General features: G+C 55.2%; 5 protein-coding genes across 11 annotated transcripts; 3 read left to right on the plus strand and 2 right to left on the minus strand.

Moving 5' to 3' along the window:
- Nucleotides 1-7,000: 7,000 nt before the first annotated feature.
- On the plus strand, nt 7,001-78,893 carry ELL (elongation factor for RNA polymerase II). Its single transcript, XM_044253894.1, has 12 exons — nt 7,001-7,144; nt 53,914-53,961; nt 60,390-60,511; nt 61,177-61,340; nt 63,410-63,684; nt 67,148-67,272; nt 71,148-71,244; nt 72,367-72,841; nt 76,336-76,402; nt 76,655-76,826; nt 77,989-78,033; nt 78,685-78,893. The coding sequence occupies exons 1-12, from the start codon at nt 7,010-7,012 to the stop codon at nt 78,799-78,801; spliced, it is 1,842 nt and encodes a 613-aa protein (XP_044109829.1). The 5' UTR covers nt 7,001-7,009; the 3' UTR covers nt 78,802-78,893.
- A 3-nt stretch (nt 78,894-78,896) lies between these two features.
- On the plus strand, nt 78,897-87,199 carry ISYNA1 (inositol-3-phosphate synthase 1). Of its 6 annotated transcripts, XM_044253892.1 has the most exons (13): nt 78,897-81,631; nt 82,610-82,721; nt 83,443-83,490; nt 84,164-84,292; nt 84,441-84,602; nt 84,869-85,001; nt 85,110-85,303; nt 85,533-85,682; nt 85,766-85,981; nt 86,099-86,263; nt 86,358-86,471; nt 86,545-86,762; nt 86,900-87,199. In XM_044253892.1, the coding sequence occupies exons 2-13, from the start codon at nt 82,620-82,622 to the stop codon at nt 87,099-87,101; spliced, it is 1,833 nt and encodes a 610-aa protein (XP_044109827.1). In that variant the 5' UTR covers nt 78,897-81,631; nt 82,610-82,619; the 3' UTR covers nt 87,102-87,199. The 6 variants fall into 6 exon arrangements, with proteins under 6 accessions (XP_044109827.1, XP_044109826.1, XP_044109825.1 ...); XM_044253891.1 differs by having other exon boundaries at nt 78,897-82,721; XM_044253890.1 differs by having other exon boundaries at nt 82,351-83,490.
- Nucleotides 87,200-87,405: 206 nt separating this feature from the next.
- On the minus strand, nt 87,406-102,165 carry SSBP4 (single stranded DNA binding protein 4). Of its 2 annotated transcripts, XM_044253895.1 has the most exons (18): nt 101,809-102,160; nt 95,461-95,533; nt 95,028-95,089; nt 94,856-94,940; nt 91,215-91,304; nt 90,658-90,723; nt 90,373-90,432; nt 90,218-90,287; nt 89,998-90,065; nt 89,844-89,911; nt 89,498-89,543; nt 89,359-89,394; nt 89,196-89,250; nt 89,034-89,104; nt 88,861-88,939; nt 88,421-88,449; nt 88,150-88,257; nt 87,406-87,779 (listed from the first exon to the last, which is right to left on the minus strand). In XM_044253895.1, the coding sequence occupies exons 1-18, from the start codon at nt 101,865-101,867 to the stop codon at nt 87,750-87,752; spliced, it is 1,155 nt and encodes a 384-aa protein (XP_044109830.1). In that variant the 5' UTR covers nt 101,868-102,160; the 3' UTR covers nt 87,406-87,749. The 2 variants fall into 2 exon arrangements, with proteins under 2 accessions (XP_044109830.1, XP_044109831.1); XM_044253896.1 differs by lacking the exon at nt 90,658-90,723 and having other exon boundaries at nt 101,809-102,165.
- A 12,754-nt stretch (nt 102,166-114,919) lies between these two features.
- On the plus strand, nt 114,920-118,740 carry LRRC25 (leucine rich repeat containing 25). The gene is made up of 3 exons (XM_044255343.1): nt 114,920-115,022; nt 115,632-116,425; nt 118,302-118,740. The coding sequence occupies exons 2-3, from the start codon at nt 115,641-115,643 to the stop codon at nt 118,438-118,440; spliced, it is 924 nt and encodes a 307-aa protein (XP_044111278.1). The 5' UTR covers nt 114,920-115,022; nt 115,632-115,640; the 3' UTR covers nt 118,441-118,740.
- Nucleotides 118,741-122,541: 3,801 nt separating this feature from the next.
- On the minus strand, nt 122,542-124,936 carry GDF15 (growth differentiation factor 15). The gene is made up of 2 exons (XM_044255344.1): nt 124,656-124,936; nt 122,542-123,185 (listed from the first exon to the last, which is right to left on the minus strand). Exons 1-2 carry the CDS (start codon nt 124,897-124,899, stop codon nt 122,542-122,544), a joined length of 888 nt encoding a protein of 295 aa, XP_044111279.1. The 5' UTR covers nt 124,900-124,936.
- Nucleotides 124,937-137,885: the final 12,949 nt, after the last annotated feature.

Genomic DNA, 137,885 nt, shown 5'->3' on the forward strand with positions numbered 1-137,885 from the left:
CCTACTGATGTAGGTCAGTAAAAAAAATAACTAAGTAGGCTTAGGTTATTCAAACCAAGCCGGCTTAGGTTATTCAAACCTGCACGTTCTCAAGAAAGGACTGGCCCTCGGTCAGCTCCTGGCAGGTCACGTTCTAAATTCTTGGGATGTTCTGGCTGAGAGTCTATGCTAACAATACAATTTAGGGTGGGGCCTTTGGCCCCATGGTTTCAGCTTGACCTGTGGAGTGGCTGGAGACTGAGTTCAAGCACATGGGTGGTCAGCACTCCTTCCCAGTAAAAACCCTGGACAAGGCTCAGGTGAGCTTCCTTGGTTGGCAGTACTCTGTGCATGTTGTCGCAAAGATTTCTGGGAGAATTAAGGGGTCCGCACCTGGATGCTTGCCTGGTTTCTCCTGGTCTCTGCCTTATGCACTTTCATCCTTTCACTATGATCAACCATGGCCACGAATATCACAGCTAGACTTGCTGGTTCTGAGATGCCCAGCTGAGCAAGCAGCGGAACAGGCCTGGGACCCTGGGACTGCATGCTGGCTGCCCTCCATGCAGAGAGGGACTGGCTCCAAAGTGAGTGCTTTCAGGACACCTGGGTGGCTCAGTGGGATAACCCTCTGCCTTCAGCTCAGGTCATGATCTTGGGGTCCTGGGATCGAGCCCTGCATTGGGCTCTCTACTCAGCGGGGAGCCTGCATCCCCATCTCTCTGCCTACCTCTCTGCCTACTTTTGATCTTTGTCAAATAAATAAAATATTAAAACAACAACAACAACCATAACAACAAAACCAAAGTGAGTGCTCTCATGGATCCTTGCATTCCCTCTGCTACAAGACAATATGGTTCAACATCTCTAAGGCTCATTGACTGGCTGAGCAGCTGAGCAGGTTGGACGCTGGCTCTGAGGGCTGTGGGCTACAGAAATTTTAAGGGGCTCCTGAGATTTCTTCTGTGTATCATCCCAGGACTGGAAGTGGGCAGGATCTCACTCCTGTGATTACGTTGTTATTGGGCACAGCTGACTTTAAGATATGGAGATAATCTGGGTGGGCCTGACCTCATGGGTTGCAGATGATGAAGCCAGAGAGACTTGAACTTTGAGAGAGATTCAACATTCAAAATTCTTCCTCTCAAGAGAGGCGGACTCTCTGTTACTGAGGTGGAGGGGGCCACATGGCTAGCACCTGAGAGTGGCTCCCAGCCACAACAAGGAAATGGGGACCAGAGTCCTACAACCACCAGGAAATGAGTTCTGCCCACAACCTGAAGAAGCTTGGACATTGAGCCTTGGGATGAGGATGTAGCCAGTCAACCCCTTGCTTGCAGCATCATGAGACCTCAAGCAGAGGATCAGTTAAGACATACCAGACTTCTGACTCACGGAAACTGCGCGATAATAAACATTTGTTTAGACCTAAGTGTGAAGTGCTTTGTTACGCAGCAATAGCTAGCCAAGGTGTGTATTGACAGCAGCTATGTTAGCAACTGCTGACTAACAAAGAGTGGGTATTCATCTCAGTGTGGTTGAAAAACACATAAACTGCAAGCGACATCAATAGATGATAGAAAGGGATTAGATAGATAAATTATCAAAAACTCATTAATAATAATGATTTCCGGGGCATCTGGGTGCCTCAGTCGTTAAGCGTCTGCTTTCAGCTCAGGTCATGATCCCAGGGTCCTTGGATTGAGCCCTGCATCGGGCTCCTTGCTTATCGGGAGGCCTGCTTCTCCCTCTCCCACTCCCCCTGTTTGTGTTCCTGCTCTTGATGTCTGTCTCTCTCTGTCAAATAAATACATAACATCTTAAACAAACAAAAAACGATTTCCATGATGATACCATTTGCCGTTTGCTGTGCTTATCCCTATTTTATGATGTGGGCACACCGTGGAGGGCAAGACAAGTCCCAAGCCATATAGGGAATGAGGAGCCGATGAGGGTCATAGAGCTAGAACTCCTGCAATGAGCTTGGCAGGTGGAGTGCTTGTCCCGGGGCATCCCATGGTGATCAACCAGCTTCCTGGGGTTCCATTGGGAGCCACTGGGGCATCAAGCATAAAGTGGAGAAATGCTTGTTGTGAAGCAGCACAGCCCATGGCTGTGGTGTTCTTAATTCCTTCTCTCTTTGGTGGGGGGGGTAAGGAAGGAAGGGAGAGGGGTCAGCAGGGGCAGAGGGAGAGAGAGAGAATGTTAATGTTTCTCTTTTTTTAAATATTTATTTAAGTGTCTCTGCACCTATCCTGGGGATTGAACTCACAACTCTGAGATAATAAAATCACACGCTCCTGCAACTAAGCCAGGCAGGCACCCCTGTTCTTAATTCTCTTAACTTCTCCAAGCCTTGGTTTCCTCATCTGGTGGATGAGTCCAAACCACTGTATTTACTCCAAAAGGTGGTCTTGGATGCCAAGCACTGAACACAGAGCCTGGTGCATTTTATTTATTTATTTATTTATTTATTTATTTAATTTATTTGACAGAGAGAGATTACAAATGGGAAGAGAGGCAGGCAGAGAGAGAGAGAGGAGGAAGCAGGCTCCCGGCTGAGCAGAGAGCCCGATTCGGGACTCGATCCCAGGACCCTGAGATCATGACCTGAGCCGAAGGCAGCGGCTTAAACCACTGAGCCACCCAGGCACCCGAGCCTGGTGCATTTTAAACACTCAGTGTTACTACTGTTTATGAGCTAAATTCACAGAGGCTCAGAAAGGGGTCCTGCCTTTCCCAGTGTTATTACACAGTGAACTGGTCAGCCCGCAAAGCTGGCTCCTCCCATGTTCTCCATTCAGCAGTCCAGCTGTCTCTATCCTCCCCATCCTTCTCTCCAGACTGCCCACACCTCAGCCACCCTATTCCTGCCCTTCTGCAGTGCAGGGCAGTGCAGCCCTGCCTGCTCCAATATTTATCTGGCCTAGCCCCTGGATAAACAGCTGGGCCCAGACAGCGGGCAGAGGGCTCAGTGTGTCTGAGCAAGTGCTGGCATCTTCCATTTAGGAGGGACTGATCCCAGGTGAAGGGTAGGGGATTCCAGAGTTTTGACCCTGGGCTTAGGCAGTCTGGAGTTGGAATCTCTGCAGCAGCGTGTGAAACCATTCTGAGCCTCATTCTCCTCATCTACAAAATGGGCTGATATCTGTGTTGGGAGAATTAAATGATATCATTTGTTCATTCAGCACATATTTCCTGAACACCTAGTTCATGCTAGGCGCTGTGCTGAGCGTGCTCAATGAGGAAATATACAGAAAGGGACCTGGGTACCAGAGGCAGAGTGAAGGGTAATCAGGGAGGCTCTGGGTCAGAAAGATTTTAAGTTCAAGTTCCAGCCAGCCAGCTCACTGGTAGTCCCACTCACCTTGAGTCCTGAGTCCTAAGTCCCTCTGGGCCTTAGTTTCTCCATTTGTAAGTGGAGATATTAATGGCAGGTATGGGAGAATGTTCAAGGAATCTGTCATTGCCTTGGGCTCAGCGTTTTATGGTTAGGGGGTAAATGAATAATAGTGCCAACTTGGCAGTGGTGGGCAGAAATAAGGAGGTTACCTTGGTAGAGATACATAGGTGCCTGAACTTCACCTTCCTCTCTTACCTCAAAATCTTTATCTTATGACCACTGTCTGTAATTAGATTGAAGGGGAAAAGAAAACAAGAACTTCCCACAGGTTAGGAGACCCAGGAGCCCAGAAGAAGCTTGCCTGGGCAAGTCAGTGCTGTTTTCCAGCCTCAGTTTCCCCACCTGTAAAATGAGAGATTGATAAAACTGCACAGTTCCTGTGGAAGAAAATCTGGCAGGTCCTTGAAAAGTTAAACATGGAACTACAATAGGAATTAGTCATGTATAGACCCAGGAAAAGGGAAGACATTCATCCACACAAAAACTTGAACATGAGTGTTCACAGTAGCGCTATTCATAATAGGGAAATGGTGGAAACAACCCAAATGGCCATCGATGGATGAATGAATAAACAAAATGTGGTCTGTCCACACAATGGGGTATTACATAGTCATAAAAAGGAATGAAACAGGGGCACCTGAGTGGCTCAGTGGGTTAAGCCTCTGCCTTCGGCCCTGGGTCATGATCTCAGGATCTTAGGATCAAGCTCAGCGAGGAGCCTGCTTCCCCTTCTCTCTCTGCCTGGCTCTGTGCCTACTTGTGATCTCTCTCTCTGTGAAATAAATAAATAAAATTTTAAAAAAAAGGAATGAGGGACGCCTGGGTGGCTCAGTTGGTTAAGCTCAGTTGGTTAAGCCTTCGGCTCAGGTCATGATCCCAGCGTCCTGGGATCGAGTCCCACATCGGGCTCCTTGCTTGGCAGGGAGCCTGCTTCTCCCTCTGCCTCTGCCTGCCTCTCTGCCTGCCTCTCTGTCTGCCTGTGCTCGCTCTCTCTCCCTCTCTCTCTGACAAATAAATAAATAAAATCTTTAAAAAAAAAAAAAAGGAATGAAACATTGATATATCCTATAATGGGACCAGCCTTGAAAATACCAATCATTTTTTTTTAGTTCTTTTAAAAATTTTCCCCCCAATTATTTTTATTTTATTTTTATATTTTCTTAATTAACATATACTGTATTATTAGCCCCAGGGGTTCAGATGTGTGAATCCTCAGGCTTACACACTTCACAGCACTCACCATAGTGCATACCCTCCCCTATGTCCATAACCCAACCACCTCTCCCTAGAAAATACTAATCTTGAAAATAAAACTATTTTACCGGCAAAATAGTTTATTCAGGAATAGCAGAGGAATGGCAACTCAGGACACTCAAGCTATGACAAAACTCTTGGCAAAATGGAACAAAGAAGTTGAAACATTACCTCATGGAGGAGGAGGAAGTTGGAAGGGGCTGCTTTGGAGGAAAGTAAGAGTTCAAGGTAGTGACAGTTTCTCATTGGCTGAGTTGCATTAGGTTCGTTGGCTGGGCTATTGCTGGGCCAGGGGAAAATCATCCTTCATCTTGCTGGGGTAGCAAAGTAGACTCCTTCCTGTTGGGGTTTGCATTGAGAGAGAGAGAGAAGGGGCAGGGAGTGACGGAGAGAATCTTAAGTAGGCTCCATGTCCAGTGAAGAGCTCAACTTGGGGCTTGCTCTCACAACTCTGCGATCATGACTTGAGCCAAAATCAAGAGTTGGATGCTTAACCCACTGAGCCACCCAGACGTCCCTGACTCGATTTTAAATGAGGTTGCCTTCATTCAGTTTCAAAAAAACATCATTCTGGGGCGCCTGGGTGGCTCAGTGGGTTAAGCCTCTGCCTTCGGCTCAGGTCATGATCTCAGGGTCCTTGGATGGAGCCCCAAGCCGCCCCCCCCCCCAGTCGGGCTCTCTGCTCAGCGGGGAGCCTGCTTCCCTTCTTCTCTCTCTGTGGGCCTTTCTGCCTACTTGTGATCTCTCTCTGTCAAATGAATAAATAAAATCTTAAAAAAAAAAAACACATCATGCTGAGTTTTTCACTGAGTGCCAGTCACAGAAAGTCACATATGGTATGATTCCAGTGATATGAAATATCCAAAATAAGTAAAAGCATAGACACAGAAAGTTGGTTAATAGTTGCAGGGGCTGGGAAGGGAGGAATGCAGAGTGACCATTTTGGTGGGTAGGGGTTTTCCTTTGTGGTGATAAAAATTTCCCCAAATGAGATAGTTGTAGTGGCTGCACAGTGTTCTAAATGTACTAAATGCCACTGAATAGTACACTGTATTTATTACTTATTTAAGATTTTATTTATTTATCTGACAGAGAGGTACAGTGAGAGAGGGAACATAAGCAGAGGGAGTGGGAGAGGGGGAAGCACGCTCTCCTCATGCCGGACTGTATCTCAGGACCCCAGGATCATGACCCCAGCAGAAGGCAGATGCTCAATGACTGAGCTACCCAGGCTCCCCTGAATAATATATTATATTTATTTTTTAAAAAGATTTTTATTTATGGGGCACCTGGGAGGCTTAGTGGGTTAAGCCTCTGCCTTCGGCTCAGGTCATGATCTCGGGGTCCTGGGATGGAGCCCAGAGTCCTGCTCTCTGCTCGGCAGGGAGCCTGCTTCCCTCTCTCTCTGCCTGCCTCTCTGCCTACTTGTGATCTCTATCAAATAAATAAATAAAATCTTTAAAAAAAAGATTTTTATTTATTTGACAGGACCCCGAGATCATGACCTGAGCCGAAGGCAAAGGCTTAACCCACTAAGCCACCCAGGGGTCCCCTGAATAGTATATTTTAAATGGATTTTTGGTAACTTATGATACCTAAATGCTTTCTTAAAATGGGAAAGCTGGACAAACACCATGTCTCAGGAACCTTGAGGATATAGAAAATTATTCTATTAAAACTGTACTTTTATCACTAGCAAAATTTACCTCCTCCCCAACATCTTAATGCCCCAACAGCCCCGGACAGGGAATCCCATCTGCTTACCTTAAGGGAAGCTCCGCCAGCCCCACCCAGCGTCCAACGCGCACTCGGTTTGCATAGTCACGCCCATTCACCCCGCCAGTAGCCGGCCCCGCCCCCCACGTGTTTTGCACTGACCCCGCCCCCTTCGTGCACTGGCTCTCAACAGAAACCGAGGACGAAAGACAGGGAGCGATCTCATAAATAATGCATCACGTCAGCAGGCAGTGGGGCGTGGCTTCGATCATAGCTGGCGGAGCCAGGATCATGAATTATGCATCCTGAGGCGGGGCCTGAAGGTGTGCGCGTGTCGGGGCGGAGTCCGGGCACGGAAGTTGTCCCCTCTGGGGCCTTGAAAGGTGGGGCCATCCACGCCTCATGAATATACAGCACCTCGGGGCGGTGACTGTGAACTTCGCCAGGCCCATAGGGGGCGCGACCAGCTGCATTCATGAATAATACAACAATCGGCGGGCCGTGCAGAGATGACCGTGGGCTCCACTAGAGCCATAAGGGGCGTGGTCAGCCGCGTCTCATGAATAATGCAGCGCGTCAGCGGGCGGCGGGGCGGGGCGGGGCTGGCGCGCCGGCGCTGGAACCGGGAAGGGGGGGCGGGGGAGCGATGGTCGCAAGATGGCGGCGCTAAAGGAGGCTCGGAGCTACGGGCTGTCGTGCGGGCGGGTCAGCGACGGCAGCAAGGTGTCCGTGTTCCACGTGAAGCTCACCGACAGTGCCCTGAGGGCCTTCGAGAGCTACCGCGCCAGCCAGGTGAGTGGAGCGGTGCCCGGAGCGACCGTCGGGGACGTCGAGGCGCAGGCCGGCCTCATGCGCCCCTCGCGGAGGCGTCCTGTCCTGGGGGCGCGGGGTCCGGTGTCCGGCGTGCTGCTCGCGGGTCCCTGGACCGACAGGTCGCGGGGTGATCACCTGTCCGGCTTGAAGCGCGGGGAACCGCGTTCCCTCACGGCTCTGGGAGGTGACACCGGCAGGCGGCCCGGGGCGGCCAAGGGGCCCCGAGCTAGCGCATCTGGTCCGCGGTGGGGTGGGGGGGCGGTGTTTGCTACTGAGTCGGCACCTGGAGGCGTCCGGAGCCTTCCCGGCTCACCCAGCCTCTGAGCAGGAACTGAGCTATTCACCTGGCTGGGGGGTGGGGGAGAAGGTTGGGGAGGGTTTGAGGTTTTTCCGTCTGGGTCCCAGGCAGGGTGGGTCAGTGGGGCCCCGCTGTTGGGACACCTGTGGAGAACCTGTTCCGTCTGTGTGGGGAGGCTGAGTCTGCACTTGAGGGGGCTTTAACACCAATGAAGCCCTTGGAATTGGGCTCACTCTTGGCTCGTGGGAAGGGGAGTTTGGGCAGAAACTGACAGCTTGTTTGCACCTCCCCTGCTCCTCGCAGGTGACTCTGTCTTACTGGACATTTTTGGAGAATGGAAGTGTTTTGGTTTGGGGGAGAAGCTGTGCATGTGGGGGGTGGGGTCACTGGCATGGTTCCTTTCCCAGGCTGGGAGCTCTTAGTGGGCACCTGGGAGGGAGCTCTGGCCACCGCACCTGGCCGCTGACTCTCAAACTTCTCAAGGGCCGATTTGGGTCCATCTGGGGGAAGTTAGAGGTGTTTCACTTCTGCCACCTGGCCCAGGGTGCGTGGGTTGTGGGGAGGCTGCTGAGCACCTTCTTTCAGGCTTGACTTGCAGACACATCTGGGGCCCTGGTCAGAAACCTGCTTCTTCCCGTTTCTGTTTGTCATGGTGCCCTCTTTGTCGGGACAGAAGTTGCAGGTGCCCAGAGTGGTCAGGGCTTGAGGGGAAGTGGTTTGGGAGCCCTTTTCCTTGTTGTCTGGAAAGTGGGAGCTTTATAGTCATGAAATGGCTGGGGAAGGGTCTGGTGTCGGGCTCAGGGAGGCCCTGCTCCCTGTCTGTGTGTGTGTGTTTGTGTATACTGGGAATGGGGGGGCTGAGGGCGGGTGAGGAGAGAGACTAACTAGGAAGGAATGTGGCTTTCTTCCTGCCCCAGACTTGTTCAGCACCATTAGCTAAGTCGGGAATTTCTTCCCCTGTTACGTTCCCACCACTTTCCTGGTGCCCACCCTTCCCGTGCTTCTTCCCACTTTTTTGGGGCAGTTTCCTTCCTGTCCTGGTATCTTGTATCATAGTTTCCCATTGGTAGAAGAGGTCTTCTTTTTCTTTCTTTCTTTCTTTTTTTTTTTTTTTAGAAGAGCGAGTTCTCCCCTTGTCAGAAGGATTCCTCAGGATGAGGCTAAGGTGCCCTTGCAGGTGAGAAGTTGGGGTGGGGGAACAACATACACTGTGTCCAGCTTAAGTTGCCCTTCCTTGTGGAATTCCAGTGTGGAGTCTTTTCCCTAGGCAATTCTGACTTGTCCTGCAGGAAGGCAGGCTTTCCTAGAAACAGCTGGGGGAGAGCTCATGAGTCATGTAAATAAGGTGAACTTGGTACCTGGTCACTTATGAGCCCCGCCCTCCCTACCATGCTGCCCTCGCTTGATCTAGTCGTCAGGAAGGCCCGCCTATGTGTCCACCTCATGCTGTCACACGGCTATTTTTAATTTAGGGTGTTGGTTACATCCCCTAACTAAGCTGGATCTTCCTCATGTGAGGGTGAAGGTAACTGCAGACTCTAAGTAGCTCATCCCACTGGGATCCTAGCTGTGGATGTCAGCTGTGGATGTCAGCCAGGAGGGGCTCCCTTGAAGAACTTCTCCAGGCCTGTTGGGGCATCTTGGCCAGCTGGGCTAAACTTTGAGGGTGACCCAGTTTGCATTTTTCTCCGAAGCTGTTTCATATTTAACATTACTTGTTTGGGCATTGTAGTGGACTGAGCTAAAGTCAGGGCAGCTTGGGTGCTTTTGGGTGGTTAGGATAGGAAAAGTGACTTGAAGAACTGGTTTGTGTGACCAGAGAAGTGTATGGGTAACAGAAGAAGAGGTAACAAAACCTCTTCCGCACAGCCGTCAATAGTGTCTGGAGTTTTCTATCCTGTAGCACTGTGGTTATATGGTTTGCCAATGGCAACTTGTGGAGAGGATTTTTATTTTTACTTTTAATTGCAAAGAGGCTTTTGCAGATTCAGATGTGGCAGGGACTGGAGAGGAAGTTCCTGTGAAACTTTCTCTGTGGCTCAAGAGAGCCTGTAATCCTAGCTCTTGGAGGAGCCTGAGTAAAAGTCCTCCATGGTTTCTTTCTCCAGAGTGGTGTGGCATCTGAGCTGCCTTTGTGCAGACCTGGTGGCCAGCCTGGATTGTGGCAGAAGGTAACATATGCTGACACCATTGACTTGGACTTCATGCAGTTTCTCTTTGAATTTAAAAAACTCAAGTGAGTCCTGATGTGGCTCCTCCTGTAGATCTCCCTTTTCACTGTGATGGGCTACTTTTGGGAGAGAAGAGAGAGGAAGTATAGACCTATCCTTCCAAGATAGCGTAATGTGCCTGCTCAGAGAAGTGTTCCCTGGCCACTCTGAGGAAGTGTCCTTTCCTGGGCCGACTGCTCCAACCACCTGGGTATTTCATTTTTGGATTTGGTGGGCTCTGTTGCTTAGTGACCTTCTCCTCTCCTGGTTTATAAGCTCCTTGGTGGAGAGGAGCATATTGTTGTTCAGTAAAAACTGAGGGCCCAGGGGAGGGGCTTAAGAAGCCTGAGGATTGTAGCCTAGCAGGGTTTAAATCTTGATTCTATCTGCTTGAGGCCTCGGGCCAGTGCGTGGCCCCCTCCCAGTCCCGATCTTCCCCTTTGAAGGGGAGGATCCCAGTGTCCAACCCTCTCCCAGCTCTGGATCCTTCCTGTCCTCAGGATTGTACACATCACAGACCCCTCCCAGCCCTGAGAGTCCTTCTCTCAGGGCTACAGCGTCCCAGTGCCCTGTCCTCTTTGAGCTCTGGATTCTTCTCAGGTCTGGGAGGGTCCTACTGCCTGGCCATTTCTGAGCTCTAGATCCTTCTCCTCAAGCCTATGAAGGTCCCAGTACCCAACCCCTCCCAGCTCCAGATCCTTCTCTCAGGGCTGTGAGGGTCCCAGTGCCTGGCTTCTTTCTGATCCCTGGATCCTTCTCAGGACTATTGAGGGTCCCAGTGCCCTGCCCTGTCTAAGCTCTGGCTCCTTCTTTTCTCAGGGCTGTGGGGATTCTTTTGACACATGTGTGGCCATCAGTGCAGCTCTGACACCTTCCCCTCCCCCTGTGTTCTCAGCATTTGGTGCCTGTACCCAGAGCTGGTTCCCACCTGGAGGTTTGAATAGAGACTGTGAGAGACAGGGAGCCTGGGCTCCTGCATCTGCCTCGGTCTGATTGAGCACCTGGTTTGTATAGGGCTCCTGCTCAAGTTGGGACATTCAGGAGTGACCAGAATGGGCCCCTAGCATCATGAGCTGGTATTCTGGAGGCAGGAGACATATCGTGAACAGGGCAGCACAGAAATTGGTACAAAGAACTTGTCAGCAGTCAGTCAGCATCAGGAAGGAAATAAAATGGGGTGATGTGATGGTGCGGGGCGGTGTGAAAGGATACTGACTGAGAGAGCTGATTCTAGGAAATGGCCAGAGCTGAGGTCTCCCTGGTGAGGGGTCCTTTGCAGGGAGGGGTGGGGGTTCCAGGCGTGCTGCCTTCAAGCCTTAAGACACAAGAGGCTGGGGAGGGTGTTGGGGCATAGAGGGTGGCTGCTGGGGTTCTGTCCTGGGGAACGGTGTGTGGGGAGAGGAGATGGAAGAGGCCTGGAGCAACTAGCCCATGACTCTTGCAGAGTGTGCTAGGGGCTGCTTGCCTGCTGCTAAGGGGGCGGCTGTGTGGATTTCATCTCGGGCACTGGTGGCAGGAGGAGCCTTAATTTAGCCTCTGTTCACCTCCCACAGCGAGGCGCCAGGAGGTAGACTTGTCTCCCCTTTCTGGGTTGGGGGTGCGCACTGGGTCCTAAGCAGGGCAGCTTCTCACCAGCGCTGCCTGCTTTTCAGACTGGCCATCTTCAGGAATAGCCAGGGCTGCTCCTCTCCGCTGTGGGCCAGGCCCCTCTAAGCCCTTTGTCCAGGCCTCTGTCATCTTGTTAGTGACCTTGGCAAGATGGCTAGTTTATTGTTTTCCCTATGCATTGGGGGCAGTTGGAGCTCAGTGGGTCCTCTTCTACCTCCCCAAGATCACTCAGACAGCCTTTAGTGGCCTGGGCTGCTTCTTGAGTTGGGGGAGATCTTGGGCCACTGGGGTACAGCTAGGAAAGGGGGTCCCAGCATAGTCTCAAGTTCTTGTTAAACAGCAGCATTCTGGACTCCTGCAAGCACTGGTGACTTGAGTGGCCCTGAAAATTCCTGAGGTTGCTGTAGTGCCTGTACTGTGCCCCCTGCCCCCGATGGTGATAACCAACATCTGTGGATCACACCCCACATGCCAGCATGGGCCCGAGCTGCTGCACACACTCATCTCACCCCTGTCTGTCAGCCCTGCAGTGGGGAATGGTTCCCACCTCTCAGGTGAGGAAACGGGAAGAGACTCTAGGAGGCCACGTCACTGGAAGGAAATTCCCAGCTGGGACGGGACTGAGAACCAGGCATCAGGCTTGAATGCCACGTATGGCTCCAAGCGCTACCCCCTCTGAAGGGAGGTGGTCCGGTGGGGTGGGCCAGCTGCAGCAGCCTGGCCCACTCGTGTTAGGGGCATGGCTTCCTGTCTCCTGTGCTCTGGCTGTAGGGGTTCAGTTTACATGTGTGTTTCAGAGTGGGCTCTTGGTAGTTCTGGGTGGGGCGAGTCCTTCCTCGAAGGTGCCTGTCTCAGAGATGCTGTGGGAAGATGTATGAGTGACCTGACGTGTGGGGTAAGTGATGGACGTTTCTGCAAGGCAGCCAGTGACGCTGTGTGTGACGGGCCAGACCCCGCCTCAGCCACTTTGACCCTTGACTAGGCTTCCGGCTTGCGACACGGTGACTGTGGTGATCGTGTGTAAACAGCAGGCTGCTTGGCGGAAACCCACCCTCTGTTGACTCATCGGCAAGGCCAGAGTTCATCACCCTTGAAGCAGTTTTGACATCATACCCAGATTGTGACATCTCTGGGGAGTCTTTGAAAATAACACTGCTTCTCCCGTTCCGAGTAACTGTGGTTGCAGAGCAGACACGGGAGATCTGCTTCTGGGGCAGCAGACCTGCTTGATGCAGCCTGGCCAGGCCCACGCTGGCCCTCCCTGTTGTGCCTTGGGGGTTTGGCCTCCTCTGGGTCCTTCATTTTTAGGGCCTTGCTCCCCTGCTCCCTGGCCTGGTGATTTTCCCTTTGGTCTGTGGTAACCATGGTCTGGAGTTGTCTGAGATCTTATTCTGGCGATGTGTGGCCGCTGAACAGACACCAAGTGCCCAAAGGGACGCCTTTGAGACCAAGTGACCTCTGACCTGTAGGCACAGTGAGTGATAGACAACTACAATGTGTAGTTTTGTCACTTTACTCTTCAGTAAAAAAGCTGGTGTCCAGATGAACCATCTAGAGAGAGACCTCCTGTGCCCACACCAAGTGGCTGTGCCGGAGTCTGATGCTAATTATATTCTCTGGGTCCATCCCTCCCTGGCCACGTTGTGACGCGGATCTCAGCTGAGTCACCAGGTCACCGGGGCACATTTGTGACTCCCCGCAGCCATTCTGGGGGGGAGTGGACCTCACATGTTTGTGAAGTTCTTGGGGTCACCTAGCTTTTATTTAAAAGTAATAAATGTTGAGAAGTTTACTATAAAGGGGAGTAGAGCTCAGCGTAGAAAACTTGCAAAATACCTGAAAGGAGCCACTTCCTGTTTCTATGGGCATGGCCGTGGGGCTGTTGTTGACACCTGGGCACCTTCCTCTGTCTTGTGTCCGGGCACCTCATCATCACAGTGGTATCCTCGTATTGTGTTAGATCTTACTTCTTCCCTGACACCATTTTAACTGTTATTCCATATAATCGTAAGCTTTACGTTTTAGTGACTGCATCTCCCTTGCAGTGTGCACCCGAATGGGTCAGTATTCCTCAAGTATATGTTCCAGGCATCACACAGCTGCTGGGGATTCCCGTGTGCTGGGAGCCTTGTCTGTGTCCCGTGCCGAGGGCTGTGCAGAGGCGCCGAAGGGCAATGAGGGGCATCCCTGCTGTGCCGGTGCATCAGAGCGGACCATGAGGGTGCGTGGGGCTGAGTGGGTACAACTGTATGATGAATTTGAGGCTTGGGAAACATGTGGTCTGGCCCGTGGTGGTGGATGGTCCGGGAGGGGCAGGGCTAGAGGTGGGCGGCCAGGGAAGGAGGCTCTGAGGGCCCGAGCTGGGGTGGCACTGGGGAATGGGCCAGGGGACAGGTGTGAGAAGTGTTTGGGCAGCCATCTATGGCTAGTTGGGGAGGTGGACATTTCTTTTTCTTTCTTTTTTTTTTTAAAGATTTTATTTGTTTATTTGACAGACAGAGATCACAAGTAGACAGAGAGGCAGGCAGAGAGAGAGAGAGAGGGAAGCAGGCTCCCTGCTGAGCAGAGAGCCCGATGTGGGACTCGATCCCAGGACCCTGAGATCATGACCTGAGCCGAAGGCAGCGGCTTAACCCACTGAGCCACCCAGGCGCCCCTGGAGGTGGACATTTCTAACCTTTCCTGATTCTGGCCATGTGGCAGAAACATCTTCATACTCAGCTTTATTGTCGTGCCTGAGCTGGGTTTGTGAGAGTAGCGTTATGTGTGGCTTGAGATGTTGACAGTTGCCCCTGGCGTGACTCTGGGCTGGAGGAAGGATGAGGGCAGCTGATGGGAGAGCTGCTGCAGGTCTGTGGCAGGTGCCCGTCATTGTCCCCATCGATGTCGAGGAGCCGAGCGGTGGATGTGTATACCCTGCCTCATTGATGCCAGTTCTGGAGCCCACACCTTTCTGGGTTGCTGCTTTTGTGCTCAGACACGGATGTCATGTGGTTCTTTCAAGCGTCCTGAGTGTAATTGGAAGGTGTTTTGAACTGATTTGGCAGCTCTGGAAGCCAGCAGCCTTTTTTTCCCCAGTTCTTAGATTGTGTTCTTTGCTCGGGGGTAGTTGGATGCCAGCTTTCCCTTATTGTGCTGGTGTGACCAGTTTCTGGGTAATGGGTGCTCGGGATATTGGGGGAGCCAAGGCTGGACGGAGGGCAGGTGATATGGTCCAAAGCATTGAGAAAGTTGGGTTGAGGGCCTTGTGACCACTCATCACTTCCCAGCTTTCTCAGATGTGCTGTGGCACAGGTGGCCTTGGATCACCCCATCCTTGAGAAGCTCCTGAGCTGCCTCAGATTGAGGACTGGGTTAGTCCTCCATGCCGTCGTGCCGTTGTGGGTGTTCTCACTGTTCTTTAGATGGGGAGACTGATGCTTGACTCGGGACACCTTTCCTGAATGTGTGCCCTTCCAGTGACCCCCAACTCCTACCTTGGACTGTCAGTGGGTGTCAGCTCCTCAGTTTTTGCCTTGCTGTCCTCATGTCTGTCTTAGACATCTTAGGGAAGGTGTCCTAATAAGGAGGTGCCTCCCTCAAAGGATGCTGAGGACCATGAGTTGGGGTCAGGTAGACTGGCTCTAGCTAGCTCCAGCTGACAGCCTAGAGACCCAGGCTTCCTCCTGAGCTTCAGTTTCCCTGGGTTGAAGCAACACTTAAGATGGTAGTAGGCACCCCAGGTCAGAGGGTCCTGCCATCCCATCCCGTCTCGTCGGTCCCTCTCCTGCCCCTCCCTGCCTTGTATGCATGTTACTATACCATAAGTTTAAAATATCCACTCATTTGTTTCTGTTGTTAAGGGTTTCTTTATTTATTTTAAAAAAGATTTTATTTATTTGACAGATCACAAGTAGGCAGAGAGGCAGGCAGAGAGAGAGGAAGGAAGCAGGCTCCCCACCGAGCAGAGAGCCCGATGTGGGGCTTGATCCCAGGACCCCGGGATCGTGACCTGAGCCACCTGAGTGCCCTGGCTTTCCCCAGATTCTTTAGCAGCCTTTCTGCCAGGAAGCCCAGCCCCCTGTGCATGTCCCCCTTCACTCGAGCAGCCTCACCAGGTGGTGGTGATGGAGTGGGCAGTGGGCAGGGGCCATACAGAGCAGAGGAGGACCTAGGAAGTGCTGACTGAGTTTCTGACGAGACTTCTGACCTGGCCTGGGGGCCACTGCTGATGGAGTATGAGGAGTCAGGCCCAGAGCTGTGGATGCCATGGCTCCGTCTTTGCCTTCAGGTTGCATGTGAACTCAGGGCTGTTGGGGAGTCACATGAGGGCAGTCTCAAGGGGCTAAGCCCCCTCTCCACTGGAGAATGCTATTCCTTAGGGACGGGAGGTGGGGGTCTGTTTCCTCTATCGTCTACCCTGGGCAAGTGGAGCCCCAGTGTGTAATGGCTGAGTAACAGGGGACACCCCTTACATTTCCCCATGCTCCTTGGCCTCTTTCTGATACGGGGACAGGTCCACCACAGCCCTTGTGTGGACATGTGCATGTGGCATGTGGCCTCGTTGTCCTGTTTATCAGAGTGACTTTGGATTTGGTGGTGGGTTGAGGCAGGCTAGGTGCTATTCTGGGCCTGGGGGCTTCATGATGGGCAGGCTAGCCAGGCTCCATCCCAAGGTCCTCACATCTCTGGGGGAGGCCCCTTAAGAGCATGGTGGTGGTGGTGACCATGGGTGATGACTTCTGGGAGGGAGAGACACAGCCGGCTGTGGGCAGGAGGTGCCGTGGGAAGTGGGGCAGGCGGAACCGTCTGGGAAGAGGCTGAGATTGCCGAAGTCTGCGTGAGATCTAAGAGGGTGGCCGCAGGAGGGAGGCTGGGGTAGTAGGGCAGCTGGAGGGTGTGGGGGTAAGGGGTGCCCAGGCAGGAAGTTGGGGTTAATTTCATCATTTAGCTGACTAAGGAGTTGTGACTGCAAGGATCTAAGCGGGTATAGACAAGCTCCATCCCCTGTCTAGGCTCACTGTGGGGGGACTGACACAATGCTGATTTCATTCATGGACAAACATTTTTTCTGGGGGGTTCCATCCTGTGACTGGCCATGGTCAGGAAGGCCTTGGGAATGCTAAGACCAATCAGTAAGTCTTTATTGGAACCTCTTAGAGTCTTTCTTAAATTATTTATTTATTTATTTATTTATTCATTCATTCATTCATGCTCCTTTCCTTCATTTTGTCCCCTTGTAAAGGGAGATTCAAGTTTCTTGGAGCCTTTTAATAAAAATGGTGGTGAGAGGCGCCTGGGTGGTTCAGTGGTTAAGCTTCTGCCTTCTGCTCAGGTCATGATCCCAGGGTCTTGGGATGGAGCCCAACATCAGACTCTCTGCTCAGCAGGGAGCGTGCTTCCCCCTCTCTCTCTGCCTACTTTTAATCTTTCTCTCTCTCTCCAAATAAATAAATAAAATCTTGAAAAAAAAACTAGTGAGATACACATAACTTAAAATTACCATCTTAGCCGTTTTTTTTCCCTTCTTAATCTTTTTTTTTTTTTTTAAGATTTTTATTTATTTATTTGACAGACGGAGATCACAAGTAGTAGGCAGAGAGGCAGGCAGAGAGAGAGGAGGAAGCAGGCTCCCTGCCAAGCAGAGAGCCTGAAGCGGGGCTCGATTCCAGGACCCTGAGATCATGACCTGAGCTGAATGAAGGCAGAGGCTTTAATCCACCGAGCCACCTAGGCACCCCTCTTAACCATTTTTGAGTGTACCAATCAGTGGTATGAAGTGTGTGCACAGCCGTCACCGCCATCCCTCCCCAGAGCTTTTTTGTCTTGCCAAACTGAAACTCGGTCTGCATTGAGCCATAACTCCCCCTTCCCTTCCTCAGCCTCTGGTGTCTGCTGCTCTGGTTTCTGTCTTTATGAATTTGATAACATTTGGGATCTCATTTGGGGAGATCATATGGTATTTGTCCTTTTAAATTTTTTAAAAGTTTGTTTGTTAGTTTGTTTATTTAAATAATCTTTACACCCAACATGGGACTTGAACCCATGACCCCAAGATCAAGAGTGGCATGCTCTGAGCCAGACAGGCGCCCTGGTATTTATCTTTTTATGACTGGTTTCTTTCACTGATCGTAATGTGTCCAAGGTTCATCTGTGCCGTAGCACGTGTCAGTTTCCTTCTGTTGTAAGGCTGACTAGTGTTCCATCATATGGGCTATACCACATTTTGTTTATCTTTTTGTCTGTTAATAGGCGCTGGATTGTTTCTACTTCTTGGCTGCTGTGAATAATGCTGCTGTGAACCTGGGCATAGAAACATCTGGTCAAGTCCTTGCCTTTTTTTCCCCTCCTAGTTTTATTAAGATATATTTGAGATCTAGCACTGTATAAGGTTAAGGTGTATAGCATAATAATATGACTGACATATATCATGAGATCATGACCATAACAAGTTTAGTTAACATTTAGAATCTCATGTTGATACAAAAACAGAAAAAAAAAAGTTTGTTTTTTTTTAGAACTCTTAAGATGTTTTCTTTCTTTTCTTTCTTTTTTTTTTTTTTAAAGATTTTATTTATTTATTTGACAGACAGAGATCACAAGTAGGCAGAGAGGCAGGCAGAGAGAGAGAGGAGGAAGCAGGCTCCCCGCTGAGCAGAGAGCCCGACGCGGGGCTCTATCCCAGGATCCTGGGATCATGACCTGAGCCGAAGGCAGAGGCCTTAACCCACTGAGCCACCCAGGCACTCCAAGATGTTTTCTTTCTTACTTTTTCTTTCTTTCTCTCCTTTTCCCTTCCTTCATTTCTTCTCTCTCTCTTTCTTTCTTTCTAACATTTTATCTATTTATTTGAAAGAGGGAGTGAGCAGCAAGAGAAAGCATGACCAAGGTGGGTGTGGGTAGAAGCAGAGGGAGAGAGAGAAGCAGATTCCCTGCTGAGAAGGGAGCCCTACACAGGGCTTGATCCCAGGACCAGCGGTCTTGACCTGAGCTGAAGGCAGACACTTAACCAACTGAGCTATCCAGGCGCCCCTAAGATCTACTGTCTCAAGATCCACTCTTCACAGGGAGCCTGGGTGGCTCAGTGGGTTAAGCCTCTGCCTTTGGCTACGGTCATGATCTCGCTGTCCTGGGATAGAGCCCCATATCTGGCTCTCTGCTCAGTGGGGAGCCTGCTCTCCGCCCCCCCTGCCTCCCCTCCCTGCCTCTCTGCCTCCTTGTGATCTCTGTCAAATAAATAAATAAAATCTTAAAAAAAAAAAAAGAAGATCTACTCTTCACAACTTTCCTGTATATCACATAGCCGTGTTAACTGTAGTCATCATGTTATTTATTACATCTCTGGTGCTTATTTATCTTATAACTGGAAGTTTGTAGCTTTTGATCCCCTTCCTCCAATTTCCCCTCTCCACACCCCCTGTCTTTGGTGACCACAAGTCTGATCTCTTTTTCTGTGGTTTATCTTTTTCTTTTCTTTTTTAGGATTCTGCACGTAATTGAGATCTTACAGTATTTGTCTTTCTTGGTCTGAGAGAAAGAAACTTGAGTCCTTGAGTCCTTATTTTCAGTTCTTTTGAGTATATATCCAGAAATTGAGTTGCTAGATCATATGGTAATTCTGTTTACCTTTGAAAAACTGCTAAGCTGTTTTGCACAGTGGATGTCCCATTTCCCCTTTTACATTCCCACCAGCAGTGACTGAGGGCTTCAGTTTCTCCAGCCAGCCATCCTCACCAACACTTGTTCTTTTCTGCTTTTTTGTTTTTGTTTTTTTGTAATAGCAGTACTGATGGGTATGAAGTGGTCTCTGAGCCTTTAAAAGTACGTGACTCTTCAGTGAGAGTTAAGGTCTGTTAGGATGCTGACACCTACTGCATCATTGATGGGCCCAGGAGTCTCGTCTTAGGTGACAGAGAGCTGGACCCCAGTGGAAATCAGGCCATGTTGGCTCTCACACTTGAGATGGACTTGGGCTAGTTTTAGGTCCTGCCTGAGGGAGGATCTTGGTCAGGGTCACCTGGGTGCAGAAGGCAGGAAGGGCAAGAAGAGCTGTTACCATACCCCAGCTCTCCCAGGGGCAGGACTTCTGTGTCCCTTCTTGTTCTCAAACAGGGGCCCTGAGGGTGATGGGCAAGCCTAGGTTCCGCCCTTTAGCACCTGAGGCTGCTGAGCCCCTCCCTGGCCATAAGTTCAGATGGGGCAGAGTTTGTGCTTTGGTGAATTTACCTCTTTGTGTCCCATGTTGAATCACAAGGTGACTGGTGGAAAATGGGCTTTCTTCCAGATAGGAAGTGGCTTGGAGGCCCCTCAGGTTGGGTGCTGCACTTTGGGGGGTATTAGACAGGTAGGGAGCTATACCTTTGGCTTGGCCTTGGGCCTGGGGTCTGTGCCGGTGCCCAAGATGGATGGGAAGGAGGAGTGTTTTTTTTCTGACCCTGTGGGCAGATGCAGTCCACTTGTCTCAGGGCTTTTGACTCCGGAGGCTGTGCTCCTTGCCTCTGTCCTGTTCCTGTCTCCCCTTCTCCTGCAGGATGTGCCTGTGTGTCTGGGGCTGCACACTTGCTTTCAGGCCCCATAGGTAAGCATAGGCTGATCAGAGCCCAGCTGAGGGACTGGGCTGAGGCAGCCGTCCCTTCATGCTGCTCTTCCTGGCGGTGTTGGTACTGCTGGGACCCAGGGGCCTTTTGGAGCGGCATTGTCTCCTGCCATTGGCCAGAGGAGGATAAGTGGGCTCAGAGGTTCCCTTTTTTATTTTCCTCTTTTTCTGCACAATGACTTTTTGGAGGAAATTCAGCTTCCTGATATGGCCCTTGTGGTTCTCCCCACATCTGGAGGGAATGATTTAAGGGTCCTATAGCAACACTTACACTAAGGAGAATGCCCACTGAATGAAGTCAGGACAGCTAGGTTTGTAGTAGCTGGGGTAGAACATGAGCTTAGCATGGCTTTCCCTTTGACAATGGGTGCCTCCTGCCTGTGACCTCCCTACCATGTTGTTCTCAAGGTCCTGACAGGGATTGTGCACCTTGTCCCCATCCTGGCTGCTCTGTTTCCTCCCCCCTTCTTTCCTAGATTTTATTTATTTGAGAGAGAGAATGAACACATGCATGAACAGGGGGAGGGGCAGAGGGAGAGGGAGGAGAAGCAGACTCCCTGCTGAGCAGGACCCTGGGATCCTTTTTTTTTTTTTTTTTTTTTAAAGATTTTATTTATTTATTTGACAGAGAGAGATTACAAGTAGGCAGAGAGGCAGGCAGAGAGAGAGAGGAGGAAGCAGGCTCCCTGCTGAGCAGAGAGCCCGATGTGGGACTCGATCCCAGGACCCTGAGATCATGACCCGAGCCGAAGGCAGCGGCCTAACCCACTGAGCCACCCAGGCGCCCAGGACCCTGGGATCTTGACCTGAGCCAAAGGCAGGGGCTTAACTGACTGAGCCACCCAGGCACTTCTCTCTCTCTCTTTTTTTTTTCTCTCTCTTCTCTTCTCTTTTCTCTTTCCCTCCCTCCCTCCCTGTCTTCTTCTCTCTCTCTTTCATTTTTCAACATTCATTTATTTTTTTTAGAGAGCGTACATGCATATGAGTGGAGTTGAGGGGATGGGGGGCAGAGGGGAAGAATCTCCAAGCTGACTCCCAACCGAGCGCGGAGCCTGATGCAGGGCTCTATCTGTGGACCCTGAGATCATGACCTGGGCCAAAATCAAGAGTCATCCAACTGAGCCACCCAGGTGCTCAGTTTTCTGGCTACTCTGTTTTCTGTACCATTAGTGGTAGAGCTTTCTCCATACCATAAGTGGTAGTGTGAGGTCTGCTGTGCCTGGTGGTGCTGCTGAGGCTACGGGCCCCTAAAATGAGGGCCTCAGCATGTTTGCTGCCATGTTAGGGGAGCAGAATTGGATAAGGATGCCAATGAAGTAGACTGTTACAGCATTCTCTTCTTTCAGTGCCAACCTTAGAATCTAAAACAAGTTGGTAAACCATGACCCAGGGGGCAAATCCAGCCTGCCAAGTGTATTTATATTTTATTGGGACAAAAGCATCGTATATGGCTGCTTTTGCTCTATGAGAGCATCTGAATCTTTGTGACAGAGATTGTCTAATTCTCAAAACCTGTGGTTGATTCTCTAGCCCATTACAGACAAAGTTCAAGAGCTGTAGTTTGGAGTGTTGGGATGTGTGTGTGGCATGAGGACTGTTTGTGTTAGTGGGATGTGCTGTCCAGACCTCACACCCTGGGCTCCTGTGCTGTGACCTGCCACCCTGTGGGTCTTGGCTTCCTGTCACATCTTGGCTGGACTGAGATCTTGGAGCATCCTTTTGGTCTGGCCCCTTCATTTCACTGATGGGATGTCTAGAGATGCTGGCTGACTTGAGGGCCTGTGGTCAGTGTAGATTAAATTGCCTCAAACCCGAGGGTGTCTGCTCTGGGACTACCTCCCCTTCCCCACCCCTGATTCCATGCAGACTTGCAATGCTTCCCACCCCATGTGCGAGTCCCTGGGGTTCCCAGGAGTTTTTCTCAGGCACATCGTCAAGACTGACAGAGCCTTTGGTGGGCCTGACTTTTTATTCGTGACCTGCTGGTGAGCTCTGGAAACACATTCACACATAGCCTGGCAGGAACGGCCAAGCATAGGTGTCCCGGGTGGAGCTGGGAGGGCATGCATCTGCCTCCCATTGGAGTCAGGCTCTGGGGGCAGCATCCCCCTCCCCTCCCTTCCTCTTCTCAGCCTCAGTTCCCTGGGGATACAGTGGGACCAGTGTCATCTTCCAAGGGAGGATTGTGCTCAGTTAGGGGTTCGTTGTTTGTATGGGTGCCTGTCAGATGTGTGCTTCATGGCAGGAGAAACAACCAGATGACAGTGGCTTCGGATGGGTCCCTTGTGTGGAGACTGGGCAGCAGGTGTCTCCTGTTCCCTAGGAGTGAGCTTTCCATGGGCTCGGGGGCCTTGGTGAATCTTGCAGAGCTTTCTCAGCTCAGGATGAGTTTCATCTATAAATGGCTTCTGAATTAGATACCAGCAGCCTGAAAAGCCTGGAGAAGGCCTTCTCAGAAAGGCCTCTTTGCCAAGGGGCTGAGGTTTCTGGGTTCTGTCAGCAGAAATGGCATGATTTTGGTGTTCTTTTCTTTCTTTTTAAATATTTATTTATTTATTTGAGAGAGAGAGAGAGAGCGGGCGCACATGATGGGGGTAGAGGGAGAGAGAATCCTGAAGCAGACTCCCCACTGAATGCAGAGCCCATGGGCAGCTTGATCCTGGGTCCCCGAGATTGTGATCTGAGCCAAAATCGAGAGTCAGGCACATAACCTACTGAGCCCCCCAGGGGCCCCTGCGTTCTTATCATTGGACTTTTTTTCTCCCTTTTCAGGATCAGGTGGGTGTTGAGCAGGTGTGGGCTGGGTGGGTAGGGGTTTACAGTATGGTGGGGAGGATCTGGTGGGGATTTCCCTGTGTGCAGGGAGATGTCTGAGGCAGAGACAGGTCACAGCTAGAAGAGTGTGTTCCTTCCTCCCCTGGTCACACTATTTTTGGTGTTGGACGCTCACAGATGTCTGCTTGTTCCAGCGAAATGTGCTCAGCTCGCAGTGGATCTGGCAAGTGGGATGAGGACAGCCAGCACTGTGTTCAGCTTGTCTCTAGCTTGGTTTGGCACTGGGGTGAGGCCTTGCTGGCTCCCTTACCTGTGCACAGGGTCCTGCTGGTTGGAAGCCTTGTGTACAGAGCCTCATGACCCAGTGATCTGTGCCAGTTCCTCCTGACAGGAAGTGGAGCTGTGTCAAGGATTCTGACAGGCTTTGGCCTAGAGTGTAGGATTGATGATACTGGCCCTTCCTTCCTTCCCTTAGCTCTGCCAGCTAGTGTCTCTGTGAGGAGGGTCCTGTCTTGCCTCTGAACAGATGAGGTTAATGCCACCACCCCACCCGCTGGGTGAGCGCGGTCTAGGAGAATGTGGCCAGAGGACCAGGTTCGCTTGTGCCCAGGTATGCAGGGCGAGGCTTGCAGGCTGTCAGCAGAAGTTGCGCTGGGCTGATGCTGTTCCAAAAAGACCTGAGGCTTTGGACCCCTTTCTCCTCAGGGGTGGATGCCAACTCCCAGGGGTCTGTACCCCAGAGCAGTGGCTCTATTTAACATTCATTCTCAGATCTTCTCATGGCCCCTGCCACCTGCCTCTCCTCTCCTCTTGTCTTGGTCTCTCATGTGTGAGTTCACTGAGGCCCCATGCTCTCCGATGATAGGAATTAGTGAGCATGTGATCTGCTAGGCACAGCTCAGCTTTGGGGAGTGGCTGGTCTGAGTGCACGTGGTATTACCTCTGTGCTCCCTCCTTGGGGCTCCTGGTGCTGTTCCTGGGGTTCAGCCAGTCAAGAGCAAGCACCCTGTGTGTTGCACGTGTGGGCGTCCCTCTGCTGCTGTGAAGCTCAGGGGGCGGACAAGCTTGTGGGGGATGTTGCAGGCAGGTCACTGGGGGGTGCAGGATGTAGGACTCAGGCTGGGGGTGGTGGGACAGGATGCCTCACCTCGACTGAGCTGGGGCCGGTTCTGAAGCAGCCTGCAGACCCAGGAGGTTGCCACTGCCTGGAGTTCATGTGGATGTCTGGTGTGCCTAGGCCCAGGTTCCAGCTGTCTGGGCTGCTGTCCCTTGGACAGCTGAGGACCAGGGTAGGGGACAAACTATACTGCTTCCAAACCTTCACAGGTATTGACATGGCTAGGTGGCTGCGAAGTTCAGAGCAGGACATAGGACAGGGAGAAGGAGGGGAGAAGGGGCTGGCTATACAGCAATACCACCCTTTGGGGCTCAGATTACCACCCTGCGGGGTGGGGGTCATCATTATATCGTGTGTCTGTGTCTTCCTTACATGCCGTAGCCCCGGCTGTCTAGGAGAATAATTAAGGCCTGCAGTGTCCCAGAGTCAGGACTTTGCTCTTGGTTGAAACACTGGATGAAGGGTCTCCTGAGCACAGATGCCACAGACCCCAGGCCAGCCGGCTCCGTGGGTGCTCAAGGCTGCAGGGTCTGTGTGAGTCCCCAGAACCTATTGATTGGACAGGTTGGTGGCAGGCCTCTGTGGTGGCTATGGAGGGCTTCCCACTGTGGGCGCTGTCTCAGGATAGCCCGCAGGGCATGTTAGAGGAGGGGTGGGGACACAGCTCCTGGGCAGACACTGTGGGGCTTTACGGGTGATGTAGCCTGGGTAGCTCTGTTTGTGTCAAGTTGGGCCTAATGTTTCTTGTTACTTTTTAACCATTGATTAAAGCTGTGGGTGGTGCTGAGCTCACTTTAGGCTTGACACGTGGGGTTGGGAGGCCCAGAGACTGAGCTCTGCAAGCTGGCCACTTCTGGGGAGAGGAGCATCGCTGTTCTGAAAATCAGGTTCCAGGCTTGAGTGTTGGCTTTTCTTTCTTTCTTTCTTTCTTTTCTTTTTTTTTTTTAGATTTCATTTATCTGTCAGAGAGAGAGAGAGAGAGGGAGAGGGGCAAGTGAGCACAAGCAGGGGGAGCTGCAGGCAGAGGAAGAAGCAGGCTTCCTGCTGAGCGAGGAGCCCGATCTAGGACTCGATTCTAGGACCCCAGGACCATGACCTGAGGTGAAGGAAGACCCTTAACCAGCTGAGCCACCCAGGCGTCCCAGGCTTGAGGGTTCTGAAGCCTCTAGCTGCTTCCCTTTGTCTCTGCCCCAGTCATTGATGAACATCACAGAAATCAGATGTGCACAGCAGTTTTCTGTAGGAGTCCGGGAGGAATCCTGAAGTCTGCGGAAAATTTAGGGGAAATTCAGAAAAGCAAGCCCCGTGTCATCGTTTTTACTCAGGATGTGTGTTGAGATTTGGGTAACTCAGAGAGTCACGAGATTGCGCTTAAGAAGCAGAACAGGAGTGGCATCAGTCCGCCCACGCAGGCAGATCGCTTAACAGAGTAGCCCCCCTCCCTGTCCTGTAGCCACTTATGGGGCCGGCCTTCCTTAACCCCTGTGACACCTTGGCCCACCTGCACGGTGGATGAGCATCCCTCTACCCAGGGCCTGAAATGAAGCCATGTGTGCCCATCTTCACACTGTGGCCACCTGGTGAGTCATCCCAGACTCTCCAGCCCAGGTGAGGCCATGGGTGATGAGTGAGTGGGATGTGTACATGTGGGGTCCCAGTCAGGCCTGGGCATCTGGCCTCCAAGGTATGTCCTTAAGCTTGGCGAGACTGCAGCCAGATCCCAGGTACGACCACGAAGCAAGCAAACAGCCCTCTAGCACCTGGCCTTGTGCTGGGCAGTGGGGGTCCCAAGTGAAGAGTGACAGTCTCATGGCTCTAATCCTGCCTGTGGGCCAGGAGAGCTCCCCGGAGAGAAGATATTTGTTAGGACCTGAAGGAAAAGTGGCATTCCTGGGCCCTGAGCAGGTGGTGGGGAAGAGCCTATACCCTGAGGAGGCCTGGAAGGATGTGCTGAGGGAGCACCTGGCCCTCTCCCTTGGGTACCAAGGTCAGGGTGGGAGGGTGGCCAGGACATGCTACACCACAGGGCACCACATGCTTCTGGGCTTCAAGACATAGTGCACCATGTCCACACCTGGAATGCTCTTCCTCCAGGTCTTCCTGGCTCTCCCCCTGGCCCTTCTATTTCATCTCTGGCCAGAGGGCCTCTCCTCCACGTGCCTTCCAGCACTCAGTGTGTCCCCAGGGGTCAGCTTCTGTCTCAGCACGCAGGGGTGCGGTGAATCATTTGTTACTGCATGAAGGTGTTGGGGGGCCATGTCAGGGGAGTGACACACACAGGTCCTGTGTGATCTCCTGGCCCAGTTCCCCTCGCACAGTCTGTTCTGTTGTTCTAAAGGTGAACGTCTTGGTTGGGGCCTGGATATGAGCAACTCAGCTTCCATGGAGGACCCCTGGCCTGGTGGCTCCTGGTAACTCCTCTGTAGAGGCCTCTCCATGTTCATGTTTGATTTTGTTGCTGTTCTCCAGCTCTGCCAGATTCCTTTTCCAAAAAGAAAGCCCTGCCACCTCCTTTTCACTTGCATTATCCTGGTTCTCAGCCCAGACTGGTGGTGGTCTCTCACAGAGCACCGTGCGGGCGCCTCTGAAACGGCCTGCGGCAGCTTGGGCCCACAGAGTGGACAGGGTAGTCGGACGTGCCCTGAAACGGCTGTTCACGGCATCTTCCTGGTCGTAGGCCTGCGCCTGGGGTGCTACACGTATTTTTACACTTTTCTTTTTGAGTTGAGTTTCCTTTTTACCAAGTAAACCTGGGTGTAAAGTGCTGGTTCATGAAGAAGGAGGCAGGAGTGGGGGCAGGGAGTCTCACAGTGTGGCCTGGCTCTGTCTAGGAGCTGGCGGCCGGTGGCGAGTTCTTGGCCTTGTGTTGTTGTGGGCAGTGCCTTCCCCTGCGGGGTGCTCTCAGTACGGAGCGCTCCTTCTTCCTTCCCGTGGGGGGGCCCTGGCCCGCAGCATCAGGGCTGTTTGCTTGGGGCCCCGGCCTGTATGTTCCCGCAGGCAGGCTCGTGCCCGGCATTGGCAAACCTGGTGAGGCTGCTGAGTGGTTTCCCCCAGCAGGGGCTTTGGATTCTGCATTTATGGTCTCCAAACTTCTTCCCTAACTTGGTTCAGAAGCAGAAAGACAGAGGTCATTGGTTTTCCTCACAGAACACTGACCATGCTGTATTCCCCATATGCTGGCACTTTGCATGTAACAAATGGCAAATGTCATCACTGACGTTTGTCTTCCTTTGGAGATCTGGTTTGGGGGCCTCCCATGTTTAGGGTACTAGAACGTCCTTGGTGGGGGACATTTACCTTTTCAACTCTAAACATTTGCTCCTAATTTAGCTGGTTGCAGGATTTTCTGCGGTGGTGGGGTTGGTGGTCCTTATTTGCCGGATTGACTGAAGCCAGATCTCTCTGCTTTCTGGCGGCCCTGCCTGGGGCACTGCCATCGTGGTACACTGGGGTGAGTGCCTGCGGCTCACAAGAGCTTCCGTCTGGAGCAGAGGCGGCAGTCAGTGCAAACCTGTGCCTCTGTCTCCTCAGGGGCCTGTGCTCCTCGACCCTCTCACCTGAGATGCTTTCCATCCTCTCCTGACTCACTCCTGTCATGCTCATGCCCCATAGAAAATGCCCTGTCAGCAAAGATAGCTCTGTGGTCACGGCTCCCGGAAGCTTCTCTCTACCCACATCCACAGAGCCTGTCCTGTGTTCTTGTGGCTCATCACCCCAGGGTGGCTGCACATGTTCCCTCGGTCCCCTGCTGTCCTGGAGCCCTTCTTCATTTCTGGCTGGACTGAGAGCGTGGGTTCTTTTTGTTTTACTTATAGCAGGGCCCGAACCCACAACCCTGAGATGGAAGACCTGAGCTGAAATCAAGAGTCTCACACTTCTTCTTCTTTTTTTTTAAGATTTTATCTATTTATTTGACAAACAGAGATCACAAGTAGGCAGAGAGAGAGGGAGAAGCAGGCTCCCCGCTGAGCAGAGATCCCGATACGGGACTTGATCCTAGGACCCTGAGATCATGACCTGAGCTGAAGGTAGAGCCTTTAACCCACTGAGCCACCCAGGCACCCCAAGAGTCTGACACTTCTGACTGAGCCACCCAGCTGCCCCGAGAGTGTGGGTTCTTTTTTTTTTTTTTAAAGATTTTATTTGTTTATTTGACAGAGATCACAAGTAGACAGAGAGGCAGACAGAGAGAGAGAGAGGGAAGCAGGCTCCCTGCTGAGCAGAGAGCCCGATGCGGGGCCCGATGCGGGACTCGATCCCAGGACCCTGAGATCATGACCTGAGCCGAAGGCAGTGGCTTAACCCACTGAGCCACCCAGGCGCCTGAGAGTGTGGGTTCTTAATGAAGGATATTGAGCCGCAGTGACAGGGGCCACTTCTGGGGCATTCCTATCCCACAGCTCTGGCACATTTGGTGGCCTAACACAGGGCTTCTTCCGCCGGTTACAAACCTGTTGTTTCAGCCAGCTGGGTAGCGGTGCCACTCAGTGCCACTGGGGGATGCTTACAGTGGCAGTGAGTGGGTGAATGCTGATCATGTGTCTCCCATGCCCAGATCACCCTCCCAGGGTTCCTGAGGGCTCTGCTGCTCAGACCCCACTGTGCTCTCCTTGGCTGCCGAGGGCCTCTCTTTGGCAGTCTCCTCTCCGGTTCCTGTACCCTGTCTGCCTCCCCACCTTCCTGCCCATTGAGAGGCACATTCCCAGAGCCCAGGACTCTCCTCAGGACAGAGAGTGCGTGGGAGGGCAGCACACACCAGGCCTTTGCTGCGAGCCCATGGATTGGATTGGACCTTTCCTTTCTGGATCAGTGGCTTCTGACTTCATGTTGCTTTTACATGTCCTAACCTGCTCTTGGGCACCAGCCAAGTGGGCCAGCCGTACCTGCGGGAAGTGCTTGGGATTACGTTCCTCACACACATCCTGCTGAGGCCCGTGGATTCCACTCCGTGACTCCTGTCTGTCCTCGTCTGAGCAAGTGGCCCCGGCCTGAGACGCTAGCCCAGCCTGCCCACTCAGACCCAAGGGAGCGCCCGTCTCTGAGCTGTTGACCCATGGGTTGTGCCTTGTTCTCTCCGCCCCCTAGCTCCACCGTGCCTTTCCCACTTCCTCTTGCACACCAGATTATCTGATTCTTCCTAATTTTGTGGTAGTGCTGGGCAAAAATGATACCTCCTTCTTGTGTTTTGCTGATGACTTCTCCTGTTTTTGACAACTTGCAGCTATCTGTGTTCATTGCCATTTCCAGTTGGTTGGTCTGTCTTTTAATGGGGCTTTCTCCGGCACAGGTTGACCCTGGTTCTCTCTGAGTGCTGTCTGCTGGCTGAGAGGGTGAGGTTGGCAGCGTGGCATGTTCCTTCTCCCTGGCGTGACCCACCACGCTCCTCATGGAGCAAGATCCCCTCTTGCTGTGAGCTTTGGCTTCAGGTGGTGGCTGGAAGTGGCAGTTACTTCAGGGCTCTGCTCTGGTGAATTAAATGTGCGCAGTTGGCACCCAGCGGCCTTTTATCATTTCCTTGATCTTGACAGTGGACCCAGCTGGCTGGTGACTTTGAAGTACTCGGGCTATGTTGTCAGGCTCTTTTCCAGGGTCTCAGGTTTGCTTCACCTTATCTCAGTGACATATTAGTGAAAAAACTGAAGTGGCATTTGTGGATTGGAAAATACTAAATTCTGTTTGACTCCTGATGGTTCCCAAAGTCTGTTCATACACATGTCACGCTCAAACTCACAACTGCTGAATCTTGGAAGCAGGGACAGGGCCACCGTGCTGGGCCATGTGAAGTGCTTCCTGTCACTGGGGCAGAACAGAGGCTCTGGAGGTTTGGGCACCTGTGCCATGCTGACCTCTGCAGGGACAAGGGTGCACTGTCAGCTCTGGCCACACAGCCACTTCCCTGAAGTTCATGGTTCCTTCTCTGTCCCTTCATCCCTTCCTCCTGCAAGGACATTTCCCATTTCCACCTTTGTCAGAGGAGGTAGTTGGAGGAGGACAGTGCTAGCAGTCCCTCCTGAGAAGACCGCAGTTGGTGTGCAGGATTTCAGATGTCATGATTGGAGGGTTGGCAGGGCTGCTGTTAAATCTGTGGCGCCTCCACATGGTGAGTTCTCGGCATCACCTAAGGGGGTTTGCTCAGATGTTGAGTGCGTGCCAGACTCTGTGATGATAACCTGCCACACACGTGGTAGACATGGGGACATGAGCATGGCTGCTAGCCATGTTTTCCTTAAATGAGCACCTATTATTATTAATTGCTTGTTATTACTTTGCTGAATATTGTTTAAAGTTGTTGATGCAGTTTTGGGAAAGGTTATCTGGTTCTTCTGATGGTTCTCTTGGTTTGGGGGCAGGGGCACTCCCTTTGTCAGGGCTTGTCCCATCAGCTATCCCTGATGGGGCCTCCTGGGGCACCTGAGAGAAATGATACAATGAGGTCATGTGCCTGTTCCCTCTTTATTGCCTCTCAGGGTTGGGGGTGTAAAGTTGCCCGGTCCTGACTGCAGCCATTGAAAGTCAAGAATGGGATCATTCCCATTTCACAGATGAGGAAACTGATTAGTGCAGGTATGACATCCACCATCACCCAAGGTCACGTGGTCAGTTAAGGGGTGGTCTCCCTGACTCCCTGACTCCGGTGGCCTTGCCCCCTTCCTTGCATTTCCTATTTGTTTGTTTTCTCTTCCCCGAAGAACGTTGCAGTGCTTTACTTTCCTGTGCACAGAAACTTCAAGTGGGAGCTGGAGGTCGTGTGTGGCGGAGCTGGTGTGTGTTTTTCATCCTTGTTTCAGCAGCCTGGTGAGTTCCATCACCAGCCCTGTGAGACCAAGCCAGAAGGATTCAGTTACCTCACTTAGCTCACACAGCTTTTTAAAATTTTACTTTATTTTGTTGGTTAAGATTTTACTGTGTAAGATTTTATTTACTTTTGAGAGAGAGAATGAGAGCACGCTGGGGGAGGGGCAAAGGGAGGGGGGAAGCAGACTCCACTGAGCAGGGCCTTGATCCCAGGACCTGGAATCACAGCTTGAGCAAAAGGCAGACGCTTAACGGACTGAGCTACCCAGGCGCCCCTGTCATACAGCTTTTAAATGGCCCATCCTGAAGCAGAAGTGAATCTTCTGATCTCAGCTTCTGGGCACTGAGACAGAAGTTTCGCTTTCAATTCCCAGTAGCTGTCAGTGGCCTAGTGTGTCATTCCTGTTTTTGAGCCCTTGGTTCCCTGTCCCTACTAGGACTGGTTGAGATGTGGAAGCTGGGCAGGAGTGCTGCATGGGTCTAGATCTACTGTAAGGAAGGGATATGACACCTTCAGGCACTGCCTCAGCTTTCAAGGGAGGTCGGGCCCTTTCCCCCCAGCTCTAGGTTGGGTTTGAGTGTCCAGGGATGTAGAGCAGGGAGCTCAGGACCAGGGTGGTTTTAGTGCCTTTAACTTTGTCATTCCTGCCTGCGTCTGTGAGTTTCATGTTGAGTTCTTTGTAACCCAGGCCCCTGGCTGTGTGGCCTTTGCTCACTGGCTGGTGTGGTGGGCAGCTTGGTGATGGTGTGAAGCCAGACCAGCCTCAGGCCATGAGGGAGGGCCTTAAAAGGCCTCTGGAGTTATCCATGCCTCTGGTCTTGGTCAGTTACAGGTTCCTAGCCTAGAAGTCCAGAAAGGGATTGGATCGTACTCAGCAGCTCACTGCTGATACATGCAGCTGCCAGCGCCAGCGAGACGGTTCCGTTTTCCCTTCCTAAATAGACCTTCTGGCCTCCTCCCGCAGACGCGGCTGGCCTGGAGTCCTGCCAGGTTTTGCTCTCGTGATGGCGCACATCATGAGCTGCTCCCAAAATTTAATTTCAGGCCTGAAGTAAAATGATTATCACGACCTTGGGTTGTCTGGGAGGGAGGCAGATCTTTCCTTCTAGATGTTTCTTGTTACTGATGTGATGTTTGTGTCCTTGGAAGACTTGATACTATAGCTACAGTGAGCCACTGTGCTCCTCCAGTCACTGGGGCTTGCCTCACTCTTCCTTCTACCCAAATTACACTTCTAGTAATGTTTTTATTTATTCTTATGTTTTTTTAAAGATTTTGTTTATTTAAGAGAGAATGAGAGAGAGGAACATGAGAGGGGGAAGGTCAGAGGGAGAAGCAGACTCCCTGCTGAGCAGGAAGCCAGGCGGGGGTGCGGGGGCTTGATCCCAGAATTGTGGGATCATGACCTGAGCTGAAGGCAGTCACTCAACCAACTGAGCCACCCAGGCGTTCTCTGGTAATGTTTAAAAAGTTGTTCCATGCATCTGACTTGGTTTTATTTATCTTTGAGCACAGGAAACACTCTGGTGTGGCTTGTAGTCAGGTTTGGTCTGGTCTGGTGTGGTCCTGTGACAGCTGAGTGGTTGCAGCGGCACCTTACCAAGGCACCCTTGGGGAGGGTCGCTGGTTCTGGAGGGCGGCGTGTGCTCCATTGTGCACCCGGGTTGCATAAACGCTCCAGGAACTCCTGCCTCATTCAGAGTTTTGGCCAGCATTGTCTCAGTCAGCACTTGAGCCCTTCCTTCATTTTGAGGATGTTTCTGGATGAAGCAAGGACCCATTCTGTCTACAGGGGCTGATATGTAGCTCTCCTTCCCTCAGGCCACATATCACATGCTCCGGCATGGCGATCTCTGCTCATTGCTGTCACATTCTGTTGTTTGGCATAGGGGTGCCTTTAGGTGTCTGTGTAGGAACCCAGACTTTCTGAGTTGAGTCCTCCTTCCCTTGTTATGGGACACCTCTGTGACTGTCTTGCCTGCCCTGCTCATTGGGTCACCTGGGTGGGTTAGAGATGGAAAAATAGGCCACATTCATATCATTCCATCCTCCTGAGTGAGCTGTCGTGCTCCCATTTAATTGTCTCTGTTTTCCACCCAAAATGAAAGGCCACAGGCTCTGTGTTTGGGAGAGCCCAGAGTGGACAAAAGTGTCATGCTGCCTGGAGTCCAGGGCAAGCTCCGTGGAGCCATGGTTTAGAGAGGGTCTCTTCTGGAAGATACAAGGCAGAACTTTCCAGCATGGCCTGGTAGGCAGTTCTGGTAACAGTGGCCCCGTTTTCACACTGGTCTATCAGCTGCCTCTCACCATCTTCTGCCTCTTTCCTCTTTTTTTTTTTTTTTTTTAAGATTTATTTGTGTATTTATTTATTTGAAAGAGAGAGACACAGCAAGAGAGGGAACACAAGCAAGGGAATGGGAGAGGGAGAAGTGGACTCCCCGCTGAGCCGGGAGCTGGGTGCTGGGTGTGGGGCTTGATCCCGGGACCCTGGGATCATGACCTGAGCTGAAGGTAGATGCTTAAGCGACTGAGCCACCCAGGCGCCCCTGCCTTTTTCCTTTTTAATTTTTCAGACAAATCTCTGGGCTTGTAGAAAAGGTTTGTCTTAATTGGTTTAAGCCCTCATTTTCCTTCTTGGTTGCCCTAGTGTTCTATTCTCAATGCAGTAGACAAAGGCAGCTGTTGCTTGCTTGCCTCTGCTTGTCCTTTTTGGCTTTAGAAAGCACACTGGATCAGAAGCAGCAGCAGCACGGTGAGATCACTGTGTGGCCTGGCCTGCTCACAGACGTGCTCAAAGTTGTACTTTTCATTTTGGGGGTTGGAGGGGTCTTAGCAGGAGGACTCATGAGGGTGGGGCTGGGGCACATACTTGTCCCAGCCTTTCCTGGAGTCATCTCAGCCTGGCCAGTGTGTCTTCATGATCCTGTTTTCCAGAAGAGGAAACTGAGGCTTAAGGAAGCTTACCCATTTGCCCAAGACCATGAGGATAGGAAGGGAGAGGCCTGGGTATGTGTCCTGGCCCCTGGAATCAGAGCCCTGCTCTCTGCTCTGAGCTGCCTTCCCCAGCTTCAGCCTGCCTGTTGTCACCTCCATCCGTTGGTCATTGAAGGGTCTGGGAACATCTTGGGCAGAGAGGGCAAGGGGGCACCCATGTGCTTTAGGCCCTGGAGGCCATGCATAGTTGCACTTCATTTGGGTCAGAATGCTGGAGGTTGGTGTCAGAAGCCACCATGCTCACTGCTGAAAGATTGCTGAATTTTTTTTTTAAGATTTTATTTATTTGACAGAGATTACAAGTAGGTGGAGAGGCAGGCAGAGAGGGGGGGAAGCAGGATCCCTGCTGAGTAGAGAGCCCGATGTGGGGCTCAATTCCAGGACCCTGAGATCATGACCTGAGCCAAAGGGAGAGGCTTAATCCACTGAGCCACCCAGGCACCCCATGATTGCTAAATTTGTAAGTAGGTCACTGAGTTTACAAGATCACTGGGTTCCCTCTGTCAGGCCTGTGGGACCCAGAGGTGAAGAGAATGATGTGCTTTCACACTGCAGAATGCTTGAGTTCGTGCTGCTGGAGGTTGAGTTGCGGGCAGTGCACAGGTGCTCTCTGCTGGGGCTGTGGGGAGTTGGAGCAGAAGGGGTAGCCACTCCAGGACGTACCATCTGTGCCCACCTGGAAACCTGTGGGAGGCTCCCAAGAAGGGAAGGCACAAAAGAGGCCAGGCAGGGGGTAGGCAGGGGCTCCCATAGGGCCTGGGGTTGGGGGGTGGGCGTTCAAGTCTAGGTGTCCTCTGTCATGTGAAGTCTTGCTTGTGTTCATGGTGTAGTTAGTACATGGCATTTCTAGTAACTAGAACCAAATCCTCGTGCATTTGCCTATGTGTTTCCTGCTGCATGGAGACCGCTCACCCCACCCCTGTAGGTCCCAGGCAGCTCCGGGGATGTCAGTGCCCAGCAGCCTTGGTGTGGATTGGGCTCTTGATGTTTCATGCCTGAGCTAGTGGTTCATGTGGCTCATCTGCTAAGGCCTCACTTGGGCTTTCTGTGGCCAGGAGTAAATACTGGTTCAGAAAAAGCAGATTGTTGGGGCTGATTTTTTATTTTTATTTTTTAGTTCCAGTTGACTTTCTAAGTACCTTCCTAATGCAGCCCTCCATGCCTGAACCTCAGTTAAGGCAGGTTGTGTCAAGACAGCAAGTCACAAGCAGGGACCTTGGGCTTTTCTGGACACGCATCCCTCTCAGAGACCCAAAATATGTAGAATTACCAAAGCAATGCACTGTGCAGACAGCAAGTAATGCGTTAAGTAGAAATTTGTGACCTAGTAACGCATTTACTGTTAATGTGTTAAATGGTGAGATTTAATTGCTGCTACACATATTGTAATTTAGAAATAATGGTGAATGAAATGACATTTGAAGGCACCGATACAGCTGTTGTCTGATGTGCTAGAGCATAGCAGAGTTGATGCTCCTCGTCCTACTGCACAGTCGACCCCTGGCCCATGTGGGGACTAGGGGTGCTGACCCCGCCACACAGTTGCAAATCTGTGTATGACTCTTGACTCCCACAAAACTTAATAGCCTACTGTTCACCAGAAGCTTTATCGACAACACAGTCAGTTAGCATATGCTTTGTGTGTCATATGTATTCTTACAAAGTCAGCTAGAGAAAAGGAAATGTTATTAAGAAAATTATAAGGATGAGGGGTGCCTGCTTGGCTCAGTCGGTTAAGGGTCAGACTCTGATTTTGGCTCGGGTCATGATCTCAGGGTGGCAAGATCGAACCCTGTGTCAGGCTGAGTGTGCAGCCTGCTTGAGATTCTCCCTCTCCCCCATTCCTCTCTCCTTCCCTCTTAAAAAAGTCATAAGGAGGAGAAAATATATTTAAGTACTGTTACTGTATTTCTCAAAAAACAAACAAAAAAAACCTGCGTGTAAGTGGACGTAGTTTAAGCCAGGGTTGTTCAAGGTCGGCTGTGTTTTTAACTAAAAAAAAAAAAAAGCTAAATTTCAGTTAGTGGAAATACGTTTTTTTCTTCCCACTCAAATTCAGGAACACCCCAAATTCAAGCCATGTCCTGTGGACTTCCTCTGATGCAGTGCCCTTAGGAGCTATCCTGGTAGGGTCCTTTGTAAGCTGCTCTGACAGATGAAGCTTCTAGATTTCAGTATTGGAACCAGGGCTCCTTAGAGAGGTAGGAGATGCTACTGCTGTGCCGCCGTGGGCCAGGTGGGGCCCGGAGCTTCTTGTGGTGCCAGGACTTCAGGGAGGACTCAGAGGAGGGCAGAGGTAGGGCCAGAGCCAACACCAAGTGCTCCAGAGCCAGCCTGGGGCAGTCTGAGCACCAAGATAATTAAGGACTGTAATACGCGGGAGGCCTTTACAAAAGGCTCTCTTCAAATCTGTCTGTATTAGGGTTCTCCAGAGAAACAGAACCAGTAGAGAGCAAGAGGGAGAGAGACTTATTTTTAAGGAATCAGCTCATGCAGTTGTGGGAGCTGGTAAGTCCAGATTTGCAGGGCAGACTGGCAGGCTGGAGACCCAGGGAAGAGCTAATGGTATATCTTGAGTCTAAAGGCAGTCTAGAGGCAGAATTCTTTCTTTCTTCAGGATATCATGGTCTTTTGGGTCATAAGGCCTTCGACTTATGACTTCGACTTAGAAGAGGTCTACCCACATTGTGAAGGATAATTTATTCAAAGTCTATTGATTTGAATGTTTTTTCCCATCTAAAAAATGTCTTTGCTGTAGCATCTAGACTGGTGTTTGAGCAAACAGCTGGATTCTGTGACCTAGCCAGGCTGACACATAAAATGAAGCATCGCACTGCGGATGGCAAGCATGGAAATAAATGATCAAGAAGGGAAGGCTCCTGCTTACTGTGGGATGCCGAGGCTGCTAGAGACGGGAACTCGGTTTTCTGGCCGCAGCCCTGAAGCAGTGGATGGCAGGGTGGAACCCAGACTGTGAGTTGGGAGGAGGCATCCTTTCTGAGCTGCACAGGGAGAAGGTGGACCGAGCAGGGCAGCCCTGCCTGGGCGATCAGTGTTCATGGCCCCATGAGAGCTGACGGACTCTGTGTGTTGACGGTGGGGTGCCATGGAGGGCCACTGTCACCTTGAGGCCTGCGACTGGAACGCGCAGTGAGTTCCACCATGGGTTGCATGAGTCAGACCTGAAATGTACCACACTCTAGTCAAGAAAGGGGATGCTGTCCCGAATTATCCGCAAACGGCAGTGCCTAAATGTCAAAGGACTGCTAAGAAACTTCCAGATTAAAGCTGGCTTTCAGGGTGGGGTGGCTCAGTGTGGTACTCTCCCTAGAGTGATGCGAGGACACCACTGCGCCAGGTGGCAACATGGGAGCTGGACTGCGGTGCGAAACGTCCTGTTACCTGTTAACAGGAAATGTAACGCGGCTGGCAGCTGCCGTGTGGTTGCGGGAGAGTGCCGTCACTTTTGGAAGCATGCCGCGTGTTCAGGGGTGACGTGTGGTGGTGTGTGAAGCTTGCTCTCAGGTGATCCAGGAAAGCAAGCATGTGTCCCTGGGTTGGTCTGCATGTAGGGAGGCTGCAGGGAGAAAACCCACATGCTTGTGAGCACAGGGAGGGAAACTTAACAGCAGGCCAGCATGGGGTTTAAATGTGTTTGGGCGTTCATTGCACCCTTGCAGCTTTTCTGTGAGTTTGGTATTGTTTCTAGATCACGTCTAGGAGAGGGAACTGGGCAGTGGAACTTACTCCCTGCCTTTGGAAGCAGCGTGTCTCACCGGACACATGGTGTAGGGGGGCAGCCTCTGTCAGCCTGGTGCCAGGCTCGAGGCCCTGGGGCTCTGATGGGACATACTCTCCACCTAGGCTTCACCTTCACGTAGGGAGAGACCACTCAAGCACGTCGGTCAGGGAGAAGCCCTCAGCTAGGGTCTGAGTAAGTGTGCCTGGCGGGAAGTCTGAGGAGCCCTCTGTTGAGAAGTCCGGGGGGTGGACCGCAGGACCAGTGCCGTAGATGGGGTTCCCGTGAGTGCTGGGTTTGGGAACCATGAAGGGGGCTGGTGTGGGCGCTCAGGGCTACAGGGCAAGATTTAACGGATGCTTGTACAAGATTGGAGCCCCCATCTTGGGGGTCTGGGAGGAGCTGGGGGAGCTGGCTGGGGGGAGAGGTATAGTGCTTTGGGGTCCGGGGGTGAGGAGGTCCACTCAGGAGGGAGCATGGCAGGGGGTAAACCATGTGAGAGGGAGGCGGCCAGCCTGAAGTCCATCCAGGCTTGGACTGCCATCTCCAGACCTCTCCGTCACAGTGACATTGTCTGGTTTTACATACTTTAAGGACTGTTCTTCTGAAGCTCCGAGGGCTGTGCTGCAGCTGCTGGAGGGGCTCTGCGTCCGCATCCGTGCGGTCCTTACCTGGGTCTGCAGTTTGCTCAGCAGAACTTGAGCTGCCTCCTGGTTTCTGGGCCACAGCAGCTTTTGGCAACTACATGATGCTCATCTTATCACTCTGATCCGAGATCAGGCACTTTTGTTTTTAGGCAGGTGACAAAACGTTCTGTAAAAAGCCCGTTGACAGTTTCAGACTTCTGGCTCATTCGTCTTGTCAGGGCAAGGCTCTTTCCCAGCAGATGGGTTAAGGAAAGCAGAGCTGCAGAAATGGGGAGCCCCCCCCGCATAGCTCCAGCTGACAAGGCTGGTTAGCCGGTGTGGAAGGGTGGCAGGCGTGTCCAAAGCAGTGTGACCCCATTGATGTGGAAGGAAGGGCAGTCAGGAAAAAAGACAGATCCGAAGTAACAGTGGGCCTGCTCCCTCCTTATTATTATTTTTAAGAATTTTCTGTTTCTTGGGGCACCCAGGTGGCTCAGCGTCTGCCTTTGGTTCAGGTCATGGTCTCAGGGTCCTTGGATGGAGACCTGCATGGGGCTCTCTGCTCAGCAGGGAGCCTGCTTCCCCGCCACCCCCACTGCCTGCCTCTCTGCCTACTTGTGATCTCTGTCTGTCAAATAAATAAAGTCTTTAAAAAAAGAAAAGAATTTTCTGCTTCTTTATCTGAATAGAGAGAGACAAAGTGAGCACAAGTAGGGGGAGGGGCAGAAGGGGCAGGGCAGAAGGAGAGGGACAAGCAGACTCTCTGCAGAACAGGGAGCTGAACGGGGGATTCAGTCCCAGGACCTTAAGGTCTGACCTGAGCCAAACTCAGACGCTTAACCGACTGAGCCACCCAGGCGGCCCTGCTCCCTCCTTCCTTGAGGAAGGTCCTGGGTCCAAGTGTGTGCTTGGCTGCTTACTGAGCAGGTGATCTTGAATCAGTTGCCTGGTTGTCCTGAGCCTGTTTCCTTATCTGCCTGAAGCTGGCCCTGGAAATGCATGGCCTTGTACACAGGAGGTCCCCATGGCCAGGCTCTTGAGGGCCAGGGGGCCCCCTGGGCACTTGACAGAGCCCGTGCTGCTCTCTGGCCTCACCACATAGGAAGCGGGTACCACTGCCCCATGTGCTTTGCAGGATGAGCCCAGTTTGGTGGCACTTTTCACTGGGCAGTGTGCTCGCAGGGATGGCCATCCTTCTGCAGAGTAGCCTGTCAGTGGACCTTGGTGGATGCTTATGTGTGACTTACCCTGAGAACGGGACTGATCCTTTTGTGTCGTGGGAGCCGGGTGGTGGGAGCGGGGTGGTGGCCACCGTGCATAAAGCAGCAGTGTGGGACCAACTTCCCTTAGCTGCTCACCTGCCAGGTGCCTTAAGGGGGAGCGTGGTTGAGGATGCTCACCCCTCAGATGCCCTTCAGCCTGTCTGTCTGTGCTTAGAGGGGCCACACTCCGCTCCAGGTGGGTATAGCAGGCAGAGCGCCTTTCTTGGGATAGGTCTGGAGCCCGTGCCTGAGATGACAGGTGGATGGGTGGATAGGCTCTGTCTCCTTGGGCTCCACAGCTCCTGAGCCTCCAGAGGCTGAAAGTCCAGGTTATTCCAGGATGGTCCGTTCTGTTTGTCCAGGTGACAGCGGATCTTGTTGTCCCAAAGACAACAGTTAGGCCCCCTGGAAGCCAAGCCAGGATCTGAAGGGATTTATCTGTTCTTGGCTCTACTGGTGATGAAAGCTGAGCACCTGGCAGCCACAGGGGACCTCATTGAGGAGACATGGTGGCGCTCTGTGGGTGTAGGATGCAGGGTGTTGTTTGGTCCTGGAGCCTCCCTGCGGGACCTAGCCCAGCCTGGCCTGGGCCAAGTAAGGTTCTGGTTCTTTTTTTTTTTTTTTTTAAGATTTTATTTATTTATTTGACAGAGAGAAATCACAAGTAAGATGGAGAGGCAGGCAGAGGGAGAGAGAGAGAGGGAAGCAGGCTCCCCGCCGAGCAGAGAGCACGATGCGGGACTCGATCCCAGGACCCTGAGATCATGACCTGAGCCGAAGGTAGCGGCTTAACCCACTGAGCCACCCAGGCGCCCCAAGGTTCTGGTTCTTAAAAGTAAAAATGCACGGGGCACCTGGGTGGCTCAGTGGGTTGAACCTCTGCCTTCGGCTTGTCATAGTCTCAGGGTCTTAGGATCGAGCCCCACATCGGCTCTCTTTTCAGCAGGGAGCCTGCTCCCCCCCCCACCCCCCCTGCCTACCTCTCTGCCTACTTGTGATCTCTGTCTGTCAAGTTAATCAATAAAATCTTTTTTTTTTTTTAAAGATTTTATTGATTTATTTGACAGACAGAGATCACAAGAAGACAGGCAGGCAGAGCAGCAGGCAGAGAGAGAGGAGGAAGCAGGCTCCCCGCTGAGCAGAGAGCCCGATGCGGGGCTCGATCCCAGGACCCTGAGATCATGACCTGAGCCGAATGCAGAGGCTTAAACCCACTGAGCCACCCAGGTGCCCCAATAAATAAAATATTTAAAAAAAAGAAAGTAAAAATGCATGGATTTCATGCACCCTGCTTTGTGTCAGACCCAGTGAGGGTGAGAGCTTTCCTGAGACGTGATGCTGGTAACTAGGGGCCCATATCTAAGCCAGCTGGCTGCTCTGAGCCTGACCCCTGAACCCCGAGTCTGGCTCCCTGCACAGTGCCTGTGCGCTCCTCCAGGAGAAGGAACACCACGGGCCGACGGCAGCCAGGTCTGCTTTCGGAGGCTTCACTGCACCCACCTCACGTGTGTTGGTCACATCTGCTCACTCTCATTAGAGAGTAGGTCCAGTTGAACCCTGGGTCCAGTGCCCTCCCTCTGGTTTCAGCAAGAGTGTGTTGCCAGTGACTGAGGGACTCAGAACTGGCACGTGGGTGGGCCCAGAGCCTCAGACAATTTTGACACCTCTTTGAGACGTTTGGAGTGTTCTGGCTTAAAATATTAGAGCTTCTAGAAAAAGAGAGGGTGACCCAGCTCCCTGGGGAGGTTGGCTTCTCCAGACGGCCCCCTAAAGCCTCAGGGATGTCTTTGGAGGTCTTAGAAGGGATTTCCCAGGTGAACCTCGCCCTGCGTTCCAAGGTCGAGTCTCTGAACCGGACTTCTGGCAGAAGCAGCCTCCTTGGCGCAGAGTCAGTCCCCGTTCCCGGGGCCCTGGCCGGCGAGTGGCGGAGTCCGCCTGCTCTGCGTTCCTGAGCAGTTGGGATTTACTGCAGTGTGCTGAGAAAGCTGGCGCCGGGTGTTGAGCACAGCCTGGAGCTGACACCCAGGCTTGGAGGCTGGTGTTACCTGGAGGCTTCGCTGGGGCTGGACGGTGGAGAGGCTGTGGAATCCCAGCGCGTGCCCAGGAGACCAGGCTGGACCAACATGAGTGCTGAGGCTGGGGAAGGTCCCCGGCCTACTGCTCCCTACTTGCAGGTCCTGCTCTGTCTGTGACAGGGATGTCGGAGAATGACCTTCCACTAGGCACTGACCAGAGGCCCTGGGGTACCGCCGTGCCCCGAAGGGAAGAGAAGGCTCGGTTTGCAGCCATCACTTTTCCTTGTGATTTGGGCCCGCGTCTCCAGGGACAAGTTCGTGGTGCTTGGCAGGAGGCGGGCTGTGAGACAGGACACGTGCAGCTGTGCCTGCTGTGAGATGCAGAACATCCGGTAGCCCAAATCCCGGGCGGTACCCCTGGGGATCCGGGGACCTAGTCAGGCCCTCAGCTTGCTCCACTATGACTCGATCCTCTGTCAGTTGTCTGGGGAGCGGGGCTGTCATGCCCCCGACCCCTGCCCGCCGGGCTCTGGGCAGAGTGAAAGTTGACACTGAGTTCAATGCCTGGTGTGATGAGTTTTAGTCAAGTTAGGAAAGCCGAAGCAGCGCCCCGCCCCCCGCCCCAGCACTCAGGCTCCTCATGGGGCTGTGCTCCGTGTGCTTTCTTGCTCGTTGATCCGGGTTTCCCATGGGTTTTTGTGGGTTGCTCAAGGACTTTGTGAGAGAAACTAGTGGCCAAGGACACATCTTCCTGAGGTTGGCTCCTGCCTAGACAGAGGAGTCTCGGATCCCAGGAGCAGAGCGACGGGCTGGGTACTAGGGCTTCTGTACCTGAGCTTGCTCTGTCCCGGAAGGTGAATGGTAACACAGACAAGACGAGATTTGAGGTTGGGCGGTTCGGCCATTCACCACCGTGGGGACAGAGGGGCCAAGTCTGACGTGAGGACCTGGCCCCTGCGTAGGCTGTACTCAGCTCTGCGGGCTGTGTGCATGGAGGGTGTCAGCAAGCATCGGGGGAGGGATTGGCTTGATTCCTCTCTTTGAGGAAAGACAGAGGGGAAAGATGAAATAGTAATGAGACATAAGTGTTGAAAAGAGGGCCTGGCCCAGGCACAGTTCACACGACTCAGAGAGGTGGCCCTGGCTGGCAGCTCACGAGAGCCGCACTCCCCTGGGAGCCCACCCACTAGGGTCAGGAGGCGAAATCCAGACGGTGTCTGAGCAGTCAGCGTCCAGGGAGCATCCGTGGTCCTGATCTGAGTGCACCAGACATGGGAATCGGAAAGAAATGCTTCCGTGGGGACTCTGGGGGAAAGGGGCTGGACCTGGAAGTTCCCAGGAGCTTCTTTTCTGGGAAAGAAGGGGAGAGTTGGTAAGAATGGCAGTTTAGAAGATTTTCTTAAAATAGAACTATTTGAAGAAAGGAAAGGGGTTAGTTATAACACCAAAGAGCAAGGCCCATAAAAGAAAAAATGGTCAGTGCCACTTCATCAGAATTAAGAACGTCTCTTTGAAGGACACTGATTTCCGTTATAAGACGGAGAAGCTGTGGACTGGGGAGAGACTTGCCAAAAGTTAACGTGATGAAGCTCTTGTAGCCAGAACTCCCAAAATGCAGTATTAAGAAAATGACCCATTTTTTTGTTTTTATTTTAATTATTTATTTTAAAGATTTCATTTATTTGAGAGAGGGAGTGAGAGAGAGCACAAGATGGGGGCGGGTCAGAGGGAGAAGCAGACTCCCCGCGGAGCAGAGAGCCTGATGTGGGGCTCCATCCTGGGAGCCTGGGAGCATGACTTGAGCTGAAGGCAGACGCGTAACCCATTGAGCCCCCAGATGCCCCGACTGGTTTGTAAAAATGCTCTACAGCTTTGTGTAGCTTTACCACAAAGGTACAAGAATGGCAGATTAGTTCAAGAAAGACGCTCCACATTAGTGGTCAATAAGGAATTGCAAACTGAAGTCCCAGTGAGCTCCCACTTCCCACCTCTGAGAATGGCTAAAATAAAACAGCCGACACTGCCCAGTGCTGGTGTGGACAGAGTGTGGCTGGACCCCTCACCGTTGGTGGGACGCAGAGTGATGAGGCCACACTGGGAGGTGGTTTGGCAGTTTCTTGTAAAGTTAAACAGACACTTATAAGAGGACCTTCCAGTTATGCTCTTGGGTAAAAAGAAAACTCATGTCCATACAAAATCCGTATGTGAAGGTTTATGGCAGCTTCATTCATTCGTCCCCAGAATAGGAGACAAGGCTTGTGTTCTTCAGGCAGCAAATGGATGAACTGGTATACCACAGGAGCTTAACAACAGCGCAAAGGAAGGGACTTTGGAGACAGCAGCACAGATGTATCTCAAAGGCATACTGCTCAGTTTGTGTGGTCAGTGGGACAACGGTCTGATAAATGTCCAGGACTCAACACCTAGAACTTGTGAATGGGACCTTACATGGAAAAAAGGGCTTTGTAGATGGGACTTAAGAATCTTTAGATGGGGAGATCATCCTGGATTATCTGGTTGGGCCCCATATGTAATCACAAGTGACCCTGCAAGAAAGAGGCAGGAAGGAGCACCTGGGTGGCTCAATTGGTTAAGCCTCTACCTTCAGCTCAGGTCATGATCCCAGGGTTCTGGGATCGAGCCCCGCATCGGGCTCCCTGCTCAGAGGAGAGCCTGCTGCTCCCCTGCTTGTGCTCGCTCGCTCGCTCTCTCTGTGTCAAATAAATAAATAAAATCTTAAAAAAAAAAAAAAAGGAAGAAATATGACAAGAGAAGGTGGTATGACCACATAGGCAGAGGTTGGGGTGATGTGACCACAAGTTGAGAGATCCCTAGGGGTCCCAAGAGGCTGGAAGAAGTGAGGAAGGTTCACCCCCGAGAGCCTCTGGGCAGAGTACAGCCCTGCCCACACCTGGATTTCAGCCGGGGAATGCTGATTTCAGACTTCTGGCCTCCAGGACTGGGAGAGGATACACTTCTCTTGTTTCCAGCCACCAGGTTTGTGGTGATTTGTTACAGTGGCCACAGGGAACTAAGACCCTGTAATTCCATTTTTGTAACCAGGAAGAGGCTCAACTGTAGGGGGACAGAAAACAGATCTGTGATCGCCAGGGACCGGGGGTGGCAGAGGTTTGGAGTACAGGTGGGCACGGGAAATCAGTGGAAAGAAGATGGCCTTTCTTTCTTTCTTTCTTTTTTTTTTTTTTTAAACATTTTATTTATTTATTTGACAGAGAGAAATCACAAGTAAATGGAGAGGCAGGCAGAGAGGGAAGCAGGCTCCCTGCTGAGCAGAGAGCCCGATGCAGGACTCGATCCCAGGACCCTGAGATCATGACCTGAGCCGAAGGCAGCGGCTTAACCCACTGAGCCACCCAGGCGCCCCGAAGATGGCCTTTCTAGTCTGCCTTTCTTTGAGGACCCAAGAGGAGCAAACAGAACACGCAGGGGTGGGGGTGTCCGGGTCACAGTTTCAGGTGATTTGCATCTTTTTTTTCCCTAGTCCTCAATCTTTTCTAAACCTCAAACAACTCTGTACCTCCATGAATTTAGATAGAAATATGTGCTGTGCTGGCCATTGTGTAGTCCTGATTATACCTGGCTCTTGGCCACTTGGAATCTCTTTTCTTGCCTTTATTTATTTTTTTTAAGATTTTATTTATTTATTGATAGAGACAGATGGAACACAAGCAAAGGGAGTGGGAGAGGGAGAAGCAGGCTTCCCACCAAGCAGGGAGCTTGATCCCAGGACTCCAGGATCTTGACCTGAGCCAAAGGCAGATGCTTAACGACTGAGCCCTCCCAGGCACCCCTCCTCTTTTCTTGCTTTTATGTGCCCCTCCATGTAGTGATCAGTGTGTTGCCGTTCTCCCGGTCTGTACTTCACGGAAATGGCCCCTCACTGCCCCAGACACTGTCTAAACTCTCCACAGCCTCGGCATCCTGCTCTGAGTCTGCCAGGAAGTTGCAGGGAGGATTCCTTGAAAGGAGTTTCCCAATTGTTTGTGCTTTACTGGAAAGGGGGGGAACAGTTGCCAGGAGGTCGTCAGCCAGGCCTTTTCTCGGGACTTAACTGCCCCCTTTCCTGGCCACATTCTGCTATTGATTGATAGCAGCCCCTGAGAAGTCCTGGTGCACTCCTCTTGTGCTTTGTCAAGACAGTCTTTAAGGAGGAACAGACACGCCTTCTTTTGGGTCCATTTCCACAGGCACCTCTGTGCCATGGGGGTCAGGCCCTGCAGATTGCCAGGAGCATGTCTCTCCAGGCAGAGCTGACACCGAGCCCAGGGCAACATGCACTTGGCAGCTGGGAGGGGTGGAGTTCAGTGCTGCTCCCAGGTGGGGCCAGTGGCAGGCATCGTGGGGCTCTGTCCAGGTCAGGCCAGTTCTCACTTGTCCTACCTCTGCTGGCTCTGTCCCCCTTCCCCAGATGATGTGCACCCTCTGTGCTTGTCTCTCTCACTGGCTTTGCCCCATGTCCATTCTGTGTGGCAAGGGAGGTCTCATACATGTGCACTTTTTATTTTAAACCTTTCACATGGGAATGCTAACGTGTGGAGATGACAGAGATGAGAAGAACATTCAGCCCTCTGCCATCACCCTGCCTTGCCCTTCTGGTCACAACTCCTCTCCGAGCCCTCCCCACTTCTGTTTGTTTAGTTTTGCTGGTGCATTTGTAAAACAATCCCAGGTGTCTTTTTGTTTCATACTGGTTTTTTCCAAGACCAAGTTAAATGTTAACAGACACTGACTGTTTTCAGACTGGTCTTCCCGCACCTGAGCGCTGCCCCTGGCATTCTTGCAGGCTGTGTCCGCTGGAGCTTCACGTGGCGGGATCCACGCTGAGCCACATGTGGTATGCATGTCAAGTCTGGTAATTTATAGCACTCCATCCTTCTTCCTTTTGTGCCATCCATCTGTTGAAACCAGGTCATTTGTCCCGTGGGCTGTCCCACGTAGTGGCCCATGTTCTGCTCTGACGATTGCTTTCCCCTTTGTTTTCCTTATGGCAGCCTTAGCTCAGGGCTCTGGGCTTGGCACTGCTGATGCTGGGGGCTGGGCCTCTCTGGGGTGGGGCTGCTAGGGGCACAGCATCCTGGGCCCTGTTGCACCTGATTCCAGAAGTGCCCTGCTCCCCAATCAAGGATGTCTCCAGATGTCACCTGTGTCCCCAGGGCACGATCACTCACCTGAGAATCCTGAGAGTAACTCGGTGCCTTACCCGGGGTGCTTCCTGGACTCAGGCAGGTTTTGAAAGCTCTGTCCTGTGGTTCCACCCGGGAAGCATTCTTCTCCGTGGGGGGCTATAGGGGGATTCTGGCCGTGGTGAAGTTCTCACTCGCCCTCTCCTGGTGCTAGTGTGGTGGGGTCTTGAGCAGGACTCCGTGCCCTCTCCCACGGGGCTGTCTGTTCCCTTGCTCTGTCTGCTCCCTTTGTCTTCCTGCCCTCATCAGCACCTCTGGGATGCCTGTGGGAGCTGCTTGGGCCAAAGACCGCAGGCTGTCCTGGGGTGATGCCTCACTGGCCGCCCCCACCGGGCCTCCTGACTCATGCCGGGCTCTTGGCTGAAGCACAGCACCAGCAGTGACACTTGTCCCACTGAGCTCCTGGTTTCAAACCCCACACATGCCCAGTCGGAGATGGGGTTCTACTACACAGGGTCCTGATGGGGCCAGCAGGGGCGGGGGGCGGCCCTCCATGCCTGCTGCAGTCACTGCTGTCACTGGGGTGCTCGGTCCCTAGGGTGGATGTGACCTCTGAGCTTGGGGTGGGAGTGACGTGACCCCCTCAAAAAAGTCTGCAGAGACTAGAGGCATCGTGTGTAACTTTGCCAGCCTGAAGCACAGCCCACACAGGCCCTGAGGGCGACGCATGCAGACAGGTAGTACCATATGCCAGAGACTGTTCTAGAAAGTTACATTACCTGGTGACTTGCTTGTCACAGTCTACGTAATAACGCAAAAGCTGCCAGGGCAACAGAGAAATGGGCAACACCTTGGTTAGTCTGTTGGACCCTCCTGGCCTTGCCATGTTCACTGCCTTTTGCCTTCTGTCCTGCTGAGGGGGCAAGGTAATAGGGTGACAGGGCTTCCCTAACAAATGGTATGGCCCTGGTCCCGTGAGCTGTCATCCCCTGCAGGGAATAGTCAGCTAGAAGGCCATGGTCGGCCATGTTAGCATGGTGCACCCATGCATGGCCAGGGTATCCCAGCTGCTGGGGGCTGGGCCAGGCCCGGCGGGTCCAGAGGGCGAGCCGTGGGTTCCACTGAGAAGGCATCTCTGACAAGGCTCTGGCTGTTTGCTTCACAGACACTGTTGGTGCCACCCCTTGGGGCAAGTCCATGAGCCTGGGGAAAGGCCTACAGCTGCCACACTGCCACTGACTTCCATTTGCACCATGTTTTCTTACCTGGGGCCACTGTCCCACCTTCCCTCGGCAGCCCTGCTGCTCCACACCAGCCTCTGCCCGCCCTTGGTCAGTTCTACTCTCTGGCCGTGTGCGCCGTACCCCTCACTTGATCCTTCATGTGCAGTCATGGCCATGTGGTGGTGTGGTCTGTGTCCAGTTGTCCCGCCCTGCCTGCCATGCTCTGTGGGTCTGGCCTGGGACCCGAGGAACTCGGGAAGTACCCCTCGAGTACATAAAGGGCCGAGTGGTCCCACCATGCTAGAGGTGCACGGACAGTGTGTCCAGCAGGCAAATGTACAGAGCCTGGCTGCTCTATTCCCCCAGAGCCATGGTTCAGGGAGGTCAGGGTTAGCTTGGCGCTGGGGGAACGCAGCCCTCCAGTTAACCTCGTGCCGCAGGTCATATGGTGGCAGGACCCTGGCATAGTTTGCGGCCATCTCCCCACCCCGCCCACCCCAGTCCTTGTGCCCTGTTGCCACCTTTTCAGGGCTGCACTTCCAAATCCTGTACTTCGTCACTGTTTATGCCCTCAATAGTCCATGATCGTCTGTAGAAACGTAACCACGAGACAGTCTTCCATGTTTATATGCACACGCCCCATGCCCTGGTGCTCATAAAACAGTGTGCAGATCCACACGTCCATCTGGTGTCACTGTCCCTCCTGAAGGACTTCTGGAACCTTCCTTTGCAGTGCAGCTCTATTGCAGAGATGCTCTCAGACTTCGTGTGCCTGAACAAGCTTTTGTTTCCCCTTCTCCTTCACTGGATGAGGAACACTGCTGGCATTGGCATTCGCTGTTCTTCCCTCGGTGTTTTACAGATATCCTTCTGACACTTGGCCTTGTGAGTCTTACCTTTGCTCCTTGGTTCATAGCATGGCAGTCAGTGGTCAGACGGTTTTGCTTATGGTGTTGCTGTGACACGGTTCTTTGTTTTCCTGCTGGTGCTCCTTGGATCTGTGGAATTATTGTGTTCCTCACATTTGGGCCATTCTTTCCTCGGATACCACGCTTGCGGGATTCCAGTTACACATATGTTGGAACTCTTGGTACCATCATCCCACGGTTCTGTAGACTTCTTTCTGTGTATGATTCATCTTGGATAGTTTCTGGTAGTTTGTCATCAGGTTCATAACCTTTTCTTCCACATTGTCTAATATCAGTCCCACCTCGTGAGTTTTTCTTTCCAGATATTTCATTTCTCGGCTCTAGAAGTTCCATGTGGCTCTCTCCTCATACCTCATATTTCTCTTCTCACCAGTTCAAGTTTCTTTAAAGTCCTTGAACGTTTTCCAAAGGTAGTAGTTGCTCTGAAGTGAAACCCTTGTCTTTCAGTTCCGTTGTCTCTGTCCTTTGTGAGTCTGTTTTCATTTGCTGAATTTTCTCCTGGGTTAGAGGTGGGTTGCATTTTCCTATGGCTTCACACATCTGGAGGTTTTGGTTTCGGATACAGAGTGTTGTGAATTCCATGGGGTCGTGTGGTGGATTTCATTGTCTCGAAGTGCGTTGGTTCTGCTGCTGGGTTAGCGGTGGATCAACTGATCCTGTGGAAGCTTGTTTCTGAGATTTTTTTAGTAAAGGGAACTGAGTGAAGCCTTTACTTGAGGGCCAGTTTTGCTCCCTTGCTGAATGGGGCACAACGAGGGCTCCCCTGGACTAGCGACCATGTATGCCACATCTCCTAGGCCACATCCTCTGGCCCTGGGCCCTGCCTAGGGGGATTGCCCCCGAGCCTTCAAGGGAAGCAGCTCCGCGCCCCAAGTGCAGGCTCCAGGAGAGGCTTCTGCACTGCCCCCTCCTCCGTTTTGTGCCTCTGCCCACATATCCGGTGCCTTCAGCCTCCCCAGCCCATGATCTGGAAGGTTTCTTAAGGCAGTGAGCTGGGCAGGCAGAGACTGCCACAAGGGCCTACAGCATTTGGGGTTCTCCTGAGCCTGCTTGCCCCACCCTGAACCTGACTCAGAAGGAAGGTGAAGAATTGATGAATTATGCAGCCAGCTTTATTCCAGTAGGTTCTTGGAGGTGATAGGCTTGATGTGTTTTGAGTCATTCAAATTAAATATATTTGCTTTTTAGTAAGTAGCCGAGAACCTTTGTTTAGAAAAATAAAAACTTTGATCTAAAAACAGATTTCCATTGCAAGTAGCAAATCTCCCCCCACAACAAAACAGTGTGTGCCAAAGGCCACTTGAGTGGATGTTAGAGACACACAGTGGTTTTAGTACATTTTAAAACTCTTTAGAGATTTCTCTTTTCTTAAGCCTTTTCATAACAATTTTAATTTCGTTACCCTTCATTGAAATGTTGCTGGGCCTCTGAGCTGGGAGTTTGTGGCAGGTGGGGTGGTCGCATGCCAGTGTGACCTGCAGCCCCAGGAGAGGAGCCCCAGCTGGGACCTATGGTTCCTCCTGGAAATCTTAAGCAGGGCAGGGGGCCGTGGGCACAGTGGTGAGCAGATGCCCTATGTGAAAGAGTTTGCACAAAAGGTCAAGGTAGTCTGCCCTGGGGTAGAGGAGCTGAGTCAGGCAGCCTCATTAACCCCGATTACCAAGGGTGGGTCCTGCTGGGCCTGTAAATGTGGCTAGGACTGTGACCAGCTGTCCACTGCTGGGCGGCGTGGCCTGAGAGCCGTTAGAGCACATCGTGTCATCCAGTGAGTGTGAGGGCACTGGGGGCTGCTTCTCCCTCTGTTCTAATGTCTTAGCAGGTGGGGCCTCTATCCCCCTGCCTGCACAGGGCTAGTGGAACTTAGCTGGGTCCGGGCCTGGTGACTCTTTTTGTTAGGGGCTATGGACGGGGCCTGTGGGGAGTCACCCAGGTATGTATGTGATAGGATACGTGAACGGCTCTGCTGTTGACAAGAAGGGCCTGGTTCTCCTGCTAAAGGGAGAAGTCAACATGAGAACCAGGGGCCTGGTTCCATGATGATAGGCCACGTGGGGACATGTACTTGGCATTGTTGGGAAAGCCTGGGCTTTTGGGCCTCTCTGCCAGCTTCTCCAATGGGTAAAGTCACGGCTGTTGGGGAATGAGTGACTGCAGGAAAGGAGTCTTCTAGATAACTTGCTTGACAGCTTCCAAACCAGTTAAATGCTTCACCAAATGGCCCACGGGGAGCATGCGGTCCAGGGGGTGGGTGGCCCACCACACCAGCTGGTGGGGTGCTGGTTGTTGGTACCCAGGCACTGCTGGGGCTGCCCTGGTGGGGTTCCTTCTGGCGAGATGTGCCCTTTCAGGTTCCTACCCATTATTACTCTAAATCCAGACTTGCATCATTACCATTGTCATGGCCCCTGTCCCCCAAGCCCCTGGAGCCCACAGGCCTTGCCCTTGATAGCAGACACACACGGCCCTTGAGTTAGCCCCAGGCTGGCTCACATGGGGGTTTGGGCCTGCAGACCTGGGGGTCCGAGAAACAAGCCCCAGGAGCTCTCTGCCACTGTGGCATCCCGTGTGTCTGCTCTGGGCTTTGTGCCTGCTGTTCTCTCTGCCAGGAGCAGCCTGCCTTCCTGTCCTTGACGATCAGGTAAGGTAGGTAGAGAGTTCCCGAGGACTGCTTTGCCTTAGCTGTGGTGTTCTTGTATCTTCTGCTGTTTTCTTCCATCTGCTCTATATCCTGCACTGAAAATGGTTAACAGAATGGAATATCTCCCCCGGGTGTTCAGGAATCTTCTGGGTTCAGGTGATTGCCCAGCAGTCTGCAGAGAAAGACCCTCCATGAGCCTGAGGGCAGGTCGCAGCTGTCACGGAGGTGTGCTGAGGGTCGGTGGAACTTACCCATTTTAGGTGTAGAGTCTGTGAGTGTTAACACGGCGCCCTAGACCTTGCCTCCTGCAGCCACTCCCTTCTCCCGCCCGTGGCCCAGGCACTCACTGATTTGCTTTCTGTCTCTTTGGTTTTGCCTTTCCTGGACATGTATGTGAGCAGAGTCATATGGTGCAGGGTGTCCTTTGTGGAGGCGTGCTTACTTACTTACTAGGCAGTGGCTTTGAGGTTTATCCACGTGTCTACCCGGAGTTTGTTCCCTTTTCTTCGGGGTAGTATTCTCTTGTTACCTAGTCTGCCGGTTGGTGGATGCTTGGGTTGTTGCTGCCTTTTGGATCCTACGAGTAATTCTGCTGTGCACATCTGTACATACGTTTTCGTGTAGACCTATATTTTAATTTCTCTTGGGTCTGTCCCTTTGAGTGGAAATGTGGGGTCATACGGTAACTGTGTTTAACCTTTTTTTAGAAACTACCAGGCCATTTTCCACAGTGGCTTTGCTGTGTGAGCTCCCACCCGTGTGTTGAGTCTTGTCCTTGTTAGTTTAGCCATCCTGATAAGTGCATGGTATCTCCTGCGAAACCTGCATCTTCTTGTGAGCTCATCGGTCACCTGCAGGTTTTTCTTTTTGGTCTCTGTCTTTAATCCAATCCCAAGCCAAGACCTCTTAAATGTTGTGTCTCCAAGGGCCGAGGCCAGGCCAGGGACCCCACAGGTGCTGTTTCTTATTCTCTGAACATCAGCACAGGGAGTGGTCATAGCTTATAGGATGGGTCAGCTGGTCCTAAGCCTGCTTTGGGGAAGCCTGGCCTCTGTCTTCGAAGCATGATGACCCTCCGAGGCAGGGGCTGGTTTCCAGTTCTGGAGCCTGATGAGGGGCTGGAGGATGTCCCACGTCTGACAGCCTGTCAGTGAGAGGTGACGTGCTTTGGAAGTGTAGGCTGTGTAGGAAGTGTCGGCTGGTTTCTAGGGTGTCAGATAAGTGCTGGTGCTTGGTGTGGTCTCTCAGGACATTTGGAATTCTGCCCCAAGTTCACTGACAAGCTGCTGCAGATGACAAGAGTCCTTGAGATTTGGCAAAAGAGCAAGCTCTTGGTAAACAAAGTGTGGGTTGGGGGGGAGCACATGCATGGCTTGTGTGGGCCGTGCCTGCCTCATACGACCACAGCCCTCAGCCGAGCCCCTAATGGACCCACGCACGTCGAGAGGCCAACCTGCCCGTTGGTTGGTCCTTCCGTGATTCTAGAGAGCTGCTTCACCCACCCAAGGCCCGTGGTGGGCCTGACAGTCTGGGTGGGGAGCAGACAAGTAGTCACTCTAGACACTTGGGGTCTAGGAGTGTGGGGACCAGCTGGGGGGTGCCTCCTCTCACTGCCAGTCAGGCTGGGGTGCAGACCCAAGGGCAGACTCGGATGGAGATGGGAGGCCCAGCCGTCTGGAGGAGGCTGCGGAGGACATTGGGCACAGAAGCAAGGAGGGGTTTGGAGGCAGAGGGAAGGGGTTCTGATGACAAACGAGGGCCACGCCATGGGGTGATAATGTGTTGTACAGAAGGTGGGTGCTCGGGTCCAAGATGGGTGAGAAAAGTTAGGTGCGACCCTCCATCTGGATCCACGTTCTTTCTGAAATTCTAACAGAAGGCCGATCTCTGAATAGCTGAAGCTTAAAGTATTTTGAGTTTTTATGTATATTTTTTCTTGTGACATTTGGAAATTCCGCCACCCCAGGCTCAGTGACAAACTGCTCTGAAGCTGTCATGTGTGGGTGAGCAGGCCTTGGGCCCTGTCCTGGGAGCCTTCTGGTCAGCAGTGCTCATCCATCGTGATTCCTGGGGGTGTCTCCAGGGCAGGGCGGTCTGGGCTGATGTTGATCTGGGGGAACAGTGAGGGGCTGCCCGTTGCTTGTGTCTCCATTCTGACCTCTCATCTACCTGCCCCCATGCCGTCCAGGAACTCCTACTGAGCCTTCAAAATCCTGCTCCAGAGACCTTTCCTGTAATTTTTAGATGCATGTGTGTTTTCTCTTGCCTCTTCTGAAAACACTGCCCTTACCCTACTCTTTTTTTTTTTTTTTAAGATTTTTTATTTCTTTCTTTAACAGAGAGAGAGATCACAAGTATGCAGAGGCAGGCAGAGAGAGAGGGGGAAGCAGGCTCCCTTCTGAGCAGAGAGCCTGATGTGGGCCTTAATCCCAGAACCCTGAGATCATGCCCTGAGCCGAAGGCAGAGGCTTAACCCACTAAGCCACCCAGGCACCCTACCCTACTCTTTCTAAAACTGGGAAGTGAGTCTTGGATTTCGAGATATATATATATATATTTTTTTTTTTAAAGATTTTTTATTTATTTATTTGAGAGAGAGAGACAGTGAGACAGAGCATGAGCGAGGAGAAGGTCAGAGAGCGAAGCAGACTCCCCATGGAGCTGGGAGCCTGATGTGGGACTCGATCCCGGGACTCCAGGATCATGCCCTGAGCCGAAGGCAGTCGTCCAACCAACTGCGCCACCCAGGCATCCCTCGAGATATCTTTGTTGACATTTTCCCACTTTGCTTTTTTGCAGGAGTCTGTTTCACTGAGACCATCAATCCGATTTCAAGGAAGTCAAGGGGTGAGTGTTCTTTGTCTTAAGCACATCTGGAATTGTGGCAGCGTGCTCTCTGGCCTGTCGTGGCATGCTGGGTACGGAAGCAGGCTGGGGGCAGCATTTTGGTCCCATCTCTGTGTGTTAGGGCAGGTGCTGGGCCGAGCTAAGGTCTGCCAGGTTGGTCCCACCTGGGCCATACCAAGAGGCTCTCTGTGGTGAATGCAGCTTTTCTGTCCAGCAGTCCCTCAATCTCCCCTTCCTTCATGTAGCCAATGCATAGCTGACTCCCAGACCCCCAGGTCTCTATTCTGATCTCATCTCTGCGCTGATTCAAAACTGAGGTGTCCCAGGGGCCAAGCAGGTCTGGAGCTGTGGCCTTCCCAGGACCTGGTTTGTTGGTGCACCTGGGACCATGGGTGTCTGATTTTAGTACTGGGCTACCGATGGGGGAAGGGGGTTGTTATAGAAACTGAGCACTCCATGTTTTCTGAAATGCATTTATTTCATTCTAAATGACCATCTTACAGAAAAATTGGAGAATAAAAGAAAGGATGAGTTGTCCACAATCCTTGCCCCCCAAGGCTTGGACATTTCCCACCCCCACCCCCGTATCCCTCGCCTACCAAATATGCCTTGGAACATTTCAGGTTTTTTTCTGGTCTTTATTGTAATTCTTTTTTTTTTTTTTTTTTTAATCTGAAGTGTTGCTGCAAGTGTCTGAGTCAGTTTCCACCTGACAGCTGGCCGGCTGCCTCCTTATGGAGGAGGTCTGTGGGTTTCACCCCCTGCCAGCATGCTGTAGAGAGACAGGGCCTGTAGAAGATCCGTGTGTCTGTGTGCAGATGTAAAGATACCTTGTAAGGTGTGAATGAAGATACATTGTAAGGCATTGGCTCCCACAGTTGTGGGGCTGGTGAGGCTGAAGTCCATCTATGGGGCAGGCAGGAATGGATACTGTGGTACACAGGAGAGCTTCTTTGTCCCCAGGGAAACCTCAGTTTCCCTCTTAAGGCCTTTAGCTGATTGGATGAGGCCCACTCAGACCATTGAAGGTCTTTTTCTTAAAATCATCTGGTCATGGATTTCACCACATCTATAGAATATCTCCATCCAGATTAGCGTTCAAGGTGTCACTTGGGGCTGTGGCCTGTCCAGGTGCATATGTGAACCAAACTGACCATTATGCCAAGATCTGTCAAGGTCAGCAAGACTCCCTGAAAGGCCCCAGACTCCCTGCTCCCCACGCAGTGCCTCCTCTGGGACATCCACACCTTTGTTGGGCCCCTTCGGAAGTCTTGTGGCAGCTTTCTCTTTGACTTCCCTGGGACATTTCCCCAAGAGCAGAGGTCAGTGTTGGGGGCAGGACTTCCTGGGCTTGCTGCCAGGCTAGCCTTCATGGCGCCCTCTGGTGGCCAGTGATCCTGCTGCGCCCTCAGCAGTCGGAAAGAAGAGCAAGTGGATCCATGGAAAGAGCCACTGAGTTCTGTGGCTTATCTAGTGAGCAGCATTTTCTGGTCAGCAAGACACCACACGACCACTCGCAAAAGGCACAGAAGCACCACGAGGTCCTCTTGGGCCATGCCTTGTGTTACCGAAATTTCGGTGCAAAGCCTGAGAACCACATCCATTTAACTTGGGGGTCCTCCACCTCAGATTTAGAATCATGTTTTACCTGCTTTTTCTTCTTTTTGGATTTTTCTCATGTGTTACAGAGTTTCTAGAGGGTTCTGAGGGTACAGAGGTCCCGTGCTACAGCTCCAGGCAAGCCAGACCACGATTCTCTGCTAGGAGGCTGTTCCCCGTGCAAGCCTGTGTGAGGGCTGGAGGATGCCAAATGGCGAGGAGGAATGCTATTCTTTCCCCGCTTGCCGTGAGGTGTCAGGCACTAGGTCTGCCATCTGTGTTCTCTTAAGCTTGTCCTTCTCCTCCTGGGCATTGATGGGATGCGTCCCCTCCTCCCTGCCAGTTGTGACGGGCTTGGCATGGTGCTGGGCACATAGCAGGCCGCATCCACTGAGTCACCTTGCTGCGGGAAGATGCAGGGCACCCGGGCTCTCACCTCCCACTTCTGGTGGCTCAGCCGCTTGTGGATAGCTGGGGCTGGAGATGAACCAGTAAGGTAGGCTGGACAGTGGTCAGTAGGGTGGGGCTGGGCAGGCTCATTCATTTTTCATGGTACATGGGCTGATTCCATGTTTGGCTCCTTGTAGGGTGACGGGGACCCTCCTTCCCAGAGCCCCATGAAGCTAACAGACTGAAGATTGAGACCCCATCTGTGGGCTCCTGAGCTCAGGGAGCTGGGCCAGTTCTTTTCACCATTCCTCATCCTCCTTGCCCAGGAGATGGGCTCTCTCCCTCAGGGGTCATGTGTGGACCATTAATGAGGCCTTAGGAGAACCATTGTCCTCCCTGCAGCCCGGAAGGAGCTCACTCAGCTTCTTATGTGTGTCCCCCTCCATGCACACAGCCAGCATCAGGCTGTAGCATTGGGTGCCGCCCAGGTGGGGGGTTGCCACTTGGCCTGGCCACTTCCCTGCCTATGCTTACAAGCATCATGAGCCCAACCTGCCCAGGGAGGTGTGCAGCTGGGCCCTGGTGTTGGCTGCTTCCTTGGAGTGACTAATGGCATTTGCCTCAGCGTCCAGAGAGCCTGGCCTGCCTGTAGCGTGTTGGGCCTCTAGGGTGTCATGTGCCCTGACAGGATGTTCATCCTTGTTTCATTTGCCGAGTACATGTTTGTGTTTGGATTCTCGGCCTTGTCCTAGACACTACGCTGGCTGACATGGGTCCCTCTGGTCTCTGGTGGTCATTTCTAAGTCGTTAACCTCTGCCAGCTGTGAAAAGTCAGCTCCAGAGGGGAAGAGAAACCCCCACCTGGCCAGCCTCACCCTGAAACTCTTCAGTTGATGAAAAAAGAGAAGTTGGGTCAGCATCCAGGGCTGTGAAGGGTCTTGGCATTTCCCTGCACTGTGCTAGGAGCCTTAGCTGCACTTTCTAGAATGAGGTTTGACAGCTCTGGTAAGAGGTGTTTGACCAGTTTTTGTGTGGGGCCAGGAGCCATCTCTGCAGGTAAGAGCACACACAAGATTGAGCCACTAGGTGCCTGCTGCTGCGTCATTTGTAACAGGGGCAATTTGGAAACGGTCTAAAAAATTTCTAAAATGGGGAGTTTTGGGGGTGCCTGGGTGGCTCAGTGGGTTGAAGCCTCTGCCTTCGGCTCATGTCATGATCCCAGGGTCCTGGGATTCAGCCTCGCATTAGGCTCTCTGCTCAGCGGGGAGGCTGCTTCCTCCTCTCTCTCTGCCTGCCTCTCTGCCTACTTGTGATCTCTGTCTGTTAAATAAATTTAAAAAAAAAATTATAAAATGGGGGGTTTCCAAGTTGGGGGCCAACCATGTGCCAGGGTTGAACAGAGTGCAGGGGCTGTGTGCTCCCTCTCCTGAGCCTCCTGAGTCAGTGAGCGCTTGAAGGCGGCTTTTGGAATGCAGGCAGGTGCTTACGGTGCATCCTGGGGCTGGAGCTGATGGAGTGCCCCTGGGCAGAAGAGAGTGCTTTGCTCTTGGAAATCCAGTTCAGCAGTGGTAGTTCTCTTTACCCAGAATACGTTTTATTCTGAAGCTTCCTTGGGAAGTGACAGTAAGTAGGAAAACAAATGAGGTCTACAAACTCCTCTGGCCAGAGAGAGAGAAGCTCCTGGTCCGTTGGCGTTTGGGTTCCTGTACATGCCTGTTGTCCTCGTTCTTGCCCAGATGGAATATCAGGTGCTTTCCCCCACCAGTTTTTGCCCCCAAGACTTGCTGTGTCTTTTCACAGCCCTCACCTGCACCACAGACGAGGCCCTGCAGACCGGGGCCGGTGGGGACGGGGCGGACCGCAGAGGCAGGCCCCGCTTGGGACAGATTTCAAAGGTAGGAACCCGTGCCCCCTTACAGACCTCAGAAGCACTCAGGGCCACAAAGGAAGGATAGACCCGTTTGCTGCTCCAGGTCTGTGTGCACAGATGCTCGATTAGGTTAATAGTGACCTAACCCAGAGTCCAGGCTGTCATTAGACACACCCAAACCTGCATGCTCAGGCCAGCTGAGGGCCACATCATGCACCCCGTGAGGCAGTTGAGACTCGGTCTGGAAGGCACATGGTCTAGCCAAGCAGGGCTGAGTTTCGGGCCACATTCTGGAACATGTGTCAAGCACTTTGCTGACCCAGAGAAAGCCATGCACCCCTGGGCTGTTCATGCCCCGCTGGCTAATTTCCCTGCCTGGTTCCTGGTGACTGGTAACCAGTAACCATTGTCATTTGGGGGTTGGCAAAGCAGCCTGTTAACCAGGGGATTCCACAGGCCGTGGTAGTGCTGGGAAGGAGCTGGGACTGACAGAACGGGCCACCCCAGGCCCCTGGCAAACCTCCCCTCTACTTTCCTCCCTCCCCGACTTGGATGCTCCCTGCTTTGTCCCGAAGGATACCAGAGACCTCAGCGTGTGTCCTCCCCTGTCATGGGCAGCATCATGTCCTCGTCCATCAGTTTCAAGCCCTGGGATCCTTATCGTCCTATGGCTCCAGGAGCTACACAAACCCACTTCTGGGCTCTGTGCTGGGACCCCCACTTCTAGAATGAATTTTGAAAGTGGGCATACCCACCTGCATGGTAAAGGTTTAGGTGGGGTAAAAGAGTCAGAGTGAAGAGCTCCCCACAGGCCCTACCCACAGAGAAGCACAGTCACTTTGGGAGTCAGACCTGACCTCCTTCCCTCCTCTTAGGGGCGTAGCCCAGTCACTGTCCTGAGCAGACTGAGGTGGAAAATGCCACCTGGGGCACCATGTCTCCACCAGAGCCAGGGTGGGATAAGGGAGAGGTTCAAGAGTGAGGTGAAGAAGGTGCCCCCCTGCCCCGCCATGGCAGCAGGTTTCCGGCTCCACTGGAAGCTGCTTTTGATTTGCTGACTTGGTGGCGCGTGAGTGTCCTATGGCATTTTGGGCCACTGCGTCAGTGTGCGTCTGGCTCTGGGTGTGACCCTCCTTCAGTGACCCTTAGCAGCCTAAACCTTGGCCTCTGGGCAGCGTGTTTCCTGCTACTTCTGTAAAGGAAAACAGGAGTCACATCCAGGAAGGGATGAGTGGAAGCACAGGGTAGCCCCATGTGTTGGAAAGGAGATCCCATGTGCGGGCAAGACAGGCCCCCACTGCTGGGTCTGGGAGCCACTCTGAGCCATGCTGGCTCTCACTGTGCATATCTGGACCTCTCCTTAGGGCAGGGACTGACTGTATGCTGGGCAGGTCACTCAGTATTTGGGGACCAACTCTAGGCCAGGTGCATATGCAGGTTCCCTATGGGTCCATGCACCACCCTGAGGGGAGAGGCAGGGAGGCCGTGGAGCCGGGTCAGGAGCAGCATCCCTTCTTATGGCCTGAGCCACTGCGTCCTCAGTGTCAGACAGGCTGAACTGCCCTGATTTACCCATGACAGCGGAGCAGGGCTGGAATTCAGCTGCGCCGCGTTCAGTCTGGTGCTGATGAAGGGTGTTGGCGTGCTCACTTCATTGGCTTAGACATACCGAGGTGGTTTGGCAGCCTGGGGATGAGACCGGAATGCGGCCTGCCTATCCCCTTAACCTCCATTTATCACTCGTGCCCCCTTGTGCATTTGCCAGCTGTGATGAGCTCTAGCACCCAAAACCCAGGGATTACTTTATGAGGGGTGATCACTGGTGACAGGGCTCTAGAGGCCCATCCTGCACCCTGAATATTGGCCAGCAACCAGAACATGGGGTCTTCCTACAAGTCCCTCCATAGCCCCTAGGACCTCACCGAGGGAGAGTTGGTCTAGAATCCTGCAGTGGCCTCTGGGCACAAGGCTGTCCCACCTGTGCTGAGCCCTGCACCTTGGGTGGGATCATTGCTGTCTGTCTGTCTGTCTGCTAGCCAGGCTGGCCATCCTTTCTGCAGAGGCACTGCCCAAAGTGAGGTTTACATTAACCAAGACATTCATCCTGTGTCACATCTAACCATGTTCCCGATTTGTTGGGGTGAGTGCTGCCCATCCGTGAGCCCCTCAGGGCCTGCCGGGCAGTGACGGACACTCAGGTGGAGTCTGCATCGCACAGGGGAGCAAGGATTGGGGCATTTTGGCTGCTCCGTGTGCTCTGATGGCTCCTGATGCCCATCTTGTCTCATTTCATCTTCACGCAGGTCCCAGGCCAGATCTGCCCCATATGCTGGGCAGGAAGCTGGGTCATGGCCCAGATCAAGCTGGGATCTCTGCCTCTGGGTGTATGTTAAGCACTCTGCGCTCCTCAGACTGAGATGCCATTGCTGCTTAGAAAGTGCTAGCACATTCTCATTGTGTCAAGTTGTGGGATGGTCTGGGGTCCAGTGGATGGGCCATTCCATGGTTCCCCACCCCCCATGCCCCTGTGTTGTGAACCTCCCAGTGATGTCTCCCGTTCTCTGCACAGCACATCTCCATCCCCCAGCCTGACTGCCCCACAGAGGCACGGACGTTCTCCTTCTACCTCTCCAACATTGGCCGTGATAGCCCCCAGGGCAGCTTCGACTGCATCCAGCAATATGTCTCCAGGTGAGGTCCCACCCAGGCCCAGTGCCCCCTTCTTTTTCTTTTTCTTCTTCTTCTTTTTTTACATAAGTTTATTTATTTAAATAATCTCTACACACAACATGGGCCTTAAACTCAGGACCACGAGGGGCGCCTGGGTGGCTCAGTGGGTTGGGCCGCTGCCTTCGTCTCGGGTCATGATCTCAGGGTCCTGGGATCGAGTCCCGCATCGGGCTCTCTGCTCAGCAGGGAGCCTGCTTCCCTCTCTCTCTCTCTGCCTGCCTCTCCATCTACTTGTGATTTCTCTCTGTCAAATAAATAAAATCTTTAAAAAAAAAAACAACAAAAAAAAACCTCAGGACCATGAGATCGAGAGCCGCATACTCTACAGGCTGAGCCAGCCAGGTTGGCCCGGTGCCTCCTTCCTTTCTCTGCATGAGCCTTGCTGCTTATTTCACCGTGTCTGGGGCACGGGTACAAGTTCTGGCCTGCTGCTGCGTCTGCCCAGGGGCCTGAGTTCCCTTGTTTCTTCCAGATCGAGACGTGCCATGTGGAAACATGCCACTCAAGTTAGCCCTGACCCCATTTCCCAACTGAGGGTCATGGGGTGGGGGGCGGCATGGGCTCCTAGACCGTCTGTCCTTGTTATCCCAGGAGCTCACCTTGGCTCCTGGCCCCTTATCTTACAGCCACGGGGATGTTCACCTGGACTGCCTGGGCAGCATCCAGGACAAAATCACAGTGTGTGCCACCGACGACTCCTACCAGAAAGCACGGCAGAGCATGGCACAGGCCGAAGAGGAGACACGGAGCCGTGGGGCCATCGTCATCAAGGCTGGAGGCCGCTACCTGGGTGAGGATGAGGCCCGGGACTCCCACCTGTCCGGGGCTCATGCCTGCTGGGCACCTGTGGGGGTGGGGAGCAGGAGAGACTCTGGGCCTGTCCTGGCCAGGAGCTGGAGGTATAGGTTGATGGGTATGGCCCCAAGCAGGGTGAGCCAGGTCGTTGTTGGATCAAAAAGGAAGGTCCCATTACACTGGATGAGTCAGCTGGGGGCTGTGACATCTGTTCATTGCCCAGTTTGGATAAGAGCCCCAAGAACTCTAGGAATTCCAAATCCACGGGCCCCTCTCCTAGGCTCTGGCCTCAGGGATCTCCACCCGTCAGAGAGGTAGTGCTCCTTGAAGGTTGCGGTTTATCCTCCTCTAGCGGCCACCCCTGCCCTCTCCTGCCCGCCCAACTCTTCCCCAAGACCAACACGGCCAGTGGCAAGGTGCACATGGCGAGAGGTACCCTGTGGCAAGAGGCCTGCTGCTGGATTGGTGTCAGTGAGGGGCTATCGGGTCGCACCTGGGAAGGAGATGTGTTGACCCCCTGCCCGATGAGAAGCCCCTGGCAGTGCATCATCTATTTGGAAACAGTTTTGGTGAAGTTGAGACACCCCCAGTGTGGAGAGTGTGTTTACTTAGGAAGCTCTGTGGCTGCTTTAGGCTTCCTAGCACCTAGGCCCAGACAAATGCACGAGTCATCAGGATTCAAGGCCAGGAGGAAGGGTGTTAGGCCTGAGGGAGACACAAAGTGGCTTACAGCAAATGGCTTTGGGGGCTTTTCTTTTTTAAGAAAAGGTAGGAGGATTTCAAAGACCCCCCAAAGGAGCACGTGATTTCACCGGCTTGGCGGTGGGATTGACTCTGGACAAAACCCCAGACGTCTTTGCAGGAGTCCGTGCTGCCAGTGAACGCTGCATCCGGGCGGACGTGGCTGTGCGTGCTGAGGGAGCCTATGCTCTGGGGTGTGAGCCACTGCTGGGGACGGAGCCCACCCCCCACCCCCCAGAGCCGCAGCCAGAATCCCAGCATGCTTCCCCTGCCTGCTGTCACCTCGATGTGCAAACATGAACGTGCCTACACATATTCATAAATTTCTGGTCCTTTAGCCTAAAACTGGGACAGAAATGTGGCTTCTTTGGTCACTTAGGGTACAGCAAGAGTTTTGCAGTGGTTTCGGTTCTGGCGGAAACACTTATCTCCTGGCCTCTGAAGACAGACATGCATGTCCCACTGTGTCAGGCCTCTCGCTGACCCTAAGCCTGACCCTGAGGATTCTGATAGCACTTCTTCCTGTGTTAATTTGATAAATGAGATTTAAGGGATGAGAACAAAAACAAACAACAAAAAGAAGTCCTCCCGGAGAGCTTTCTGGCCCAAGTTCATGAGGCATGCACTGCCTGCCCTTGGCCGTGCATGTTCCTCAGGGGTGATGCCGCTGTCCAGAGTGGAGTTCACAGTTTCTGAGCCGAGGCCCCTCCATTCAGAGCAGAGCTGGAGTCTGTTTGCTCTGAAAGGGTGGGGGGATCTGGCTGCTGCCCCTGGGACTCTGAGCATAGCCGTGTCTGCCCAAGAAGTGCCTGATGGGGCTGCAGCCAGGGAGCCGCTCTTACCCTGGCATCTCCAGAGAAGCTACCCAAGCGGCCCGATGCCTTTGTTCAGTCCTCCTTTTTCATAAAAGTGAGTGGGGGATCCTGTGGGCCAGCACAGTGCTGTGATGTGTAGGCTCTGGGGATACCTGTCTCTGACCATTCAGGAACCCCACTCTTTTTACTTTTGGCCCCTTCTCCCTGTAGTGGTTGGGCTGCCCATGATGAAGTCCATTCTGTCTCCTGTAGCTCCCGCTTCTGACGCGGGGGGCCCTGGAAGCCCCTGCTGAGCTGTGTGCGGTCAGCAGGTGGTGCTCTCAGCTGTCCTGGGTCTCCACTGAGCCTCCCAGGCAGGGCCCGGCTCAGACTGCCTTCCCCTGGGGCTGGCGGCCATTGGTGGGCATCCTCGCACTCGCTCAGAACTTGGCATCCGCCCCAGGCTGAGGGACACTGAGGGACACCCCCTCACCCCCTCACATCCCTAATGCCTTGGCTCTTGTTGCAGGCAAGAAGGTTCAGTTTCGGAAACCAGCCCCGGGGGCCACGGACGCTGTCCCCTCCCGGAAGCGGGCGACCCCCATCAACCTGGCCAGTGCCATCAAGAAGAGCAATGTTGGTGGCATTAGCGGGGGCAGTGGGGTGTCTCAGAGGCCCTTCCGCGACCGGGTGCTTCACCTCCTGGCGCTGAGGCCCTACCGGAAGGCCGAGCTGTTGCTGCGGCTGCAGAAGGACGGCCTGGCCCAGGCGGACAAGGATGCGCTGGATGGCCTCCTCCAGCAGGTTCGTGCTTGCCCGGGGCCAGGTTGAGGGTCCAGTCAGCCTTGAGTGGCTTCTGCACCGGGTCTGGACACAGGGTGGCTTGGGAAGGGCCCTTCCCGGGGTCTCTTCCAGGAGTCTCAGCCTGCCTCAGAGCCTCGGCCTTCTCGGTTAGGACATGCTTAGGGCTGTCACGGACATGTCCCTGGTTGTGGCGCTTGCTGTCCAGTGGCCTTGAGGTTGGTCAGCGTGAGGTCAGCACCCTAGTCTGCACCATCTGCGAACACACAGGCAGCAGGCACAGCACACAGGATCCTGGACATCAGTTGCCCAGTGATTGTAGAGTCCAGAGAAGCCTGGGTAACCGCAGAGCTCAGCCTCCTCAGTCAGGCAGCTTCCCTGCCACTCGACAGCCGCAGCCCTGGGCAAGGGGCGCTTCACTTGTGGACCCTCGGGCTGCTGTGTGCGGCCACAGCTTGACTGCAGCGCCTCGTGCAGGGTGAGAGGCTTAGCTGGGGGGGAACGTGATGTCAGCAGATGGAGCCTGCTATTACGGAAGAGCTCAGGCCTCGGAGCAAGAGCTGTAGGCCTGGCCGCTTCCCCTATGCCCTTCCCTGTCTCTCAGAGCCTGTGGAGGGAGCTGGAGGACCCCCGGGAAGGCGAACAGCTTGTTCTGGCCTCGCCACGTCAGCTGGACCATGCAGCTGCCTCGGGGCCCTGCCAGGAGGTTCACTTGGCTGGCAGTGGACAGTCCTGTCCTGTGGAGGAGGCACGGTTGAACCTCGAGGGGTTCTGTCCTCCAGCTCACTTGCCCCCCTTACATCCTGCCTGCCTCAGATGCTCTGGGCGTGCAGACAGTGCAAAATTCACATACTGGGACAATGAGTAGTTGTGTTTGAAGATGAGCTATGGGGCTCACTGCCCCTTATGTCGCTGGGACTCTGGCTTCAGGGGCGCCACTTGCCGGGAAACTCTTTATATGGCCTCTTTTGTTTTAAGGGTGCGTGTGAAGGCAGGAGGGAGGTGGGCAGAGGGAGAGAGAATTCTAAGCAGGCTCCATGTCCAGCATGGAGCCCAACACGGGGTTCGGGGCTCGATCTCATGACGCTGAGATCATGATGAAATCAGGAGTCAGCTGCTTGACCAACTGAGCCATCCAGGTGCCCCTGGATTTGACCTCTTGAGCCACTCTCCCCCGCCCGGAGGTAGTGCAGGTGAGGACCAAGCTGCGCAATTCTCCCTCTGAGCATACGGGTCGGCTCAAGGCCTGTTTAGAAGATAGACGTGTAGCTTCACAGCTCAGAAGTTTTCTTTGGCAGAGGGGCCTGTCAAAGCATCCAGAAAGCTCCAGAACCAGGAATGATGTTCTGAGGGGGTTGGTTTCCTTGGAAGGTCACAGGTGTCAGCCTTATCCGTGGGAACTCAAAGGCACAGTGGAGGCCCTTCCCCTGGGCTGGAACTCGGAGAGAATGAGGCAGGGCTGGCAAAATGCCAGGTCTTTAGACGTGAGCCAGCATTGTCCCTGGGTGTGCTATAGCCCACACTGCTGGCCGGTCAGGCTGCCATCAGCCCCTACTGTGGCATACTTGGAAGCGGCCCTTGCTCCCATCTTCCTCTCTCACCCTGTTTGTGCCCAGAATAAAGAAGAAGCACATGAGCCCCTCAAATGCAGAATGTGGAACTTGGCTGACCAAGCACACAGTTAACATCTGAGATTTACCCTCTGAGCAACCCTCAAGTGCAGCCAGCAGGCCAGGCTCGGTTTTTGAAGAGCTGGGGATCTGTTGGTACTGATGTCATTCTGCCTGGGGTGCCTGCTTTTCTAACCTCTGAGATGCTGCCGTTGCTCCCAGCCCTTGCCTGGGATCAGAGAGGCCCCGTGCTGGGCTCCGGCTTCTCTGGTTGATTCGGATTCAGCAGCCTTCTGTGGGGCAGCTTATCTGGTGTCTGTGGGCAGAACATCCCCCGTTGTCTACTCTGTTTTCTTCTGAATGGCCCTCTCTGCTTTGTGCTCCTGTATTTACTACCCAGCATGTCCTCCCTGGGGGCTGGGTGCAGTAGCAGGACCCCAGCAGCTTGAGGAAGGGGAAGGTCTCGGGGGATACCGTGGGCTGGTCATTTCCAGCCCCCCCCACCCCAAGGGATCAGGGATTCTGATGAGCAGCACAGATGAAATCACACTCTTCAAAGGCACCTTCTCTCTTCCTTCTGTAAAAACATCTGTCTCCGGTGCTGGCAGGGCCCCAGAGAAGCCCCGAGCCTCATCCTCTGTGGGGGGGAGTGTGGATGGGTGGGTGGCTCTTCTGGGGAGCATTTTAGCAAACTGCATCAAGAGCTGTAAAAATGTCCAGAGCCGTTGACCCATTCATCCCAGTTCTGGGAAGCTGGCTGAAGGAAACCGTCACCAGCGTGGGAGAACCTGCACACAGTGGTGTCTATTTAAGCTACAGAGAAACTGGAAATGGCGTCCAGTGCAGATGTTTGGTGGAATATTACTCAGCCATTAAAAAAAAATGCTCCCTGTGGAAACCCTTGTGACCTGGAGTCCCCTTAGAAGCCCGTGGTAGTGAAAACGGCTGCTGTCACACCAGCTCCCCCGCAGTTGCGTGCTGTGGGCCCAGTGAGGCTGGCACAGGGGCTCCCGCTTGGGAGCGGGACCTGAACTTCTTCAAGTGCCCTTAAGATCAACGTTCTGAGTCCAGCTTTGCCATCTTGGAGACAAGCTCGGCCATAGTTAATCAGCCTGAGCAGGGCTAGCTGACTGCAGGGAAGATGGACTTAGCCTGGTCCCTGGGGGCCCCGGCTCCCCCACCTGCCGCCATCTCTGCCACGGGAGTACATGTCCAAGAGGGGGTGTCGGTCTCTTCAGACTGCTCTACTGGAATAACATAAACTGGGAGGCTTATGAACAACAGATGTTTACTCCTTGCGGTTCTGGAGGCTGGGAAGTCTTACGGTCAAGGCACCATAAAATTGGTTGATTGCTGAAGACCCCTTCCCGGTTCACAGACTGTCTTCTCACGGTGTTACCACATGGCAGGGGTGGAGAGGGAGCTTCTTCTGAGTCTCTTTTACAGGGACACTGGTCCCATTCATGAGGGCTCCACCCTGATGACCTGATCACCTCCCAGAGGCCCCACCTCCTAATGTCTCATTTTGGGTGCTGAGATTTAACATGAATTTTGGTAAGACGAAAACCTTCAGTCCGTAACAGGGGAGGCCGGTGCTGGGGTCCTGGGAGTGTAGACGGCAGCCCTGCCTGCTTTGGAGCCGAAGTGTCTTCCAGCAGCTGTAAGACCTGGTTGTCAGGACCTGGTGTTCGGATCCTTTTGCAACCTCAGGCTTGTTGCCCCAGTGTGCAGGGGATTGGGGGAGTGCTGTCCTCTTTCCCCTTGTGTGTCTCTGCCCCCCAGCCTCCATCACCTACTTTCAGTAACTTCTGCCTCTCCTAGGCTTCCAGCAAGGTGATCCTGTCTCTGTCTTACAGGTGGCCAACGTGAATGCCAAGGATGGTACGTGCACCTTGAAGGACTGTGTGTATAAGGACGTGCAGAAGGACTGGCCTGGCTACTCGGAAGGGGACCAGCAGCTGTTGAAGCGGATGCTTGTCCGGTAATGCCGCCTCCCGTGCCTGGGCATGTCCCCACACCCTGGTTCTGGGACAGATGGCATCCTGAGGGAGCTAGGGTGGCCTTGTGTGGTCCTGAAGGTCATAGGGCCCTTGAGCAGGATGGAGGGATCTGTGGAGTCTCTCTGGCATCTTTCCCACTACCTGGGACACCTCAGGGCCGGGCCAGCACCTGCTGAGTGGAGTGAAGGGTGCAAGTCACGCGCCAGAGCCCCATAGTACCCACACAGGACGCTTCGGTCCGCTCTGCTTGTTCCACACTTCCTTTCCTGTCAAGCGCCCTTCCAAAACCTGCGCAGCCCCACAGGCTTGAGCTACAGGCCGCCTCCTTCTTTAAAAGAACCTCCCAAGAACTTGAAGCAGAGAGAAACAAAGCAAAACAAAACTCCCCACAGGCGTGATTAAGTAGCATTAATTAAACACATTCCCTTTCAGATTAATTGGGACCCGAGGTCAGGAGTGGCCTTGGTGGCTCGGGGGAGGAGTGGTTAAGTAGGCCCCTGCCTGGCTCAGGCGAGCAGTTAATGATTTCCTTCTCTGCCGATGCCTGACGGGAGCGCAGGCTGTGAAGCGCCACTCGGAACTGGCTGATAGACTAATTAGTCTTTAAATGATTTCTCAGGGACTTGAGTTATTTATGTGGTTGTGGTTTTTTTTTTTTGAAGCTCAGCTTTTTAAAGCAGTAATTGCATGTAGACTCGGGGCAACTCTAGGTGAACCCAGAGTTCCTCCTCAGCCCTGCAGGGCACTCCTCCCCAAACCAGTACCTGCTTCCAAACCAGCCTGGGGTCACCGCTCCGACTGTCCAAAGGTCACGGGGGGCTTGAGGAGCGGTTCTCAGCAGAAGACCGCTCCCACCCCCATCCTCTTTCTGGCGTTTCCTGTTGCCACAGCTAAATGCGCCTGGCGTTGGTTCTGTCACCTACAGGTGTTTTGATCCATCAGACATTTTTGGACAAAGAGTCCGGTGTTGAATTGGTCAAATTTACCCACCGAAGTGCTTTGAGGTGACAAGGCGTGCATTAGGGACACTGCAAGGCTATTCCTGCCCTCCCTTCAGAGTCTCTTGCTGGGTACCTGCTTTTCTCAAAACCCAAGGGCCTTGGCCACACAGAGTGCTCCAGAAGGAGCGTGGCCGAGACCAAGTAGCCTTGTTGTGTGTTGGTGTGTAGGTGGGGTCAGTAGGAATCTCAGCTCTGGAGCTTTGTGTCATTCCGGGCTCCTCCTCCCTGTTCCTTTCTGCTCCGCTGAGTGAGCTGCCGGGCCTTGTGTGAACCCAGGGCCCTCAGCCTTCACCTGGACCAGCATGGCCAGCAAGGCCAGTACCGGGGCCCTGCTTGGGGATCAGCCGTGCCAGAAACCACTTGTTGCCAGCAGCACCTGCTGTCCTTGGAAGCTTGGTCCGGTTGGTGTGCAAAGGTCACTGTCGGCATCCTCGATGCCAGCAACCGCACTGAGGGTTACCCAGCCACCCGTCTGCACACTTTTTTTCCTTCAGTTTAGGTTGTTCCCTCCCTGAAGAAAACCCAATTTATAGCGGTTCTTGAAGCCTCGCAGCAAAAAGGAAAAATAAGGCCTTGGGGTATTTCTGTCGCTTAGGATTGGTATCACCCAGAAGCTGGGCTGCCTCCTTTTCCTACAGCTTGTTCAAAATCATACCTGACCTAAGTATGCGGATGCTTCCAGGGTCAGCCTGGGCCCCTGAGGCTCGGCTCTACGTGGACACCTGCCACCACCATTTTGATTCTTCCTCTGTGTTTCTGTTTCCCGTGTGTGGGGCTGCTGGGGCCCGTCCTGTCCCGGGTGTTCCAGGGCACTGTGAGGCCTCAGCAGCCGTGCCCAGCCCTGTAGTCACTCCCCTTGTGTCTGTCTTTCATGCCAAGACCATACTGTGTTGACTATTATGGCTCTAGAGTAGATCTTGAAATCTGGGATTGTGAGGCCTCCAGCCTTGTTCTTCTTTCTCACAATTCAGTGGTGTGAATTACATTTGCAGTGTTGTACAGCTGCTACCTGTACTAGTTCCAGAACACGTGCCCCAAAATGGAACCCCAAATGTCAGCAGATACTCCCGTGCCCCCTCCCCCCAGCCCCTGGCAACCATGAATCTTTCGGTCTCTGTGGATTTGCCTGTTCTGGATGTTTCCTATCAATGGGATCTTTGGGACTTTGGGATCTTTGGCCTTTTGTGACTGCCTTTTATCTGTGTACGGTTAGGGTTCACATAGGCCATAACATGTATCAGAGCTTCGTTCCTGCGTGGGTACCTGGTGCACGTGGAGATCCGCCACAGTTGTCTGTCTGCTGATGGGGCCGTCTCCGCCTCCCGGCATGGGAGTCCGGGGTCCTGTGAACATTTGTGTACGAGAATCTGTATGGACATGGATTCTCCATTCTCTCCAGGAGGAGTAGAGTTGAGGTTTTTGCGAAACTGCCAGACTTTTTTCCACAACATCACCCGCTCCAGCGACACACACAGAGGTTTCTAGTTTCCCCCACTTTTTCACCAACACTTGTTCTTTTCCGTTCTTGTTTTGTTTTATTCCAGCCCTCCTAGTGGGTGTGAGGTAATATCTCCTTGTGGTTCTGACTTGCATTTTCCTGATGACCAAACACGTGTACTTGTTCGTGTGTTTATTGGCCATTTGTTTATCATCTTTGGAGAAATTCTATTCAAGTACTTTGTCTTTCTGGGGATACTGAGGCTGGTGTTTCTATTGTGGATTTAAAGTTTTTATTTGCTTAGAGAGTCTCTCTTTGCTTTCAGATGCTTTCTCTTGTCTCTTTTGGACTCTGACATTTGTTACCTGGAGGCCTCGGTGCAGCCCTTCAAGGCTTTTCTGAGTGGCTCTGTCCCCTCAGGATGGCTGCCGAGCTTTCTCCGCACCCCCCGTGAGCCCCTCTGTTTCCTCAGTCTCCTAAGGCCGCACCTCTGTCCATCCCATGGTCCAGGTGTGGCTAGAGCAGCCTGGCCTCCTAGGACACTGTGGGTTCCTTCCCCACAGCCCCAGAGCAGAGCAGGGACAGCCCTGCAGGAGTCCCTTCTGTGAGGTCTCTGAGCCTCTGAGCTCCGGGCCAGGGGGTGCCATGGCCTGGGGCCCCGTGTCTTGCTTTCAGCATTAGATGGTGCTGCTCTCTCCACGCACTGCACCCGGCTGGCTGCTGGGCTCCCGGGAGACTCGCAGCCTCGGAATATGAGAGGGGATCAGAGGGCGGCCTCAAACCAGGGTCACTAGTGGGGCCTCCATCTGCCCTTTGAGTGTCACGGTGTCTCTTTTCTGGTCCCTGGCTGCACTGTTGTGCTCGGGTACCAGTAGGCTGGTGACTGCCCCTGTCATCCTTGAGGAGATACTGTCATGTTGGCTCCCAGGAAGGTGGACCTGAATCCGGGAGTCCTTCCTGTGAGGCTAGGGCATCACAGTCCCCTGCAGCATCTTCTAAGGTTTCTGCAATAAACATTGTTAGGATGAATTATTGCTTTTTAAAAGGAGGGGCCGGTGCTTGAGTGTGCCCAGCTTCCGCAGGGACATAGCGCAGAGCTTGAATATCCAGTCAGTTTTACTCGGGTCTCTGGTCTCCACAGTAACGGGTGTCTGGGTGAGCGGGCGGCCCACTGAGCCTTCTCTGGGCACACAGGACTCCGGGTGGGCCATCCTCCGGGCTGTGGGTGAGCCTGGGGGGGGGATGTGTTTGGACTGCTCTCTGCCCACCATGCCCTGAGGTACCCCATGTACTCGGCCCTGCTCTGGTTCATTGGGACAGCGGGCCCACCCTGAATCACTGGTGTAGGGGACACAGTGTGGCATCAACGGGAAGGCAGGTTGTGGGGCCGTACAGCTACCCCGCCTCTCCTCTGTAGGAAGCTGTGTCAGCCACAGAGTGCCGTTGGCCTGCCCGGAGACCCCGCTGCCGCCAGTCCTCCCAGGGAACATGGAAACTCGGCCTCACCCCCACAGGTAGGAGCAGTAGGCCAGGCTGGGACAAGGCGCGGTGGCCGTGAGGAAGGAGGGTGGGCGAGGGGCCCGTGGGCCAGGCCTGAGCTGTGTTAGGGCAGCCCATGAGGCCCTTGCTTCAGAGGCAGGTGTTTTCTTCGGTGAATGAGCAACTGCCCGACCTTCCCCAGACTGGGCCTGGGCCCTCCGTGCAGTTCCCTCGAATGTTTGTGGGTGTTGTGGCCAAGGGAGGGCAGGCTCCCGGATTGCCCTGAGCCCAGTGCTCTGTGTACAGCAGGAATGGCAGGTGCACTGGCCTCCCAGGGCTGTCATGAAGGTTCCGTAGAATCGAGCAGGCCAGCTGCAGGCGCAGGGCCTTGTGAGCCGTGACCACTGCTGGTTCAGTCAGTAGTCAGGATGGATGCTCAGGTGTCCCCACCTGTGCGCTCTGGCTCTTGAGTCCCTCACCCTAAGTCCCTTATTTCCCCCTTTCCCAGCGTATGTCCAAGGCCCTGAATCCTCCTTGTGGAGAGGTCAGGTCTGTGCCTGCCCTGGCCCAGGGCCAAAGTAGAGGGCTGACAGCCTCCTTACCCTATTGGGCCTGCCACCTTGCTCTCTCTAGTCATTTCCCAGGGTCTGGGAGATCCGTGGTCTGGCTTTGTCTCACGTGCCTCAGCGTTCTCACTTGTGGAGTAAGGCTGCGCCTGTACCATGTCACAGGGTGTCCCTTGGGGATGCAAGTAGTCCTGGGTCTGGTGGGGAGGTGGGGGGAGTCCCAGCCTGAGGGGCTGCTGTGTGTCCTTCAGACTTGGTCCTTTCACCATCCCAATCATCCAGGGATGACGCCGAACACTGCCAAGTTTCAGAGCAGTTTGTGGAGACGACCTTTTTGACTGCTCAGCTGGCTAGTTCCATGGATGCTGCCCTTCCTTGGCTCTGTCCTCAGGGTGAGCTGAGCCTAGGTTAGCAAAAGGCTGGTTCTTTTCTGGGTGTGCCCCCTTGTGGCCAGAGTGGGCCTTGCAGTTAGGCCCCAGGTTTCCTAGGGCCTCCTGAGCTCAGGGCCTGTTGCTCCCCACCTACTCCTCAGGAGACATCAGTGGCTCCAAACACAGTCTCCCTTTTAAATTTGTTTCCCTCCCGTTGCAGAAACGATCACAGCCTCCTGACTTCACCGACTCCCTGGTCAGCAAGAAAACCAGGATATCACATTTTACCCAGAGAGCTCAGCCTGCCATCAATGGGAAGCTGAGTGCACCCCACGGCCGTGAGGCCCTGCTGCCCACTCCAGGCCCACTAGCTGGCTCAGACGCCCACCTGCCCCCACGGTTGGAGCCCCCGAGGACCCATGACCCTCTAGCTGACGTCAGCAATGACCTGGGTCACAGTGGCCGGGACTGTGAGCACGGGGAAGTGGCCGCACCGGCCCCGACTACGTGCCTCAGCTTGCCCCTGCTGACGGACTGTGCCCAGCCCAGCAGGCCCCATGGTGGCTCATCACGCAGCAAATCCAAGAAGAAGTCCAAGAAGCACAAAGACAAGGAGAGAGCAGCTGAGGATAGACACCGGGCCCGGTTGCCAGACCACATGCCCAGCCCCCTAGGAGCCCCACCAGATGCCCCGGGTATGTACCAGGAGGCAGGCCTGGGGTGGGGGACTCTGTAGGAGGACAGTGCCAGGAGCCTGAGCTCCAGCCTACCCCCACCTTTGCCCAGAGAGGGTCTCTACCACCACAAGAGCCCCATAGTGGTATGCTCTGCACATTCAGCTTCTTTGTGCCATATGTTTGGTTGTTTGTTTTCTAGGATTTTATTTATTTATTTGAAAAAAAAGTGAGTGAGAACGAGAGCATGAGCGGGATTGGGAGCGGTTAGAGAAGCAGACTCCCCGCTGAGCAGGGAGCCCAATGTGGAGCTCGACCCCAGGACCCCGACAGCATGACCTGAGCCGAAGACAGACATTTAACCAGCTGAGCCACCCAGGCGCACCTATGCGCAGTGGTTTTTTTTTTTTTTTTTTTTTTTTTAAAGATTTTATTTATTTATTTGTCAGAGAGAGGGAGAGAGAGCGAGCACAGGCAGACAGAGAGGCAGGCAGAGGCAGAGGGAGAAGCAGGCTCCCCGCCGAGCAAGGAGCCCGATATGGGACTCGATCCCAGGGGATCATGGGATCATGACCTGAGCCGAAGGCAGCCGCCCAACCAACTGAGCCACCCAGGCGTCCCAGTGTTTTGTTTTTTTTAAGATTTTTTGTTTATTCACTAAAGAGAGAGGCAGAGAGAGCCCACGCAGGAGGAGAGGCAGAGAGAGGAAGAAGCAGATACCCTGTTGAGCTTAGAGCCCGATGTGCGGTGTGATCTGCAAAACTGGAGATCATGACCTGAGCTAAAGGCAGACGCTTAACCATCTGAGCCACCCGGGCGCCCCTGCACCCTGTGTTCTTATACAAGGTTGTCTGTGAAGGTCCCAGCGGTCTCAGCCCTGCTGTGTGTCAGGCCAGTGCTGGGAGCACAGAGCCTCTGACCTGGGGCCCGTGGGAGGAGACAGTCCACCCAGAGAGGAACTAGTTCCGGGCTCAGCTCTGGTTGCTGGGAGGTCCCAGACACTGAAAGGGAGCAGGGTGGGGCTGGGGTTCAAGGAAGGCAGTGGGGTGCAGGGCCTGGTGGAGCGGGGCAGCACCTGGACTGCCACAGGCCTCATGTAGCCTGCTGACTGGCGAACATTCAGCACGTGGAGACTGGGTTTGGGAAGCTGTCCATAGAACAGCAGGCAGTAGGAGTCAGAAGGAGGTCACAGAGTGGGAAGTCGAGAGATCTGGGATCATAGCAGCAGGATGAGAGGGGTGTGGGGCCAGCTGGGGCTGTGTGCTGAGCCAGAGAACCTTTGTGGGGCCCAGAGACACTGTGGAGGTGTATGGACAGGCCGGACTTGGGGTGGGAGTAGGGATCTTCACCCTCAGAGCTTGGGCTACCTTGAGTTTGTAGCCCAGGGCTCCTGAGTGGAGCCGCCCATGTTGCTGTTAACCTGATGGGCATGGCGTGGCCACGGAGCTGTACCTGCAGACACTCCCGGCTGTGAAACTTGCTGCTGCTTTCAGATCAGTCCCCCGAAGGATCCACCCAGGAGGCATTCCTGGGGCAAGAGCAGAGCTGCTTTCTCCTGAAGGCTTTTCAATGAGTTGTTCACCTGCTCTCCAGAAAGGCCTTTGCCAGCCCCTCCCTCTGGCTGGAGGGCAGGTGTTGGCAGCAGCGGGGTGGGGAGGCAAGGCCTGGCTCCCTGGAGGTGGTCCTGTCTGGAGAGACAAACCCTGAGCAGGCCCAGCCAGGCAGCACGTGTTGTGCCAAATGGTGAAAGCAAAGTCCCATGTTCCCCCAGCAGGGCCTGGGAAGGGAGGAGGACATGTGGCGCTCAGCTGGCTTCATTCAGATCCTGTCCAGGGCACATGGGCCTGGGCAGCTTGTCCCCAGGTTAAGGTGGGAAAGTGAGATTTGGAATCAGGCACACCAGGGAGTAGGGGGCCCAAGGAAGAGATAAGGACAACTAAGGTACCAAAAGCAATGTTTTGTCCATCTGAATCTCCGTCTCCCAGGCGCCTCAAATGTAACAGGAATGGCCGAGCACAGAGGCCTACCGCCCTGTTCCCGGACGCCTTCTGGGACGTCCTCTGTGTGCTCTGCTGGTGGGGGCAGCCACACATGCTGGAACCACCCACCTTCCTTTAACAATGGCATTGTTCTTTGTGCACCATGCCCCTCCCTCAGATGCGCTGGAGAAGGTTCCAGGGCAGCATGTGAGGAAGCTTCCTTGCATTTGTGTCTCATGTGGGAGGGATGGCATCGGTTGAACCCACTCCTCCGTGGGCCACCGTCCAGGCCCCACACCACGCTCACCTCTGCCCCAGGCAGACGCAGCAGCCTGCACCTGTCCAGTGGATGGCTCTTCTTAGCCACCCCTGGATGCCAACCTGGACCTTGTAGCCCCAACTTGTGCCCCTCAGGGCTACCTGTCCCCCTGTGCTACCGGTCCAGCTCTGGGTCCTCTGTCCATTCTCGTGCCTGCTCCCCGCTCTTGCTCGGTCTGTGGCCCCCTCCTGCTGCCTCCGCGTGCCTTCCTGGGCAGGCTGGTGTGCTGGGTGGGGAGCCTTCTCCCAGTGGGACCCAGCCCCAGGGAGGCACAGGAGAAGCTGGTAGAAGGGGCAGGAGGCAGCTGCGGGGAGGGTTCCCTTTAGGCCCCAGCCCTGCCATGGGAACCAGCTCAGCGGGTTTGGTGGGGGCTGAGCCCTGAGGTTTGCCTCAGGCCAGAGCTCGAAGGTGGCTTAAGTGCCAGGAGAATATGACCCTGAGCCTTGGTTTCTCTGTTTGTTCTCTCACCTGGTAAAGATTCAGAAGGGCTAAATGAGGCTGTGTTGACTGGGCCCACAAATGGCGGAACACTCTGGAAGGCGTAACTCACACAAAGCATGTGTGGCAGAAGGATGGCCTAAGCTCTCACATGTGTGTTCATTGGGCTACAGCCCTGAGAGGTGGGAAACATGCGCTCCCTCCATTAGTGGGAGTCCCGGGGCACAGGGATTCCCGGGGGCTCCACTGCCCCTCTAGGGACACACGCTGTGTACTGACGACATGTGGCACAGTGACAGAATCTCTTCTACGCTGGGAAGAAAGGCCATTGGAAGGAAGCCCTGGGAAGGCTACATTGTAGTTCTGGTCAGCTGTGCCCCCAAGCGGCTTGGACAGTCCCATGTCCTGCAGTCCCACCTCGTGGGCGGCCTGGGGTGCAGCCCTCTGGCTCTGTCCGCCTGGCCAGAGGTGGGCAGGTGGGTTGCTCTTCTCCAGAGTAATGGTCTTTCCCACGCAGTTCGCAGAGCCAGCGGGGTTGCTGGCTAGCTCAGGCTCTGGGCCTGCAGTGAAGTTGTACTTGCTTACAGCTCCTTGCTGAAAACCTGCACATCCCACGACTGGTTCGGGGACACACACTATGCTTGGCTGTGGTGCTGCCGGGTCCCGTGAGGCCCCCAGGTGGCCCCTGACGGGCCCTCTCCCTGCCTCTGCCATCCGACTCCCCTTCTGCTGCCCCTCTATGTCCTTCAGACAACAGACCTTTTGATCTTTCTTTGTAGGTTTGAACGGGACCTGCAGCAGCTCAAGTGTCCCCACATCGACCTCAGAGACGCCCGACTACTTGCTGTGAGCACTTCCCTCGCTGGCCTAGCGCCTTCTCCCCACCCTGCCCTCTGCCCTGCGCTGCAGCTGGCCCTCTGGAGGACTTCCCCGGGGGCGGGGGTCTTCTTGGGCCACACAGCCTGTTCCAGGCCCAGGCTCCTCCTGGAGCCCATGACGTTGGCGCCCGGTGGGGCCAGGCATGCAGCCAGGGGCACTCAAGCCTCTCCGCCCGCAGCCCCCTGAGCCCTGCCGGGCCCCTCTTTTCCGTCTCCTCAGAAAATACGCTACCATTTCCTCCTCGGAGCAGCGCCAGAGCTACAAGAACGACTTCAACGCAGAATACAGCGAGTACCGCGACCTGCACGCACGCATCGAGCAGATCACGCGGCGCTTCACGCAGCTGGATGCCCAGCTCCGGCAGCTGTCCCAGGGCTCCGAGGAATACGAGGTAGGTAGCGCCCCGGCCATGGCCCCCTGCCCCCCCCCCGTTCCCTGCTCCCCACCCCTGGTGGGGCGTGCTAGTCCCTGCGCTCTGCACCCCGCCTGGGTAGGGTGGTAGGTTTCTTGTGGGCACAGCCAAAGCCAAGACTTCCAACCCCAGCCGTGGCCCCAGAGCCTGGCCACTACCTCTCCTAGGTGAGGAGGGCTGCCTCGCTCAGCCCGTGTTTCTCCCTGTCGCAGCCTGGCAGGCAGCTGTCCCTAGCTGCTGGTGTGCTTGGTCAGCCCCCCAGGGCTCTGCCATGGGAGTCCATGGGCTCTGGGGCCCGGCTCCACTTCCTGTGCAGTGGGGACACTGGAGACTGGCTCCACAGGCAGGAGATGGCCCCCAACCTGGGGAGTCTTGTTCAGAGCCCCTGAAACAGCCAGGACCTGTAGGGTTGGGTCTGCTGTGCAGCTCACAGCCCATCGGTGCTGTCAGAGCCACAGGGCTGGGGCTGGAGAGTCCCTGTGGCTCCTCCCCCTCTGCTCAAGCTGACCCATGTTGGGAGCTCCCTGCTGGGAGGAGTGGGGGCAGTGCCGTTGGTCACTCCCCTCGTGCCACCTTTCAGAGTTAGTCTGATTAATTAGGGTGTTGAGTTGTGGGGACCTCTTTGGTTTCCAGAGGAAACAGCTCATAGTTGGAGGAGTGATGAGGGTTCTGAGGGTCTGGGCCAGAGCAGTCCTGGGCTCTTGCTCTTCTCCCTCCTGTAGCCCCCACATGGATGTTCCTCAGTATCCCCCTGCACCCCCAGGTGGTGGGGGGGCTCTGCTCTTGGCCTTGAACAGTGGGCAGGCCAGCTGGGTGTGAGGGAAGGAGGCCGCCCAGCCTGCTCTTAGCCTCCTCCCTCCCACTGCATAGGCCATTGTGTTTGTCCCTGAGGCTGGGCCCCTGCCCCTCACTCCCCTGGCCCGGCATCCTCCCCCACCTCCTGCCCTGCTCATCCTCCCCTCCCGCCCCACCCCCAACCCCAGCCTGGCTCTCTTTACTTTGTCAGCTTCTCTCAGGCCACGATGAGCCTACTGTCTCAAGGCTGGTGGTGACTCTGCAGGTCACAGGTTATCAGACAAGCTCAGTAGGGGCCTCCTGCAGGCCAGAGCATTGTTCGCTTTCTCTTTTGTTTCTCCTCCAGACTACTCGGGGCCAGATTTTGCAGGAATATCGAAAAATCAAAAAGGTAAGTTTCCACCCCTTGGGGGGGTGGTGGTCAGATGAAGATGGCTCAAGGTGAGCCACACTAGGGAAGGGCCTTGGCTAGGCCCGGGTCTCCAGTCCTCAGAGCAGCTCCTGCCTCCCCCTCCCCGACCATTTACTGCTGAGAAGCTCAGCGCATCCCTTCCCTGGCAGCAAAACACCCTCCAGCACTCCCACTCCTCTGTGGGTGCAGCCCCCAGGCTCTTTCCAGCTTTCCCCAAGGACAGGGGAGGAGCTGAAGCTCCCTGCCCCCCTGCAGCAGGAATGCACCTTCAGGGCTCTCTCAGTTCTTGCTCTGAAGGCCGCTAGCTGTGGGTTCGCCGTGTGTGTGCCCCTGTGTGCCAGGCCTCCAGTCCAGGAAGGAGGCTTCCTGACAGTCTTGCCTCTGGCCGCCCTCATCCTGTCAGTGACTCTGTTTCCCAGGATGGGGCTTGGGGAGAGGCACCAGCCCAGGGCTCTGGCCTGAGGTAGAGCAAGGGTCCTCATCCTTGCGTGGTGGGCGCTGGCCTGCAGGCAGGGGGGGTGGGAGCCCAGGGCTGCCCGTAGGCTGGCACACGAGGCAGCACTTGGCCCTGCTGCACTCTGGGACGCTGGCTGGTGGGGGATGGGGCTCAGGTCTGCCTCTCTCTTGCAGACCAACACCAACTACAGCCAGGAAAAGCACCGCTGCGAGTACCTGCACAGCAAGCTGGCCCACATCAAGAGGCTCATTGCCGAGTACGACCAGCGGCAGCTGCAGGCCTGGCCCTAGCCTGACGCCAGGGCGCCGGAGGTTCTGCGCGGCCTGCTGGGCCAGCTCCCCTTGCTGGGCTGACCCTTCTGGACGGCGGGGGAGTGGGGGGGCTGGGCGGGGGTGGGGGAAGCTACAGAGCGGAAAAAGAGATTTATTTAAAAAAATAAACACAAGGAAGACATGTTCATCTGAGCCAGCAATGCCGGCTTTCACGGGAGCCCCCGCAGACTGCTGCCCTCAGCTCACCGAGGAAGGTGGGGTGGCCAGTGTCTCATCCCACGCCCCCAGCCCCCCACATCTCCTGGGGAGCCCCCACCCAGGATGGGCTCTTCAGGAGGCCCACCTCCTCTCCAGCCTGCAGCCCAAGGGGTTTCAGTGTCCCCTCCTGGAAAGACGCCAAGGCCAGCCTGTCTGCCTTTTCTAGTTTTATACAAAGACAGCCACTTTTAGCTACTACTTAGGAGACTCCTGTCTATTTTTGTATGAGAGAGAAAGCATCTTTTCTAAACCTGTGCCTCCCCTCCTTGGATACCAGGGTCTAGATGCCACCCTGTGTCCTGCCTGCAGTATTCCAGATGCCATCGCAAAGTTCAGAGCTTTTCCTGAGGGCTGGGGGCCGGGGAGTGTGGGGCGCAGGGGCTGCTGCCGGCTGGGCTGGCCTCCCAGGCTGTCCTCCTGGGCTGGTGTCTGGCTGTGTTCCTGCCCTGGGCCCTCCTTCCTGCCCTGGCCTCCCCAGCCCTCACGGCACCCCCAGGCCAGGACAGGGTTTCTGCTGTACCGGGGTGGAGGCCCGCCCAGGGCTATTTCAAGAACTCCAGCTGGCCCGGAGCAGCTGCGGGAGCTGCGGGAGCAGAGCGGCTCTTGGCCCACCGGGCCTGCCCTGCTATTTCAGGCCCTCAGCTGTAGGGGGTCACTGGGGCTTTTCTGGGCTACGAGCTCACACTGCAAGAGCAGTGTCGGATTTTATTATGTTCTCAATTTCCCCCTTTGCTGCTGCTTTTCTTTTCGCGCTGAGACTGTGTGGTCTCCATGCTGTTGACCTCGCTCTGTCCCTCAGTCCGCTTGTGGATCTTGGGGTCATCTTAGCAGAGCCACCATAGGCTTTGCACTCAGGGAGGAGCTGGGTGTCAGGGGGGTCGGGGGACACCCCCCCCCCACCGAGAGCGAGCTCAGATAATGTGCCCTGTCCGCCCACTCTGGGCGCATGGGCTCCATGGACACCATAATTGCTGCTTAGTAGCTGTGCCTAGTCCAGTGTCCCCCAGAGTGTTGGGGGACCATGCGCACGCATGCACCTGTGTGTGCGCACGTATGCACGTGTGTGTGTATGTGGGGGGGGGGACCCTGCCGGGTTGTAGTGGGGCCTGAGGCGTGTGTTCACATTCAGGGCCACAGTCCATGGAGCCACCAGGACTGGGGAGGCAGAGGGAGTGGCTGCAACCTGGAGCCTGGGGCTGGCAAGCTGGGGGGTGCTGGGGATGCGGCCGCCCAAAGGAGTGAGGCAGGGAGAGCATGAGTGATTGGCAGGCAGGTCTGTTCTTCTAAGCCACAGGGAGGTCTCCTGCTGGCTTCCCAAAGAGCGGTGCCGAGTGGAGGCTCCCCTGCAGCGTGCCCGGCCCACTGGTGCCTTCCTGGGTGCCCCTGGGATGCCCAGAGCACCAAGGCAACTGATCCTTCATGTTTCAATAAGTGTTTTGTTTTTCATTTGGGATGAGTGGGAGGGCTGAGCGGACCCCAGGGACCCCCGAGCTCCACATATAGCTGTGTCGCGTGCGCAGACTGTACCCAGCTGGACAGGCAGACTCGGGTGAAGGATTATTTAAGGAGGCTGCAGCGGGAGGGCTGATCCAGCCCTCTGCCCTGGGAACCAGTTCAAGGGACTCTAAGTTGAATTTCCTTTTTGTTGTTGGCTTTTTGTTGTTTTTTTTGTTATTGTTGTTGTTTTTCTCCTTTTAAGGAATTATGAAGCTAAGAAAAGTATTGTGCTTTGGGGGATGATGGACAAAAGTTCTAGCTGATTAAATATGGTCTAACTTATTGATACTGTGTTCCCCCCCCCTTTTAATATTGTACTGTGGAGAAAAACTATTTTGAGCCATGGAGTTGGTGTTTACAAGAACTTTTCACTTTTGCCAAAATGTTACGATTGAAAGGCATCTGCGTCTTCAGTTTCCTAATATTTTCTTAAAAGATCTAGTGTCCTTTTTGTACACTAAGCAGGTGAATGCTGATTTTTTCAACCTACAATAAATTTCACTGAACCGAACCCCGCAGCCCCAGGTGCCTGGGTGCATTTGTGTCTGTCCTAACCGGGGCCTCCTGGCCCCCTGTGGGGGTGGGCTGGGGTCGGGAGGAGACGGGGCGCTGGAGCAGCCATGGTGTTGAGCAGGTATGAGGTGCGGGGTAGGGTGGGAGGCAGGGAGGCGGGTGGGTGGAGACTAGCCGAGACGGATGGGCCCTGCTAATGCGAGGCATGAGGTCAAACTGCCTGGTCATAGGTAGGAAAGGATGAAGACAAGCTATGGGGATAGTGGGGAGCCACGGTAGGTATAGGAGTAGGGCTGTGTCCTCAGGTGGTAGATCAGGTCCAGCAGGGGCCTTCCAAAGTGCCATACCCCCCAGGAGTAGTAGGGACACCTGGGGCCAGGGGAGTGCCCTTCCTTGGGGGTAAATGACCTGTGGATGGGGAAAAGGGCAGTGATGGCGCTTGTTTTATTGTTTCTTCCCACCAGGCCGGCTCGCAGGGGCTGCCCCTGTGCCCATGATGGGGATGGGGATGCCAAGGCCCAGTGGGATCTCCCAGGCCCAGAATGGCAGCAGGGATGGCTGTCCTTGTCCCATGCTCCAGGTGAGGAGATGAAGGCAGGGGTCAGGGTCCTGCTTTTGAAGGACAGGGTGGGGGTGGGTGTTTATTTTAGAAAGGAAAAACAGACAAAGAATAATAAGCCTGGGATGAAAGGGGTCCAGGGGTCAGGGGCTCTGGGTCTTAGGCTTTTGGACAGCCCTGCTGGCTCCAGCCTTGGCCCGAGTTCTAAGGTGGCCTGGGAATCCAAGGGGCACAGGAGATAAGGTCAGGCGGGCCCGTGGGGCAGGGTGTACCCTGCTCCCTGGGCAGCCTGGCTATCCCGTCCTTTCAGGGGATAACATCTCTATCCCCACAGTCCAGGGTCCAGGGCCAGTGTCTGCTTCTTTGTACCCTGTCGTGCCTTAGCTTTGCTGTGGCCACGTGCTCCCCAGGTCCTTCACCAGACTCCCCTGCAGCCCCTCGCGCTGCCCAGAGGCACCATGGCCATCACGCCCTGAGTGCGCATCAGCTGCAGGAGGTGCCCCCAGCACTCTGATCCCACGGCCCCTTCTATGTGCTAGGCTCTGCATGGGCACTGGTACTTGGTGGAGATAGCCCTGCCCCTGCCTTCAGTAGCCTGTGTTATGGTGGGGACAGGGATTCCCCAGTCCCCCCCAGGGCGCACAGTACCTCCCTGTCACACACCCAGGCAGTCCCTGCAATTGCTGTCCGGTGCCCCACTGACTGTTCTGTTTTCGCCCTTCTCCCGGCACCTCCCACAGGCTGCCCAGTGAATGCGGGGGTTCCCCAAGCCTGGGTCTTGGGGCCTTTCCAGTCTCTGCACATTCCCAGGTCACCTGGCACTTGGAGGCACAAGTGCCTTCCAGACCGCTGGCATCAACTGGATTTCAGTTCTTGGAGTTGGTAGCAGAGCCTGCAGGTTAAGGGCTCCGTCCCATGAGCCCGCCCCCCACTCCAGGCACCTGCCACAAGTCTCTGGCCACTGGCTATGAATCAGGTGTTCCCACGGCTCCCTCCTAGGTTTGCTTGAATGGCTTACAGCACTCAGGAGAACACTTCAGCCGCCAAACAGGAGGTAGATGCTGAAGGCAGGGTGTGGGGAATGGCACTGGGCGCCCATGCCCTTCTCCAGGTGAGCCCCCCTCCCACATTTCCTGTGTTCGCTCAACCTGTGTGGTTTCGGGGGTTTTGTGGAGGTTCCATTACGTAGGTATGATGAAATCACCAGCCTTTGGCTGTTGCACTCCATCTCCAGCCAGAAACTAGGGACAAGACCCAAATACTTATTACACAATATTCCCTGTCCCCAGCCTTGAGGGTCGGCCCTGGTCCCCAGACTGCTGCTCCCCCCATCCCACCTGGCCACCTTTTCACCTGCCCCTGAACCCATTCCCCCCAGGTTTTTGCATGGGCAGTTCTTCATGTATCTTGATAAAAGATGTGTCGTGTCTCAAGGCCCCTTCCAGCAACCACCTCTCCTAGGCAGCCTGCCCTGCCAGACCAACTTCCAGGTTGCCTCTGGCTTGGGGTGCCCCAGTCTACTTCCGGCTCCCCCACACTGGAGTCCCTTGAGGTTGAAACTTGGAGCCCCCAACCCCCAAGGCCAGGCCCATGTTTCCTGTGAGTGTTCCCAACTATCCACCTTTTGGGTCAGCTCCAGTGGTGGAAACTTTCCAGCCGGAGGAGGCCGCTTGTTTTGGAAAGTTCCTGGGGGAGCCGCCCCCGCCCTCCCGCCGGGTTCCCACGCTCCCTTATCACTGGGTGCTAGGGGGGCGCAGTGCTGTGCATGCCTTGCTCCTCCCCAGCTGACCTCCTTGGTCCTGCCCCCTCCTCCCTTCCCCTCCTCTCCTCAGGGAACACTGGCCCCTCCAGCCTGGCTACGACAAGCCCTCCTGCTACAGGTAGGGAAACTGAGGCCTCGAAGCGCCCCCTCCAACACACCATGTGAGCCAGGTCGGGAGTGGCTGGTGGGTAGTATGGCTCAGGAAAGGGGAGGCGGAGGCGACCCGGGCTGGAGGACTTAAGCCCCGGCTCAGCCTTTGGCCCTAGCTTCCACAGCAGCTTCTCAGACCCAGGGGCCCAGCCCCACCTCCTGCCTGGTGGCTGGGCCTGGCTCGCTCTCTCGCAGCCCTAATGTTCTCTTTTGTAAAATGAGAAAACGTGGCCGTGCGCCCTAACTGGCTGTGATGCGAAGCGAGTCCATGAGCCCGATGCGGATGCCCGGGTCTGTAGCCCACGTGGATGTCCCGCCGCACCCGGTGGGGCGGGAACCCAAGGGCAGGGATGGCTCGGGCCTTGAACCCGAGACCTCCCAGTACTAGGCGGGCGCGCCCCTCCTCCCTGCGCCCCTCCTTCTTGGCGCGGGTGGGGTGAGGGGCGGGGCGTGGGCGGGGCTGCGGCTCTTTTCTCCGGAGTTCGCGCGCCCCGAGCCCTCGCCGACCGCCACTGTCCGAGTTGACTCCGCACCGGTGAGTGCGGCTCCGGGGCGTGGTGCGGGCTCTCTGGGGACTGCGGTGGGCCCGGTGTGCCGGCTCTTGTGTCCCCGCTGACCTTCTGCCCACCCTGCGCCCCTAGCTCTCCGCGATGGAGGCTACAGGCAATTTCGTGGTCGAGAGCCCCGACGTGGTCTACGGCCCTGATACCATCGAGGCTCAGTACGAGTACCGGACAGCGTGTGTCAGCCGCGAGGGCAGCGTCCTCAAGGTAGGCAACGGATCCGGGCTGGAGGGTGGGAGCTGGGGAAACCTGGGAGCCGGGAGGGGACGGGAATTACCCAACGTCGAAGACTTTGCTCCGACAGTGAGGGAGGAAGGGCCTGTGACCGCAGACTCACTGCACTGCCCGCCCTTAGGTATACCCCACGTCCACGCGCTTCACCTTTCGGACCGCTCGGCAGGTGCCCCGGCTTGGGGTCATGCTCGTCGGCTGGGGCGGGAACAACGGCTCCACGCTCACCGCCGCGGTGCTGGCCAACCGACTGCGCCTCTCCTGGCCCACGCGCACAGGCCGCAAGGTGGGGGGTCGGGTGGGGCTCGGCGGGAGTCCCTGCAGGAGGAGGAAGGGCCTTTAGGGGGCAGAGCCTCAAGTGCCTGCGTGCTGTCCTGGGTGTGTGTGTGTGTGGGGGGGTCTCCAAAGGGGGAATGGCTTCTGCCTTGACTAGGAGCACAGAGCTGAGGCGCCCAGAAGAAAGGCGGAGCTTGAGGGTGCTAGGTGGGGCCGTGGGGGCTGGTGGTTCACGCCACGCCCCACCTCACCTCGCCCTACCTGCCGCCCCCCCAGGAGGCCAACTACTACGGCTCGCTGACGCAGGCGGGCACCGTTAGCCTGGGCTTGGACGCCGAGGGCCAGGAGGTGTTCGTGCCCTTCAGCTCACTGCTGCCCATGGTGGCACCCGACGACCTCGTGTTCGACGGTGGGCGGGGCCCTAGGCAGGGGGTTGGTGTGGGAGGCGGGGCCTGGAGGGGTCCACGTTCTGAGTTGGGCTGAGCTTGGGGGTGTGTCGTCCCCCCCCCCACTCCAGGCTGGGACATATCATCGCTGAACTTGGCTGAAGCAATGCGGCGCGCGCAGGTACTGGATTGGGGGCTGCAGGAGCAACTGTGGCCGCACTTGGAGGCGCTGCGCCCGCGGCCCTCTGTCTACATCCCCGAGTTCATCGCAGCTAACCAGAGTGTGCGCGCTGACAACCTCATACTGGGCACGCGCGCACAGCAGGTGCGGTCCTGCCCCAAGCCCTGTATCCCTTGCCACTTGTCGCTCTTGCCTTCCAAGCCTAAGTTACCACCCACCACCCCTCCCATTCCACGCCCCTCACCCCTTATTGGCCTTTTGTCTCCTCGTTCCCATTCTGAGGTTCCAGACCTCACTTTGTACTTGGGGAACTGAGTAGCCCAGACCTCCACAGGTTGAGGGGCCTGTACAATCCCTTTCCCTCCCCACCCAGCTGGAGCAGATCCGTAGGGACATCCGTGACTTCCGGTCCAGCGCTGGGCTAGACAAGGTCATCGTGCTGTGGACAGCGAATACTGAGCGCTTCTGCGAAGTGGTCCCAGGCCTCAATGACACCGCTGAGAACCTGCTACGGACCATCCAGGTGGGTGCACCCAGGGTTGGAGAGAGGGGTCAGGACCCGTCCCAAAGGATCCCTCCCTGCTGATCCCCTGCCTGTGTCCACAGCTGGGCCTGGAGGTGTCGCCCTCCACTCTCTTCGCTGTGGCCAGCATCTTGGAGGGCTGCGCCTTCCTCAATGGGTCCCCACAGAACACACTGGTGCCCGGGGCACTTGAGCTCGCCCAGCAACGACGTGTCTTCGTGGGTGGTGATGACTTCAAGTCAGGCCAGACCAAGGTCAAGTCCGTGCTTGTGGACTTCCTCATTGGCTCTGGCCTCAAGGTGCGTGGGCCTGGGGGGTGCACAGCTCAGGAGCGGGGATGGGGTGGGCTGGACCCCAAGCACCAGGCTTGTGGCCCTGGGGCCTACAGCTTTCCATGGGGCCCCTTGTTCCCACAGACCATGTCCATCGTGAGCTACAACCACCTGGGCAACAACGATGGGCAGAACCTGTCGGCGCCGCCACAGTTCCGCTCCAAGGAGGTGTCCAAGAGCAGCGTGGTGGACGACATGGTGCAGAGCAACCCGGTGCTCTACAGGCCCGGCGAGGAGCCTGACCACTGCGTGCGTGGGCCATAGGCCTCTGGGGGGCCGGGGGCAGGGGGGAGCCCCTGGTGGAGCAGGGCGGGGCCCCCCGTGACCTCTTGCTGCTCCCCAGGTGGTCATCAAGTACGTGCCATACGTTGGCGACAGCAAGCGCGCGCTGGACGAGTACACCTCGGAGCTGATGCTGGGCGGCACTAACACGCTGGTGCTGCACAACACGTGCGAGGTGCGGGGCCCACCGGGGCGGGAGTGGGGCTGCCCGCCGGCCCCACCCGCCTCCTAACCCACCGGCCCCGCAGGACTCCCTCCTGGCTGCGCCCATCATGCTGGACCTGGTGCTGCTGACCGAGCTGTGCCAACGTGTGAGCTTCTGCACGGATGCCGACCCAGAGCCACAGGGCTTCCACTCAGTGCTGTCGCTGCTCAGCTTCCTGTTCAAGGCGCCGCTGGTGCCTCCGGGCAGCCCGGTGGTGAACGCGCTCTTCCGCCAGCGCAGCTGCATCGAGAATATCCTCAGGTGGGCCCTGGCTTTGAGGTCCCCATCGGAGGCCCGCACATCCGCTGGCTGCCTCTGCACAGGGACTGGAGGGCCTGGAGGCTGTGGGGACCCTGGCCTCGGAGTCCGGCCCCATTCAGTCCTGACCTTTCCCCCAGGGCCTGTGTGGGGCTCCCGCCGCAGAACCACATGCTTCTGGAGCACAAGATGGAGCGCCCCGGGCTCAAGCGAGTGGGGCCTATGGTAGCCACCTGCCCTGTGCCTTGCAAGAGAGGAGCGGCGCCCACTGCCCCCAATGGCTGTACGGGTGATGCCAATGGGCTCTCGCAGGCTGGCGCACCCCAGATGCCCACCACTTAAGGCCATGGCCATCCTCCCCCAAAACTCTTGCCCCACTGCCCCCTCAGGACCCAACCCTTCCAAGACCCCTGAAGACAATAAAGCCAATGCCACTCTCAGCCACAGCATCATCTGTGGGTTCTGGGCACCTGCGACCTAACCCTAGCCACCCCCCAACTCCAGCCCCATCTCCCATCTTTCTCATGGTAGACTCCTACCTACCCTTCCCAAACTGATGCCCCAGCTCAGAACCCTGAGGCCTCTGCCTTAACCCCTGATGGGAGGACGTGGCCACAAGCCACAGCGAAGAAATCTGGAGACCAGATACCAAAAACCAAAACCAAGTTACATTTATTGATGGGGCCCACCCCTGCCGTCCAGGGGAAAGGAGGTCCCCAAGAATCCCCCAGGGACAAAATAGAAATAGCGGGAAGGGCCTATACAGGAAAGAACGTCTCTGAGGTCCTTGCGTTTTGTTTTTTTATAAAATGCGAGTCCTTCGTGTGGGGCCTCCAAGCTGTCCAATCCTTCAACTGGATGGAGTACAGTCGCCCGAGGTGTGATCTCAGACCCTCACCCAGCAGACTGCCCCAGGCCCTGGACCTTGGTCCCAGGCAGGGGCACTGGGCAGAAGCCGAGGCCGGCAGTGGGCAAGGGGCTGCTGCCCCATCACACGCTCATGGTCATCCCGGGCGAGTACTGCGGAGAGACGAGGGGGTGGCGCGCGGAGGCAGGCTCAGCTCTGGCCTACGCTGGGACCCGCCCCCCGGGGAGAATGGGGGACGGGGCGGGGCGGAGGGAGGGGAAGAGAGGAGTGGCGATGCGTGGGGAGACTGCCCTGGGGTGCGGGTCCCAGGATGGGGTGGGGACAGGGAGGAGGGCCGGTGAGATTAGGGCGGGAGTGGGGGAGGAAAAGAGAGGGGAGGGGAAGGATGCCGCGGCCGCCCCCCCACCTGGCCCGCCGCGGTCACGGTCTTGCTCTTGCCCCCCGGCCGCCCCGCCGGGGCCTGCCCGCCAGGCCCCTCCGGCCCGACGCCGCCGCGGGGGGGGAGTCGACGCAGTCGCTTACGCTTTCGCTCGGGAACGGGTGCAGGAAGGTCCCGGCGGCCGCCATCTCGCCGTCGTCCCGCGGGGTGCCCGGGGCGTTGCTCAGGCCGGCCACGGCGCCGGGGGAGCTCTGGGGGCGGCCGCGGTCAGCGTAGGACTTCCCGCCCCGTGGGGCCGGGCCCTGCCTACCGTTCCGCCCAACCCCGACTAGGCCTCCCAGCTCTGACCCAGCCTGCATCCCCGCACCCAGGGAGTCCCAGGTCCCGCCCCCACGCAGGACCGCGGCCCCTCACCTTCGGCAACCCGTCCATATCGCCCGAGCCTGTGGACCAATAGACCACGGACCGTGGCTCAGATGTGCCTGCGACAGGCCAGCACCAATGCCGCGCTCCCCCCCAGCCCAGGGTCAACTAACCCCTGACTGAACTTGCTGCGTGGCCCTACCTCCGTCCCTGGGCCCAGCCCGCTGGGACCCCGCTGGGGGTCTCGGATGGAGGGTCAGGACAGGGGTCAGTGATGGCACTCTTGATTTAGTTGCTGGAGCTCCCCACACCCCGCACACCTTCCGCCACTTCCCCCCTCGCAGCCCCTGCCAGTAGACTTGGGGCGCAACCGGGATGCCAGCAGAGAAACTAGGGGGAGGGGGCAGGAGCATCCGCCAGGGGGCGCAGAAGGCTGGCAAAGTAGCAGGGGTGGGGAGAGAGGTGTGTGTCTCCTCTCAACGCCCACTCACCCAGGGATCCGTTCACGTGGTGAGGTTCCATCGCACTCATGGCCGCCATGGGGCCCTCCGGACCAGGGCCGAGCGGGAACTGCGGGCAGGGGGCAGCGTGGGACTAGGGCCATCAAATCCCCAGCGGGGCCACCGCCTACCTCAACACCCACCCTGGAACCCCCACAACTCACATTAGCCCTGCCGGCGCCCGGCCCAATAGGGTTCATGATAGTGTACATGTTCTCGCTGGAGTTGGTGGAGTCTGGGGGAGATACCGGGGCGTAAGGGGAAGGGCTGCAAGGAGTTCTCCGGGAATGCACACCCCTCCCTGTACCCCGCCCAGGCTGTAGCACCTCCAGGGCTGGGCATGATGGGTGTTCCAGGGGGCCCACCTCCTCCTGGGGGTCCCTGCACAACGAAGGAGACAGAAGGTGAGAAAGACCCCCCCCATCTGCCAACCACCCCCCCTGCCCCTTGGCTCAAGTGGCCCAGCCACTGCGTCACTCAGTCACTCACCGTGTAGCTGCCGGGGGAGGAGGAGGAATAGGGAATCTGGGGAGAAGGGCAGCCATGAGAAGTTGCCCCGCTGTACCCCCACACCGCTCATCTGCTCATCCACCCACCACCCTCCCGGGGCCGCCAGCCCGCCTCTCACCGAGTTTCCACTGGGGCTGGCCCAGGGGCCTCGCACTCCAGGGCCCCTAGAAGACACAGTGGGTGGACCCCAGGGTGAGGCCAGGTGGTATACAGCCCCCCACTACACATTTTGTGACCTCCCCCACTCTGCCCCACGGGCCCCCAAACAGGGCCGCAGAGCAGCCCATGTTGGCTGAGAGTTGGTACCCAGGGATGGATTGCAGTCAGCCTCCGAATCCCATCCTATCACTCACTGGCCTTTGGGCCTCAGTTTACCCCCCAATACAGAGTAAACCACCAGAGCGGTTGTGCACACTGAGTATGCCCCAGCAGCGTCAGCCCATGAAGCTGGGTGCTGGCCTTACATGTTCATGGTGGGCAGGCCCGGGCCGGCGAGGGAGTTGGGTGGGGGCCGCATGCCACCTCCGTAGCTCTGGGAAGGCAAAAGCATGGTGAGTGCAGGCCAAGATGTCCGGGAAAGCCCTGGAAGCGCACCCTCTCTCCTGGCCCAGCCCTTACCTGGGGTCCAATGCTGGCCATGCCCCGTGGAGGTGTCACTCTCTGCATCGGGCCCAGGCTAGGATGCCCTGGTGGGGAGGAAGGCAGGAGGAAGGGGGCTCAGGCCAGGAATACTCCCCAGTGTGGACATGCACTGGAGGAGGGTGGTTCTGCACCAGCAGGCAGCAGGGACAAGGAACTTGGAGCGGAGGGTGGCAGCAGCGGGAGCTTCCCTACTCACCCTGAGCACGTGGGGAGGGTTCCATGGTGCCAGGGAGGAGGGGCTGGGAGCCGGGGAGCCCCACAGGAGGCTGCAGAGGGGGTGTGGCAGCACTGAGCGTGGGTACCCCCACGCTGGCCCAACTCCTGCCCCCCCTCCCCTCATCCCTCTCTCACCTGACTCGGCATCCGCAGGGTGGGCCGGGGGCCCCCTGGGAACCGCGGTGACATGAAGGGCTGGAAGAGGTGGGCCGGGGATCAGCACCTCCCACCGCCCGCTCACCCCCCAAAGCTACCCCATTCCTTCAGCCACCCGGGCCCCCAGCCTGGACAGCCCCCCTCCTCCAGGACCAGCCAGCAAAGCACAGCCAGCCAGTGCCCGGTGCGTGAGTGCGGTGGGGCTGGGGGCTCCATCTGCTGGGATGTGCGTGTGCAAAGGGGCAGGGCGTCACAGGTCCTTACCTGAACATGAGGCCCCATCATGGGGGCGTTGGGGTTGTGGGGGGGTTGCTGGGAGCCAGGGGGGCCCTAGGAGGACAGAACCAGGTGGGTTGGGAGGAGCGAGTTCCACCGAAGCTTCACTGTTTTCTGTGGCCCTACTGAGCGTGGCCAGGGAGGGTGAGGGGATGCCATGGAGGTGGGAGGGTGGGCCAGCCCTGTGCTCCCCCGAGGGGAAGACGGGGTTTGGAGTGAGGGGCCCTAGGGAACAGTCACAGGCAAGACCCATGGCTCAGAGAGCCATGCTCTGAGGCCATTAGCAACCAGGCCCGCACTGGCCAACCTCACAGAGACGCCTCCCTCTCCTGCCTTGGGGCCCAGCCCAAACGGTCCCACCCCTGCCCTTGCCACCAAAGCCACCACACAAATACCCACCTCCTGGAAAGCCCCCAACCCACCTGCAGCAGGCCTGGGCCTCTCCCCTTAAGATCCACCGCCCCCCACCCTCATGGCCCATGCCTTCACCCTCCAACATATGCCCACTAGAGTTGGAGAACAAGGGGCACCGGCCCTGGCTGTACCTGGAAGAAGCTGGGGGCCATGGGGCCTGCTGCCATCGCGTCGTTGGGGGCCATGCTCCCCATCACAGGACTGGGGGCCGCTACAGCACTCTGCAGGGGTGAGGAAGACCAGGAGAACTAGCTCTCGTCACTTCCTGCTGAGTGCCCCCTCCTACCTGCAAACAGCCCACTCTGCAGAACAAGGAGCCTGGGCCGTGGGATCCTCCACCCTCGTGAGGGTGTGAGGACGCCCGGAGGGTTCTCTACATGAAGGAGGAGCCGCTGCCCCTGTCCCCAGCCCGGTGTCAGCTGCCCCGACTCAGGGCTGCTCCTTTGTCCTCAAACCTGCTGTGTGGACACAAGCTTTGCCTCTTGGCAGCACCCAAGACACTGGCAGTGGTCGGGGCCCTGCCTGATGCCGCCCACAGCCCAGGGAGGAGGCCAGAGACCTGGGGATCCCGGCTCCTAAGGAGTCAGTCCCAAGCCTGAGGATTCTGGGGGTCTGAAGATGCCAACAACCCAGGACCTCCGTGGGCACGTGCCCCCCGCATCTGGCACGGCTCGCTCTTCCCATCGGAATTTCACCTCAGACTAGTGGGCGCGTCATCCCTGACTCTAGCCCCAGCCCCACGTGCCCCAGGTTCTCCTGGCTGGGAAGACGGACTAGCTGGACTCCCAGCTCTGCCCAAGACACCCAAATAAACAGAAATCAACTGGCAGCTTCAAGGTGAACCTCCCTCCCAAAGGGCTCCTCCCGGGAGCTGCGGGGGCAGAGAACCCCCCCTTCCAGTCAGGAGGGGGAGGAAGAGCAGGACTAGGGGGCGGGGTGTCCAGGCTCCAGACCTCTCTTCAGTTGGAGGAGGGGAGAAGACCGGGTGCTAGACAGGGGAGTTCCCATGTCAGCCAAGGGTGGAGATGCTGGTGGCAGGCCAGAGCTGGCAGGGGGACAGGCTGACAGGCCACTTCCTCTGGTAGGTTCCAAGTCCCAGGCTTGTCTGCCTTTGGGAACAGAGGAGGGAGGAGGGAAATGGAGGCCTAGTCTACAGGGTAGAGGGAACACATTAAAGGACAGGGAAGGAGGACTCTGCAAGGACTGAGTAAAGACAGTACTTCTGTGGGGGCCCCTCCTCTCTTGCCTGCTGGATCATCTGCACCCACTCCACCCCCAACGGGATCTGAGAGGGAGGGGATGGTCTGCTTGGGACACAGCTCTTCCCGGGACTGACCCAGCCATCACATGGGGATGCTCAGGAATTTGTAAAACTGCAGCCACTTGGGCTCAGAGAAGTGAAGCATTTTGCCCACAGTCACAAAGCATTTCCTGCTCCAAAGAAGCAGGGAGAGGGCCCCTTGGCTGGGTCAGAGCAGGACCCCTGGAGACATACTCCTCCCCTTGGGTATTGCAAGCTGCCCCTTCTCAAAGATCAACCTCCAAAGGTCTCCTACCCAGGTCCCAAGCTGGGGGGGCGGGGGACACGCCTTCCCTGGCCTATGGTGACTGAAAACAATCCTAGGGCCCATCACCAACCTTTTGAAAGCCCAAGAGATCCTAGGAGTGGGGGGATAAAGCTCTCACACCCTCCAAACTGCCAGGTCCGCCCTGCCTCCACCCATTCCCCGCCAGGGACACACACAGCCTGACAGCTGGAGCGCCTACTGTATTCTCAAAGGCGCCTGCCTCAGTGGCTGAAGGAGGCACTTCTGAGCCTTCAGTCTGTCAACTCCCCTCAACCTACCCCACAGAGAGGATGGGAGAGCAGTCCCCCCTTTGGAGCCACAGCAGGCGCCAAAGCATTTCCTGGTCAGGAGGGGGGGGCAGCCGCTCTCTGGGCTGCCAATGAGGTGTGGGGGCAGGAAGAAGATGGGGCACCCCTCACTCACTGGGGCTCCCCAACTCTAGGCCCAGAAAGCTTCATACAGGGCCCACCCTCAGTGGCGGGTGGCCTGCGCGAGACCCCCCCCCACGTCAATCATCCACCCGGAGACGCCCTGGCCCATCCCGCGTTGCTATGACGATGGGTTGGGCGCGCTAGCGTTTCCTGGAGACGCCACAGTCGGCTGCCGGGAGGGGTGAACTGAGCCCCCACTCGGAGGGGGCCCCGACCATGCGTGGGAGGCAAGCACGGTGCTCCCCCAACGTTAGAGCAGAGGCCGGGCAGGATGTGCGCCCGCAGCTACAGGGAACCCGTCACCCGGGGCCGGGGCGCTCCCTTCCCCCCCACCACACCCGCTGTGCCCGCACTATCTCCCCCGACGCACTCCGCTGCCATGGTAACCGTCGCGCTCCCAGAAGCGCGCTCCCGCCGACTGAGCTCTGCCTTCCTGCCCTCCCCAGAGGGGCCCGGAGAGGCCGCTAGGGGGGAGGGGGGGAGGCGGGCAGAGGAGAGGCCGGGGTAGGGGTGGGGAGGGAAGGGGGCACCAGCAGGCTGGGAGGGGGCTAGGGCCCGACTGGGAATAAGCGCCCACACGGAGTCATGCACACACACAGCTCAGACACCCCTGGAGCCCCATTCTGGCAGAAGAGGGACGGGGGTGGGGGGCGGGGGCGGGAGGGAATCTTAGGGGCAGTGGAACCCAGTGGGGACCCGGGCTCCCATGCACACTGCACAACAGGTGCGGAGCGGATTCCGGACATGATGGCTACCCCTCGTGGACTGCACCCCGGCTCTAGAAAGGCCGTCACTTGCGGGGTCGGGGGAGGAAGCGCTTTTTGTGGTGAGGCGGTGCACGACCTTGACCAATTGCAGGGCGATTGGTCGGCGGGACCGGCCACGCCCTGGGAGGCCCGAGAAGGCACAGCAGGGCGGACTGCTCAGGCAGTGAAGCCGGCAGCTGTAGGAGAGTGGGTGCACAAGGGGGGGCGCGGGGGGAGAAGGGAGAACTCGCTTAGAGCTGCACCGCCCCTAGACGCCAGCTGAGCTGCTGCTTCCCCCTTGAGTGGGCCCGGAGGCCCCAAGCCCTTCCTGCCCAGCCGCAGACTTCTCTGAGAAGCCAGGTGGCCAAGCCCCACAGCCAGGACGAAGAGGATAAAGGCAGGGGCAGCCATCTGCTCCCCATGACGACGAGATGCCACAGCCCTTTCATGTTATTCCCCTCCTCTCCGGATAGGCCTTGGACCCGCACTCAACCTGGACGGAAACTGAGGCCAAAAAGGTGGGGTCAACAGCCCCAATCACCAAGCAAAGTCAGGAAGTCTGTCTGTGCTGGGCCTCTACTGCTGGAGGGTGCCCCTGCCCCTTAGCCAAGCCCATTGCCCCAGGGGCTCAAAAAGGCTGGGGTGGGAGGGGCTATGCCATGGTGGGCCCACCACCACCACCACCCCACCCCAGGGCAGATGGGGAGGCAGAGCTCCCCACTCCGGGCTCCCAAGGGATTCAGATGAGGAGGAGGTGAGGTAGGGCTGGGGTCAGGAAGGTGGGGGGTGCTGTGGGGACCCTCAGGAGCTGGGTGCAATGGAAGGAGCCTCCCCCACCCCATGAGTGACTCTAGACTGAGGGCATAGGGAAGCCCCGGAAGTGGCCAACATCCCAGATTAAACCCCAACACCAGACCCACCTGCCCACCCCAGCCAGCCTCAGGCCGTGCAGGCCCCCAAGGCCCCAGGCCCTGAAACTGGCCCATGCCCAAGAGCCCTGATCCAGGTCCATGGGGCAGGGACTCACGTAGTCCTGGAAGGCCTTGGCCTCATTCGAGTGCTCACACGCCTCTCTGCGGTCAGGTGCTGCACAGTACAAGTCCCAGAACACGCTGTGGGCGGCAGGGGGGGGGGACGATGGTTTCCCTAGGCATCCCCACCCAGTCCCCCTCCACACCCCCCACCAGCCCCACACGCACCACCACCAGGAATGCAGGAAGCCTGGGGGCTCCCCCAGTGTAATGTTCTTCTCCCATCGGATCTGCAGGGGAAAAGCAAGTTGGTGAGGGGGACCTGCTGCCCAGCCCTGCCTGACCTCTTCCAACGCGAGGCAGCCCCAGCCCAGCCTGGTACCTGGGGAATGGGGAACCAGCCACCCCAAGCAAGGGTGCGGGGCAGGGGACAACCGGGTCAGGGGCAGAGAAGTGGGCACAGATCCTCAGATGGCCAGACAGATGCCCTGATCCCAGCCCACGGACCCTGACCCCCCCAGTCCTCAGTCCCCAGAGCCAGCAGAGGAGCAACCCAACCCCACCACGGGAGCTCCAGTGGAAGGGGGTGGAGAGGATGCCAGGGTATGGGTAGTAAGGAAGGACCCTGCCTGGGGGGCTCTGCCTGGCAAGGCTGGCTTACCTCGGAAAGGAAGGTCTGGGCTGACTTCTGGGCGCCGACGTGCAGCAGGTACTCGTACACATAGAGCGCCAACCTGCAGGCAGGATGCCGACCGGCTTAGGCTCTCCGGAGGCCTGCAGCTGTCGCCACAAGCCCCTCCCCAAGGGTCCCCGGGAGAGGCCTCGGTGAGCCCTTTCGTGACACCATCCTCAGCCTCACTCACTGCCCCTCACTGGTTCCCCAACTGCCCCCTGCCATCTCTCGCACCCTGACGTGACGCCTTCATCAGGTGCTCAGTCCCGCCAGCTCCTACACATTCATCCACACCGAGCCACAGGCCCTTCCTCTAGGCAGCACTCCTGCAGTCCCCGACCCCTGACTTGCAAGCCACCCATTCTGCTCGGTTCCACATCCCCTCGTGGGCCAAGTCCTGGCCCTGTCCTCCCAGTGTTGAGACCCCAGAACAGCCTTCATCGGCCAGGAGAAAGGGCTCCTGAATGTCACTCCAGATTCTACCCTGGGTGGGGTCTCCCAGCAGGTACCTGAGGCCATGTGGCCAGGGCCCAACACCTAATTTCCTTCTGGCTTTCTCTGCTAGGGAAAGAAAGGTGCCCTCTAACCTGAGGTCTTCCTCCTCCAGATGCCCCCATAACCCCATTTTCTTTTTCAGGTCAAGAGCCCATCTACCCATGGTGGCCATGACCCAGCTCCACCAGCCCCGCAGGAGTAGTATGGACAAGTGAGGGCAGGTGAGGGGCCACGGGACCGGTGGTGCCACTTGGCTGCCATGGCACTGCCTTGTGGAAACACAGTGCCCAGTACTCCTGGATGGACCAGGCTGGCAGCTACCTGCCCCTAGAACACAGCCACCTTCTGACCAGCAGGGTCCTCCACAGGCCACATAGGAATGCTGGGCCGTCTACACCATCTTCCGAGCCTCCACATCCTTGGCCCTGACACCCCTCCCTCATCAGTCCTCCCCACCAGCAAGCAGAAAAACTTCCTGCCTCCTGGGGTCACCCACTTCCCAACTATCCACAGTTACTGGCCCTTCCCAGTGCTCCCAGGAACCTACTGTCCATCCAGGCCCCACATAGGCTGAGAGGGTAGGGTCTAGATTCAAGACCGGGGGGCTCCCCAAGGGCTGCCCTGAGCTAGAAGCCCTTCCAGGACGTCTCTCCACTCAGTTGGCCACCCTTCCCTGGCTGAGGGCCCCATCCTAAAATAACCCTGCTTTGACTCATGTTCCTGTTCTCTCCCACCTTCCCAGCCAGGCTTCTTGGTCCTCACATATCCACTCCCCATCAGATCACCCCCCACTTCCTCAGCTCCCCTCAGAACTTGAGGAGGCAGTTCTTGCCATTCTGTCCCGGCCCCTGCTCCCTGCTCCCCACCACTGCTTCTGCTCTTACCCTGGATCCTCTTCCTTCCTCTACCTGTTTTCATTCATTCAACACTCGCCCCAGCACATTCGTGCAGTATACGTTACAGACACATGAACCCCTGGAGGCTACCTGAGGAGTTCTATGGTAGGCAGGAAGGTAGTGCGTGCTAGGGGAGGACAAGAAGCAGATGTTTGAGGGACTGGGGTGGGTGAACCCAGGGCAAGGTGTGCCCCCCAGCTCCCATTGCACCAGATGAGTTGTGACAGCCACCGACGGGACAGGGCACAGCAGGGCATAGCTCATGGTGGTCCCGCCGCTCCAGGTGTGGGTTTTCCTCAAGACCGGCTGTTGACTCGGCCACATGATCACACTGCTCTCTCAGCCTCCCTGGCCCCACAGCCTCCAGGTTTAGCTGCCCAACTCACTGCTAGGATTCTCTTCCTTTTCAGAGGCTTCCTGAGCCTTCAAGTGGTCTGCATCTGCTGGCCCAGCGTCCATCAGTGAAGGAACCACGGGCTGAAGCAGAGCCAACCAGCCCAGGCCTGCCCGTCCCCTCCCCCACCCTCTGGGCAAGGAGAGAGGCTGACGAGAGATCCAGCCAGCCCCTCACCCATTCTGGGGGTCACTGCAGGAAGCAGGAAAGTTTGGGGGTGAGATGCCCAGAGATAAGGGAGTAGGATGGGATGGGGGAATCAAGCTAGGCAGGTGTAGGGATAGGGCCAGGGAGACCGCAGTCTTGCCCTTTGGGCATTCTGGCTCGGAAAGCTTCCTGAAAAAGTGACCCTTGGCTCCTACCACATCCACCAAGGACTCAACACCGCCAGCCATCAGGTCCTCCCACGCCTCCCTTTGCCCTCAACTGTTCAGAGGTGGCATGTGACCCAGGATGCAGGACCTCACTCCTGCCTGCTCCCCTTCCCCCTCCACTAGCCCTGCCCCAGCTCAGCCCTGGGCCCTAGCTTCTCTGGGTAGCGTCCTCTCCCGCTTTGATGACATCTTTGTGCAGTTGCCCAAACTCGCGGTTCACGTGACATCTTCAACATGCTTCAACAGGGGACTATCTTCAACATGCTCCCCACCAGCTTCTTCCCTTTCCACCTCTCCTGTCCCATCTGACTTGGGTAGTCTGGCCTTGACTCATAAAAAGATACACGGGTGCATGACTATCCACCCAGCCATCCCCCTGAGATCACTGCACTTACCGAATGTAGGGAAAAATTTTAAGGAAAACACTCTCTCTTCTGCTTTGGAGCCCTCCTCTTGCCTTCTCTACCACACTGGGTCCAGGCCACTACCACCTCTTGCTTGGATTTCAACAGGGCTCCCCCAGGGGCTACTCTCTCCCCAGGCTCTAGAGTCTCCACATACACATGTACCCTACAGCACTCCTTCAGTCCTTCCAATGCCCCAGCACACGTACAGTGGCCCCCCCCTCCACCCCAGGGCCTTTGCACAGGGAGTTCCCCCACTTGGGGCACTTCCACCTAAAAACCTATGTGGCTCAAATGTCACCTGGCACAATCTTCCCTGTCACACCTCACCTCCACTTGCCCCATCCACCCTCCAACCTCCTTATTTATCCCCTTCGGACACAGGTCTCTCTGCTCACTGCCTGCAGCTCCTTCTGAAACAGCTTTGGGAGGGCAGGGACTTGGTCTCTTTAGCTCACCACTGAACTTACAACTGCACCCGGGGCTTCTTGCGCCCCTAGCTACCCCAGATGAATGAACAAACCAACATGGGGACTCCCTCCTGCGAGGACAGGATTGACACAGGCAGTCAACTGGTAAGCACCAGTAAAAATCAGCTTAGTATTTTGATGTTAAGGATTTGGAGTTTTATCCCCAAAGCAAAGAGAAGCCAGAAAACATTTTAAGTTTTGTTCGTTTCTCTTAGGTGTTTGTACTCTCATTTTTACCAGGATAGAGTCTCAGGGAAGGACTGTGAGCTGTTTTGTTTTGAGGAAAAACTTTTGAAGCCTGGACATTAGACCATGCTGTTTGAGACACGCAGGAGCCTCCCACCTGAGGTGTCCCGTCCAGCCCTGATCTCAGTTACAGGGAAGGGCCTGGGCTCTGAATCCAAATCCTGGCATTCCCACCCCTAACCAGGTTGGCAAATAACCTGTGGAACAAAGAGCACACTCATGGGAGGGGCTTCTGCTGTAAGAGTAACCTAGAGGATATGGGGGAGTGTCCCCAGACCCCAAGTGTTCACAGGAAGAAATGCACGCGGGGTTGCTCAGGTGACAGAATGTGGCCCGACCACTGTAATGAGCAAGAACTAAGGCAGGGGCGCCTGGGTGGCTCAGTGGGTTGACCCTCTGCCTTCTGCTCAGGTCATGATCTCCGGGTCCTGGGATCCAGCTCTCCATAGGGCTCTCGGCTCAGCAGGGAGCCTGCTTCCCCCTTCCCCTCTGCCTGCCTCTCTGCCTGCTTGTGCTCTGTCAAATAAATACATAAAATCTTTAAAAAAATAAAGAACTATGGCAGGTAACAGAGGTTCTGAGCACTAGTACAATGTCCTCCTCCTGCTTAAAGCCTCTGGACTTGCTCCTGGGGGCTGGGAGACGCCCTCTACTCAGGGCCTTGTATCCCTTCCCAACAGAGGGACACTCCAGCCCACACATTTCTTTCCCCAAGCCCCTTCAACCTGCTACCCTCAAGGCCAGGCCTTCAGGTGTTTCCTCACCATCTGCCTGGCAGCCTCTATGCTTGCCCCTTCTCCCAGCCAGTGGCGTGGGTGATGACCCCCACTCACAAATTCGCCCTCTGTCTTCTTCCTCCTGTTCCTTCCCTTTTCTCAAGCCCTTCCTTGGAAGCTTCCCTGTGTCCCCTGGCTCTGCTCAGCCTCCAGAACTCAGTTCAGGGGTTCTTTTCTCAAGAACCTTTCGCTCATTTGCCCTTCAAACAAGGATGCCCACAGCCACACCTGGAAGCCCGGCAAGAGACAGAGCAAACACAAGGTGATTCCCTCACCTGCTGGGCTACGGAACGAACTACCTGTGGTCAGGTGCCCCTTCTCAAACCCAATCCCAGCAAAAAACACAACACACCAACCACGGTTGTCATTTACAGAACTATTTAAACCTACCTGGCAGGACTTCACATCGGCAGAACCTCTGGGGCCACAGAAGAAAGGATATAAAGGAGACTAAGGGGACTTCCACTAACCCTGTGACCTTCGTCCTCTTATTTAAAAAGCCTCGAAACCAAGGACCAAATGCAAGTGCTAGTTAGTCCTGGGTGGTAGATGCCCTCCAGGCTGCCCTGTAGGCTGGGAGTGTTTATTATTGGATTCACCATCCACGCACCCAGCAGGTACTCAGTCCATTTCTGGGGCAGGCTGTCCCAGACCTAGTGCTGAGATGAGGAGCAAGAAGTGGGCCCAAGACAGGGACCCGGTAAGGAAGAAGAGCAGGAGGAGGCAGGACTGCCAGCCGGGAGAAAAACAGCACCACAGAGGGGCACCTGGGTGGCTCAGTCGTTAAGCATCTGCCTTTGGCTCAGATCATGATCCCAGCGTCCTGGGATCGAGCCCCACATCAGGTTCCCTGCTCCTCAGGAAGCCTGCTTCTCTCTCTCCCCCTTCCCTGCTTGTATTTCCTCTCTCACTGTCTCTCTCTCTCTGCCAAATAAATAAATAAAATCTTAAAAAAACAAAAACAAAACAGCACCACAGAGCTGAGGACCTGAGCAGTGTAGCCTCCCCACACCCCCATTTCACAGAGGAAGAAACCGAGGCCCGGAGACAGGAAGTGGCTCCGCTGGTGGCTGCCTGTATGGGGTGCCCTCCCTGCAGCCTCTCACCCCTGTCCTTGTGAGAATCCTACAAGGCCGGTTGTCCATATTTCAGAAACCGATGCTCAGAGCAACCAGCCATCCTCTCCAGGGTGCCCTCCCCCCTCCTGCCTTCTGAGATCTCTCCCGCGCCCCAGACCCAGAGACCTCCCTCAGCAGATCGCTTCCTCTCCAGGGCTCGGGCACCCCCACGGATGAAATACGGGATGTGACCATCTGGTGTTTTCTAAACTTTCTTTAGCAGCAGAACCCTATCTCCAAACCAAGGCTCTGATGGGACCCTCTCGAAGAAATGGACAAGCCCAGGACGGGTCTGGTCACCCAGGGGGGCTGGAAAACAGGCACGACGGGGCCTTTAGCCCCCGCAGGAGGTGTTTTTGCAGCAGATTGCAGAGTCCTCCCACTGTGAGCCGTGTGGCCTCCCCAGGGGAGCCACCCAGCAGCCAGCTCGGGGCTGGGGCCGCCAGCCCTCACGCCCTCTCCTCGCGTAAGCTCTTCCCGACGTGCAGGGGTCCCCAACTGGTCAGAACCCCACCCCACCCCATCCACGGCCCCAGCAACTTCGCTGGACACCGGGAGATGCCGCTCCCGGGCGCGACCTCGCGCACACGCGCGTCCGCAAACTAGCGCACCCAAGACTCGACGGTCGGGGAGGTCGCGCGCCCCCTCAAATCCTGCGCCCTCGAGTCTCGCGCGCCCCCGCAATGTCGCGACCCCTCCAGCAGGTCGGGTCTCCGCCACCCTCGGGATTCACGCGCCCCCTCAGATCTCGCGAACCTCGGGGCTTCCCGCGCCCCTTCAACTCTCACGACCTCTCGGCTCTCGCGCACCCCGCCCCCTCCAAACCTCACAACTCCTTGCGCCCCTCGCGCCCCCCAGAGTCTCACGCGCCCCCTCAAATCTCGCGAACTCTCAAGCACCTCACATGCCTTCGATCCAGCACGCTCCCACATATCTCGCGACCCCTCGAGCCCCTCGGGCCTCACGCGCCCCTCAAATCTCGCGCCCCTCGGGTCTCGCGCGCCCCCGCAAATCTCGCGACCCCTCGAGCGCGCTCGAGCCCCGCACGCCCTGCCCCCGCGCCCACGTGCCCCGCGCGGTGCCCGCAGGCATTGGGGCCCACGGAAGCTGCGCGGCCGCCGAGCCCCGCCCCCGGCTCCCGCGGCCCCTGCCCACCGACTCACTTCTCGCGGGCCTGGCTGTCGGAGGGCACGGCCGAGCCCTTGCCCCCCTTGGCGTACATGCTGCTCGGAGCCGCCGCCGCCGCCGCCGCTGCCGCCGCCGGGGCCCACACCTGTCAGGCGGCACCGCGGGCCGCGCTAGCGGTCGCCATAGCTACCCCGCGCCCCGGGCCTCACCGCCCCGAGCCCCGCGCGGGCACCGCGGGCATCGTCCGCGCGGGGGAGCTCCAGACTGCCAAGGCGGCGGCGGCGGCGGCGGCAGCGGCGGCAGCTCCAGCTTCAGCTCCAGCCACGGGTTTTATTTTCTTCCTCTCTTCCCTCAGCGCGGGCTGTTCCGGGAAGCGCGCGCCCCCTCCTCCCGCCGCGCGCGCCCCCGCCTGCCGCCTCCCTGCCGCCCGCGGGCGCCGCTCTTAAAGGGGCGATGGCGGGCGCGCGGATGGGTCCCTCTGTGGGGACCGTGGGCCGGGCGCGCACGCGCAGTGCCCGCCGCGGGAGGGGGGGCGGATACACACACGCAGGCACGGGTGGGGACGGCCACCTGGGGACACGCAGCAGGATACAGTCGATCACGGCTACACGCACACTCCCTCAGATAGGACCAGTCCCCCAAATTGTACGCCCAGGAACACAGCCACACACAGTTGCAGCTACACTCTCGGACACCAAACTACACACATAGATCCACACAGCTCCTGGAACAACCGGTGAGAGTTCCATAAAGCAATAGGCAGTCACAGGGGGTACCACGCCGCAGAACTACCCCCACGCAGCTTGAGAGGGAACGCCACACCCAGGGAAACGTTGTCATATACACAGAGGTATACACAGTGGCTATCAAACAGCAAAACACAGATCACCACTCACATAGACACACAACCAGAGAGACACACTGAAACTCAGCTATGCTGCAGCTTCAGACAAGCTGTGGAAAGAGTCCATTCAGCTACTTACGATCACCCTGGGCCACACGGTCACCCTGGGGAACATAGTCACAGCCTACCCGGGGCTCCACGCACAGACCTGGGGTCTCCCAATGCCATAGATGAGTCAGTGTCACAGTCACATGGCTTGTGGACACTCACACACATGCAACACAAAGACAACCACACGGGGGATACCTGGGTCACATCCTGGGAGCCACCCTGCCTGGCCCCACAGTCACACCCTCTGTCAATAGTAGCCCCCGGGTGATTGTCAACTGGGTCATTTCTTTCTTTTTTTTTTTTAAGATTTTATTTATTTATGGGGGGGGAGAGAGTGAGCACAGGCAGACAGAATGGCAGGCAGAGGCAGAGGGAGAAGCAGGCTCCCTGCTGAGCAAGGAGCCGGATGTGGGACTCGATCCCAGGACCCCGGGATCATGACCTGAGCCGAAGGCAGCTGCTTAACCAACTGAGCCACCCAGGCGTCCCAACGGGGTCATTTCTTGCTGCCATTTCTCAACTTTTGTGTTGGCTCCTGTAAATGGGGCCCCTCCCACCTTTAATTGCCCCTCTGCAGGAGTCAGGAATCCATTCCCCCTCCTGGGGCCCTTCTCCCTCCAGAGGGTGTGAGATTGGGGGGTGGGGGGGGGCGGGGAGACAGACGCAGAGATAAAGGCCCCAGGGCAAGGGTGCTTGGAAGGGGTGGCCGCCTCTGCCCCAGACCTGCCTGCAACGAGGATGGGGGAGGCAGACCAGTTGTGATTCCAAGTCTGGATGTTTCTGTGAATACTTGACATGGGTGTTCGTTTTTCCTATGCCAGACTGCGAGTGTGTGTTTGTGTCTGTGTGTGAGCACGTGCTTCCTGTGTGAGTGCACGTGTGCCTCGTTATGCCTGAGGGTTGGCAGGTACCCAGTGAAAGGTTGCTGTCTGGTCTACTGGCCCTGGCTCTGTGGCCAGTGATCGTGTGTCCTTGGTGCTTGTGGGGCCCTGAGTGACGCCGCCAGCTTGCGTTCACAAGTGTGCATTGCGTGCGTGTGCCTGTGCTTCCGCGCGTGGGTTGATTGCTAGCTCTAGGTGGTTGGTGGTTGTGTGCTAAGGTTTCCTCGTGGTGCGTGCGTGCGTGCGTGTGTGTGTGTGTGTCTTGGGAGTACCCCCCGCCCATTGCGAGCTGACCCCGCTATATCTCCCTTTTAGAGGCCGCAGCCCCCGGTGGGGATCCCCAACCGTCAGGCCTTTTAGCGGCCGGGACGACGGGAGACGCTGGGGTTCCAGACAGACGGAGAGGAAGGGAAGGGCCAGGCTGGCCCCAACCCCGCCTCCATCCCGAGGGGCCTCGGCCGGGGTTGGAAGGGGACGCCAGCCCTTCCCACTTCCTGTCCAGCCGGTCGTCCCCTCCCCCAGCTTCCTCTCCCGCAGCACCCCCGCCCCCCATCCCAGAGCCCGGGCCGGCTTAGAGGAGGGGCCTGTGCTGCGAAGTCGTGGGGGTGCGGCCGCCAAGCTTCTGTAGGGCCTCCAGCTGGGAGCGTCAGCCCCCCAGACGCCACGGGTGGACATGGGCGTTAAGGGGACCCTCATCGGAATACCCGCTCCCAGTACCACTCTCCGGCGCCTACTTTCAACGAGACGCAGAGACAGAGTGCCTCACCCAAGTCACACACTGTATTGGTGACAACTGTGACACCCAGGCCCTGCGGACGCTCCTCCTACCACCCCCTATTTATCTCCCAAAGCTCCGTGGCTCCCCAGGATTCTGTGTCCAGCGTGGGTCCCTCGCCCTCTCTGAGCCACGGTTCCTTGAGTCGTTGAATCCAACCTCCCACAAACATTTATTGAGCGTCTGTTGTATGCAGGGCTCTGGGGACCCAGGCAGGACGCGTTGCTCCTGTTTGTGGAGCAGAGATTCTGACGGAGAAGGCTGACCGTCAAAAGCTGGCGAGTCAGTAGGATAATTTCAGGGAATACCGCATGCTAGGCAGAGGGAGGGGTTCCCGGTGGAGAGGAACAAGCAACGGGCGAGTGGGCCCGGATCCCGGAGCAGGGTGGAGGAGAGGGGAGAGAAGGAGGGAGACGGAGGCGCGAGCTGCGAAGGGGGAGGCGCGGCCGGTTGGAGAGACAAGCGCGGTTCTCATGGCAACGGGGACGGTTCTCCAAACAGTCTCGGTGCCGGCGGAAAAGTCCGAGAAGAGCGAGCTCTGGGCCCCACGCGGCGTCAGGGAAGCTGAGCCGCAAGCACACCCAAACAGGGCGCACGCCCAGCAAAAGCCGAACCCACAGAAGAGGCCCCCCGCCCCCGCCCCCATGCGAGGGAGGAGCATGGGAGGGGAGGAAAGTTTTGTTTTGTTTAGTAAGGGGAGGGGTGGATCTGAAAGATCTGAAAGCAAAATGTTCAGACTGCAGTCACAGAGGTGCAAGGGCCCTGAGGTGGGTGCACGGTTGAGGTGTTGGACGCAGAGCGAGGAGTGCAGTGTGGCTGGAGCAGGGGGAAGAGGGAGCCGGATCACTCCCGAGGGGACGGGTTGAGAGTTGTTCCAAGAGCAATAGGGAGCAACGGGAAGGTGTGTAGCCATGAGGGGCTGGATAGGCAACAGGATTTTTCGGAAGCTCCGTGGGGCTTCTAGGTAGACTGGAGTGGCATGGAGGAGACAGGATGTTGCCCGGGTAAGAGGCCCAGGCAGACCGGAGCTCTGGGCCATGGCACGCCCGGGAATTGATTAAAGGGCCCGGGTGAGGACCGCAAGCAGAAAAGGCTAAGCGTCTAGGATGGATCCCAGACCCGCCATCTCTCCACCAGCTCCCGATCGCCCCCGTGTGGCTGCGCGGGCACTGCAGCCTTGAGCCGATTCTTTCTGCCTTTTGGGATTACCACCCGGCTGGGGGCTGTTCCTGGGGGAGCCTGAAGCTGGCTGTGCTTGTAGGGCTGGAGGGTTGCCTGGAGGGGAGGCTGTCCCTCCCCATTTCGTTCCAGTCCTTCCCACCTCACGGTCTTTGCCCTAGCTGTTCCTGCTGCCTGGAGGGCAGTATGGCTCCAGGCTTAGCCTATTCTAGTTCCTTCTCCGTCCCCCCATCTTCTCCCTCCTTCCCCTCTTTCTCCTCCCCTCCCTTCTTCCTGCCTTCCTTGGGCATCTTCCCTAGATCCCGGACTCTGTCAGCACCGGCCTTGGTTGGATTTGTCACTGTTACGATAAAATGATGCATCAGATAATCTGAGGGCAGCCTCCGCCTCCCACCGGATTTGTCCTCCCTACGGACCCAGCTCTGGCGGCCGGTGAATATGTTGCAGGAGTCGCTCGGAAGTCGGCTTTGGGTTTTCCTAATGATGGTTATTCCTCTCCACTGGAGATGGAAGCAGCGCCCCCCACCTCCCTTCTCATTAAAGTGGCAGGCGTGGGGAGGGGCCGGGATCCTCAGGGCGGCTCCTGCAGCCCCGCCCCGGCCCTGCGTGGGAGGCGGGCCACAGCTGGGAGCAGGGTCTGGGCCCTGAGATGTTTCCTCGCAGAAGCTGTAATTACGGGTAATTTTCTAACTGCAACACAAAAATTAAAACCCAAACAACACCGGGAAGGGAGAAGCCGCAACAGCCGGTGAGCGCTAGAGCACGGGTGGGAGTTCCCGCCCTGGCGGGAGGACCAAGGCCCCAGTCCAGGAATGCTGGCGGAGGGGGAGGCAAAGGCTCCCTCAGATAGGGTAGGATCCTTGAAGAGGCAGCAACCCCTTGGAGTTTCAGGTTCCTGTATTCCCAAGACGGATTAACCAGAGGCAGAAGTCCTCGGATGGAGGATGAGCCTGGGTTTGAATCCTGGCTGTGCAAGGTCTGCTTGTGAGTCTCTGAGCAGGGGAGGACTGAACTCCCAAGTGTGCAGAGCTGGGAGGAACCCAAGCGAGAGAAGGGACCCAGCAGGACCGGGAGGAGGAGCCCCAACCAAACCCACAGCACCTGTGTCCATCCTCCACAAGGCTTAGCCTGAGCCAGTAAGCTGCCCTGCTTCCAGTACTTTCTGTGGGCTCCGGCGCCCACAAATTAAGTCCCTGCCTCTTCTTACTGCACTTGAATTCCAGAGCCAAACCAATCATTAGAAACTGGTGTACTGGGGCGCCTGGGTGGCTCAGTGGGTTAAGCCGCTGCCTTCGGCTCAGGTCATGATCTCAGGGTCCTGGGATCGAGTCCCGCATCGGGTTCTCTGCTCAGCAGGGAGCCTGCTTCCCTCTCTCTCTCTGCCTGCCTCTCTGTCTACTGTGGTCTCTCTCTGTCAAATAAATAAATAAAATCTTAAAAAAAAAAAAAGAAAAAAGAAACTGGTGTACTCAGCCCGGGATCAGAGCATCCCTGGGAAATCCATCCTGCAGCCTCATTGGAGAGGCAGCCTATCTTCTCCCCATGCTATAGAATGGAGAAACTGAGCCCTGAGAGGTACTGAGGGAGTCACATGGGTGACCCAGAGGCAGCACTTCACCCACTGTCATGCCTGCCCTGCCCTGTCTGCATCTGGGAAATTGGAGGCATTTTGTGGAAACCTCAGGCCTGGGGGGAAGGAGGAGGGAAGAGAGGAATGAAGGAGGGGAGAGCCTGTGGCAGCTACAGAGAAAGTTCTGCAGATAAAACTGAGGCTCAGCACAGGGAAGCAACTTGCCTGAAGACACACAGCAAAGAGTGGAGGTCCCACGTTGGGGTGTACTGGCAGCATCCCTCCCTTACCTCCCCTCTCCAGAGCTCCAGTCTCTTCCTGTGGCAGAGGAAAGAGTTTCCATGGCATCCTAAGGTCCCACTCTCTTTCTGGGAGGTAAAGGGGAGGAATCTTTTCTTCTCCATTTAGGAGTCCCTCAGCTTAATAACAACATTGGGGAATGGATGCTTGCTAAGCACCAGAAATTGGGTATTTTTTGTCCATGATCCTGTTGTATGCATCCAGTTCAACCCCACCCCAGGGCCTTTGCATGGCTGTTCTCCCTGCCTGGGACACCTTTCCTCCAGCCCTTCCCCATGTCCTGCTTCTCTTCCTCCTGCAGGCCTCAGCTCCAGCAATGTCTTCTCAGAGAGGCCCTCCAACCTGGGTCACCTTGGATTTTCCTGAAAATGTTGATTTTGCACATTGATTTCATATGTCATCAGTAATCCATGAGGCCCACGAGGGCAGGGAATTTGAATGTTTTGTTCAGTGCTCAGAGCAATGCTTGGCACACAGCAGGAGCTCAATAAACACCTGTTGCTAAACAAATGAATTAAAAATTACCACTGTCCCCTCTGTGCTGGGATCCGAGGCCACCAGTGTCCCCAGGGGTCTCAGGCTGATTGTGACACAACTGTCATTACCATCCTCCCATCATTACTGTCCTTCCTAGAGCCAGAGCCAGCTGAGCCAGTCCAAAGGGCCAGGGACCAATTTTCTGTCTCTACCAAGGCCACTGGCACCTGCAGTCCTGAGTATGGCCACACGAGGACAGCAGAGACTCACAGCACCTGCTCCGGGGGGCAGGACTTGCCCGGGGACCCCTTCAGAATAGCTCTTGAGACCTCAAGTTTCAGGCTTGGAATGTTGTCAGCTTCTCTTGACCTTGTCCATGCCCCCAAGTTGGCTTCCAAATACATACTTACTTTTTTTTTTTTTTTAAAGATTTTATTTATTTATTTGACAGAGAGAGATCACAAGCAGGCAGAGAGGCAGGCAGAGAGAGAGGAGGAAGCAGGCTCCCTGCTGAGCAGAGAGCCCGATTAGGGGCTCGATCCCAGGACCCTGAGATCATGACCTGAGCCGAAGGCAGCGGCTTAACCACTGAGCCACCCAGGCGCCCCCATACTTACATTTTTGCATGTTGAATTATTTCATAGCAAAAAAGGAGAAAAATACAGAAAAAACCCATCCAGTTCCCCTACCACCTTAAGAAACTTCCCGTTTTGAACTCTGACCTGTATATCTTTTGTCTCTCCCCCTTTTTTTCTGCATTTCCCCCCCCTCTGGCGGTCTTCTTTGATTAACCTTTTCAAAACTGTGAACCACCCCGTCTTGCTCTCCAAATCTCCCCACACTCTCTTTAACTTTTTCTCCATGGAGCTATTACTTCCTAACCGCTTTTAAATTTGAAAATTTACGGCTCATGGGGCCCTCCCCAGTGGAACAGCAGCTCCTCAAGGTCATAAGTTTTGCTGCATTCAGTAGGCACTCAGTAAATATTTGAGGAAGGAAAGAAATCTTACCAAAAATAAACAAATAAAGCCTAACAAATAAAGTACCTTCTTAGGCCACAGCTGCAGAGAATCGCTATCATGAACTCAAGTCCAAATCCATGTCTTTGGGAGTGACATGGAGATTCATTGGGTGCCTTGAAATAGTTCTGCAGCCGCCGCCCCCCCCCCCCCCCCCCCCCCCCGCCCCAGGTAGATGCAGACAAATGCATCTTGTGTTTGAGCACAGTGTAGCCTCATGGTCAGCCCCACAGATTCCAGGCTGACCTTCAGTTGCTGTTGAGCTTTGGGTAAGCTACTCAAACAGGCCATGCCACAGTTCCCCTGTCTGTAAAATGGGGGAAGGTTCTTATCAGTTCCAGTGAACTGGTAATGACAGTTCCTATCTCAAGCGGTTATCCTGAAGATTACGTCTCTCTTTTTTTAAGTTTATTTTTTATTTATTTTGAATAATCACTACACCCAATGTGGGGCTTGAACTCATGACCCCAAGATCAAGAGTTGCATGCTCTGGGCGCCTGGGTAGCTCAGTCAATTGATTATGCCCTCCACTCTTCATTTTGGCTCAGGTCATGATCTCAGGGTCCTGGGGATGGAGCTCCGCGTTGCATTCTGTGCTGAGAGGGAAGTGTGCATCGGGATTCTCTTTCCCTCTGCTCCTCCCGGAGCAACAAAGCAGGAACTCTCTCATCTCTCTAAAATGAATGGATAAATCTTAAAAAAAAAAAAGAAAAAGAAAAAAAGGTTGAGTGTTCTACCCACTGAGCCAGCCAGGCTTCACAATCACTCCACCTGTCTTAATTTGAGGTCCCTGAGAAGCAGGCCCTAAAAACAGAATCGGGGAGCTTAACTGTTTGGGGAGGTCATTCCCCGCAGCCCCTGTCGGGGCGCGAGGAGAGAGAGGGAGCCCTGCAGGGGGCGCCAACCAGCACTCCCAGGGCCGGGGCTCCCAGGGGGCCCTCCGAGCCACAGGCCAGAGCCCGCCTCGGTGAGGTCCTACCGGAGGTGGTGAGGAGCTGAGGCATTTCTAATCAGCTCGCCTTCCGTCCTGCGGTTGAGGACTGTCCCCAGGAGAGCCCTGCGGGCCAGCAGCGTGGCCTCCCCCCGCCGGAGCAGCCCTTGGCTAAGCAGCGAGCAGTGGACGGTGCTCGCTGACCTTGACCGCAGCCGCCTCGGTGCCACGTTTTGTTTGCCGCCCCCCCCCCACGCCTGCCCCGACTTTTTCTGCGTCGTTAAAAATCCAGCTTTAACCTTCTGAATTTGCTGTTGGTGCATCGATGGGCCCTCATGTACCCCTCCCCCTCCTCCATGAGACACTCAGCCTGAGTCTTAAGTCGCACATGTCCCCCGTGCCAGGCGTTCACATCTGCTACTCGGCCCTTCGCAGCCGCCCCACGGGGTGGTTTTCACTGTCCGGCTTTTACAGAGGAGGAAGCGGAGGCGGAGAGAGATGAAGGCACCGGTCCTGGGTCATGCGTCGGTGAAGTGGCCAAGCCGACCTTAGGCAGTGTTTGACGAACGCACCCCTGATCTGCGGTCACCAAGTCGGCCCACAGTCCAGGTTTGCCCCTAAGTCAGCTCTGCGACCCCAGCTGAGCCCTGGATTGTCACACCTGCCCCTGGACCTGATCTGCTGGCTCCAGAGCCTCTGAGACACCTTAAGATCCCCAGGCCTCTAGGCGGCCTCCGCTGCTGGGCTGGGTGGCCTGGCACCTTGCCCTCCACCCTCCCCCAGGTGAGATGGGCCCCTAAGGGCAGCCAGACCCCCCGGGGGGGCTGGGGAAGGATGTCTGGCATTCAAAGGTTGCACTTTGAACACGTGGGGAATGGAAATGGCAGGACAGCAGCCCCGGAGCTCCATAGAAGGGGACAAGTGTGAGATCCAGGCCCTGGATGGGAGGTGGATAGTGGGGGAGGGCAAACCCTTGATCCCACTTCAGCAGCCCAGTCTCCGGCATACTGGGGGCAGGGCCCAGGCTGAGGCCTCACCCAGCACAGGTAGGTACATGGGGGTCAGAGGGTGTGGGGCAAATATGGCTAAATTGAAGGGGCCGTGGATTGGTGGCCCTGGATGTGGGTTATCCCCAGAAACTCTGTCTTTGTCTTTGTGGGAGGTCTCTGTGTTTTCCTGGCTATTTTGGGGGGTCTCTGAAGATCTCTAAAGGTCTCCGAGTATCCTGGTGTCTTGGGGATTCTGAGCTGTTCTAGGTATCTCTGGGGATTTCTGAAGGTCTCTAGGGGTTCCTAAGGACCTCTGGAAGTCTCTGTGCTGAGACTGGCCCTTCCTGGCCCTCAGGCTTTGTTTCAGACCCAGGCTCAGGGCATGTCAGGCAGGGAGGAGGCGGAGTATAGAGATGTGCCCTCTGGAAGCTTCTGGTCCCCCTCAGGCAGTGGAGCCCATAGCTGCCCTGCTTCCCATAGCCTGGCCATGACCTGCTAGGGCAGCAGCAAAAGGACCCAGGCCCCAGGCTCATCAGACAGCTGGCATGCTCCAGAACCCAGGACCACCCTACATGCCAGGAATTTCGAGACCCCCAAATCCCAGGACCTAGGCCTCCCAAACTTCAGACCCCTGTAAGTGTTCTAGATTCCAGGTCCCGCAGGTCCCCCACACCCAACTCCAGAACCCACTATCCTAGGCTCCAAGCCTGCCTCCCTCCGCCACCCCCCTTCCACATAACCCCTGTGCCCGGCACTTCCTCATTTCCTCATTTCCTCCTCTTCTAAGAGGCTTTAGTGCTGGTTGCTGCCTACTCCACCCAGGGTGTGGGATGTGGGGGACATCCACCCACACCCAGGCCTGGGGAGGGCTGCTGCCCCTCTGTTCCTCTTATCCCAAAAGCCTGAGTGTCTTTATGTGTGCTTGTTGGCTGAGTTCAGGGCTGTAATTAAAAAACATAGGGGGTGATGTTCTCCGCCATCTGCCTGCTGCTAAGAGGGAATCATGAATATTCGTTTTTCCGGTTTCTTTAGCCAATTGAAATCTAGGAGTTTATATTTTGGCCTTTTTTTTTTAAAGATTTTATTTATTTGAGGGCGCCTGGGTGGCTCAGTGGGCTAAGCCTCTGCCCTCGGCTCAGGTCATGATCTCAGGGTCCTGGGATCGAGTCCTGAATCGGGCTCTCTGCTCAGCAGGTAGCCTGCTTCTCCCTCTCTCTCTGCCTGCCTCTCTGCCTACCTGTGATCTCTCTCTGTCAAATAAATAAATAAAATCTTAAAAAAAAAAAAAAAAAGATTTTTTTTATTTATTTATTTTAAGATTTTATTTATTTATTTGACAGACAGAGATCACAAGTAGGCAGAGAGAGAGGAGGAAGCAGGCTCCCTGCTGAGCAGAGAGCCTGATGTGGGTCTCCATCCCAGGACCCTGAGATCATGACCTGAGCCGAGGGCAGAGGCTTAGCCCACTGAGCCACCCAGGCACCCCGGATTTTATTTATTTGAGATAGAGAAAGAGCCCAGAGGGAGAGTGAAAGGGAGAAACAGATTGACTGGGGCTCCATCCCAGGACCCTGGGATCGTGGACTGAGTTGAGAGCAGATGGTTAACCAACTGAGACACCCAGGCGTCCCTAAATAAATAAAATCTTAAAAATAAATAAATAAAAAAGAATTACCATCTTCCCAGCTTGCTTCTCACTTTTATTTTCCTCTGCATGGCTTCTTCTACCTGTCCCCTATTTTCCCGGTAGATCCTGCACGTCGCTGGTTTCTCCAATGGCTACAAGAAGCTCATGAGGACAAGGCTTTTTGTCTGTTCTGTTCAGACAAAAACTGTGTGCCTGGCACACAGTAGGTGCTTCATAAAGGTTTGTGGAAAAAGATGAATGAGTCTTTCCTTCTCAGTTCATAGAGCACTATCATTTTGTTTTTATGACTCTGAGACACGCCCCGCCCCCCCCCCATGGATGAGCTGTTTTTTACCTACCCAACCCCTTAGGTTGCTTCCTCCCCCACCCCACCCCCCATAACAACAATGTTACAGTGAATCATCTCTTAGCTGTGCTATCTTTTTGCCTTCCCTCTTTTTAAATGGTGCAAAAGACACTTAACATAAAATTTACCATTTTAGCCATTTTATAGTGAACAATCCAGTGTTTTGCAAGTACCACCAACATCTAGTTCCAGAACATTTCCATTGTCCCAACTGGAAACCCTGTCCCCAGGAGCGGACACACACACACACACACACACACACACCCGCTCTTCCCCAGCCCCTGGCAACCACTAGTCCTGCTTTCTGTCCTCATGGATTTGCCTGTTCTGGATGTTTCCTAACAATGGAGTCACAGGCTATGTGGTCTTTTGTGTCTGGCTTCTCTCGCTCAGTGTTGTTTTCAAAGTTCATCCATGATGTAGCGCGTGTAAGGGCTTCGTCCCTTTCTATGGCTGAGTAACATTACACTGTATGTCCATTTACTGCTGCCCTTGTCGCTTTGTAAACATCAGGTTATTCAGGAGTGTCCCAGAACTGGGCTGCTGGGTCAGCAGGCACAAGTGTTTGTAACTCTGGTGGCCTGTGTCATTGTGCCTTCCACTGGGACAGGGCCCCAGATGCTCCTGCAGCAGGGCACGGGGCTGCCACTGTCCCCACAGCCCCTCTAGCACCAAACATCATCACGCTTTTGAAGTTTTACCAATCTAAAGGGGAAAAACACACACAGTACCCCAGAGTCGCGCTTTGTAATTTTTCTGTGCGGAGTGTGTACCTTTGGGTGTGTTGGATCAAAGATTTGCAACTTTCTATAAAGTCTAGGTTCAAAACCTTTGGTAAATTCCTCTGAGCTCGAAGATGTAGAGGGGCAGAGTTTGAGAAAAGTGGAAATCGTGGGGGAGTGGACTTCCACTTCCCACAGTCAGGGAGAAGGCTCTAGCATTTATCCCATTTTACAGATGTGGAAACTGAAGCACAGAGTGGTTCAGGTTGCATTGTGAGTCAGGGTCCGGGATGGATTTGAACCTGGTGGGCCTGATGTCAGGACCAGGGTGAGGCTGAGACCCTCTCCAGGCCCTTAATCTCCTCCTTAACCTACTTTTGTTACTGCCGCTTAGGTCTGATTCAGGCCCCCCTCCTCCTCTGGGACTCTGGCTTCCTCCCCAGGCTCCCCATCTCTAGACACCAGGCTCACTCCAGAGGAATCTTACAACACAGTACCCCTCCACTGCTCACACATCTTCCTTGGCTCCCCATGGCCCTGGAAATAACATCCCAGTCTTCAGCCTGGCTTCTGAGGCCAGCATTGCTCACCCCCTGCCCACACCACCATCTCCTCCTCTTAGCCCGGCCACTCCAGCCACTCCACTCCTCAACACACAGTTCCAGGGACCTGCTCTCTCAAGCTGTGGGGGGCTTTGCTCCTGTTGTACTTCTGCCTGGAATCTTCCTTGCATTTGTTTCTGTCAGCTACTGTGTGACTCATCCTCCAAGCCCCAGACTCAACCGTCTCCTTCCCCAGGGCACCCATCTCACAGCCCCCTCCAGCATGGAGGCATCCCTGTACCAGAACAGGAGCTCCGAGGCTGTGGGGGAGGCTAGCAGCTTGGAGAGTCAAAGGCAGGTTTTAGGAATCCTCAGCAAAACCCCACTCACGTGTTGATGCCCCCAATTCTAATGCTTCCTCCTCCAGGAAGCCTTCCAGGACTCTCCCTCTCTCGGACCTGATTGACTCCACTGGACAGGGTGTGTCTGGTTTGTGTCTAGCTCTGTCCGCTCGGAGGACTGGGTGATCCCACAGAACCTGACCGTACAGAGGCCTTTTGGAAGTCCAGCCTGGGTGATCGTAGAATGAACACAGAATGCACGGGCTGGGCGTCAACTGAGCTGACACCAGGAAGCGAGTTGATGAGGTTGCAGTCGGTTGGTTGGGGTATTAATGGGGGACATTTAGTCACTGGGTTCCAGCAAAAGAGAAGCAGGTCGCCCCTCCCCCTCCCGTGAGAATCCTGGGCCTCAGGCCTTGCAGGGGGGCGGGTCTCAGTGTCTTCATTCTTCCCCTCAGCATTGCACCCGGACACCAGTTCCTCTTCCCTGAGTCGCTGGGTGCAGATCCTGAGGAGAACCCCGGACCATAGCGGATCCGCGGAGGGTGCCGACCACTTCGGCCCCCACGTCCAGGTGAGCCACCACGCAGCCCCTCCCGCCCCAGATCCTTCCAGCACCGCCGAGGCAAGAGCGTGGCAGTGGGACCAGAACGGACGCGCTAGAACTTGGGTCCGGGAAGGGACCTCAAGCCAGACTGGAGGGGCTTCCATACGGCAGCCCCGTCCGACCCCAGCCCGAGACTCCCAGCACCCCGCAGTTCTGCGTGAAACAATTAGCACCGCCCCCTGCAGGCCGTTTCCGGGGCAACCTCTTATTTTGCATATGGTCCCGTCTTGACCAATGAGGGCGCCTGAAATATTCGTGATGGGGGGTGGGGGTGGGAAGGGGAGACTTAACCAGAAGGGACTCCATTGGGAGAAGGGGAGGGGCTGACTGGGCCGGGTTTTCCTGCTTTCCAGCACCATCAGGCACCGGGATTACGTACCCATTCCCCAGAGGGGGCGACTGAGGCCAGAGGCTAGAGCCAACCAGAGGGGCACCAAGCGAGGGCCCGCGTTTTACCATTTCAGAAGCAGCCTGAGATGATAATAATAACAATAATAATAATAATAAAACACAGGCGGTGAGGGTGAGGTGACCACAGGCTAAGGTCCAGGCCTGGATTCTGGTGTCTCTGCCTAGGTTGCTTGAATGGGGGGCTCCCTGGCGTGGATGCTGTTGTTGCCACTGCTGCTGCAGGATCCAGGCAGCCAAGCATTTTCCTGCAACGTGTCGTCTGGGAACGTGGACTGGAACACAGAGTTCAAAGACACATGCCTGAATTTCAGTGGCCAAGGCCTCAGACTGCCCCAGAACCAGTCTTTGCAGGCCAGAAGCCTGCTCCACCTTATCCTGTCTGGGAATGGTCTTCGAGAGCTACCACCGCTCTTCTTTAAACTGCTGGGAAACCTGAGTGTCCTCGATGTGACGAACAACCCACTGGACCGCGTGGATGGGGAGCTGGCCCTGCGCTGTACGCTTGACCTGAAGGCTGACTGCAGCTGTGTCCTAGTATCCTGGCACCAGATCCGACAGGACAACTGCTCTGGCTGGCTACCTCTCCAGTGCCGGGACACAGCTACTGGTGGCTGGCACAATGTCTCCTCCTTCCTGGAGGCTGGCTGCCCCCCTGGCCTGTCCTTATCGGTCATTGGGGCACTGGTGGCCAGTGGGAGCCTGCTCCTGGGGCTCACCATTGCTGGCCTAGTGCTGGCCTGGAGACTCTGGGGCCGTGGGAGGATCAGTAAACGGGACGTGAACAAAACAAGGGCTTCTCAGGATGGTTCTCGGTCTGGCTCTGGCAAGCAGCCGAGATACAGTAGCCGGGGCCTCAGCCCTAAGCCCCCAGCAGCTGCCGTGCCCAGACCCTGCACCCCCGACTATGAGAATGTGTTCGTGGGCCAGCCAGCTGCCGGGCATCAGTGGGCCGAACATGGGTGAGTGATTCAGATCTGTCTGTAAGACTCTGGAACCAGATGGCCGGGGTTCAAATCCTGGTACCACCTCTTGTAAGCTGTGTGATCTTGGGCCAGTCGATTTACCTCAGGGCCTCCGTTTTCTCATCTGTAAAATGGGGATAATAACAGCCCCCACCTAACAGAGTTGGGATAAGAATTAAGCGAGTTCCTGTATATGAGACAAGTTTCTTCCTTCATGACCTGCAAACTTGAGTTTCTGGTGGCCAAGGATGGGGAGAGAGGAAGCAAGTGTTCTAGGCAGAGTAGGGGCTTTGCAGAAGTAGTCGGTGGCCTGGCTCAGATCCTGTGTGACCCAGGGCTATCTCTGAGCCTCTCTTTCAGTCTCTGTAAAATGGGAACAGCTCCCCTTTCCACATATCCCTTTGACACTTGAGAGGCTCAGAAAGCTGTGTCTTTCTCTCCCCCACAAAGCCCTGATACCTCCAGACTTGGCTGGACTTAGCTGGATGGGTTCAGTTTTTCCAGGTTGGGTGAGGGAATGAAAGGAATTGCTGCAGGAGGCAGCCCCCACAGGGGTGAAGGCCTGGAGATGGGAAAGAATGGAGACTCTTCTGTGAATCAGTTTGAGAAGGCAAGACCTGAGAGCTGAGGCTAGAGGGGCCTGGGAGAATCCAGGCAGGAATGGAGCAGAGTCATGGATGGGTGTGGGTAGGGGAATCCACAAAGTGGGGAGGCTGGTGGGAAGCTGTGGGTGAGAAATGAGAGGATATGCAAAGCAGATGCAAATAGTGCTCAAAGGCAGAAGTGGCCTGGAGGAGGGAGTCGAATACACTCATCTCCCTAAGGCGTCTTGGGCTGTGATGCTCACTTCTGCCTCAATGTCACCAAAGCCTCAGGATCAGTCTCCACCAAAGGCATTGTTTAGAACGGGATCTGTCATTCTCACCCTACTTGTACCAATGGAGGCTCTGGGAGGCAGGGGAGTGACTGGCCCAATATCATAACAAATGTGAGGCAAATATGAGTTTGATTTCTATTCTTTTGATCTGTGGACAAGCTTTTATGTGTTTGGGCTGGTTTTTTTTTATTTTTATTTTTTTTTTAAGATTTTATTTATTTGTCAGAGAGGGAGAGAGAGTGAGCACAGGCAGACAGAATGGCAGGCAGAGAGAGAGGAGGAAGCAAACTCCCTGCTGAGCAAGGTGGGCTGGTTTTTAAAGATGAGTAGTTGATTGGCATCACCTGCCCAAGACAGAGTAGAGTTAGAATGTTCTAAAGCAGGAGATTTTTGGAGGGGGGGAAGGGGTTAAAAAGACGTTCTTCTCTACCATATACAGTTAGACATCACTAAGAAGTTATCTGCTCCTACACCAATTCTATGGATTCAGAAACCAAGACTCCAATTTGTTTTTGTATTGAGGTCACAAAGTCTCGTTTTAGAGAATCTAATGAAAACAGCTCCCAGCTGAAAGGGCACTGGTTTGGCCCTAGCCACTGTGTCCATGTGTGTGGTGTGACCAGAGCTTCTGATTTTTGAAAAGGAAACTGGAAAGTTAGAGTTAAGATTAAAAAAAAAAAAAAAAAAAGTCTAGACTTTAATGTAGAAAGTGAGCAACTATCTCAACTTTAAGGAGGGAAACAATTCGACCATGGGCTTGAGGTCCTCTGACCAGAGCATTACAATGCTGAATCCATGGAATCTTCCCTGAATCCCTGGCCCCCACCTCTTCTCCTCAGACAAAGTTGGGAGGCTGGGAGAATACTGCCGTGTGCCTCAGTTTCCTCCTATGTAAATACTAGGAGGGGACTCAGGCGCCCAGAGCTTTCTTTGCCTCTCAAAGCTGATGTGCCTACCCCTGAGAGCCCCCCTCCTCCTGTCTATCCGTCTCCCCAGGGCTCACCCATCAGAGGATAGCGACTTCTACATGAACTACGAGGGCCCCGACCATGCTTCCCAGCCTGTCTACTGCAACCTGCAGTCATTGCGCAAGACCCCGCTGGATGAGGAGGAGTATGTGATCCCTGGGCGCTGAGCCTCTGATGCCCTGAACTCCAGCCTGCTGCCTTCTATGTGACTTCGGGCATTCTGACTCTTCCCTGCCCTCAGTCTTCCCACCTGAGGAATGGGGACAGGGAAGGACCGTCGCTGAGGCCCCAGGGAGGTTCTTCAGCTCCCTCTCCTTCAGAGCCCCTGCTCTGCTTCTCAGCTCCCTAAGCTGCTGGAAGGGGAAAAGGAGAGGCTCCGGTATGGCGACAGGAGGGGTCAGTTCGTGAACTCTGTCATCACCCTTGGTGTGCACACCGAGCTTAATAAATGCTGTAGGGCTCACAAAGCTGCTGGCTCAGGGCAAGTGGGTTCTTTGAGGTGGGGATTCCCTAAGCTCCCCAAACCAGATTCTCTGAGAGATACCCGAATTGTTCCCCACTCTTGGTCCGTCCCCTCTGTCCCTTTCAGGCCCTGTTCCCAGCCACTTGGTACCCCGGCTCAGCTCCCGGGGCAGCCCACACCAGCCCCAAGGGATCATTATAACTTATGAATGGGACTGTGCCCCTCCCCTGCTCACACACCCTCCGTGGCTCCCCATTACCCCCCCATGACTTCAGCCTGGTGGTTGAGGCCTGCGTAATTCTGCCCTACTCACCTCACTATCACTACCCTCTTCTGTCCTTCTGGTCTAGGCCTCCTCACCACCCAGCCCACCTCACTCCTGAAATTTCCATTTGCCCATGCCATTCCTTTTGCCCAGAATGCCATCCCCTTCCATTTTTTTCTCACTCTTAAACATCTTTTTTTTTTTTTAAAGATTTTATTTATTTATTTGACAGAGAGAGATCACAAGTAGACAGAGAGGCAGGCAGAGAGAGAGAGAGAGGGAAGCAGGCTCCCTGCTGAGCAGAGAGCCCGATGCGGGATTCGATCCCAGGACCCTGAGATCATGACCTGAACCCATTGAGCCACCCAGGCGCCCCTCACTCTTAAACATCTTAATACAGATGCAGAACCCTGGTCTGAGTGTCAGAAGGCATGGGTCCAAGCCTAGACTCTGCCATTAACAGGCCCTTAGTTTCCCCATCTGTACAACAAGGCAACTAGTCGCTGTAGCTGCTTTAGCTTAATAAGCTGAGATGTCTTAACTCATCCTTCAAGGCCAGGTTCAATGCCACTCTACCGAGGCCTTTCTCGGTTCCTCCTCAGGCAGAGTTAATCACTCCCAGAGCTCTGTGTATTTCAGGACTTTTTCCAAACTCATGCCTCAGCTGGGTTTCCTGTCAGGGGCTCCCAGCCTGGCTCCTGTCAATCCTCCAGTCTAGGCGAGACAGCTGGACACAGACACCCTCGGTCCTGAAAGGTTAAGCCTGGGCTGGAGGGAGGGATGGGGCCAAGGGCTCCAGAGGGAGACAAACGAAAGAGTTTGGAAAAGGCTGTGCATAAGAAGGAAACGTGGAGTGGGTTTTGAAGAATGTGTAAGTGTTTGAGAAGTGGAGAGGACACGAATACTGGGCAGGGGGACCAGCTTGGTAAATTGCAACTAGAGATATGAAAAGGCACACGGGTATTACAATGTTCAGCAAAGGCAACAGCTGATATTTGGAGAGATGCTTACAGGGCATCTGTTAGCTTTGGGGGACCCTGGGATTAAGCTTAATTTTGAGGATTTCTTGGGTTCCCCAGAACTTGGGAATGACCTGAGGTGGGAGAGGGAACCTGTAAGGGTCTTTAGCTTCCTTGAACCCCTGCATCCCCACCCTAGACACTGTTCTAATGCCCACTACTGTCCTTGATCATTTGCCTTCTTCACCTCTAGGGTAAATCAGATCCCAGCCCTCCCCAGCTCCCAACCCTTCACATCTACCCTTGGCTCTTCAAACACACCCACACCCCTCACCACCACTGGTGGATTCTGGCCCCATCTTCAACAGTTTTGCCTCTGAACACTGAGCTCATTTCCACCCCAGGGCCTTTTCACCTGCTGTTCTGACTTCCACAAATGTCCATTCCCCACCTGTCCCCCGAGTCCTGTTCTTCCTCCAGGTCTCGGTTCAGATGTCACCCTCCCCCATCTACATCACCTCTTCACTCATTAATGCATTCCCCAGGTTGACTCCTCAGCACAATTCCTACCACAATCCACCACCTTCTTAGTATTTCTCTTTGTACTCACTTGTCTTCCTCACTCAACTGGCTCAGATGGAATGCTTTTGCCTGTCTTGTTCCTCCTGTGTCCTGAGTGCCCAGTCAAGGTCTGGCACAAAGCTGTCATTCGCTGAATACATTCAGGGGTACTTACAATCATTCAGGTCTGCCTCTGGGTGGCAGCATTCACAGGCTACACACCTCACTCACAGCTGCAAGCAGGTCCCCCAGGCCCCATAACCTTTCCTTCAGAGATTCTCAGAGTGGACAGGCAGGTGGGTGTGGGGAGGGGGCGGACCTGGCACATCTCGGGGATTCCAAGATCCTAAGTAGGAAGACTAGATAAAATGGGAGATGCCATGTGCATGAAAATGTTCTTCACAACGTATCTATTTCCTCCCTTTTTTTTTTTTCTTTTTTAACTGACTGCTTGGAGCTTCTTTTCCACTTGGTGCAGGGCACCCAGTTATGGGGTGTCAGAAGAGCATGCATGTGGCTTGGATAGTGAAGAGTGGGGTTCTCTCAACTTCCTTTTTGGTGTTTTGCTGTTTTCATATAAAAAAAAAAACAAAAAAACAAGCAAAAAAAAACTGCTTCTGCTCGCTGTAGCCAACCTTGTCTGGGGGAGGGGAGGTGAAGAGAGGGGAAGGGCTCTGATGAGCCCAGCACTGCCTGAGGCCTGGTGGCTCAGGGTGGCCACAGGACTGGGGTGGGAAGTTGGCTTTGCCAGGCTGGCCACGGAGCTGCTTCCTCATGGCTTCCAGAACCAAGTCACAGGTGATTCTGTTTCTGGAGGCCTGGAGAGATCCTGAGGGTTCTAGGGACTCTAACACTGAAGCCATGTATGGGAGAGTGGACTTCCTGAAAAAGAAGCTCGCCCACCAGTGACCTGGGTCAGCTCTGGGGATACCAGGGTGCTGAGGGATGGCTTCCCCAGAGTACTCTGGACTTCCGCGTGAGCTGTTGCTGAAAATGGATCACAGATAGTGCTGGTAACGACCATGGGTGGTGACCAGTGAGCAGCTAGAGGGGATGGCTGCCATGCTGTCGCTTGTGGACTGGTGCAAACCAAGCACAGGCAGAGCCCCGTAACTCCCAGCTGTCCTAGCTACACAGGCGGTGCCCCCCACACCACCCTTGCTCTTTTTAAATGAAAGAATAGAGGTACCATTAACATGGAGGGAGATGCCCCAAGTAGAAGTGATGGGACTCTTCTGGGTTGGAGGCAACATCACACACGATACACTTGGCTGCAGATGGACATGACTCTGGAAAGGTGACTCCAATGCAGAGAGAGGCAGAAGGACAGTAAGAGACAGGGCCATATAACTACAGAAGCCGGAGTACTGAGAGATGAGACATGGAGGGAGATTGACACCCAGAAGGGTCTCAGAAACAGGAACAGAGGAACAAGGAGACAGAGAAGCAGAGACTGAGAGAAGGGTGTCCTTGAGATGAGCATCTGTGTCAGGAGGACCATGTAACTGACCTCCCAGAATGCTCTGGCCGTGCCTTTCCTGAACGGTTCCACTCACCCCAAGACCAGGTGCCCTGTAAGAACTGAGGCCAGGGAAGAGCGCCTAGGTGGCTTAGTGGATTAAGCTCTATCTTCAGCTTGGGTCATAGTCTCAGGGTCCTGGAATCGAGCCCCCAATAGGGCTCTAAGAACTGAGGCCAGGGAGAGGAAGATTCCTCCCAAGGTCACCAGCTCCATCCTGGACACCACGGGGTTCAGGTCAAACACCTTCACTTTTATTACCACAGTTTTAAATAAGTGCACACCGTCAGACTAGCCCTCCCCAGCCCTCCAGTCCCCACAGAGAGCATCCCAATAAATTAATAATAAATACAAACTTATAAATACAGAGGTGTGGTAAGGGGGGGTAGACAGCAGAGGTGGGAAATCGGGTATCTCAGGCCCCACAAGCCCATTCGACAGACAAGGATCTCTGAGGTCGCTTCCATTGCTCACGAGCCGTAAGTAAAAGACCGGCACCGCTCATACACAGTGGCAGTCCTTGGCTACGAGATCGTCGAAGGGCGTAAGCGACACGCGACCGTCGCTGTCTTGGTGCAGCAGCACCACCGGCTCATAGCTGGCGGGCACGCAGCATGGCGCAGGCGCGGAGTCGGGATTCAGGCCGTGCAGGCGCGCCTGCATCTGCGCGTGCGTGTTAGCCGACCGGAACTGGCTTGGGCACGCGCCAATACACATGCGCACGTCTAGCTCGCGAGGCGCCACCACCCAGTTGGCCCAACCCAAGTCCTCGAGCGACGCGCGCAGGCTTTGCAGGCGGCAACAGCGTCCCTCCCCGAGGGGGCAACCGTCTCCGGCGTGCGCATGCGCGTCGCGGCGCCCCCTGGCCGCGCTTGGCCGCCAATGCAGCTCAAGCTGGGGACGTGCGGAAGGTAACGTTGCTCGCAACCCGTCCAACCGAGGCAGCAGTCGCAGGTGTAGTGCGGAGGCCCTGGAACGTCCAAGGCTGAGCTGACGTTGCAGCGGCCGAGTCACGTCCCACGAGCTGTGCTCCGTCGGCGACAGCCTGAGCAGCGCCTGATGCAGGCGGGAGGCTGCGGGGAGCCCCTCGGTCAGGTCGGCCAGGGCGATGCGCAGGTGCAGGTGGCCGCCCGGTCCCAGTCGCACTGAGGAAGAGAGGAAAGCCAGTCAACCACGGGCCTACTGTGCGCCAGGCGCGGAGTGCCCATTTCCTCCCACGCGCCAGGCTGCATCCCACCTCAGGGCCTTTGCACAAGCTGCTTCCTCTTTCAAGCACACTATTCCCCTGACTGTCAGCATGGCAGGCTACATATCCCCCAGCCTGCCTAAAATAGGCACTGCCTTATTTTCTTTTATTTCATTGTGTATCATTTCATCTCCCCTCCTGAATCCCCTCAGGGATTTCTGTTTGCATGGTTACCATCATGTCTGGCATACAGTAGGTATTTAGTAAATACTTGATGAAATTAGGGCACCTAAGTGGCTCAGTCGGCTAAGCCTCTGCCTTTAGCTCACATCGTGATCCCAGGGTCCTCGGATGGAGCCCCATGTCAGGCTTCCTGCTCAGCTGGGAGACTGCTTCTCCATCTCCCTCTGCCCCTCCCTAGCCCTGCTTGTGCTCTCTCTCTCTCTCAAATAAATAAAACTAAAAAAAAAAAAAAAACCAACTTGCAGGATTAATGTCTACATGATATTTAGAGGGACTAAAATCCAAACACTGGTTCTGCCTCTTGTGGCAGTCAAAAACATTTCATTGAAGGCCTACTAAGTGCTGGGGCTAGCTACTTTGTTTTCAACGCTGTGCGTCTTGGTTTCCATATCTGAAAATGAAGGATATCTGGATCCTCAGGATTCTCAGGGCCCTAGGCTGATGCAGGTGTTGGAGATGCTGCAGGGACTAGGGTTTGAGGGCCCTGGACTCACTAGGCTCAGAAAGGACAAGAAGATTACCCGGAGTCTCATAGCTCTAGTAGGATTAGGGCGCAATAGTAACGCTCCCTTCTGGCCTGACACTCCTCCCCTAACCCCTCCCAGTTTCTAGCATAACCCAGATCTCCTTCTGCCCTCTCTTCCCCCTAGATCCTCTGTGGTTGGCGAGAGAATATCTCCTCCCTCTCTAAGGCACATGCCACGTGCGACTTTAGCGGTGCCGTGTCAAGGGATTGCGTCAGATCTAGAACAAGTACGGGCACATTCCGTCTACCCCTGGGCTGCGCTGCACTCTGCTGGCTCCCCTGCACCCACTCTTCTGGATTGTATGCCCTCCCCCAACCCTCACATCCAAGGATAAGTTCCCCCCGCCACACACACACCCTGCCGCCGGACTTTGTCTCAGGGCATTCCAGTCTCTGTGAGATTTCAGAAGCATCCCTGGCTTCTCTGAGCCTCAGTTTCCCCATCTGCAATCTGTAACATCTCACTTTGGCCAAGCCTCACCTTGTCTTGGCATAAACTAGGCCACCAGCATCCCGTCAGCCCCAATGGGAGCTGTTCTTGTCTCTTTCACAGATGGGGAAACTAAGGCTCGGTGGCAGGCCTGGGTCCCTATGACTCAGAACCACTGGTTAGATGATGGTAGCTGCCTAGGGGACAGAGGTCTCTTAGATTTCACTCACGCTTTGGAGTGAGTATCCGGACTGGAGCTGTAAGGATGAGGTCAGAGTTTGAATCACTCCAGCTTTGGTTCAACCGCAGCCTGGTCTGCAGGTGTTCGTAGTGTTTCCGAAACTCCTGGGCTCTGGAGATGTCCGTGCTGGAGTGTGCGTCTGAGGGTCCCGGAAAGGCTGGGAGGCGCTCCTGGGCCAGAGACAGGGCACCTCCCGAAGGCAGCCACGAGAACATCAGCAGCACTGGCAGCATGGGTGAGGAGTGTGGTGCCCTTGTCCAGCCGTGCCGAGCTAGCTGAGCTCTGAACTGAGACACCGGACGCTGCTGGACTGGCCTTTATAACCCCCGGACTTTGTCCGCCCCCGCCTGCCTGGTCCCTTCCGCCCTGGGTGCAGAGTAAACACTGCGGGGACCATAGCTGGCTGAGTCTTGGGCTGCTTTTCAGGGGGAGGCCCTTCTGGGGGGATTTCTCCTGGAGAAGCAGGGGTACCCTCCCCCTAGAAGCCTCTCTGAACCTCAGTATCCTCTTCTATGAGATAGGGACTTCCAGCTTGGTGGGCTGGAGGAAAGAATGCTTTTGTGAAGAAAAAAAAAAAAGACTTAATTAGCTACCAACTATGTGCTAAATTCCACAGCAGCACCTTAAGTGGTGGCGTTCTCCCTTATGGATTCTTGCTCTCCCTTCTTGGTTAGGACCAAAGACTGAAGATGTTGAAAAACAAAAGAAGCAGAGGAGAAAGGGACAGGAAGAGCCAGAAAATACAACCTAAATCAAGTCAGTCCTCTCCATCCTGTCTCCGTTTCTTCATCTGGAAAATGAGATCTGAGACTTTAAAGTTCAAATGAGGTAGAAGGGACAGGGCCAGATACATAGGAGGTATGTAGTTAACTGGGTGTGTTTGCAGTCACTTGTCCTTAGCTGTCGGGGAACTCCTATTTGCTCCTCAAAACCCTACTCAAAAAGCCCCTTCTCTGACACTACCTTCCCAGGCTCAGCTGGGTGCTCCCAACCCCTATCCTTTCCCCCAGCCCAGCCTTGACCTCACAGCCCTGGGCATGTCTGTGCGTGACTCTGTCTGCCCCAGACTGGAGGGAGGCCCTTAGCCAGAGCTGAAGCTACTCTGGAACCCAGTCTCTTGGCTCTGGGCCCAGAGCAGAGCTGGCAGGGAATTGGAGTGCTGGGGTTTAGGTCAGGGAGGGCTGGTGCGTCAGATCCAGACCCCAGATGGTGGACGGCCAAGGGGTGCCCCAGGAAGACCCAGGTCTTCCCCTCAGAGCCTTCTCTAAGGTTCAGGCCCCCTGGTCCCACCCCCGTGCCTGCATCTAGCTTCCTGGCCAGAGAGAAGACGGAAAGCTGTGTGAGATAGATGGAGGGGGTGTGTCAAGTGTGATGGAGTGTGCACAGGTAAGAGGCACAAGGATGTGCTGGGGGGCACACAGCAAGTCCCCCCTGGGTGAAGGGGGTCAGGCCTTCCCCAACCCCAGAAAGCACCCACTGGGAAGACTCCGTGCCCCCTGAGTCTCAGTCTCAGCCTCTGTGAAGTGGCATCATCACCCAGCTATGGGTCCCAATGTCCCCCCCACTCCTGGCTCCGTGATGCTCCAGGCCTTCAGGTGCTTTGTAAACACACTAGTTCCCGCCCCGTCACTTCGATCCTGACAGGGGCTGTTGGGAAGGACAGCCTCTTGCCTCACCAGCTTGGCACACACAGTAAGTGCTTAGTAACGGGGCTTGGACCGACCAGACAAGGCCCGGGGCCACTGCACAGCCACACTGCCGTGCCCTCTGCAGAGGCCGGGCCCTGAAGGCAAGCCAGAGTGCTGAGTAATCCGAACTGGTAAGGACAGGTCAGCAAGGGGCACCAGTGGCTAGACCTGACCTAACCTGGGGGTTAGGTGGGGCAAAGAGGGCACTGTCCTAATAGGCATCCTTGCAAGATCAATGGTGGCGAGACGTCAACTTTCCCTAGCCTCTGCCCTCAGACACTGTTAACACACTTTTCCATTACTGAATAAGGGAACCAAACCAAGAGGAGGCAAGGAGGTGCATAAGGTCGTAGGGGCGAGTCCACGCTGGAGACCTCACATATATCCAACTCCTGGCTGGTCATCTGTTTCCCCGGCATTTCTAAGCCTGGGATAGGATTCTGAAGTTCCCTGGGTCTACGACCGTTTCCCGCCAACCCCCCCCCCCCCAAATTTCAAAGCCTTGTGAAGAGTTTTCCCTGATCAGGTTCCAACAGATTGGACATTTGTCAGCTCCAGAGAAGCTGGCCTGGGTTGATGTTCTGGCCCACTTCTCCCTGGCCATGACACGCGGGACAAGGGGCATCAACTGGCAGAACCTCAGTTTCCCCATCTGTAAAACATGGTAACGGCACTCTGTGTCAGGATTGTAGGGAGAACACACAGGGAGTGAGTGTCTGTACAAGCTGTGTGTCACCCTGATCGTGATTCAGATCCCAGTGCCACCCACTTTGCTGTGTGACCATAGGCAAATTACTCAAACTCTCTGTGCATCAGAACAAAGGCCGTGTGTTGTGAGGAAGGAGAACGATCAGTACAGAACTCTTACCGTTCTTAACTCAGCGCACTCATAAGAGCTGCCACAGACTGGGCACCAGGTCACATACCAAGGACAGGAATCCCACGGTTTCTGGGCCCCCTCTGTCCACTGCCACTCCCCCTAGGCAGACGCCCCCCCCCCCGGCAGATGCCCCTGGTGGACACTAACCTCTCACAAAGACGCAGAAGAAATCACATATTTCAGCTGTTTTATTTGCTTTCTGGGGTGTCATTTGGACAATGTCCACTGGACCCTGGGATCCCAGTCATGGGGGTTTTGGACAAGGCACTCATAGGAACTCTGGGCATCAGGGAGAAGGCAACTAGAGGGGCCAGGGGCCAGGCCCTCCCTTGGGGACAGAAGACGCTGTCACCTGCCGCAGGAAAGTTTTCTCTGAAAGAGAGATTTAGGAGCAGCTAGAAACCTGAGATGTTAAGGGAGCCCCAGAAACACACCAGGTACCTCCAGGGCAGGCCGAAAGCCAACTCTGTTCCCCAAAATCTCCTATAAGGCCCAGGGATACCACCTGCCTTGAGAGCAAAGAGCCCAATTCCAAACCAGCTTTCCCAGGGATTTCCTCAAGACAAAATATGTGGGCCACAAAAGCCACTTGCTCCGGACCCCACCCCTCAGACACTTGGGTGACTCCAGCCCAAGCAGTGGGGAGCCACGGCCACCTCCCAGAGCCTGGGGTTGCTTCTCTCTTACCCATCTCATCCCCTTTCTCTGTGCCCCATACATATGGGGGACGCAGGCACTTCTGTGGGTCTCTGGGCAGCTAAAGGGATTTTTGGTGAGGAGAGGGAGGAAGAGAAATGGATTTGGGGAAGAAGGAACAACTAAAGGCCGGACTGGAGTCCCGTGAGATCTGTGAGGCCTCCACCCTCAGCTTGTGACCCTCCTTGGTCTTGCCAGACTGTGTATTTCCAAGTAAACCTCTATCCTCTCGAACAGAGTAGACTAGCAACTAGGCCAAGGGCCCTAAAACCACAGGCCCACTCCGCAGTTGTCCTCAAGACCTGGGTGGGGAGCTGTCTAGGGATCCTGAAGGTGCAAGGAATCTGGAAACTGGGTATCCTGTGTGGTCTGGTACCCTGCACCCTGCACATAAGGAGGCCCACGAGGGGCCAGTTTCTCTTTCTGTCTCCACAGGAAACCTCCAGCTTAGCATCTCTCCTGCCCATGAGAGATCTTGCTTTTTCAGAGCCCTTCCTGGAGCCTGACACTTGCCCAATTTCCCAAATCCTCCCCCTACCCCAGGATCCTAGGTAGCCCAGTTCTCCAGGGCACCTTCTGCTGGCAACTTTAGCTGCGTTTGGCCCTCGACTGCCTCCAATCTGGAACCAACCTGAGTGGGTTCTGCCCACCTTCCCCCCACCCTCACATGCAGATCCCCAGCCAAGGGCAAGAACCATGCCTTCCCAGCGCCGGCCTCTCTGGGTTCCGCAGGTTGCTGTGTGCTTTCAGGAGTGTCGCTAGCCCCTTTACACTTCTGTTTCCCCATCTGTGATCAGGATAGGGTTATAACAATCCCATGTTGGCCGAGCCCTACCCTGTCTGGCCACAGATGAGCCTGCTAGCTCCTTCATCAGTCCCGGTGGAGGATAGGATATTGCTACCGAGCTCGCAACTGGTTCAGCAGTGTGTCTCTAAGACACAGAACCACTGGTTGCATGTGGGGACTGCCCGGAAGGGTCTCTGAGACTTCATCCACACTTCAGGATGCGGCTGGAGTGTGAGTCTTTCCAAGTTCTTGGTCAACAGCAGCATGGTCGGGGTGTCCTGGAAGTGTTTCGGCAACTTCTGGAATCTGGGGACATCCAGCCTGGATTGCATCTTGGAGGGTCCTGGGAAGGTCCTGGGCCAGGGATAGGGCATGGCTCCCGTGGTAGCCCCCCAGGGCATCGGCAGCATCGGGGATCAACGTGATGGTGTTGGTTCCCGCCCAGGCATGGCTGTGCTTCTTACTCTCTGAGCTGGGACTGACACTGTAGGACCAAACTTCAGAGTCTGAACTTACCCATCCCAGCCCGCCCAGCATCTCCTGCCTGCCCCGGCGTACAGACTAAACTTAGTCAAGAGGTCACAGTGGGACCTCGTTCCAGGGATGTATTCCCGATGAAGCTAGGGAACCACTTGGAGCCTCAGTATCCTCCTCCATAAAATGAGAACATCGTCTAGGCCTGGTGGACTGGTGGAAAGAATGCTTTTGTCAAAGAAGACTTAGTACAATGTCATTGTGTGCTAAGTTCCATGGCAGGAGCTTAAGAGCTGGCCTTCTCCCTCATGGGATTCTTGCTCTCCCTTCCTTTCCTGGTTAAGAACAAAGGCTAGAGATGTTGAAAAACTAAGGAAGCAGAGGAGAAAGGGACAGGAAGAGCCAGAAAATACAACCTAAATCAAGTCAGTCCTCTCCATCCTGTCTCCGTTTCTTCATCTGGAAAATGAGATCTGAGACTTTAAAGTTCAAATGAGGTAGAAGGGACAGGGCCAGATACATAGGAGGTATGTAGTTAACTGGGTGTGTTTGCAGTCACTTATCCTTAGCTGTCGGGGAACTCCTATTTGCTCCTCAAAACCCTACTCAAAAAGCCCCTTCTCTGACACTACCTTCCCAGGCTCAGCTGGGTGCTCCCAACCCCTATCCTTTGGCTCTGTCTGCCCCAGACTGGAGGGAGGCCCTTAGCCAGAGCTGAAGCTACTCTGGAACCCAGTCTCTTGGCTCTGGGCCCAGAGCCGAGCTGGCAGGGAATTGGAGTGCTGGGGTTTAGGTCAGGGAGGGCTGGTGCGTCAGATCCAGACCCCAGATGGTGGACGGCCAAGGGGTGTCCCCAGAAAGACTCAGGTCTTCCCCTCCCAGCCTTCTCCAAGGTTCAGGCCCCCTGCCTCACCCCCTGTGCCTGCATCTAGCTTCCTGGCCAGAGAGAAGACGGAAAGCTGTGTGAGATAGATGGAGGGGGTGTGTCAAGTGTGATGGAGTGTGCACAGGTGAGAGGCACAAGGGCGTGCAGGGCAGGGGGGGCCACACAGCAAGTCCCCCCTGGGCAAAGAGGGTCAGGCCTTCTTCCACCCTTAGCATGCACCCACTGGGGAGACTCGGGCCCCCCCGAGTCTCAGTCTCAGCTTCTGTACAGTGAGATTATCACCCAGCTTCAGAAGGGTCCCAAAGTGTCCCGAGGGATACCCCAGCAAGCAGAAGGTGCTTAAACTGGCTCCTGCCAAGGCCACTTCCAGCCAGATTGCAGCTGGTTGGGAGGTCGGACCCAGCCTCTTTCCATTCAGACCCAGAGGCTTTTTAGAGCTAAGAAAGCCAGGGCCCTGCGGGGGGCAAGTGCGATAGCAAGAGTTTAGGAGGCAATCCCACCAGGTCCCCTCTGGCCATGCAGGCCCTTCTCTGCATCTTGTCGGAAGGCCTAGGTGCCCGGGAACATAGAGGTTGGAGGCCTGGAAGGGTTTCTCCGAAGACATCTCTACTCGGCCCCTAGCTCTCCTAGGAGGCTGTCAGGTGTGAGGCTCCGTGGAAAAGTAACAGACGGCTCAACATTTTCCAGTGAATGGTGGAGTGACACGTGGCAGTTGCGCTGTCACCTCTGTTTTTTCAAGAACATTCTGACCACCACCCAAGGAGACCTTGTCCCTCTGAGCAGCCACTTCCCCTCTGCCTCCCCCAGCCCCTGGCAAACACCAATCAGCTTTCTGTCTCTCTGGATCTTTCCGGTCTGAGCATTTTATATTAGGTGTGCTGCAGTTTCCAATGTGGTGGGGTGAGGGGTAGGGTTCCGCACGCCAACAATTCTCCAACAATGGGTGTCCTACGATGCCACTTAATCCTGACATCACCTGGGTAAGATCCCACAGATTCGGGGTTCCATCCTAGAAGACTGTCTCCACTTCAGATGCCCAGAGCTCATCCAGGAGTCCTGGGTGCGGTCCCGATAGACTGGCTTTCATCAGAGGTTTCCAGGACCCCCTGTCTTTGGGTTCGGTTGCTTTTCCAGAGCATCTCACAGAGCTCAGGAAACCTGTTCATGCACTTACTGATTTATGCAAAGGATGTTAAAGGATACAAATCAGTAGCCAGAGGAAGAGATGCATAGGGCAAGGTATGTGCAAGGGGTGCCCTCTCCCCAAATCCCCATTTCGATCAACCTGGAAGCTCTTTGGGGAGCCCCAACCCCACTTTTAAAAATTTATTTATTTATTTATTTGAGAGAGAGAGAAATCACAAGTAGGCAGAGAGGCAGGCAGAGAGAGGCAGGAAAGCAGGCTCCTTGCTGAGCAGAGAGCTCGATGCGGGACTCAATCCTAGGACCCTGAGATCATGACCTGAGTGGAAGGCAGAGGCTTAACCCACTGAGACACACAGGCACCTCCACCCTTTGGGTTTGTATGGAAGCTTCCTCACGTAGGCATGATTAAGTCATTGGTGGCTTAGGCCTCTAGCCGCTCTCTCCTCCCCTGAGGTCAGGGTTGGGGCTGGGACTGAAAGTTCAACTCTCTAATCACAGGGTTGGGTGTCTTCCAGAAGTCAACCACAGGAGGAAAATAAAAGACCTCTTTGCAGCCCTTGGGGCACCTGGTTGGCTCCTTTGGTAAAGCATTGAACTCTTAATCTCAGGGTGGTGAGTTCAAGCCCTGTGGGGGGAGGATGGGCATGGAGCCTACTTAAAAAAAAAAAAGGATACAATTACACTCTGATCATAGGAATTCCAAGAGTCAAAAACCAAACACATATTTCTTATTGTGAGTGACAGTGTCACATGCATATGTGGAATCATACAACAGGTGGCCTTTTATGCCCGGCTTCCTTCCCTGAGCAGGATGTTTTCACTGTTCATCCGTGGTCTAGGGTGTGTCAGGGTTTCATTCCTTTTTATGGCTGAGTAATATTCCACGAGATGGACAGACCATGTTGTGTTCATCTCTTCATCCATTGATGGTCGTGTGGATTGTTTTCACCTTTTGGTGACTATGAACAGGGTTGCTGGGAACGTTCATATGCAAAGATATGAGGCCCTGTTGGGGAAAGGCCCAGAAGTGGCATTGTTGGGTCAAATCGTGATTCTGCGTTTAACGTTTCAAGGAGTGGGCCTGAATATTTTCCACAGCCTCTGCCTTCCCCTCCCCCCCACTTTTAAAAGATTTTATTTATTTATTTGACAGACAGAGATCACAGGTAGGCAGAGAGGCAGGCAGAGAGAGGGGTGGGGGGGAAGCAGGCTCGCCACTGAGCAGAGAGCCAGATGCGGGGCTTGATCCCAGGACCCTGGGATCATGACCTGAGCTGAAGGCAGAGGTTTTAACCCATTGAGCCACCCAGGTGCCTCCCCCCCTTTCTTTTTTAAAGATTTCATTTACTTGTTGACAGAGGGAGAGAGAGATCACAAGTAGGCAGAGGCAGGCAGAGAGAGAGGGGGAAGCAGGTTCCCTACCAAGCAGAGAGCCCGACATGGGGCTTGATCCCAGGACCCCGATACCATGACCTGAGCCAAAGGCAGAGGTTCAACCCACTGAGCCACCCAGGCACCCCTGCCTTTTTCCTTTTAAGCGTTTATTGAGCTACAACTTCCATAAAAGCAAAAGAAAGCCATTTTGGTGTTTGTCTTGATGGCATTTCACACACAGTAGGCCTGTGAGACCACTTCCCAGGTGAGGTTCCAGAACATTCCAGGCCCAGGAACCCTCTAGGCCCCCTCCTGTCACTCTCCCTATCCCTGGAATATCAGCCAGGCCCACTTCTGTGACTGGGGACGAGTTCGCCTGATTTCCAGCCTCTTATAATACAACCAGCCCGAGTGTTCTCCTCACGGCCCGTCGTCTTTCACCCAACGCCATGGCCGAGACATTTGTTCTTTCTCTCCCCTGTGGTCCATCCTTTTCTCTTGCTATGCCCATCCAGGAGAGGAGCTGTCACTTTACAAGCAGGACCAGTAATTAATGTATTTCTGGAATTTCCCGTTGGAACACAGCGCCACGGAGGGCCTGGGGGATCCCCAGGGACAGGGAAAGGGGGACATAAGCTCTGTGGTGTTTCCGGTTCACCAGACTCTGGAATGCTGACAGCCAGGCCCATCTGGCTCCCTGTTACAACATCATTAGCAGATGACCTCATGGCCAGCCCCGGGGCCAAGCCGGGAGGGGCAGTGGGACGGACTGTGGGCAGCCGGCCATCGATGAGCTCAGCAGCCCAGGACCCTGCATTCCTCACTGGCAGCTTCCGTGGGTCCCCAGGGGCCAGTTCAAGGTGGGCGTAAACAGCATGTAGGCCAGGGGTCAGGCCGTCCCTGCCACCAGGCTTGGCCCCCAGCCGCCCAGAATTTTCCCTCATCACCTACTCTTGGCCATAGTCACCCTCGTCAAACACACACAACACACAACAGAACACACACCCACTTTTATTGTTTGTTTCTTGTAACAGGAGGCAAATAGTCACGGCGGGAGGTCCGGAAGAGGCAAGAAAAAAAAAAATCAGGTTATTTGAAAATTTCCTCTGAGCTCACAGGACAAGGGAGAATTGATATCCCATTCTGTGAACGCCCCTCTGGGCCACCAGGCACCTGTGCCATCGAGAGGGTTCCACAGCCAGCCCTGGGGTCAAATCCTGGCTCAGGCCTCCAGATGCCCAGCAGATCTGGAAGCATGGCCAGCCTCTTCCCAAGGTCGGTTTCTCAGTAGTACCTGCTTAGAGAGGAGCACTGAGTAGATGAGGCTTGAGAGGAGCTGTAATCCCAATATTTTAGAATTAATAACTATCATGAGGATGGGCGGTTGGGCGGCAATGTCTGCTTTAGCCGGAGTTGGGTTGAGCGAGGCCTGGGCAAGCTTGCTCAGAAAGAATGTCTCCTTCCGGGGCGCCCGGGTGGCTCAGTGGGTTAAGCTGCTGCCTTCGGCTCAGGTCATGATCTCAGGGTCCTGGGATCGAGTCCCGCATCGGGCTCTCTGCTCAGCAGGGAGCCTGCTTCCCTCTCTCTCTCTCTCTGCCTGCCTCTCCATCTACTTGTGATTTCTCTCTATCAAATAAATAAATAAAATCTTTAAAAAAAAAAAAAAAAGAATGTCTCCTTCCAATGAACTATTTATCGTTAAACCCAGCTTTGATGTCCTATCTTCCAACAAGCATTCCCCCTTCTCTCTCCAGGTTCCCTCAAGCTGAGGGGCCTCTCTCTGACACTATGCTGCTGGAACTCCGCTTTGACATGAACAGTATTTTGAGTTCAAAGCAATCAAAACCCAGCGGATTCAGACAAATCTCTCTTCCTCTCCCTCAACTGCTTGCTTGTACCAGGAAGAGGGCTATTTTTTTTTTTTAAGATTTTATTTATTTATTTGACAGAGAGAGAGACAGCGAGAGAGGGAACACAACCAAGGGGAGTGTGAGAGGGAGACACAGGCCTCCCTCGGAGCAGGGAGCGTGACACGGTGCCCTATCCCAGGACACTGGGATCGCGACCCGAGCCGAATGCAGATGCTTAACGGATGAGCCACCCAGGTGCCCCTGCCTAGAAGAGGGCTATTTAAAAAAATTCTTTTAATTTGGGCACCTGGGCGGCTCGGTTGGTTAGACAGCTGCCTTCAGCTCGGGTCATGATCACTGAATCCTGAGATCGAGGCCCGCATCAGGCTCCCAGCTCTATGGGGAGTCTGCTTCTCCCTCTGACCTTCTCCTCTCTCACTGTCTCTCTCTCTCAAATAAATAAATAAAATTAGGGGAAAAATTATTTTAATTCAATTTAGTTAACATACACTGTATTATTAGTTTCAGGGGTAGAACTTAGTGATTCATCAGTTGCATATAAAACCTGGGGCTCGTTCCATCCAGTGGCCTCCTTAATGTCCATCACCCAGTTTCCCCATCCCCAGACCCACCTAAGGAAGAGAACTATTAACAGAGATTCCTTTCCACCTAAGAAACTCTGCCTACATAATAGGGCGATCTTTGTTTTCCAAACATGTCCTCCCACTTTCCTGCTAGTGGTCTTTCTCCCCTTTCCTCCTCAGCCTCCCCCCCTTGCCCAGCCCTGAGTTCATGTCATCATGGAGTTGCCTCACTGTCTCTGGCACTCCCATGTCTGTGTGGATTCCCCAGACATATGCACGCTATTAAATTTGATTTTCTCGGGGCGCCTGGGTGGCTCAATGGGTTAAGCCTCTGCCTTCGGCTCGGGTCATGGTCTCAGGGTCCTGGGATCGAGCCCCACTTCGGGCTCTCTGCTCAGCTGGGAGCCTGCTTCCCTTCCCCCTTCTCTCTGCCTGCCTCTCTGCTACTTGTGATCTCTGTCTGTCAAATAAATAAATAAAATCTTTTAAAATTTTTGATTTTCTCCTGTTAATCTGTCTCATGTCAATTGGATTCTTAGTCCAACTAGAGGGACCTTGAAAGACAGAATTCTTCCTCCCCAACACTTGGCTTGTGTCCGCGTCCCTCCAAACTCTGTTTCCGTCTTTACATGGCTTTCTCCTCTTCCCTGTCTCTCCTCTTCCCTCGCTAAGGACACCTGTCATATTTAAGGCCCACTGTAAATCCAGAGTGATGTCATTCCCTATTTTAACTCATCCGCAAACGCACTTTTGCCAGCTAAGGTTGCATTCACAGGGACTGAGAGGTGGATATCCAGATCAGGTATGGTCCAGAAAAGGGCCCTAAAAGCAGCTGAGAGACAGCCACAGCAGCAAATGGGGGTGGCAAGGGCTTGGGAGGGGGATGCCTACTTCCACGGAGTGTGGAAGAAAGAAATAAATACCAAGGGGACATTTCTTTTTTTTTTTTTAAAGATTTTATTTATTTATTTGACAGAGAGAGATCACAAGCAGGCAGAGAGGCAGGCAGAGAGAGAGGAGGAAGCAGGCTCCCTGCTGAGCAGAAAGCCCGATGCGGGCCTCGATCCCAGGACCCTGAGATCATGACCTGAGCCGAAGGCAGCGGCTTAACCCACTGAGCCACCCAGGCGCCCCAAGGGGACATTTCTGAGCCCCTATCACGTGTTAAGTGCTTAAGACACATCCCTATAAAACCCAAGGCATTCGAGGGGCGCCTGGGTGGCTCAGTGGGTTAAAGCCTCTGCCTTCGGCTCGGGTCGTGATCCCGGGGTCCTGGGATCGAGCTCCACATCGGGCTCTCCCTTTGGCAGGAAGCCTGCTTCCCTCTCTCTCTCTGCCTGCCTCTCTGCCTACCTGTGATCTCTGTCTGTCAAATAAATAAATAAAATTAAAAAAAAAAACAAAAAAAAAACCCCAAGGCATTCGATGTGTGTCTCCATTTCACAAATGAGACACTGAGGCCGGAGAGGTGGGCTTGCCAAGGTCACAGGGCTGGCAGCCAGTGGGGTGGGGGCTGGAGTCCCTTACAGCCAAACCCAAGCCGGCTCTACCTCCCTCAGCATCCCTAACTTGAGGGAATATGGCCACCCTGAGGTTGAGCTTGAGATGCGGTGGGGAAGAAGAAGATTCTCACCCCACCCTTCCGAGTTCTTGGCGGAGACCTCCTATAATAAAAGACAGGTTAAGAAGAGAAAAACCAAAGTTTAACATGTATACCTCAACTATACATAAGAAAGACCCAGGAAAACAGGAAACACCAATTTTAGTATATGTGCCGCTGAAGTGACCCAGGAAAACAGGAAACTCCAGAGATGACCCAAGCCATCACCTTAAATACCATCTCCAGCTAAAGACAAAAGAAAGCTGTTGGGGGGTGAGGCTTCAGGCTGGCTATGAGCTTCTCCATTGATAATATTCTCTTGCAATTTGGAGCCAGCCTTCTTGTCCTGCTACAGAGAGGGACACACTCTTACAAATGGAGACCCTCCTTATAAATGTAAATTTTCCTTACAAAAGGGTCACTTCTACTCTGCTTTTCCAGAGCTTTTCCTGCGTCTGCAGTTTCTCAAAGCAGTCCTTATGCCAAAGAGGCATTTTCTGCCGTGCTACCTCTGGATGGGAATGATACACACGTACTGTGGGGCGTATGATGGGCTTGCAATACTTGGGCATTGTAGGACAAATCCATGCTCAGGGAAAGGAGACTCGAGTTCAAATCCTGATTTTTGTCAGTTCTTGGCTGTGTGATCTTGGGCAGGTGTCTTGACAAATACTACTTTAACATCGATCACAACCAGGGGCTCCTTTCAAGTGGCAAGAGAAGGCTCTGGGTATGGAAGGAGTAGAGAAAAGGGAACTTCTGCTGGGGGACATGGCCTATGCAAAGGCCCTGAGGTTGGAAACTCTCACACAGTCAACCTGGAGGTGACAGCCTGGCTCGGGAACTTGAAAGCAGACCCAGGCCCGAGAGGCTGCTCAATGCAGACGAGCCTGTTTGAAAGCCAGGTTTGGCTTCTCCTCAGCTCTGTGAGCAGGTGAGCTCTTTACATCCTAGATTCTTTTTCTTGTCAAGGGCAATTTTCCTCACCTGGAGAGCTTTATTTGTGACTCTTTGGGATCAAGGTAAGATGAAAAATCTGTGAGCATGTAGAGGCACCCCGAAAACTACCCAATTGATGGCGAGGGCGGCTACTTGAGCGAAGTCAGTTTCATTATTTAAAAAAAAAGACAGGGGCACCTGGGTAGCTCAGTGGCTTAAAGCCTCTGCCTTCGGTTCAGTCATGATCTCAGGGTCCTGGGATCGAGCCGAGTCGGGCTCTCTGCTCAGTGGGGAGCCTTCTTCCCTCCCTCTCTC

The sequence above is a fragment of the Neovison vison genome, chromosome 6, assembly GCF_020171115.1.
Source record: "Neovison vison isolate M4711 chromosome 6, ASM_NN_V1, whole genome shotgun sequence".
Lineage (NCBI taxonomy): Eukaryota > Metazoa > Chordata > Mammalia > Carnivora > Mustelidae > Neogale > Neogale vison.

Bases quoted from the DNA above. Each gene is read 5' to 3' on its own strand.
- LRRC25 (XM_044255343.1), top strand. From the start codon at position 115,641: ATGGGGGGCTCCCTGGCGTGGATGCTGTTGTTGCCACTGCTGCTGCAG. The intron at 116,426-118,301 runs GTGAGTGATTCA...CCGTCTCCCCAG, and splicing joins CATCAGTGGGCCGAACATGG to GGCTCACCCATCAGAGGATA.
- ELL (XM_044253894.1), top strand. From the start codon at position 7,010: ATGGCGGCGCTAAAGGAGGCTCGGAGCTACGGGCTGTCGTGCGGGCGG. The intron at 53,962-60,389 runs GTGAGTGTTCTT...TTCTCTGCACAG, and splicing joins GATTTCAAGGAAGTCAAGGG to CACATCTCCATCCCCCAGCC. The intron at 67,273-71,147 runs GTAATGCCGCCT...TCTCCTCTGTAG, and splicing joins TTGAAGCGGATGCTTGTCCG to GAAGCTGTGTCAGCCACAGA.
- GDF15 (XM_044255344.1), bottom strand. From the start codon at position 124,899: ATGCTGCCAGTGCTGCTGATGTTCTCGTGGCTGCCTTCGGGAGGTGCC. The intron at 123,186-124,655 runs GTGAGTGAAATC...TCTCTTCCTCAG, and splicing joins CCGGATACTCACTCCAAAGC to TGCGACTGGGACCGGGCGGC.
- SSBP4 (XM_044253895.1), bottom strand. From the start codon at position 101,867: ATGTACGCCAAGGGGGGCAAGGGCTCGGCCGTGCCCTCCGACAGCCAG. The intron at 95,090-95,460 runs GTAAGCCAGCCT...TTTCCCCTGCAG, and splicing joins CCCAGACCTTCCTTTCCGAG to ATCCGATGGGAGAAGAACAT. The intron at 90,724-91,214 runs GTACAGCCAGGG...CTGTCCTCCTAG, and splicing joins TGGCCCCCAGCTTCTTCCAG to GGCCCCCCTGGCTCCCAGCA.
- ISYNA1 (XM_044253888.1), top strand. From the start codon at position 83,011: ATGTATCTTGATAAAAGATGTGTCGTGTCTCAAGGCCCCTTCCAGCAA. The intron at 84,293-84,440 runs GTAGGCAACGGA...GCCCGCCCTTAG, and splicing joins GCGAGGGCAGCGTCCTCAAG to GTATACCCCACGTCCACGCG. The intron at 85,002-85,109 runs GTGGGCGGGGCC...CCCCCACTCCAG, and splicing joins CGACGACCTCGTGTTCGACG to GCTGGGACATATCATCGCTG.